The sequence below is a fragment of the Lissotriton helveticus genome, chromosome 7, assembly GCF_964261635.1.
Source record: "Lissotriton helveticus chromosome 7, aLisHel1.1, whole genome shotgun sequence".
NCBI lineage: Eukaryota > Metazoa > Chordata > Amphibia > Caudata > Salamandridae > Lissotriton > Lissotriton helveticus.
In genome coordinates, this window is record NC_136068.1 from 82,693,840 (window position 1) to 82,837,536 (window position 143,697).

The window sequence follows — 143,697 nt, forward strand, 5'->3', positions numbered from 1 at the left end:
AGCGTAGAGAAAGCTGTTCGACCAGTTGATCCACAGTGCATTCCCTAGCGTCCCATTCATGATTTTCTTGAACGAGTCTGCTGAGCACGTCTGCCTGAGCATTCTGCACACCTGGCAGATGAGCTGCCATTATCGTCAGGTCCCAAGCCAGCAGACAGTTCCAGATCGTCTGCGCTTCCCGAGAGTGTGGGCGATCTTGAGCCCCCCCTGCTTGTTGAGGAAATGCATTGTTGTTGAGTTGTCCGTCTGTACAAGCAGGAAACTGGTTCGAAAAGAGGCTGGAAGGCTTTCACTGCCAAATGAACTGCCTGGAGTACCAGAAAGTTGATGCGATACATGGTCTCCGTCTGGGACCACATGCCTTGTATCTGGAGGTGGTCCGAATGCGCTCCCCAGCCGTGGAGAGTCGCATCTGTCACAATGGTCTGAGTCGGGATCTCTTAGTGGAACGGAACCACTCTGAGCAGATTGTGAGGAGAACACCACCACTTCAGGGACAGGACTGCGTGTTGGGGCAGTTGGATCCTGTCCTCCCAACTCCCTAGTTTCTTGTCCCACTGATCCTCCAGACATTCCTGCAGAGGCCTCATGTGGAGACGTGCATGCGGTGTGAGAAAGATACAAGAGGCCATGGAACCCAGGAGAGAGGACACAGTCCTCACTGTCGGTGAGTGCAAGGACATGAGTCTGAGCCTTCTGAAGGACTGAGAAGCGTCGCTCCTCCGAAGAAAACACGTTTGCCTTGAGTGTATTGATGGAGGCTCCCAGGTACTGCAGACACTGAACAGGAGTAGGGACAGACTTTGATATGATGTGAATACCCAAACGATTTAACAGAATGCCCGTCCTGTTGAAATGTAGTTGCGCTTCCTGAAACGTGGCGGCTTTGATCAGCCAGTCGTCCAGGTACAGATAAATGAACACCTTGTTCTTCCTCAGGTGCGCTGCCACCACCGCCATGCACTTTGAAAAAGTCCTGGGCGCAGACCTCAGGCCGAATGGAAGCACTGTATATTGGTAATGATTGGTGCAGACTAGGAACTGCAGGAACTTCAGATGCTTCCTTGCAATGGGTACATGGAAGTATGCGTCTTGTAGATCTATGGCGCATAGCTAGTCCCCCTTCTGTAGCGGAGGATAAATCTGGTGCAGGGACCGCCTGCGGAACCTTTCTCTGCGAATCCTTTTGTTCACTTGTCGCAAATCGAGAATGGGTCTGAATTAGTTTTTGGCCTTTTTGCGTACAAGAAAGAACCCGAGTGGACCTTTTCCCCCTCTGAGGAGGAACCAGTTCCATCGCCCTTTTTCTTAACAGGGTATCAGCCTCCACTTGAAGTTCGCGCAACAGGTATTGTAAACGAACTGGTGGAATCGATGGAGGAGGGCTGATGAAACGTAGACAGTATCCAGTGCGAACAATATTCAGCACCCAAATTTGTCCAAAGTTATCCTTCTCCACTCTGCCAGGTAATTTTGAATGCTACCCCCACCGGAGTGGGTAACAGAAGAGGGGGGGGGGGGGGGGAAGTAACCTCTCAGGGCTTAGAACCAGCGGGGGCCTTCTTACCGGACGTCGACTGCTGATTACCCCTTCCTCTCTGACATCTCTGAAATGGTTGCCGCTGAAACTGCTGCGGTTGTCTAGCCTGACTGCCCTGTCTGAGTTGGAACCGTTGGGTAGAGTAACGCTGTTGGTATGGGTGGAAACTCCTACCCTGCTCCTTAGGCTTTTCCAAGCTAACAGCCTTGAGGGTCTCAACTTCAGCTTTCATTTGAGCCATCTCCTCTTCCGCATGGGAACCAAAAGAGGGTGGAACCCGAGAATGGGAGATTAGCGATGAGCTGCTGGGCCTCCGGTTTCAAAGAGGCGAGACGCAACCATAAATGGCGTCGCAGAGTCACACCATGACAATATCCATGGGCTGCAACGAGAGGTGTCTGCAGCCACACCGATAATCTGATTAGAGACCATCAGATATTCATTGAGAACCTCCTGGAAATCTTCACATTTGTCTCTACTAGGCAGGAGTTCTACGAACTGTTCAGACTCCCAAAAGGAGCGGTCGTACTGGCCCAGGAGGGCAGTAGAGCTCGCTGCCTTCATCGAAGTGGCTGCAGTGCTGTAGACCTTCCTCCCCGCAGAATCAAGCCTACGGCTTTCCTTGTCCGGTGGAACTGTGGTCGAAGGGGCTGTAGCGTGCTGCTTCTTCGCTGCCACCACTGTGATGGAATCCGAGGGGGAGGAAATGCCAGTAGTAATGCAGGGTCCAAGTCTGGGGGGCGGTATTCTTCTGAAGCCTCGAGGGTGCCGATTTCACTGAGGCAGGCGCCGGGAACAATTCCATCGCCGTTCCTCCAACCCAGGCACCAAAGGAAGCAGAGGCCGAGAGGCTTGTTTCCGCTGTAGTGTCTCAAAGATCACCGATGTAGTAGGGGCAGGCACAGATAGTGCAATGACCAGTTTCGCCACTCCTCCTAAAACGTGGTAATGTCGACAGGTGACACTCTCGGAGGTGGAGAATCCGACAAAAGAGTATCTTCCGCCACGAGAGGACTCCGTATCTCTAGTATATCTGGAATGTGACCTCTCGTGATGACAGCGAGGTCTGGTAGAAGACCAGTGCCGGCTGCAAGAGCGATGTCTCGGCCGGGATCGAGATCTTGGCCTTCTTGGTTCTGCCGGGATCACTGGCACAGGTGGAGCCACCGGTGGCCGAGGAACAGGCGGTGGTGGAGATAGAGGTGGAGGAGGTGGAGATGGAGATGGAGGAGGCGATGGTGGAGGTGTCTGTGGTGAAGGAGGAGGCGTCCTAGGCCGCAGCGGCGACTGATGAGGAGCCACAGGCTGAGCTGGTTCCGGTGACCTGGTTGGAGAATAGTCAGAGGTAGAAATTACCCTCCTCCGCTTGCGGGCAGGCCTCTAAGAGGAAGCTCTGGAAACGGTGCCCCTGGATGGCGAACGTCAATGTTGTTGCGATCTTGAACTCTCAGAAGAGGAGAGGCTGACCACAGAAGGCGACCGGTCTCTCGACGTTGAGCTCGGAGGGTACCTCTTCGACGTCGACTCTCCACGCAACGTCAAACTTCTCCTCGACATCGACTGTCTTCTCGACAGCCACTTTTTGGCGACGTCGATCTTCTCCTCGACAGCGAGTGCCGATATCTCCTGGCCCGAGATCGACAAACTATGTGTCGACGTAGTCGGACGTCCTGAATGTTGACCTCGTCCGAGGTCTCGACGTCCTTCCCCTCAATGCCGATCTTTAACGACGTTTAGACACAGAGCCCTGGGTCGACAGGGAACATGTCATAGTCATTCCTGGTTTTGACGTTGAAGTCATCCCCTTCGATGTAGTTTCTGGGCCTTTGTTCAACTGGGGAGCCCCCTAGAGGCCGATGCATGGGTTGTGGAGCAGGAACATCTCTCTCCATGTCCCACCCGCAGCCTGTTGTCTTCTCTGCTCCAGGCCTTGAAGGCGCATCTTCTCCCTGTCACACAGGGTTCCCTGGAGAAGAATTTACAGATGATACAGGAGTCAGGAACATGAGATGTAGGAAGACAGAGTATACAAACTCTGAGTCCCCGACTTGGCCTTTTTCCTGCCACATTCTGGGCACTTATCAAACAAAGATGGCATTTTGACAAGAAAAATTTGGGCTAACTGCCCCAAAAAGACAGCAAAAGGAAGGTCGGCCCAAGACGTCGAGTGAAACACTCAAGCTAACAAAAAAGAAAGCGCAATAATTTGAATATATGCCACAAAAGGTAGAGCTCAATGCTCCAGGGTCCTGCTAGCAGGAGCCGGAAAAAAGAACTGAAAGTAACTGGCCTTTGGGCGTGCATAATGGGAAACAGAGGGTCTCTGGAGGGTTTCTTAAAGGCATGGTATCCATTTACAGACACATAATGGCAGCCTATGTCCAACCCTTCCTCTTGATCATGAAAAAGGGATGCTTGTGAAGGGGAGTTTCTCTGTGTGTGAAACGTAGCAAAATGATTACATTTAATTGTTATCTGGCTATCTTTTTCACTTCAGGAAGAAGTACTGGCCAGTGTAGCCTTGTCTGTTTCAGGCTGCATTATTTGTCTTTTATTTTCTCTTAAGTGTCTACGCAGGATTGCAGAAGAGGACAACTTCAGAGACTATTTCTATTGAAGTTCCCCGGGGTCCACGCACATGGGTGGGACTATTCACATGATTAAGTCTATACACAGAGATCCCCTACAACAGAACTCTGGCTTCTCTGCACATTAGGAAAATCATACACACCTAAGCCTTTCTGTTCTCACACTCCCGTTTAAGCACATTTCAATTTAGTCCTCAGTTGCACTGAGAAAGAACACAGAAAAAGGGCTTAATATAGTCATACAGAATCATTGCATGACCCAATCCAGTAACCACTGAAGTTAGAAAGGGCCAAGAGTAGGTACCTTTTCAAACACTCATCCCTTTTTATTGCAGAAGCCCATTACAGCCTGGGAAGAGGGACCATGAAACCTCCATATTAGCAAACAATACATTCACAGAAGTTCACAATTGTTAGACTGCCAGGAAAACAAAGTCTTCTAATTGGGCTTCCTATCAATACAGGCTCCAGACACTGGCTGAACCTGACCACCGAAACATTGAAGAATTGACATCAAAAATAAAACTTAAGTTGGACAGGTTTTAAACACAGCCCATAGTTTAGGTTTTCGTTTAATTGTATATGGAATTTTGGTTTTTAACAAGTGGACTTTAGATTAGGATAGATAAAATTATTTTTGCCCATGCGCAATGTTGTCCTAAGGAGGAGTCACCTATCTCGTGACTTCCAAAGAACTTTTCAGGACAACAAACTGCAAACATCCGGGCCCAACACTAGGTGGCGATCTATGCACAGTATGCAATCTGCAGCTCATATGCCTCGAACATTATTTTTTTGAACCAGGTCTTGAAAATGTGTTGGTGGTATCTGGCAATGAAGCTTCGACGAAAGAACCTTGGGAATCCTTCCACTATTCTACTGTGAAACATTCCACCACTCACATTATAGAACCAGCTGGTATGGACCATGTGCGGCGCAAGGACATCTACCAACTGTGAAGGATGCATCTAGAAGCAAGTTTGAAGTATTTTCTCCAAGTCTTTTTAGACTGCTGTATTTTTAGTTCTCCATCAAGAGATCACCATTTCCAAATATTTAAAGTAAATTAAAAAAAAGTCTTTACAATGCCTACCTAAGGCAAACTTAAAAAATATTTTATATAGAACCAAAAGGAACAGGTAACTGGTTAACAAAACCCTCTAGCTTACGTCCTATATCAGGACTACTTGCTCCTTACTACTGTGATATTCTTGGGTTGTCGAGAGAGGGCCATTATGAGCATTCCTGCCCACCAACATGTCCACAGGCTTCTACAGTTCCTTTTGTTCTAGTGAAGAACTGTCAGTACAGTCCACTATGACAATGCACCACACTCTGGGGCAACTTTGCATTTTTCAACTGGACACCTTCCTGGATCACTCTACCTTAGGGGCTCTCGACACATCCTCCACCAACACAAATACAAACTATGCAACTCATGGAAGGCTCGATAGCTCTGGATATGCACATCGGACCAACAGAGAAAACCTTCCTTGCTTGCAAATTTAACCTGGGCACTGCTTAGGCAGGCACAATGATCTTCATGATGCCCCCACTTCACACCCCAATTCGCCCCATCAGAAGGCATAGTAACTGTGTACAAGTCTCTTGCTTTATTGATTACTTTACAATCTGCGCAGGGTGTATTAAAAAGCACGACGGAGGTAGCTGTGTCGTTTCTTCAGTTTGATTTTTACAGGTCTCATTTTTTTCTTCTTTCCAAGAGAAAAAATGTCTCAAGTGCTGATTCCCACATTTGGAAGAAAGAAAAACACTAAAAACTTTGCGTTTTAAACGGATAGTTAGTCTGGGTAACTGGTGGTCTCCTCTTTATATCCGAAACTGAGAACTGTACATTAAACCCTAAGAGCCGGGACAGGAGAACTGGCCTTGAGACCTCCCCGTCGCCTCTCCACCTGCAAGGGCCAGCTTCTGCCACTGGACATGTGAACTATGTACAAACGTTCCGTGGCCCACATCTTCGTCATTTCAGTTCACTGTTAATTATAAAAAAAAAAAAAAAAAAAAAAAAACTGAAGGTTGCAGTTTCTTGGTCTCTGCACAGGGGCAACTTCACGCCCTCACTCTTTATGGAACCAATAGCCGAGAGGGAAAACTGGGAGTTCGGTGGCAAGGGCACACCTTCCACTCCACCTTTGCCGGAGGGCCTCCTTGGTTTTTATCCAGTAGGAATGTGTCGCCGAGCGGCGGATGCGTTCGGACCTTCAGTCGGCGTAACTAGCAGGAAGAATCCAGGATCATCACTGCTGCGTTATTGCCTGCTGGTTGAGGGAAAAAAAAAAAAAAAAAAAGAGTTAGATACACTGTGAATCCTAAACTAAAGCTGCATGATTGACGTGGCAAATTTTAGTAGTTTGATTACAATGCAGCAAGATACACACATATATATACAAACATATATATACACACACACACACACAGTTACATTATGAGCTACACTAAAGGTGATGGGAAGAATGCTTGTAATTTGTCTTACCACTGCAATCGCCTGAGGTAGTATCCCAACCCATTGTTCTTTTGCTCACCATGCCACCTCTGTTTCGACCTAGCCATTTCCAAATTCTAGATGATATTCCTTCCTCTCCACATATGCCCAGGCCTATATTCGGGGAATGCAGAACCTGGAGTACTAAATCCAGTTCTGCATGTTTTCTTAGATTCCAGATCGGTCTGTTCCCACACCAAATTACAAAACAAAAAAACAACTAACAACAACAAAGATTTGTAATCTGCGAGGATGTGTCAACCCCCTTCCCTGCCATCACCCACACCGCCTGCCAGAGTTTGGCTGTGCCAAACTGGGAGTGGTGTTTAGAGAGCAATAATCACAACATCACTGTTCCGCAGATACTTTGACTCTCCTGGAACAGATAGTTTCATCTGATATTTAGTAGCTCCATGTTTATCAGGGCCTTCCATCATCCATCCTATGAAGATGTGGAAAATCCCTTTCTACCATCCAGATGGATTGCAAAAGTAGCTCAACACAAGAGCCTTTTTTGATCATTGTGGGAATGCAACAGGTTGGATAGCGTATTGTATCAAACAGTGGCACAGCCACTTGCAGCAACGGCTTGAGCGCTTACCTGTGGTGGTGGAGGCGGCGGTGGGGGGGGCTCGCTGCTGCGGTTGGCCAGTCGACTGAGGATGTTCCTCTCAGACATCTGTAGGCGCACTGCTACAGGAGGAATGCGAGCGATGGTAGCAGGTAGCCGGGTCACATCGGCTTTCATGTCGCTCAGAAGCTCCTCCAACTGCTTCAGCACTGAAATAAAAAGAGGCAGGGGTCTTCAGTTACCAAAGCATAGACATAATATCTTTTCAAGAAAAGGCATCCATCACTGGGCGCTTACCAAACTGAAGCAAACAGCAGAGGGGCCATGCCAAAACAGAAGCAAGCCTCACCAATCCTCTTATGGCAGAAAACCATCTGGACCTATCACACTGTCAGCCCAAAAACGAGACCGTAATACTTAAACACACAATGCCGTATGACCCAGGCAGTAGCTCAGAGTGCAACAGAACGTATAGTCTTACCTGTCGGTGTAGTATTGCAACTTCAAGACTTTCTGGATCACTATGCTGTGCATTCATCCGCCATATAGTGGTTGGGTCCGGAATTGCATTTTTTTTCTCATGGCCCATGTGGGCGTCGACATAACACCATTTGGTGTCCTTTGTGACGTGGACGCGCTTCCTCCAGAAGGTCCTACCTTTGGTCGCCTTCTTTGGATTCTTTCTTTGTTTTGTTTTACTTCTCCTCCTAGTCTGTCTCCTTTTTTAATTGTCTACCTCCAGTCTTCTCTTTCTGGCGGAGAGTGGGATCGCTAGTGAATCCAGAAAGTCTTCAAGCTGCAAAACTACACAGACAGGTGAAACTATACGTTTTGCAGCGTGACTCTCTGGATTCACTATGCTGTGCATAGACTTTGTAGCGGTTTGATAGGTGGCTGGAAGAAAGACCTTCTGTCCCACTTGCGCTTCCTTGTTTAATTGAATACCTACACAGTAGTGCTTCGTGAACGTGTGCACTGAGGACCATGTTGCAGCTTGGCAAATGTCTTGAATTTGTGTGTTAGCTAGAAACGCAATTCTAGCTCCTTTCTTCCTTGTTGAGTGAGCATGAGCTGCTCCTTGTAACGGTTGCCCTGCTTGTTTGTGGCAGAATTGTATGGTTTGTGCAATCCACCGTGCAATGGTATTTTTGGTAACTGGTCGTCCAACAAACTGCTGGCAAAAGACACAAAGAATTGCTTTGTCTTCCTGCACTCTTTTGCCCTTTCTATATAGTGCATTACTGCCCTCCTGGCATCCAGTGTGTGAAACACCCTTTCTGTGCTTGGGAAAAAACTTGGTATTTGAATTGTCCGATTGATGTGGACACCACCTTTGGCATGAAATGGGGGTCTGTTCTCATTACAATCCTAACATTGTGTTTTTGTAGTCAGGGCTCTTGTAGTGTTAGCGCTTGTAATTCGCTCACTCTTCGTTGCGATGTGATGTGATAGCTACTAAGAAGGCGGTCTTTAGCATGAGCATGTGCTGCCTTATGAATACACTCAAATTGTGCCTTTCATCAATTGGGTTAGCACTACATTGAGGTTCCATGCTGGAGCTGGCATTCTGTTTGGAGGTGCGATTCTCTTAGCCCCATCTAGAAATCTCTTTACTACTTGGGAGGTGAAGAAACTCTTCCCCGTTTCTCCTCTTGTGTAAGCCACAATAACCGCTAAGTGCACCTTTAGAGGTGTGTAGCTCAGTTTATTTTGTAGAAGATGCGTTAAGTATTTTAGTACCTTTGACTCCTTGGTAATTTTTCTTTGTAGCATCTCCTTAATGCACCATTCAGAGAATCTTTTCCACTTTGCTACGTAGCACTTACTTGTGTCAGGTCTCCTTGCCTCTCCGAGCACCGCCATTGTGCTTGCTGGTAGTTTGAGGTGTGCAAACTCTAGGTCTTCAGGAGCCATGCTGCCAGGCTGAGGCTCTCCGGCTGTGGGTGTAGAACCCTTCCGTTCTGCATTGTAAACAGGTCCTTTCTTGTGGAGAGCCTGTGTGCAGGCGCTAGGGCCATCTCCATGATCTGGGAGAACCAGGTTGGTTTGGCCCACTGAGGTGCTAAATCAGTATTCACGTCATGTTGCTGAATCTGCATTTGTTTAATACCCTGTATAGCAGTGGTATTGATGGAAAAGCAAAGGCAAATGTCCCCGACCAGCTTATCCATATCGCATTGCCTAGAGGCCGTGTGCACGGTTGTCTGGATGCAAAGTTTTGGCATTTTGCAAATAGGTCTATTTGCGGAGTTCCCCATTTGTGGAATATCTTTTGGATTTCTTGTTGATGGATTTCCCATTTGTGTGATGCCGATGCCGACGTCTGAATGCTGAGTCTGTCTGCTTCCAGGTTGTCCTTCCCTGGTAGATGTATTGCTAGCAAGTCTATTTGTCTTGGAATTGCCCAGCTCCACATTCCCTGTGCCAGCACTGATAGTGTCACTGACTGTCTTCCTCTTTGCTTGTTGATGTAGAACATGGTGGTTGTATTGTTCGTTTGGATTAGTACCCTGTGTCCGTACAGTGGTTTCTGAAAGGCTTTTAAGGCTAGGAACACTGTCATTAGCTCTAGGTAGTTGATGTGCTTGATCACATCCTTTTGGGACCACAATCCCCTCACCTGGAGGGTGCTAGTGTGTGCTCCTCACCCCATCTGGGAGGCATCTGTTGTGATGGTCACCGTTGGAGTTGGTTGTGTGAAAGGCTTCCCTTGTGTTATGTTCATTTTGTTCCACCACGCTAATGAAATGCGTTACTTACCTGTAACTGCAGTTATCCAGTATTAGTGTCTTTCATAGATTCACATGCCTGAATCGTTCCCCGTCGTCGAGACGGGAGCCTCCGGTATATAAAAAAGTAATGTCCTAGAGACATACATAGAAAAAAATAGGCCTAAGGATCCCACCTTAGTGTCCTATCCACGTCCTTTTGTAAAAAAGGACCTAAATAGAGTGGCCCAAGGGTCCCACCTTAGTGGCCTATCTGTGTCCTTTTGTGAAAAGGACCAAAGTCAAGAAGCCAACCAATCAGCTACCACCTCCTTCTAGAACCTTCCTGTCAGGAGCCCAGATCTCTCAGATTTTCGTACGCACCAAGCTAGGTAGGCGTAAACTTGTTAGAGAGATAGGTGAGTCCTTCCAGGGGAGGCGGGAGGGTGCATGTGAATCTATGAAAGACACTAATACTGGATAACTGCAGTTACAGGTAAGTAACGCATTTCTTATCCAGTATTTGGGTGTCTTTCATAGATTCACATGCCTGAATCAGAGTAGCAAGCAATATATTATGCACATTTCTGATGGAGAAAAGGGGGTGGTGATGAACAGAGTGTCTGAATTAAGCAGACCACTCTTACCCAGTCCAAAGATCAGGGCTTGATCCATCACCGTTGTTGTAAATTATTTTGTCCACCCTAAGCGTGGAAGGGTATACTCAGATGTGAGTCCCTTGCTCATTGCACCATCAGGATTCAAGCAAGCCGGGCCGAAGACGGCTGAAATGCCAGAAACCGGTCCCCGGAAGCTTGTTTCCTTCCCAGTGTAAGAATTGGCTTTTGTAGTCTGGTCTGCCCTGTTCCCATGATGCACTGGGCCAGGGACAGACTAATTTGCATACAGCCAGGTTCTGAAACTGGGATGGTGCAATGAGCTAAAAAACGGTGTTGGATCTAGCCCTGATCTCTTGACTGGGTGAGAGTATTCTGCTTAATTCAGAGACTCTGTCCATCACCACCCCTTGTTGTAAATTATTTCTGATGGCACAGCATATACTATTCCTTAGATAATACACATCATGCGAGCATGAACCATCATTAGACATCCACAATAAGTATTAGTAGAGAAATGTGCATACCAGAGAAGGATGGAGGGACGGAGGAAGGCTCACCTTACTGAAATATATATATATATATATATATATATATATATATATATATATATATATATATCTGAACACTTCTTGTCCCACTACTGCATCCTTCCTCAGCTCCGTATCCAGGCAGTAGTGCCTAGTGAATGTATGCGGCGACTTCCATGTTGCCGCCCTGTAAATGCCAATGACTGGCGCACCTGCGAAGAGGGCCATAGAAGTGGACATAGCTCTCGTGGAGTGCGCTCTCACTTTGGAATGCAATGGCTGTCCAGCTTGGTCATGACAGAAAGTAATGGCTGCAGAAATCCATCTGGAGATTCTCTGCTTGGTAAGTGGTAGGCCTCTCCTAGGTCTACTGTAAGCTACTAAAAGCTGGTTAGATTTCCTGAATGTTTTCGTTTTGCCAATGTAAAACTTCAAGCATTGTTGAGATCCCTAGCATGCAGCGATCTTTCAGTTGCCATGCTTGGGTTTGGAAAGAAGGAACGCAGAACCACAGGTTTATTTAGGCGGAAGTCAGACGGGACTTTTGGGATAAAACTAGGATTGGTTCTCAGGATTACTTTGTCGTTTTTTTAAAACCGTAGAAAAGGATCCTGGATTAAAAAACTGCTGTAGCTCACGGACCCTCCCTGCAGATGTGAGTGCCAGGAGGAGCGCTGTTTTTCACGAGACATACTTCAGGACAGCTCTGTGTACTGGGTCAAACGGATGTTCCATGAGCTAGTCAAGAACCGCATTGAGATGCCAGGCAGGTGGCAACACACTTACTGGCGGGAAAGATCTGTATAATCCTTTTAGAAATTGCTGAATCGACCTGCTTGACCAGAGAGATAGACTCGTTGAAGTTCTTTTATAACGAGATATTGCTGCTAAGTGTAGCTTAATGGAGGAGTGGGCCAGGCCCTACTGTGCCAGATGTAATAGATAAGGTAGATTTGCTCCGGCGAGGCGGAGAAAAGCCGAAAGTTTTGATCTGCACACCAAACACAAAAGCGCTTCTATTTCAGGGAATACGTTTTGGACGTTCCATCTGCCCTTGTTCTGGCAAGAATGTCCCTACAGTCTTGTGGAATATTCAGATTGTGGAACTCTCGGAACTCAGGAGCCCGGTAGCTAATCTGAGAGACTTCATATCCGGATGTTGTACATGATGAGGAGCGATGGATACTGCCGAAGGTGGATCGGCGGCTCCAGGGATAGACGGTGGCGCTCTGAACTAATGTTGCCTCGGCCAAGTTGGGGCTATTAAAAGTAGAGTATAAGGCTCCATCGAAATATTCCTGAGGACTCTAGGAAGCCGCGGGAATGGCGGAAAGGCGTACGCAAAGACGCTTGTGCCATGCGATGGAAAATGCATTCCCTAGAGACCCTGACTGGGGATACCAAACTGCGAAGTGTGGGCATTTGGCGTCCATTCGTGTCGCAAATAGATCGATTTGTGGCGTGTCCCATCTGGAGAAGATCTGGTCGATAAGTTGTTGATCTAGCTCCCCCTTGTGTGACAGTGTTTTCTGCATGCTCAACGCGTCGGCGAGCACATTGTCCGCGCCTGGGACATGTTTCGCCCTTAGGGTTACATTGTGGAGTATGAGCCAATACCAGACGTTTGTGCGACTCGCGAGAGAGTGTCAGCGAGCGTGTCCCTCCCTGTTTGTTGAGGTAGTGCATAGGGATCCAGACATTCCTTAAGATTGGTAAGGAAAGACAGCACTTACAGCAAGAGAAGAGTCTGAAGTATCCCTGATGAAGAATTAGAGAAGTAATCCTTTTCCAAAGTGAAAAAAGTAGGTTTGAAGATATCCTGAGGAGAGCTCAGGTTGGAGACTCCCTAGCACAACGTGCGGTAGAAAATCTGAGAGACTGAGGCTCCAGCAGGGAAGGTTCTAGAGGGAGGTGATAGCTGATTGGCTGGCTCTAAGAGTTTGGTCCTTTTTGCATAAGGACAAGGATAGGCTACTAAGGTGAGGCCCTTAGGCCTATTTTTCTTTATGTATGTCTATAGGACATTACTTTTCTAAATACCGGAGTCGTGGTGTTGTCTGTCCGGACGAGCACCAGGGAATATTTGATTCTTGGCAGGAAAACATGATGGGCGAGGAAGATCGTCCGCAATTCGAACAGATTGATATGTAGTTTCTTCTCCGTAGAAGACCGCTATCCGCTTATCTGTAGCTCTTGCAGAAAAGCTCTCCAGCCTTCCAAGGAGGCACCTGTTGTGGAAATATGAGGAGTAGCCGAAGCAGGAATGACAAGCCTTGAGACAGGTTTTGAGATGACATCCACCATCGAAGGGCTCCGACCATCTGAGGATTCACTTTTATGTGGCCTTCGAATGACCCTGTGCATTGGACCCACTGCTTTGAGAGCGCCTCCTGAAGATTCCTCAATCGTAGGTGACAGTGAGGAATCATGAGGATACACGCTGACATCATCCCCAGGAGGGATTTGAAGAGGCGGACTGTCAAGGCTTTCTTCGAGGCTACTATAGCAGCAAGTGCAAAAGGCTTGTTCATCCTCTCTCTGGATGGGAAAGCTTTTGCCGACCGTGTGTCCAGGGTTGCACCTAGGAAACTGATGTACTGAGAAGGTTGTAGGACCGATTTTTCCTGATGGAGGGTGAGACCCAAGCAATCGAAAAGCTTTAAACAGGCGTTGGATGACCTGGACGCGTCTTTTAAGGATGAAGCCTTGACCAGCCAGTCATTTAGATACAGAAAGACTTGGTGATGGCAGTGTCTGAGATATGCCGCCACCGTGGCACGACATTTCATAAATATGTGCGGTGCAGATTTGGGCCCGAAGGGCAAAACGCAAAACTGCAAGTGTCTGCCCGCTACTGCAAATCTCAAGTACCGTTTTGTGATTCCCGTGAATTGGGATATGGAAGTAAGCGTCCTGTATGTCTACGGACGCTCTAAAAACCTGCTTATACAGTAATCGCAAGACCTCCTGGACCGTTACCATGCAAAATGACTGCTTCTTAGGAATTTGTTGAGGGCCCTGAGGTCCAAGATTGGTCTCCACTTCTTGTCTTTTTTCTGGATCAAAAGAATCAATCAAGGACATTTATAGAGCGCACTACTTACCCAGAGGGTCTCAAGGCGCTTTGGGGGGGGGGGGGGGTGCTGCTACTGCTCGAACAGCCAGGTCTTGAGTTTCTTCCTGAAGGAGAGGTGGTCTTGGGTCAGGCGCAGGGAGGGAGGGAGTCCCAGGTCTTGGCGGCCAGGTGGGAGAAGGACCTTCCTCCTGTTTTCGTTCTTCGGATGCAGGGGACGGCGGCGAGGGCGTGACTGGCTGATCGGAGGTGGCGTTTGGGAGCGTAGAAGTTGATGCGGTTGTTGAGGTAGCTCGGGCCTTGATCGTGTAGGGCTTTGTGTGCGTGGGTGAGGAGACGGAAGGTGATTCTCTTGTTGACGGGGAGCCAGTGCAGGTCTCTCAGATGTCCGGAGATGTGGCTGCGTCGGGGGATGTCGAGGATGAGTCTGGCTGAGGCGTTCTGGATCCGCTGGAGTCTCTTCTGGAGCTTGGCGGTGGTTCCGGCGTAGAGGGCGTTGCCGTAGTCCAGTCGGCTGGTGACGAGGGCCTGGGTGACCGTCTTCCTGGTCTCGGTGGGGATCCACCGGAAGATCTTCCGTAGCATGCGCAGGATGTTGAAGCATGACGAGGAGACGGCGTTGACTTGTCTGGTCATGGAGAGGAAGGAGTCCAGGATGAAGCCCAGGTTGCGTGCGTGGTCTGTCGGTGTGGGTGCGGTGCCCAGGGCGGGGGGCCACCAGGAGTCGTCCCAGGCGGAGGGCGAGGAGCCCAGGATGAGGACTTCCGTCTTGTCTGAGTTCAGTTTCAGGCGGCTGGTCGTCATCCACTCGGCTACATCTTTCATCCCTTCGTGAAGGTTGGCTCTGGAAGCGGCGGGGTCGTTGGTCAGGGAGAGGATCAGCTGGGTGTCATCGGCGTAGGAGATGATGTTCAGGTTGTGTTGGCGTGCGATGGGCGCGAGGGGCTCATGTAGACGTTGAAGAGGGTGGGGCTCAGCGAGGATCCTTGAGGGACGCCGCAGATGACTTCGGTGGCCTCTGACTTGTACGGTGGTAGACGGACTCTCTGTGTTCTTCCGTCGAGGAAGGAGACGATCCATTCCAGTGCCTTCTCCTGAATTCCGACGTTGCTGAGGCGCTGCACTAGGGTGCGGTGGCAGACAGTGTCGAATGCCGCGGAGAGGTCTAGGAGGATGAGGGCCGCTGTTTCTCCGTTGTCCATCAGGGCTCGGATGTCATCGGTGGCAGCGATGAGGGCGGTCTCGGTGCTGTGGTTGGCTCGGAAGCCAGACTGTGAGGGGTCGAGGGATCCATTCGTCTCGAGGAAGGCGGCCAGCTGTTTGTGGACGGTCTTCTCGATGACTTTGGCTGGAAACAGGAGGAGCGAGATGGGGGCGGTAGTTCTTGAGTTCGGTGGGGTCCGCTGTTGGTTTCTTTAGTAGAGCGCTGAGTTCGGCGTGCTTCCAGCTCTCCGGGAAGGTGGCGGTGTCGAAGGAGGTGTTGATGTCCCGCAGGTGGGGTGCGATGACAGCGTCGGCCTTGTTGAAGACGTGGTGAGGGCAGGGGTCGGTCGGAGATCCGGAGTGGATGGAGTTCATCATGCGGACGGTGTCATCGGTGCTGATCGGAGTCCAGGCGCGGAGGGTGGTGGTGGGCGGCGTTGCTGCGGTCGTTGTGTGCGATGGTTGAATGCTGAAGCTGTTGTGTATGTCCGCGATCTTGTTGTGGAAGTAGGAGGCGAGGGAGTTGCAGAGGTCTTGCGATGGGGTGATGTCGTTGTTTCCGGCGTTGAGGTTGGAGCTCTTTCACGATGTTGAAGCGTTCCTTGCAGTTGTGTGCGTTGTTGTCCAATCGGTCCTTGAATGCAGTTTTCTTGGTGGCGCGGATCAGTTGGTGGTGCTTCCGGGTGGCAAGCTTGAGGGTGGTCATGTTGTCCGGTGTTGGTTCCCTTCTCCAGACTCTCGAGGGCTCGGCAGTTCTTCTTGGAGCTCTTGAGTTCGTCGGTGAACCATGGGGCTTTCTTGCTGCCGGGTCTGCTGGGCGGGGTCCTCAGAGGGGCGAGTTCGTCCGCGCAGTTGCTGATCCACTTCGTGAGGTTGTCGGCGGCCTGGCTGGGGTTTGCTGAGCTGGCGGGAGGGTGCTGACTCAGGGAAGCGGCGAGCTGGTCGGCTGTGATCTTGTTCCAGCTTCTTCGGGCCACCTGTTGCTGGTGGGTCGTCGTTCTTCTGAAGGTGAAGTGGACGCAGCTGTGGTCCGTCCAGTGGAGTCCTGTGGCGTGGCTGAAGGCGATGTCTTTGCTGGATGAGAGGACGGCGTCGAGTGTGTGTCCGGCGAGGTGGGTGGGGGTGGTCACCAGCTGCTTGAGTCCCAGGTTTGCGAGGTTTTCCAGCAGGGTGGTGGTGTTGCGGTCGTCGTCGTTCTCCAGGTGGAAGTTGAGGTCCCCGAGGAGGATGTAGTCGGCTGAGGGGAGGGCGAGCGGGCTGATGAAGTCGGCGATGTCCTCGCTGAATTGTGTGCGTGGTCCCGGGGGTCTGTAGATGAGGGTGCCTCTGAGGGTGGTCTTGGGGTTGACGTGGATCTGGAAGTGCAGGTGTTCGGCGGGTGCGATGGTGTCGTCGGTGTTGGTCGTGATGCGGATGGTGTTCCTGTGAATGATGGCGATGCCTCCTCCTGTCTGGTTGACGCGGTCTCTCCGGATGATCTTGTAGCCGTGCGGGATGGCGATGGCGAAGTCGGGCGCTGAGGAGGCGTTCATCCAGGTTTCCGTGAGGAAGGCTACGTCTGGGGCTGTGGTGTCGAGCAGGTTCCAGAGCTCGACGGCGTGTCTGTGGACGGAGCGGGTGTTGAGCAGGATGCACTTCAGGTGGGTGATGCTGGAGTTCGGCTTGGTGGGTGCTGGTGCAGAGCAGGTCCGGGAGCAGGAGAACTTGCAGGACTGGCAGATGAAGGGTCCGTGGGTGCGTCTCGGGGTGGCTCGGTAGCATCCAAGTGGGAATAAAACCCTTATCCCTTCCGAGATGGAGGTACTCTCCCTATAGCTCCTATCTGCAGCATAATCGAGCTCTGTCATAGAAGCAGCCGTAGATTTGTCATTTCCGCTGTCCTTTACCTTGAAAGGACGACCTCCCCAAAAAAAGAGGATTGCTTGCTGTTGGTGCTGTTGGTATTGCGGTATACTCTGGCTTGAAGAGTAGGAAGACTTGTATTGATAATTCCCTCCGTGGGAAGACCGTCCACTTCCTCTATTTCTACTAAAGGACTGGTTCTTATACTGAAGAGTGCCCAAAGCACACAGTGTCTGCTTCGTCAATTTTTTGTGCCCATTAGTAACTGGCTGCCATATGGCATGTGCAAAACCTATGTTTGCACCTCAGGACTGAAAGAGGTTGCCTTTAGCCATCCTTGGAGCCGCAAGACTGCTGCTCCAGCCAACTTGAGGAATCCTGTCATAGCTATATCCATCGCGCAGACTATAGTGTCTGACGCCGATGCTTCACCATCTAGCAGAATCCTTTTTACTTCCTCTTTGGATGAATTTGGCAATTCCGACAGGTACGGGGCTAGGTGTGCCCACAATTGTCCATGATAGCGTCCCAAGAGCGCTAGAGCGTTCACGGCCTTTACCGTGATTGCCGACATTGAGGAAAACCTGTTCCCAATGTTGTCCACTCTTTGCCCTATACTTCTTATCCAACTGGTGATACAGAGGGAGTGTTCTGCATGATCCTTTCCCCTTCTGACTATAGGTAATTGATAATCTGTATTGACCTTACAGCCTTCTTGAGAGGTTCTTTAAAGTCATACAAGAAACCGGCCAGTTCTTGAGAGGTCATTAAGATCTTAAAACGTTGAGCAGCCCTCTCTACCACAGTATAAAAAATTCCAGAATTGGCGGATTTTTCCTTCGTAGATCGCCGTCATAGACTATGCCGTCGAAGACGAGCAGTCCTAGATGAGGCCGTCGTAGACTAGGCCCTCATAGGCGAGAGGCCCTCATAGGCGAGAGGCCCTCATAGGCGAGAGGCCCTCATAGGCGAGAGGCCCTCATAGGCGAGAGGCCCTCATAGGCGAGAGGCCCTCATAGGCGAGAGGCCCTCATAGGCGAGAGGCCCTCATAGGCGAGAGGCCATCATAGGCGAGAGGCCATCATAGGCGAGGCCATCATAGGCGAGGCCATCATAGACGAGGCCATCATAGACGAGGCCATCATAGACGAGGCCATCATAGACGAGGCCATCATAGACGAGGCCATCATCGATTCCGTAGACAGGCCGTCGTAGACGAGCAGTCATAGCGTCGTCGACGCTCTCGTCGTCGTCGCTCTCGTCGTCGTCGCTCTCGTCGTCGACGCTCTCGTCGTACACGAGGCCATCATAGACTAGGCCATCATTGACGAGGCCCTCATCGATTCCGTAGACAGGCAGTCGTAGACGAGCAGTCGTAGACGAGCAGTCATAGCGTCGTCGACACTCTCGTCGTCGACACTCTCGTCGTAGACGAGGCCGTCGTAGACGAGGCCATCGTAGACGAGGCCATCGTAGACGAGGCCATCGTAGACGAGGCCATCGTCGACGCCGTAGACAGGCCGTCGTAGACGAGCAATCGTAGATGAGCCATCGTAGATGAGCCGTCGTAGATGAGGCCATCGTAGACGAAGAGGCTGTATCCCATGATCAGAGGAGGTGATTTTGACGGCTCAGAAGTCTTCTTTTTTATGTGATTTTTTCCCCAAAAGCAAGTCCTTTACTCTCCTTTACCACAGAGTGAGGAGATTTTGAAGGACTGCGCCCAGAAGACCTTTGAGCGGTCTTTTTGAGGGCCTTCTCAGGACGTCCCCCTGAGGAATCAGTCTGAGGAGATTCTCTTCTGAGGTCTCCTAGACGTTGAGGGCAACGCCTCATCACAGTAACTGGAGAATAAATAAAAAACAACCTCCTTTCTGGTCTTAACCATATGAAAAGTCGCCCTTCACGACCTCTCAAAGACTTACTTGAAATAGTGCGACATAACTTCAGTGTGAGAAACAGAGCAGAGCAACTTCTTGGAACAAGAAGCACAGGCTCTAACCTTACCAGACCTTCTTTAAAGAATGTATTTGAAGATAATCCATAGTAGAAAAGCTAAGTTATTTAATGTAGTGAAAATAAACACAGAATCTGAGCAGAGCTCAGAGGAGACTCCCTTAGCACAACGTGCGGTAGAAAATCTGAGAGACCTGGGCTCCTGACAGGAAGGTTCTAGAAGGAGGTGGTAGCTGATTGGTTGGCTTCTTGACTTTGGTCCTTTTCACAAAAGGACACAGATAGGCCACTAAGGTGGGACCCTTGGGCCACTCTATTTAGGTCCTTTTTTACAAAAGGACGTGGATAGGACACTAAGGTGGGATCCTTAGGCCTATTTTTTTCTATATATGTCTCTAGGACATTACTTTTTTATATACCGGAGGCTCCCGTCTCGACGACGGGGAATGATTCAGGCATGTGAATCTATGAAAGACACCCAAATACTGGATAATTGTGCTGTATTGCTTGCGTGACAACCACAAGATCTTCCCAACTCCCTGTTGCCTGTGACCATTGCCGTTGGATCCATTCTTGGAATGGCCTCATGTGTAGGCAGATATTTGGGACCAAATGTATGCATGACGCCATCATTCCCATCAGTTTGCAGACTGTCCTCACTTGCCCCTTGTGGTACAGACGTGTCTCTCCTTCAATATTGCCAAGGTTCTCTTCGCACTTGGAATCACCTTGCTCCGTATGGTGTGGATCTCTGCACCTAAGAATATTTTCAAATGTTCCGGTTCTATTGATAATTTTCCCCAATGGACTGAAAACTCTAGTTGGGCTAATGTTTATATGATTTCTTCCATGTGCTGCTTACACTAGTTGTAGAGTTTGCTTTTACCAGCCAGTCGTCTAGGTACGGGTATACATGTATCCAATGCCTCCTTAAGTGTGCTGCTACTGCTGCCAGGCATTTTGTGAAAACCCTTGGTGCGGATTGGAGTCCGAATGCCAGCACGGTGTACTGGTAGGGAGTCTTGTTGATCATAAACCTTAGTAGATGTTTGTGTTTGCTGTTGATGGGTATGTGCAAGTAAGCATCCTTCAAGTCTATGGTTGCCATGTAATCTCCTTCTTGTAGCTGTGGTATGACCTCTTGGAGTGATGTCATCTTGAACCTTTGAGTTTTTATGAACCTGTTCAAGAATCTTCGATCCAGAATTGGCCGTAAGGTTGCGTTCACTTTGGTAAGAGGAAGTAGGTGGAGTAGACACTGTTGTTCCGTTCCTTGTATGTTACTATCTATATCGCTCTTTTCTTTAGGAGTTCTTGTGCTTCCTGCAGCAAATGTACACGCTCCTTTGCGGAGTGTACTCTGCCTCTTGGTCTTTTGTTTGGAGGTGGTTTTTCTAGATCTATACAGTAACTGTATTGTATGAGGTCTAGTGTCTATTGGTCTGATGTGATCTTTATCCACTCCTGGAGGAAGTGTTTTATCCTGCCTCCTACTGGCGTTGTGTGCTGGAGGAACTGTTGTGGATCTTGATTTGTTCTTGGTCTTGGATTAGTCTCTTTCCACACCCCTAGATATGTTGGCTGGGGGTGCGTTGGTTACTACGGAGTCACTTGGATGTGGGTTGTTGACCCCCCCCCCCCTGTTTCCCCTTCCTCATGCGCGCCCTCAAAAGGATTGTCCTGGGGCTGGTACTGCCAGCTTTGCTGCTGCGGTCCCTGGTTACCTCCTTGATAACCCTGGTGGAAAGTTTGGTGTGGTGCCACAGGTTGGTGGTTCCCCCTACCCGTTGGCCTCCTTGATGGTGTCCCTCTTCTCATACCTCTGAACTGCAGCGCCCTCATGGACCTCGCTGTTTCAGTGTCCTTTTTTGAGTGGATTGTTTTTCATCAACTAGAGTGCCGAAAAGCTGTTCCCTGTTGAAGGGTGTGTTGAGAATGTTGTTCTGAACTTCATTCTTGAAACCAGAGATCCTTAGCTAGACATGCCTCCTCTATTATTCCAAGCATAATCTGCCTGCTTGATGACTCCGCTGTGTCTAGGGCAGACTTCAGAAATGTATTTGCCATGTTCTTTCCCTCTTCTACCAGGTGGCTCACCTTTCTCGGGTATTGCTCTGGCAGGTGTTTTAGGAGTTCGCCCACTTCTTCCCAGTGCTGGTATGCGTGCCTGTTGATGAGCGCATTGGAATTGGCGATGCGCTCTTGGATCGCCGCACTTCTTTCCAACTTCCTGCCTATTAGGTCTATTCTCCTGCTCTGCTTATCTAGAGGTGGTCCTGTGTTTGTGGGTCTATTTGCCCTCTTCCTAGCCGTGGATATGATAATAGAGTCAGCTTGTACTGATTCCCTAATATACATAGGATCCTTTGAAGAAGGTTTAGATTTCTTCTTTATCCTTGGAGTTACTGCTTTACACATAGCAAGTTCCTTGAAGGCCTCCTTCCCCTGATCCAGCACACTTGGGAGCATGGGCAGGAACTGGCTTCTTGTCTGTGATGGCAACAATGTCTCCAAGAGGAATGGCAACAATGTCTCCAAGAGGAATGTCTCCAAGAGGAATGGCAACAATGTCTCCAAGAGGAAGCAAGATTGAGGTTTCTCTTCCTCTAGCTGAACTACATATGTGTCTGCAGCTTTTTTGATGACTTGGTTGTAGATCCCTACGCTGTCCGGCAGCGAAAGCCCCGAAGGATAGGATTCCACACCTTCTTCCAGTGATTCGGTGTCGAGATCCTGCCATTGCAAGTCCTGCGCCTCCGAGGATGTCGAGCCCTTGTAAGTTTGCTGGTCTTCCTCCCCTTCGGCGTCGCCATAGCTCTTCCTCCTGTTCCTCGCCAGGTTCTGGTGTGGTCGGTGGTTGAATTTCCTCAACGCACTTTTCGGCTTGGGGCGTGGTTTAGCAGACTGCTGTACATTTTCATTTAATCGTCGAAGTCTTTCTTGCGTTGCAAGATGCTTGCCATCTCAGCCTCAAGCCTCTTCTTTTCTATCTCGGCCGCATGTTCGGCGTCGGGTGTTTCGGCTTTCCTTTTCACGGTTGTCGACGTTAAAGTCATAGCCGCTTTCAGGCCTTCATTTTTCGACGTCGAAGCATCCCTTTCTGCTTGCTCTTCGACGCCTTTCCTTTATCTTGGGATTTTGCCGTCTGGGAGTCCTTTTCGAAGGAACAGACAGGCTGTTTGTCCTTGGCTGCAGGTGCAGACCGAGTATTTCAACGGCACTACTCCTTTCGAGGACTTTAACTTACTTCTGCGAGAATCAGTGGAATGCTTGGGGTTCGACGACTTACCTCCTTCGACGTTTTCTTTTTGACTGACTGCTACGGCATCCTCCGGTCTTTCGGCGACGTGGTCTTTCTCTCCACTGGAAAGTCCCAAATCTCAAAGCGATGGAGGTATCAATTGCCACTGAATACTGTAGTTTGCTCTTCTTTGCCTCTCTCTTACTCTGAGGGTCTTCGGTGTGAATGCCGCACAGGCGTTGTAGGCCTCGCTTCGATGGTCGAGCGGCAGGCAGCAATTGCAAACTGGATGTTGGTCCTTCTGCGCTTACTTGTGGTGGCAATTTGCGCAGAATTTAAAGGGAGTTTTGTCCATCACGCGCCCAGGGAGCCCCCTGTGTGCGCGCATTCTCCGAAGAAACGACAATGTTTTTGATGTACTTTGTCCTCTTTCGTCATCCTCTGTACGCGACTCTTAATCCGGTATGTTCTCCGGTGATCTTTCAATCTTCTTGTAGATTTTTGTCGATTCTTCTCTCTAAAGTTTTGGAGCTCCTTCACTGTTGATCCAGACCCAACGGCTGAAAAAATAATCTAAAGATGGCGACCAAAAGTGGGAGCTTCCGGAGGAAGCAGGTCAAAGTCACAGAGGACACCAAATGGTGGTAGGTTTATGCCCACCTGGGCCACGAAAAAAAAAAAAATACATTAATTGAAGACCCAACCACTAGTTGGCGGAATAATGCACAGCATAGTGAATCCAGAAAGATTCACACTGCAAAACTGACCTTACCCTTCACCCTACGAAAACAATAATGGGTAGTGGCAGATCAGCAACAAAGCCAAATAACTTTACGCAACAAAGTAGTTGAAAGCAGGAATGTCCAAACTAAAACACTTCACTGCAAGGAAGCAACAACTCTCTGCCCTACTGTGAAAGGCCGCAGTTAATATTCAGTTCACACAGATGGTACAGCACAGTGCTGCCACAACCACGGACACTTAAGAGAACTTCAATCCCATGTGCAGGCAACATGGATCCTGGGTTCCAGTCCTTACCTTTGTGGAGCACTGCATTTGCTGGCTTGTTCCCTGCCATGGATTCTTTGGAGAGGTGCTGGTGGCTTTCTGCCAAGCACTCCACCTCTGAGAACCTGGTATTGAGGGCCATGGATGGATGGGAGGGGTCCTCGGACATGTTCAGGTAGGCAGCCCTCCGCAGCTGCTCCTCAATCACCAGGGCCTGCTCAAGCAGCTATTGCCATTGGAGGGTGAAGAGAAAAAGGAGAAGTGATGGAGGAGGAGGACTCGCTACAGAGGCAGACTTGAAAACTAATGAGGCATGACATCACCACGACAACCGAGAGGAAAAGGCCCACTTACCTTGAACCGACGTGCCAGGAACTTGTTCTTGATTTCCAAGAAATTGCCGCGGTTCATCTCCCCCTTAAAAGGCTCGTTGAGGATTGCATAGCGCGCATCGTTCTGGATATCCTGCCAACGGGCATATCCATGACTAGAGAACAAAGAGTTAAGGATTCACAAGATAGAGCACAAGAGATCACACCACAGTCAGTTACGGGGTAAACTGAAGCCTTGCTCTATTACTCAAAGGTACTTAAGATTCACGTCCAATGGCCTGTAGAACTTAGACACCATAACACGAGAAAGCTTTCCTTGAATAACAAAAATTCCTCGTCAACTTACAGCTCAAATGATAGGTGATCCATTGCAGACATGCAGCTTAGGAAAATAATCCTTTTGAGGCTAAACTTGGAAACTGAGACATTCTGCATGAAATCTAGTGCACATTGCCAAGCACTCATCACTTCAAATTGGATAGCATACCACTAAACGTGCAATGTTCTCAGAACCACTTGCAAATAGATTTGGGCGGCACTGCATACATGCACAGCAAAGGAGCTTCCCCTGAAATAGGGAAATGCAGAAAGGATACTTGATGATACCAGCCAATAGCCAGTAATCATGCCGCCGGTGCCATATTTCATAGGTCTTCTTGGTCACTGTGGCCGCCCGCTCCTCGTTCTGCCACAGCGAATGCAGCTCTATCCAGAGAGAAACAAAGGGGTATCATGTAAGGCTAGTTAAACATGGACCAAGAAAGTAATCTTTATAAAATTTATGGTGTCCACACATGGTACCCTTCTCATGCACATACCTGTGAAGCCACCATCTGCAATGTTGAACATAAATCGTTGTTTGGCTGCAGCGGCAGCTGCTGCAGCCTTCCTCTGCTTTTCCTCAGCCACCTCCTTGGGTGTCTCGCCATTGGGTAGCTTGAGATCCTTGTCCTTCTCCTCCTTCACCTCCACCTTCTCTTCTGAAACACAAACATCTGATGGTCATGCCCCGGTGTGCAGATCTAACCTCATCCCAGAGATGCAAATAGTTTCTGTGCACTGCCTCATCTAGGACAAGCCTTATGGTCCTCTGTTAGACTAAATAAACTACTTGCCCATAGCTAGGGGTTAGCAGCCTGACTAAATTAGGATACATCTCCCACCACCTATTAGGCAGAGTCCTAAACTACTTGCCCGTAGCTAGGGGTTAGCAGCCTGACTAAATTAGGATACATCTCCCACCACCTATTAGGCAGAGTCCTAAAATACAACTTGTTTTTGTTAAACAAACTTTTGGGTCTTGCAAACAATCTAAGGCTGGGCTACAAAAGCCTTGTGGTGTGAACAGTGCTAATCATGCAGCAGACTGTTCCAGTCACTCGTACTTTTGGTACAGTTACTCACAGGTCCATTGTGTACTTGTCAAAGTAATTTCCCGACCAGAGGAAGAGGCCAGTTCTCATGGTATAGTAGACAACCACAGCACATTAGTATGGCAAAGGTCGGTCTCTAAATTGAAATTCAACATTTACCAACACCAAAGTCCCAACCCCTCCAGCATTCCCCCTACCGCTACCAGAGCAATCTTGCAAGGAAGAACGAATAGTTTCTTACCTGTCGGTGTAGTTTTGCAGCTTGAAGATCTTTCTGGATTCACTATGCTGTGCATATTCCGCAATCTGGTGGTTGGGTCCGGAATCGTAGTCTTTTTTTCTCTTTTTTTTTTTTGTCGTAGCCCAGGTGGGCGTCGACGTCCCACCATTTGGTGTACCTTCGGTGACGTCGGCGTGCTTCCGGCGGAAGCTACCACCCTTGGGCGCCATCTTCGGATTCTTTTTTCGGTCTCTTTTTCTTTTTGTCTTTGTAGTGAATCCATGGCTATGTTTGTTAATCGTTTTTCAACGTTAGTATTTCCACGCATCATGTAATTGTTCCAACTTGCTTTCTTTTCCATCTGTTTCCACCCTCTTTTCCAGCCTCATCTTTCTGGCGGAGGCGGGTGGGTTCGCTAGTGAATCCAGAAAGATCTTCAAGCTGCAAAACTACACCGACAGGTAAGAAACTATTCATTTTGCAGCGTGAATCTTTCTGTGCATAGATTTTGTAGCGGTTTTCGTTACTTTTGTGGCGGTTGGGTGGAAGATGAGCGTTTGGTTGTTGAAAATATGTTGAAGCACTTTTTGGCTTAGTGCTTAGTGAAAGTGTGCACTGAAGCCCATGTTGCCGCCAGGCACATGTCCTGAATTGGTGTGTTGGCCAGAAAGGCAATTGCTGCTCCTTTCTTCCTGGTGGAGTGGGCCTGTGCCCCTCCTGTTAGCTCCTGGCCAGCTTGTTTGTGGCAGAATTGAATGGTCTGTGCGATCCATCGAGCTATGGTGTTTTTAGTTACTGGTTTGCCCATGTAACTGTTTGCGAAGGACACGAAGAACGGTTTAGTCTTCCTGTGCTCCTTCGTCCTTTCAATGTAGTGCATCACAGCCCCTCTTGCGTCTAGGGTGTGGAGCGACCTCTCAGCGCTTGTGGTGGGGTTTGGAAGAAGCTAGGGATCTGAAGACTCGGATTCATGTGGAACCTTGACACCACCTTTGGCATGAAGTGAGGGTCAGTTCTCATCACGACCCTGTCACTGCGTATCTGGATGTAGGGTTCCTGCAGTGTGAGAGCCTGCAGCTCACTCACCCTTCGTAGCGAGGTGATTGCTACTAGAAAAGCCGTCTTCATTGTCAACATTTGCAGTGATGCTTTATGGATGGGTTCGAAAGGTGCTTTCATGAGCTCCGTCAGTACCACATTTAAGTTCCAGGCCGGCGGCGGCATTCTTTTAGGCGGCGCTATTCTTTTAGCTCCTTCCAGGAATCTTTTTACGACTTGGGATGTGAAGAAGCTTCTCCCCGTTTCTCCTCTTGTGTATGCCACAATCGCTGCCAGGTGCACCCTCAGCTTTACCAGCCAGTCGTCGAGGTAGGGGTACACGTGTATCCCCCTTCTTAGATGTGCGGCCACTGCTGCGAGGCATTTGGTGAACACCCTTGGTGCGGACTTTAGGCCGAACGCCAGGGTCGTGAATTGGTAGTGATCCTGGTTTACTGTGAACCTTAGCATGTGCTTGTGCTGCCTGTTCATGGGGATGTGCAGGTACGCATCTTTGAGGTCTATTGTAGACAGGAAGTCCCCTGCTTTTATTTGTGGGATGACGCTCTTGTAGGGACGTCATTTTGAATTTTTGAGTTTTGACGTATTTGTTCAGGAACCGTAGGTCCAGGATGGGTCTTAGACTTTCGTCCACTTTTGGCACTAGGAAGTAGTTTGAGTACACTCCCTTGTTCCGTTCTTTGAAAGGAACTCGTTCGATGGCCGTTTTGAGGAGCAGTTCTTGGGCTTCCTCTTGCAGTATTTGCAGCTCTTTCCCCCGAGTGCTGTCTTTTCTTTGGTGGCCTCTTTACTAATTCTATGCATTATCCGTACTGCATGATATTGAGTATCCACTTGTCTATTATTTTTCTCCACTCCTGGAGAAAAAATCGTAATCTTCCTCCTACCGGAGTTACATGTTCCCTTGTGTCTTGTCCGTGTAGCCCGCTCCTCTTTGTTTTCCCGTGCTCCTCCCCCGGAGGGTTTGCGTGGTGGGGCACCTTCTCTCGTCTGAAGTCACTTAGAGGGGGGTTGTTCACCGCCTTTACTTCTTTGGCCTCGTCCGTTTCCTCTTGACCGAAAGGACTGGCCCCTGCTTTGGTAGTTCCAGCCTTGCCTCTGCTGGCCCTGGTTGTCACTCTGTTGCCCCTGGTGGAAACTTTGGTGAGAATCTCCTCGCTGATTTCCACCTCTGCCGTTCGGCCTCCATGTAGGAGTGCCCCTTCTCATCCCTCTGAACTGCAGGGCCCCCATGGACCTTGCCGTCTCGTTGTCTTTCTTCAGTTGGGTGAGCTTATCATCAACTGGTGCTCCGAACAGTTTTTCACCGTTGAAGGGTGTGTTCAGGATGTTGTTCTGAACCTCAGCCTTGAATCCTCAGATCCTGAGCCAGGCTTGCCTTCTTTCTGTGAGGCCTATAGCCATCAGTCTGCTGGATGTTTCTGCCCCATCCAAGGCTGTCTTCAGGCACGAATTGGAGATGCTCTTCCCCTCTTCCACAAGGTGTGATGCCCTCTCACGGTATGGTTCCGGAAGGTGCTTGAGCAACTGTCCCATCTCCTCCCAGTGCAGGTATTGATGCCTATTCAGGAGGGCGTTGGAATTCCCCATCCGCCAGTGCGTTGCGGCGTTCCTCTCAATCTTCCTGCCAGTTAGATCCATCCTCCTGCTTTCCTTGTCAGGTGGGGGTCCAGACGTTGTTGGGACGTTTGCCCTTTTCCTGGCTGTTGCAGCGATTATAGAATCTGCTGTGACGGATCCCTTGATGTAAGCTGGGTCTTGGGAGAAGAATTTGTATTTCTTCTCCGTCCTCGGCGTTACTGATCTGCACGTAGCCGGGTCCTTGAAGGCCTCCTTCCCCTGGTCTGTGATACTCTTGAGCATGGGCAGGAACTGGCTTCTTGTCTGTATGGGGAGCAATGTCTCGAGCAGGAAGTCTGCTTCTGGCTTCTCCTCTTCCATCTTAACCCCATAGGCTGCTGCCGCCTTTCTTACCACCTCATTGTATGCCCCAATGTCATCCGGTGGTGAAGGCCTCGAGGGGTATGTTTCCACCGCCTCCTCTGGGTTTTCGGCCTCGATGTCCTGCCATTCCTGGTCTTGGGCCGTCGAGGAACCTGAGCCGTAGCTTGACTGCTGTTCCCCGTAATCCCCTTCTGTATAGTAGAGGTCTTCCTCCTCTTCGTGCTCCGAAGGATCTGGGGTTTTCGGCGGCTCTTCGACGTCGAACTCTTCGGGCTCCTGTACCTCAGCGACAGTCGTTGCCGGTTTCGAGGGGATCCTGTAGCTTCTCATTTTTTCATTGAAATCCTTCCTTCTCTGAAGGATGTTCTCCATTTCGGCCTCGAGCCTCTCTCTTTATCTCTGCGGCCTGTTCATTGTCGAGAGTTTCGGCAGCGCCGTCGACGAAGCTTTCTTTGGCTCCTTTTCTTTCGACGTTGAAGTTGAAGTCGAGGTTGAAGTCGAAGGCCCTCTTTCGGGTGCTTGCTTCGATGACCTTTGCTTTTCGCTGGTCTTCTGCCGCCGGGAGTCCTTCTCGGAGGATCCTCTGGGCTCTTTTTCGGAGGATGCAGCTTCGGTCGTCGATTTGTTTGACGCCGGTGCTCCTTTCGAGGCTTAGGGCTCAGACTTTCGAGAGTCTGCCTCTGGTTTTCGAGGCCCTGTGGGAGTTATCGGGGTAGTAGACTCTCCTACCTTTTCAGGCGTTTTCTTATCGGTCTCAGCGACCGTGAAGTCATCTGGGCCTTCGGCGATGTTGTCCTCGTCGTCTGTGAAGAGGCCAAGTTCATAAAGCGTCGGGGCTTGGCCCTTGCCCTGCATCGTATGATGAACCGTCCTCTGTCTTTCTCGAACTCTGAGTGTCTTCGGCTTGAAGACGGAGCAGGCGTTGCAGTCTCTGCTCTCGTGGTCGATAGGTAGGCAGAGGTTGCAGACTGGGTGCTGGTCCTTCTGTGCGAACTTGTGGTGGCAGTTCTTGCAGAATTTAAAGGGCGTCTTGTACATCCCTGCGCTCAGGGGGCCCCCTGTGTGTGCATTCCTCGAAGTACGCGAAAAAAAAGACTACGATTCCGGACCCAACCACCAGATTGCGGAATATGCACAGCATAGTGAATCCAGAAAGATTCACGCTGCAAAACTGAAAGTACATACTGTGTAAAGATCACATATCCTTGCTAACAAAGTTACATTACAGATCAATTATGCAAAACAGGTTATTGAAGTCTGTATAGTTCTGTTTCTTTAGGCAGAGCGCTGTTCCTCCTCATAGAGAGACAACACCTGCCCACCTAAAAAGGGCTGTTTTCTTACAAACATTCTAAGCCATCCAGGTCCACCTAGAAAAGAAACTTCCCATGTTTAGACTGTTCTGCAAAATGGCAAAAGGGGAATAGCTGTGGTGCAATCCCCAGTGATCTAGAAAATGGCAACAGTATTTTACCATTCCCGGCTCAGTACTGCAAGTATGGATCGGTACATTACCCGCCAAGGCAGCTTGAAAGAACAAACATCAGCACCTTTCATATAAGAGCTCATAATGGCATAGTTTTTTCTAGGTACAGAGGCACATGCAGTACAAAATGTTTGCAAAGCAGGTTGCGGATCCTAGGGTACAGAGGCTACCTTGGGATGGACATGTGTGCACCTAGGAGGAAGTATAAGTAGTAGGCCAGGTCTGTGAAGCAATAATTACGAAAAATGTAAGCACGCTCAGCAGAATAATTATTAATGATTACTTTGGCATTGCCTAAAAAGGAACCAAGACGACGACTCCGGAACAGGGAGGGGGGTCTTAGTTCGGGTCCCCACAACAATCACTACTTAAGCCACCAAACACCAGAGATAAGAAATAAAAAGGAGGAAACAGTGACTGAACACGATTCATGGTTCTCCAGGACCAAAAAGTCAGCAACTGCAGTTGGATGAGCAGTTGTGCAAAAGTCTCTAGGTAGCTCCAGGACCCAGAAGAGTAATGAAAGGCCATCATTAAAAGAAGCAGCTTGGTAAACAAGATTGCGACCGAGATCTCTGCAAGAGACGCCCTTTTTGCTGCTCCTCTATTATTTTAATGAATTGGGACGACTTTGACCAAAAAATAAATAGATAAATCAAAATATTATCAATTCAATGCAAGTTTTTTCTCAGGTTGTAAGCAAATTCATGTAATTCTAACCGGGATCCCAAGAATGGAAGATCTCGCCAATGTACTAGAAGTTAATGTGGTCTTTCACAGTCTACAGAACACTCAAGGATGGGAGGGTAGCCTTGCCTAAAACAGTAGTAGCAATGTTCAAGGAAAAGAAGAGGATGGTGCCAGATGCTTACACTTTTAACAGTCACATTTGGGCCACAACCTAAAGGACGTGGAGGAAGCACATGGGGTGATCTAGCATCTGGACACAGGTAACAGATCTGCCTAGGAAGAGGTGCACCAATGAAAAGGCAGACAACGAATAAGGGTCTTAGGATGCAATCCATCAACATGGACCCGATTGACAGAATGAGTGTGACAGATCGCCACAGCTGTCAGGACACACAGAAGCAGCTATTAGCAGGTCTTGGGACAAAAAGTGCTCTGCATGGCTTGGGGAAACCATTCTGCCCTCCACTCCATTTTCTGTCCTGGCCTACGGAATACAGATCACTTCTTTTCTGAACTGCCCTACTTTATTGCATGGCCTCATCTCTATAGCGCTTCATTTTCCTGATGAGGCCATGAAGCTTTAGGATTTGAAACAGCAACTTCAAACTCTTTTGGAGCCTTTAGTTCAAGGGTGTTGGAAGTAGAATTACCCATAAGAAAAATGTTGGGTGAGGTGCATGTGAAAAATGTTGGGCGAGGTGCAGGAACATCCTCTAATAAGAGTAGCATGCACTGCAACGATTCAATATGTAGTGTTGTGAAGGTTATGAGGAAAGGTGCAGATACACACCTACATGCAAGCTTATGTAAACAAATCACATTCAGATTCTTTTTGTTAAAATGATGGAAAAGACCATGCTTTCTGGAACAGGAGAAGGTCATGTTCCAGTTATTCAATCAATGTGGAGTTCCAGGGTCTAATTGGACGAAGAAAGTTTCACCAGTTTCTGAAATTTTTAATGGAAACACAGTAATTGGGCAAGCTTTGAGCTTAACACAAGAGTTTCTGTTAAAGGACAAGCACAGTGCTTTACACGCAATTATATCTGGCCCTTGAAGCCAATGTATGGAGAACAGAGAAGCCAACACCAGGATCCTCCTTCGGGGGGTTGTGCAGCTGCCTGGAGGATGCTTTTTGGATTTTCTGTAGCTTTTCTAATATTAGGGTGTGCCTAGATTTATCCCACTGGTGTGGTCAAGGGATAGTACTAGCACTATGGTAGCTTACACCTTTTGAGGAAAACGTAAGTACAGGAACATTTGGCAAAGGATTTAATCACATAGATGCACTGTCTAGCTACTTGATTTACTTGTGGCAGAAGAGAATGACAGGAGTGGATGTTCACCTCTAACCTAATAACCTGGGCTGGGTATGGTGGTGGAGGGCCAAGGCTCGAGAACAGATAGATCATGGATAATGATTCGTCCAGCTTTCACATGTCAGAAGCTCTACTTTTGACTTGCTGAGCTAGATGGGAGTAATAAAAATCCTGTCTAAGTGCTTTTAGGGTTTTGTCTATGTTATAAGCAAGAAGCTCTTAGGTCCCTTGCCTGTTCTGATGTGGGAAATGTGTTAGCGGGACACGTGAGCACAAGTTCCACAGAAATGGTATTTCCATGCAGGACACCTTTTTCAAGAATGGCTAACTTAACTTACTGCACTTGCTTTTTGAGTAGATTTCTTCTGCTCTGATTAAATTAATCCCTACTAGTCTTCTTGTACTGCTGGCTGTCACCAAGGAATGGCGCCTTCTTTCTGGTGACTGACAGCAATCTACTTCCCCAGTGTTCACTTCCCTTAGGTCTGCTATCTAAACACTTCTCAGGACACAGGAAGTAGCCATTCACCCAGATTGACCACTTTAAAAAGCTTTTCGAGTAAGGCCTCCTTTTGCTCCAAAAATGACAAATACCAGACTTTTGTGCCTATTGAATTTCCACTGATGTTTTGGTCTCCATGGGACTATTTCCATGGGCTCAGAGCAAATATTTGAGGGACCTTAAATTTTGCCTGGCTGCAAATCTACTGCACAGCTGAGCAAAAGTTTAGAGCCCAGGGCATGTTCTGCTGCTATACGTTATGTGGAGGAACAGCCTCCATTTGCATTTCTTGGGTATATACTGGTAAAATGTATGGGGCAAAAAAAAAAAAAATTTACCTGCATGAGTAGTTTTGAGCTTGAATTTTCTGGATTCACATGCCGTGCATTATTCTGTTGCCTAGTCATTGGGTCTAAAATGGTCTTATTCCCTTCCCTCTCTTTTTTCCTACTGGGTGTCAAGTGCTTCATTTGGGGGACAGGTCACTAGTATGACATCAGATCAGTTGAGCTGCACTCCCTGGAAGCCCCTCATTTTGGAGAGGCTGAAGTGTTGCATGCGAATCCAAAACAAAAAGACGCCTTCAAATTGCAAAATTACTCCCACAGGTTAAGTAACCATTTTGTTTTTCATCATGAATCTAGGGGTGGCTCCTCTGTAATGGCAGAAGATCATCGCACCACTGAGTTCGTCAGCAGACAATATTGGAATGTGTTTTCCTTCTGCTGACTGAGCCAGGGACTCTTTGGAGGTGCGGGGCCAAACATGGCAGGGAGGAGGAGGTACTGTGCATGTTGGTTTGGCCAGCAGTATTAGGCCAGCCAGACATGGGCAAATCGGTTTCTCCAACCTAGCTGTGTTGCACAACCATTTGGAGAAACGCCACAGGCACTGTGAGCAGCAAACAAGGCTGCTCAGACCAATCCTGGCACTGCTCTCATGCTAGGAGAGCAGAGGCTGGATTGAGTAGGGAGTCTGAGAGAAGAGCACCGATGTGTCAGCGGCAGGACATGTAATTTTTCTTTTTATTATCGCTCTTACAGCACACCCAGAGACCCTCCAACCCCACTTTTTGTAATTACCCTCAAATGCATGGTTTTGTCTTGCGTTGTAAACACTTGCCTGCCAACAGTCTTTATGAAGTTTAAAAAAAAAAAAAAAAAAAAAAGCAAAAAGTAATACAAAGTAAAAACTTTGGAGGAAAGGCTGTTTCGCACTTTATCCCAAAGATACTCCTGCGGCTACGTAGAAGGTCTGGCTATCCATCTTGCCATAGCTCCCTTGGTGACTAGGGAATCCTCACTGGTCGCAGTAAAGGAAAGAATCCCCTCCCCCCCCCTTTTTTGACTGATTTTGTTTCCTGAAGGTAATAGGAGACTGCCCGGTATGGCCTGGCTGACATGAGCAAGAAATCAACTTTAGCAGAAACTGCAGGTTAAGAGCACCCATTACCACTCTGCCTTTGTGTATTTGCAGGTAAGCCTCTTTCACTGCTAGTGCCTGCAGTTCATCAACTTTCATAGCAATATCACAGCAGTTAAGTAAACAGTCTTGAATGTTAAGTATTTAATTTGCATGTTATGCATGGTCCAAAGTCTCCAAAAACAACTTAGCTTCATATTAAAAGAGTGAGGGACGCCTTGTATGGACGAAGTTGTTGAAGGGTCGGGGTCTGTTGTCTGCTTTGATGCAGCAGGTGGACGTGAGACTTGCTGCATTCTGCCGGGGTAGGGGTATGAAGTGTGTCCAAAATCTACTCCTGCATATGAAAAATCTCAGCTCTTATGGGAGCACAGTGGTCTTGCAAGAACGCATTTACATTTTGGGATGGCCTCTATTTATGAAAAAAAAAGAAAAAAAAAAAGGCTTCACTCTTGCAGCACTCTGACGGGATCTCTACGCTCACAGCAACGGGTGTAGTTTCCCGTTTACTACCATTTCTAAAGTTGCATTTAGCACCCATTAATGAGTCAGCGGTTCAGTCGAAGAGCCAGGTTTTGAGGTCCTTCCTGAATTGAGGCAGCAATGGGGATTGCTTAAGTTTCAGAGACAGGGAGTGCCAGGTCTTCACAGCGAGGTAGGAGAAGGATCTTCCTCCAGCCATGGTCTTGCGGATCCGTGGGACGGTGGCCAGGGCCAGTTGGGTGGAGCATAGATGACTGGTGGGAGAGTAGGATGAGAGGCAGTGGTTGAGGTATGCAGGTTCAGTGTTGTGGAGTGCGTGAGAACCTTGAAGGCGATTCTTTTGTTGCTAGGTGGCCAATGAAGGTCTCTCAGGTGGCCGGTGAAATGGTTGCGTTACGGGATGTTCTGGCTGAATCAGGCGGAGGAGTTCTGGACGTTCTGCTGTTTCTTTTTGAGTTTCTTGGAGGTGCCGGTATAGAGGGTGTTGCCCTAGTCTAGTCTGCTGCTGACGAGCATGGGTGACCATTTTCATGGACTTGGTGGGGATCCACTTGAAGATCTTTCGAAGAAGGCAGAGCGTGTCGAAGCAGGACGACGAGACGGCGTTGATATGGCAGTTCATGGAGGACGAGGAGTCCAGTAGGATGCAGAGGTTTCGGGCGTAGTCCGTGGGGATGGGAGAGATTGTGAGCGCTGCTGGCCACCAAGAGTTGTCCCAGGTGGAGCGCGGTCTCAGTGCGGTGGTTGCTTCTGAAGCCTGATTAGGAGATGTCCAGGATGTTGTTCGTTTGGGCGAACTCGGAGAGTTGGACACTGAAGGCTTTCTAGATGACTTTGGATGGCAAGGGAAGCAGAGAGATGGGTCTGTAGTTCTTGGGGTCAGTCAGGATAGTAGAAGGTTTCTTTGGAAGGGGGTTGATCTCTGCGTGATTCCAGTCTTCCAGGAAAGTTGCAGACTTCAAGGAGCAGTTGATGGTGCAGCAGGGTTGGTGTTTGATGAAGGTGCCGGATCGGTTCAAGGGGTGTTGAGGGCAGGGATCCGGATGCGGCTCTGGAGTATACACTCTTCATGATCCTTGAGGTGTCATCAGAGGTGAGAGTAGTCCAGTTGGTCGTGGTCTGCTGGGGACTGGAGCCATTGGGTGTAGTGGTTGCAAGATTGTGGGTAGGCATATTTTTTGCAGTGTGGTCGTAGATCTCTTGATCTTGCAATGGAAGAAGGTGTCAAGTTTGTTACAGAGGTCTTGGGACAGGGGGATGGAAGGGTGGGGTGGGGGTAAATGTCTGCTCTGTCTGTGCTGGGTTTGGCGAATTCTTGGACTACGGCGAAGAGTTCTTTGCTGTTGTGTGCGTTAGCATTTATACATTCCTAGATGGCCTCTTTCTTTGATGTTCTGATGAGGAGGCGGTGTGTGGTGACAGCGGATTTGAAGGCTGCTCGAGCCATCGTGCAGGTGCACCTAGACTCTTGGAAGGGTGGAGGAGAACCAGCTGGCTTTTTTGGAGGGCTGCTTGCCTGAGGGTTTATTGAGGGAGGCCAGTGTGTTGGCGCAGTCGGAGATCCAGCGGTAGATGTTGGTTGCTGAGAAGTCGGCATTCGTGGACGTCTGTGGAGGGGTCTTGCTGAGGGAGGTGGTGAGCTGGTCTTTGGCGCCGTTCCAGCTTCCACAAGGATCGCAGTAGGCATGGTGGAGTACGGTGGGTTTGGTGAAGGAGAAGTGGACGCAGTGGTGGTTGGTCCAGTGTGGCTCGGATGTGTGGCTGATAGAGGTTGTTGCTTGTGGAGAAGATTGGGGTCAAGCATGTGTCCTGCTGCGCAAGTTGGTGTTGTGACCAGTTGTTGGAGTTTGATGGTGGCGAGCTTCTTCAGTAGGGATGAGGTGTTGCAGTCTTCGAGGTCACTCAGGTGGCAATAAAGAGGTAGCCAAGGAGGATGTAGTCTGATTAAGTTGGCTATGGCTTCACTGGAAGGGGGGGGGGGGGAGGGGGTCCGAGCAGTCTGTAGACATGGGTGCAGCGGAGGGTGGCGTTTGGGTTTGATCTGGACTGCTTCATGTCGGGCGAGTGGTCGTTAGAACTGGTTTGTGAGGCAGAAGAGGTCTGTGTACGATGAGGATGACTCCTCCCGGTCTGTTGACACAATCCTTGTGGATAATTTTGCACCATTCAGGGATGGCAGCTGCAATGTCCGTGGCGGAGCTGGAGTTCATCCAGGTTTCTATGAAGGAGAATTCAGGGGAGGTGGAGATGAGCAGGTCCCAGATCTCCACGGCGTGTCTTTTGAGGAAGTGGGTGTTGAGCAGAATACATCTGGGGTGGTCGGGTCCGGTTCTTGGCGGGGGGGGGTGTCATGCGGTCGGTAGATCTGGTAAGCCCGGAGGCCAGCGAAGGTGCAGTTGCAGCAGGTGAACGGGCATTTGGTGTTCTTCGGCACAGAGAGATGGCATCCGGGGTTGAGGGCGTGGAGGGTGCTGGGTTCGTAGCGGTGGATGGCCCGATAACCAGGGTCCATGGCAATAGGCACAATCCAGGCACAGACAGGCTTGCCTTCTGCGTGCCAGCGACTGCCATTAAGTAGCGGGTGGGGGACTGCAAGGGAGGAGCAGCGGTGGGGACAGGGAGGAAAAAGAAAGGGCTAAAATGTGCAGAAAGAGAAAAAGAACAGAAAGGCAGAAAAAATGAAATTAAGGAAAAAGAAATCAGAGGAGAAAAGGTAGAAAGCAGAGAGACAAGAGGGCAGAGCAGCAGCAGGGCAGAGATGCTCCTTAGAACTTGAGGACATGCATGGGTCAGGGGCCGCAGCTACCAGGCGAGGCTATGCAGGAAGGGAAGCAGTTCACTGACAAGGGCAAGGCACTTACAATGGGCTGACCCAATCAACCTACTCAAAACTCATATGAACTTTTTGCAGCCCACTCCCATTGCAAGTATAAAGGCTTATAAACTAGATGCCGCCTCCTTATTTCAGAACAGCATTGTGATTTTCACTTGTGTTTAAAGTCAATCAATTTCAAAATAAATATCAAATTTGTAGTGTAGGTCTACAACATGGGTACTCACAGTACGGCCCACGGGCCGGCAGCGGCCCGGCAAGCCTTCCCTGGCGGCCCGCAGACCATGAGACATCGTACCAGTGTTTTAAAAGAACATTTTCAGAGTGTCTGCAAACACTGCCGGTTGCAGAGACACTGAGAAACTCTGCTGCTCTGTGGGGGCTGGGTGATTCATTCTGGCGAGGCCAGAGTAGAGCTGCAGGGGCGCTAAGTGGAGGTGAAATACAGCAAAGCCCCATTCACATGCAAATGGTCTTTTAAAGACCTGTGAAGTGCTCGGGTGGGGCTGTGTGTCTGTGCGCGCTGGGGAAGCGGTCTCAGCCCAGTGACAAACAGGCAGGGTGAGATGACAGAGGGAGGTAGAAAGGGAAAGGGAGACCTGGAAAAGGAGACCTAGAAATGGAGACAGAGGGAGGAGGGAAGGGAGTGGGGGAAGAGATAGATGGACATAGATCGGGTCTGGTAGCTCAGTGGACGAAGGCGTCCGCTGCAGGGACCTGTGTTCAACCTCATGGTCACAGTTTTTTTGGTTGCTCAAGCCCCACCCCCTCCCCCACTGACCCCACCCCCACCCGTGCAGCCCTCGGACACAAACCACACTGTAAATTTGGCCCCCGAGAGAAAGTTTGTGAGTACCCATGGTCCTAGAATATCCCTCCTGAACTAGCATAGCACTCACCTTTTTTGTCATCTGGGATCACAATGGGAAGCTGTGCAGCCTTTTCATCGGTCTTCTCCACTTCTACTGTGTGTGGCAGGGGAAGGGCGGGAGGAATGGAGAAAGAAATGTTGGCAATTAATATTAAAGTACACACACATGGCCCAAGCTCAGGAAATAGGTCAGAAAAAAACTTTTACTGCCTCAGCCTAGGGTGCAGCCGGCATACATAAAGCTCCCTACCAGCAGCCACTTCAGACTACATGTACCATCATGCCTTTAAGAATTTGCCCACAGCTCAGTGCAGCTCTCCGAACCAGATGAAATTTTTCTTTGTCCATCTGTCAGCTCTGCCCACCATGAGTAGGGTGGGAAAGTCAAGCAATGCAAGTCAAGACACACTCAACCACCCTCTCTCCTTTACCCAATACCTTTTGGTACTGAAAGGCCATGAAAGACTCTGCTGTTCAAGTCCTCCTCAATAAAGCAACCACTACTATAAAGGACCCAGATACTGCTTTAGGAAAACGGCAGGCAACTGTACACAGTGACGATTTTGGCTACATTCCGAGTCTGTTGATGTGTACCAGTCATGCATCCATGCTCTGTACTGCACTTGCTCTTAAAATACATTCAGGCTCCTACCTTTTGTCTCTACCTCCATAGGCTCGGCCTCACTCTTCTCCTTCTTCTGCTCTACCTCTTCTTTTTTCTCCTCCTGTTCAGACTTCACAGGAGAAGCTTTCACATCCTCCACGGCTGGAGGAACCTACAGCAAAATATGGAAGTGAGCATGAAGGTCGCTGTAGGCTTACTGAATAGACTAGGTAGTATAGAAGGAGAGGAACCCTTACCTCTGCTGCTGCCTCAGCAGGAGGCTTTGCTTCCTTTTCAACCTCTGGTGGATTCGCTGGGCTCCCTTCTTTCTCTTTTACAACCACTTCTTCCACCTTCGTGCCATCCTCTAGAATAAAAACACACAAAAAAGCACACAACACAAAAAAAGTTAAACATGCGTCACCATAAAAACTTGAACCATTCAGAGTTTAGGTCTCATCTCCTATCCCAAATCTTACTGATTAAATGGATTGTAGAAATAATCTCTTAAAGTCTCACAGTAACCAACTCCTCTCCACCCTACATAAATGCAGGAGGAAGGCCCATGCATTGGTGCATGGGGTTCTAGAGCAAGCAAAAACCAAGACAACACAATTCAGTTCAATGTTATAATGGGGAGGTACTGCTGTACTTCTGTAAACATCAGTATACACATGTAACCAGATGAATACTTGTTCCTCAGTGGGGGGAAAAGACAGACCAGGTCACAAGCAGTCACTACAGAGCAGAGAAGTGTAACATGGCCATGGCACATAGAAGAAAGTTCAACTCACCAGAAGTGATAGGTGCAGGAGTGTTAGGCTGCGTGTCACCTGGAGTTGAGGGAGTGGGTGTTTTCGGTGATGGGGAATCTGGATTTGCAGCTTTTTTACTCTCCTCTGCTTCAGCCAGCTCTGGCATGCTCCAACGGCCATTGACATGCTCAAACTCTTGAACCTGTACTCAACAGAGTGGATAGAGGGGCAAACAAAAAAAAAAAAATATATATATATATATATATATATATATAACTTGTATGGACACTACCTCAATGAAGAGTTGCTGTATCAAAAACAGTACAACACGAGTCCATAAAATGCCATCAGAGTACCACACATACCTTCTTGCGAATGAGAGACATGACACCAATTCTGGTTAGCACGTGTTGCCGAGACAATCCCTCACGGGGGACACCATCAGCAAAGGTTTCCGCGCCATCCGCACCCGGCTCGCACAGGTGACGCATGAAGAGGGAGACATAGGCCCTGGTTTAAAGTAGGACAACAAATAAAACATTGTAGTGCTTGGAAAACTTTTAAACACCCTTAAAAAGCATAATTGTACACCTTTCACTATCTAAGCAGCAGGGTTCACTCAAAGATGTGAACTCCCCCTCCCTCCTCCCCGTTACCCCCTCAAAACCACAGAACTGCCAAGTCAGATTCTCTCATAAGGCAATACAAATGTCCTCATGAGACATGCATCTCCTATGTTCGTTCACCTAATTATCAGCACTTACTTAAACTCCTTCTCGGATTTACCACGTAGATCCCGCACCAACCACTGTGTGGTAAAAGCGTCTTGTGGGGGCATGCCATACCGCATAATGGCATTGAGGAAGGCCTTACGTTGACGGGCATTGAATCCTAGAACCTTAATGGAGGAAGGAGGGAAAGAGACTGTCACACTTGGTGAAGCAGAGATAAAAGGTCACACAGGCTCAAAGCAGAGCAGCATTGAGAAGTTAACATGCTGCCGCAATGAACGACCACACTGAATCAACCTTCATTGTTACTACCAGCTCCCTCAACCAGCAGAGGCAAGAGCAATTGTAAAATAGAACTGGCAGCAGAGGGTTCCTGGCTGCACAGAGGGGAGGAAGGACAGTTGGCACACTGGCCTGAACTACGTAAGGAGTGAGTAAGAGAGTACTGGGCATGAGGGGTGTGAGTGTAATGTGGTAAAATGGGGTGGCCAGTTGTTGCTACGTATGGATGGTCAACACATTGAGTAATCAGGGAAGATGGTCTTAAGCAGTTTAACTATTCAGGGGAGACCTTCCACACTACCATCTACACAATAACCTTCTGCCTCTACCACTGCCCTCCTCTGGTATAGATGGAGACAAGATTGTACAATGGAAGTGCTGAGCCTAGTGACCACAGGCACTTCAGATTTAGTCTAGAAGCCACAGTTGGTGTGTAGACTTGGGGAATCGTTAGAATTGGGGTGTGCTTTCAAGCTGCCAGTGGAGAGGAGGATGGGATAGAGTGATACTCACCTCAATGTTGCCTCCAACACGTGCCAGCAATGGCGGCAGCGGCTTGTCCTTGTCATTCCTCAGCCCCTTTCGGTTTGGCCGCCGAGTAGCTGGGAGGAAAGTAAAGTCGCTTTAGCAGAGTAAGCTTTCTTCTGGAAAGAATTTCTATCATGTGCCCTCCAAGAACCCTTTCTTCCTGCCCTCCACACACCAACACTTGACATGTTTTTCTTTTGCCTTCTCTTATTCTAATGCTTCTCTGAATCTTTCCTGGGATTCAGGAAGGGCAGAAGACTAGACACTCTACTCTCCACCACTACCCACCAGTTTCCACTCGGCATGAAACATGAACCAACCTTCCGTTCGTTCATCGAAGTCCTCATCACCTTCCTCAGAGGCCACAGAGTAGTCTGACTGGTTGTCTGACTGGTCATCTTGCCAATCTGAAATTAAAAATGGATAAATTAGCAATATCGACACAATGTGGCGAGTAAAGGGCAGAACACTGGTGTTGCACACAAAGAATTACCAAACCAAAAGTACACATACCTCTGTCTTCCTGGGAGCCATCGTTATAGTTAACCTGCTTGCGGATCCTCTTCCCTTTGCCCAGGTTGCGGGCAAGGTCCTCCTGTTGCTGCTCATAGTGGTGCCGGAGGAGCTTTTCCCAGTAGTCCGGATCCACACTCTCCTCCTGCTTGATAATCTCACGCTCCACTTCCTCTTCATCCTGCTGTGAGGTGAGAAAAAGAGAAGGAGAAAAGAAAGAAAAGACGCAAGAGAAGGAGAGAAAAAGAGACGTGGATTCAGAGAGAGAACTTTACCTGGAGATAGGTAAATACATGTAATGGATAAAATAAGCTACTCTCCACCACAAAAACAAACACTACCAAAACAACCTGCACGAGGAAACGAAGGTGCCAAGTTACCTGGATGAACGGATTTATACCAGCCTGGTACATACATTTGAACTGCTATGCCAAAGAAACCAATGATAGCCGCAGTTGACTGTGGATGTGTGCAGTCTATGAAAATTATTGAAAAGAATACTAAATAGGAAGGCACAAAATGTCTATTCTCATTTATTGCTCACATGGCGCTCAAGAAGTGTAACTACTAGGATGAAAATGCAAAAAGGAAACTCACCATTTCTTCAAGACTCATTCACAAACTGTATTAGGCAGAACTCTCGCTAAACAGATATGGGGTTGGGAATAAAAAGGAGTGGACTTAACCAGGTTACACTTTGTCAAAATATTTAGTTATTTTTCTAGAAGACACCTGGGGCAGAAGTCACCAAAAGGAGTAGCTGCAGTTTCGTTTCCTGTGAGACCTATGTATGCACTAAATGACTTCCCATGGGGAAGAGGACTAAACGCAGGGGATGGAGCCCTCAGCTGTCAGGGTAGGAGTCTGTCTATTAAAACAAACATCTGGGGCTGTATTAGAGACAAGGTGCTTTTTCCATTTTTTGGACCTGGTGCACTTTTTAAAAAGGTTCTCCTGGGGCAAACACTGAAAATGCACCCTATTATGATGATAGGCTGCCCCAGGGCAGCAATGAACTAGCTAGAGCTTTAAGTGCGCCAGTGCGATCGGTATCACAGAAGGGGCTGCACAAGCATCTGCGGCCCCTTCTGTAATACCATAGTGCCCCAGGGGTTCGCAAAGCGGGCGCAAACTGTTGCCCCCCGGCACTTTCTGTAATACGGCTCCTGATGTTTAATGCGCAAAAGAGGCCAACCACCCACAGGGACAAGACAAACCGGACCTTGACAGGCCTTTGGAGTGTCAGGGCCAGCATGAAATGGATAAATGAAGGGGAAGAAGCCAAGATTTTTGTATTCTCACATGGATCTTCTCAATTATGAGGCTCCTGTAAAATTGTTGACATTTAAAGCCCAGATTAAGTAGCAGAGAAAGCTGAAGGGTTAAAGGAAAATTAAAAGAGCCGCCCCCCCCAACCGGCAGTCAGCTTGACCGCATGTACTGTCATGCCTTTAAGGGATTGCCCATAGCTCGGTGCAGCCCTCCATAATAAACAGTGTTTATCTTCATCCGCCTGCAGACTCCACCGGCCATGAACAGGTAAGGTAAGCCATGAAACGCAGGTCAGATGCATCCAGTAGGAAAGGGATACATTTTCAGTGAAATGTTTAAGAAAGAAGCAAGTCCACTCACCGCATTGTCCTCCTCGCGCACCACATACTGAGCCACCTTGAAGGAGCTGAGGTACTCATTCATGCCCTGCACATCCAGCTCAGGCTCCTCAACTTCATCCTGGTTGCGGTCGAGCAGGCGGTCAATAGCTTTTTCATCGTAATGGATAACGCTCAGATCATCTCCATCCTTGTTGTCTCCTGATAGAACAGAATCAATGCAGTAGTACAATATAAAAATTGAGCAGAATACGCAGCACTTCAATGTATGCAAGCATTGAAAGAGGCTATTTTAGGATGCAGAGCCCAAGCATAGCCTTAAGTTGAAGAAATTCACATTTGTACAATACTCCCAAAATAGAGTAGGATTTCCTAAGGGAGCCTAGATACACTGCATGAAATTAAACCACACGAAACAACCACCGCATGACAAAGGTGTTATCAGTCAGTGACTTGAAGAGTTTGAGACCTAAAAAGACAGTCAGCATGAGAGACATGGTTTAAAGCAGAGGTCTTCATACTGGGGGGCCTTAATTGATCTCAGTGGGGAGTGCTAGGCTATGGCAAAAGTAGTATCATGGGGACAAGTGTTTTGACCTGAATAGTATGTTTGGAAATCATGTATTTCATTGCATTTTCAAGGGTTAACTGAACTTATCATTGCCAATTTAGTAGAATTGTGAAAACTTTGGGGAGCCCAATGATTATTTATTACTTAATTTTTTTTACCAGGGGGAAGGGGGGTTGGTGAAGACCATTGGTTTAAGGCCATAACCATGGCCAGTTCAGCTAACCAAGGGAATTGAGACAACAGGACTCCTCATAACGGCAGAGTCAGCTCTTGTTCTCACCCTCAGGTTGAACCTCTTCCTTGAAAAGCTCCTCCGTCCCAAACTTGAGGATGTCATCCAATTCCTGTTTGGACATGGAGGCCGTCTTGGATCCCAGGCCGGGCCTCACCACCAAGTGGGTCAGCATCATTTTCTTCTTGGCTACCTGTGTGATGCGCTCCTCCACTGAGGCACGCGTGACAAATCGGTAGATCATCACCTTCCGGTTCTGTCCAATACGATGAGCTCTGCTGAACGCCTGAGGGAAAAAAAAAAAAAAGAGAAATTGGTAAGCGGGGTAGATGGGTAAAGCAAATACGGAATGAGCTGGGACAGAGGTAACACCAGTTCACAGCAGGTTTTGAATCACGCAATATTTTCACAGAGAGCATCTAGCATCTTTTCCTCTTCTCTCCACCACTTGCCTGGATGTCATTGTGCGGGTTCCAATCGGAGTCATAAATGACAACTGTGTCAGCTGTGGCAAGGTTAATCCCAAGGCCACCAGCTCGAGTGGACAACAAGAAACAGAACTGTTGAGCACCAGGAGCTACAAACAGGAGAATGAAAAGATTAGCTGCAGAGGAAATTCTCAGGCATAATAGAATTACTTGACGTTTTACTATTTCTACAACGGAGGTTCTTTAACTTTGGCATCACCCAGAGATTGGCAGCATTGTGTACATTACAATGGGAGTCCCACCAAATCCAAAGCACCATTATTCAGGTCTAGTTAACCTATGAGAAGAACACTGCCCAACACTAAAGATGCATTTCAACATATGTCCTATCACTTGCTTAATCCTGGCTGAGGCCCCTCGCTGAACACACGTACCATTGAAACGATCAATAGCCTCCTGCCTCATGTTCCCTGTGATCCCACCATCAATCCGCTCATACTTGTAACCTTCGTGGTCCATAAAGTCCTCTAGGAGGTCCAACATCTTGGTCATCTGCAGGGAAAGAGAACGAGATATGTGAACTGAGGAAGGGAGGAATAAATAAGATTCAGGAATATATTACTAGTACAAGACCAGAATCTCTGGACCAAACCCTCGCTGTAACCCTACTAGTCACTGTAATCAATAGCCCTGAAACCATTAACTAGGTTGGCTTCGGGTCCCAGTAAACACAGACATAAGCAAAATGAGGAGTATGAAGTGTTAAAAATGTGTATTTCATAAAGATAAAATCACAAATCTAGGCAGGTTAACTAATTTAATCTAAACATACGCAGTAGATTAAAACACTGCTTCCAAAGCAAAAATGTAGTAATTTTAACATCCGTATGCATTTATCCTCTAGGTCAGGATAGGCAGCAAGGTTCTGTCACTTCCATTTATGGCAAGTCATTAAGTATGTATTTTGTCTTTGGCATTTCTTGGTGAATCTTGGAACAGGAGATGGATTAAACAGGTTTCACAGGTGTGTATAGCCAGTAACATCACAAAATAAAATGGTGTGAAACTTTTCAAACACTCATACCCAGTCACAGATCTGGGTTTAATCTATTGTTATTTTGCATGCCACGTCACCCCAGTTTGGACCCAGCCATATGCAAATCAGTCTTGACCTTGCGCCGTATTGGAACAGCCCAGCCCAGGTCCTCCCTGGACCGGAAACATTCATTCTGGGACCGGTTACAGGATATCGCCCCATATCAGCCATGCTACCTTGAATCCAATGGTGCAGCGAGCTAGTGACCCATGTCTGGGCATACCCTGCCACTTAGGGCACACATAGAAACATCACAAAATAATATGATAGACCGTGTTGAAACTTTTTAAAAATCACTCACCGTCAGTCATAGATCTGGGTGTAATCCACTGTTTTTTGCTCACCTCGTCACCCCAGTTTGGACCCAGCCATATGCAAATTAGTCTCAACCATGTTGCTTTGTGCGCCTTAAGAGGCTATGCGTTTGCCCAGATGTGACAAGAGCAAAGGGGTAAAAGGTGGTTACCCATCAGGCAGCAACCCAGGCCTTTCTAGACAACTTTACAAAGTTGGAAGCATCAGCTGCAGAGTTTTGCTTTCTCAGCTCTGTAGTTTGCCAATTCCTGAATTTTGATAATTTAAACATGGAAGCATTGTGCGAGCTCTGCGATTAGATCAGTGTCTTGGCCAGCATTTTCTTTGCTCTACTTCAACAAGGAATGGCACAACGTTAATGCCATGACTGCATAACTCATCTTGTGATTCCTGCTCTTGCTCTCCATCGTATCATGATGGTATTAATCAGTGGTGGTGCAGGCTTGTAGCAAACACATAAGGCTCTCTAAGAGTGCCCAAGTTGTGCCTGGCTCTGGATCAGGAAGAGTTTATCCAAAGAAGTCTTTAATGGTTCAAGTTTATGAAGTAACTGGATTCCAGTCTCTGGAGGCAAATCATCCTTATGCAGGAAGGGCTGTGACGAGAAAGAAGGAGCGTATGGGTGGCTAATTATAATTAGAACAGTGGAAGTTAAGCGGTCCATTGAAGACAATTGAGTGCTCAAGGAATCTAATGGCTGGTAGAAGCCCAGAGCATCAGCATTCCAATGTTTCAACCCCCTTGGGCTCCGTGAGGCCTTTGTTTTACCAGTAGGAACAGTCCGCCCAATTAGAACATTCTGCCTTCTAGGGGCAGTAGTTCCAATAGCCCTGAAGAACAAGTTACTTACCTTCGGTAACGATATATCTGTAAGAAACAGTAGTTAGTATTAGATTCCTTACCTTAGAATATCCCCAGGCGTCAGTCTGGATCCGGAAACTTTTGCGTAGCAGTACCCCTGCGCGTCGGTAGGCGTCGTCTGCAGGCGTCCCCTGCGGCTCCGCGTCGTCGGCGTCGTGCGCCGTGATGACGTCGCTGGAGTATATAGACGCCGCCTCCGCGCGCTGACGTCAGTTCTTTGCACACAGCTTTTCCGCGCCAGAACACGCAGAGCCATGTGAGAACTAACACTGGTGCCATTTGAAACTAGGGCCCTGAAAGGGATGTACTTAACCCTAGGTATCAGTTCGCAGAACGGGGAGGATGGGTGGGGCGGTAAGGAATCTAATACTAACTACTGTTTCTTACAGATATATCGTTACCGAAGGTAAGTAACTTGTTCATCTGAAAGAAACAGGTTAGTATTAGATTCCTTACCTTAGAATAGATACCCCAGCAATACCAACCCCGGTGGTGGGTCTGCGAACCAATACAATCTACACCAGAAAGTCCTGGAGGACCGAACGGCCAAAGAAGCCATCCCTCCGGACTTGACTGTCCAGGCAGTAGTGCCTCGCAAAGGTGTGCAGCGAGGCCCACGTAGCCGCCTGGCAAATGTCCTGCAAAGGGACTCCCCGGCCCAGGGCAGTAGTAGCCGCCGTAGCCCGAGTGGAATGGGCCCTCAGCCCAACAGGAGGCTCCTTCCGAGCCAAAGAGTAGCATGCTTTGATGCACAGGACGACCCACCGAGAGATGGTTCGTTTCTGTACCGCCCTTCCCTTCTTCTCACCCACGTAGCCAACAAACAGTTGGTCATCCACCCGGAACTGGCGTGTGCGATCCATGTAAAATGAAAGCGCACGTTTTGGGTCCAGACGATGGAGCCGCTCTTCATCCTTTGAAGGATGCGGAGGCGGGAAGAAGGAGGGCAAGGTGATGGACTGCCCAATGTGAAAAGCAGAGACTACCTTGGGCAGGAAAGAAGGTCTAGTCCTAAGAACCACCTTGTCAGGATGAACAGACAAGAAAGGAGGTTTAACAGAAAGGGCCTGGAGCTCACTCACTCTCCTGGCAGAGGTGATGGCAACCAGGAAGGCCGTCTTTAAAGTGAGAAGACGGAGAGGACAGGAATGAAGAGGCTCAAAGGGAGCACACATCAGGAAAGTCAGAACCAGGTTCAAGTCCCACTGAGGCATCACGAACGGAGCAGGTGGATACATGTGCGTGATGCCTTTTAAGAATCGTAATACAATAGGGGACTTGAATAAAGATGGCTGATCAGGTAGCCTTAAGAAGGCGGAAAGGGCAGAAAGATAGCCCTTGATAGTGCCCAGAGCAGAGCCCTGCTGGGCAAGGGAAAGAAGGAAGAGGAGAACCTCAGACAGAGGGGCAGAAAGGGGGTCCACAGCCTTTGCTGTGCACCATGCCACAAATCTGTTCCACCGGCAGGCGTATACCGACTTTGTGGAGGGACGCCTGGCTGCCAGAACAACATCACAGACTTCAGGAGGCAAGTCAAATGGCCTCAACTGTCGCCGCTCAATCTCCAAGCATGGAGGTGGAGACTGGACAGGTTCGGGTGGAGGACCGTCCCCTGCTGCTGCGACAGAAGGTCCTCCTGAAGGGGCAGGCGGATCGAGGGACCGACTGTCATGCTGAGTAGCTCGGGATACCAGTACCTTCGAGCCCAGTCCGGAGCCACAAGGATAACTTGGGCCCGGTCGCGCCTGATCTTCTTCAGCACTCTGGGCAGAAGTGGTATAGGCGGAAAGGCGTACAACAGACCGCAACTCCACTCGCGCCGAAAGGCGTCGCCGAGCGAGTGCCGTCTTGGAAACTCCAACGCGCAGAACTGATGACATTGCGCGTTCTCTTCTGTGGCGAATAGATCTAACCAAGGCTCTCCCCATTGCTGAAAGAGGCCTCTCGCCACGTCCGAGTTCAGACGCCATTCGTGATCCACCGAGCACCGACGGCTGAGTTCGTCCGCCCTGGCGTTCAGAGAACCTGCCAGGTGTTGAACCGTCAGAGTCACGCCCTGACGTTCCAGCCATTGCCAGAGACGCAGAGCCTCCTGGCAAAGGGTCCACGACCCCACACCGCCCTGTTTGTTGCAGTACCACATGGCGGTGGTGTTGTCCGTGAACACCTGCACTACACTCCCGTTGACAAAGGGGAGGAATGCCTTCAGTGCAAGGCGAATCGCCCGCAGCTCCAACAGGTTGATATGGAGCCGGGACTCCGCCGGAGACCAGATGCCTCTGATCTCCGCCTCTCCCAAGTGGCCACCCCAGCCCTGGAGGGACGCGTCCGTCACAACCACGTGCTCCGGTTGGGGAAGGGAGAGGGATCTGCCTCTGACCCAATCGCGGTCCGTAAGCCACCACTGCAACTGTCTCGCAGTGCCCTCCGAGATCAGGACATGGTCGGATAGGTTGCCCTGATGCTGGGCCCACTGAAACTTCAGGTCCCACTGCAGAGCCCGCATCCGCCACCTGGCGTGATGCACCAGTAGGATGCAGGAGGCCATCAGCCCCAGAAGCCGCAGCGTCAACCTGACCGAAACCCGGGATAACGGCTGAAAGATGGGAATCAGAGCCTGAATATCCCGGACCCGCCGTTCCGGGGGATAAACCCGAAACTGCGCCGAGTCGAGAACCGCTCCGATGAAAAGGAGCTTTTGAGAGGGACACAGGTGTGATTTCGGCACATTGATGGAAAACCCCAGCTCGTGCAGGAGGTCTGCCGTCATCTGAAGGTGGCGGACGACTGTCTGGGGCGAGCCCGCCTTCAACAACCAGTCGTCGAGGTAGGGGAAGACTGAAACCCCTAACCGGCGCAGATGAGCTGCGACCACCGCCATCACTTTCGTGAACACCCGTGGGGCGCTGGTAAGGCCGAAGGGGAGCACGATAAACTGAAAGTGCTCGTGGCCTACCGTGAACCGCAGGTAACGCCGGTGGGCCGGCAGGACGGGGATGTGAAAATACACATCCTGCAAGTCCAACGCTACCATCCAGTCTTGTGGGTCTAAAGCAGCCAAGACCTGAGCCAAAGTCAACATCTTGAACTTCTCCTTCCGGAGGAAGCCGTTGACGTTCCGTAGGTCCAAGATAGGACGCAGGCCTCCTTTGTCCTTCTTGGGCACCAGAAAGTAGTGGGAGTAGCAACCACACCCTACTTCTGGCCCAGGAACGCGCTCGATGGCCCCCTTGGCCAAGAGGGCCGTAACTTCCTCCTGCAGAAGTGTCAAGTGGTCCCCCGACACACGGTGGTTCTGCGGTGGCATGGCTGGAGGAGTGGACTCGAAGGGGAGGGCGTAGCCCCTTCGAACGAGCTGCAGCACCCACCTGTCCGACGTTATCGCGCGCCAGCGGGAGTGGTGATGGCGAACCCTGCCACCCCACTGGCGTCACGTGAGCCCGAAAGCTCGGACTAGGAAGGCTTGGATGCAGCAGCGGGGGGGAGGCGTGGACTGACCTCGCCGCTGGCCTCTACCGCCACCACGGCGGAAACCACGGCCGCCACCGCGCTGGGGAGCGTTCTGCGGCGCGTGGCTGGCAGCACGTGTGGGACCGCCCCTCCCTTGGCCACGAAAGGGGCGAAACGAACCCGTCTGCTGGCGCTGGGTCGAAAGACCCAAGGACCTGGCCGTGACCCTGGAGTCCTTGAAGCGCTCCAGCGCGTGGTCCGCTTTGTCACCAAACAGGCGACTGCCATCAAATGGCATGTCCATGAGCGTATTTTGGACGTCTGGCGAGAAGTTGGCAGATCTCAGCCAAGCATGGCGACGAATCGCCACCGTCGTGGACATAGCCCGTCCCAGCGAGTCGGTCGTGTCCAGACCACAACGGATCGAGTACCGCGCCGCATCCCGGCCTTCAACGAAAGCCCGGGTGAGCTTGTCCCGCACTTCCTGGGGGCATTGCGGCAAACACTCCTCGACCGTATCCCACAGGGAGTGGGTGTAGCGGCCCAAGAGGCACGCGGTATTACAAGACCGCAGTCCAGCGCTCAAAGAGGAAAAGACCTTTTTACCAAATTGGTCATACCGCTTTGATTCCCGATCGGGCGGAGCCGACGGGAACGCGGACTGCGAAGTGGAGGCCTGGATCACCAGACTCTCCGGGGAGGGATGGATGGATAGGAAGGCAGGGTCGTCCGAGCACGGACGGTGACGCCTGGCAACGTTCCGGTCAACCGGTGCACCGGAAGCGGGCCTGGACCAGGTGCCCAAAAGGACATCCGTCAGGGCCTCATTAAACGGCAGCAGAGGCTCCTGGGGGCATGACTGCGGTTTAAACACTTCGGTCAGAATGTTCGGCTTGACCTTCGCGACAGGGAGCTCAAGGCCTTGGCAGCCCTCATCAGGACCACCGAATAGGCAGCACCTGCCTCAGACGCCACAGGGGTCGGGGAGACAAACCCAGGGTTGGGCGACTCGTCCAGACCACTGGCATCACCCAGATCACCTACCCAGTCCACATCATACTGGCAGGCACGGGATAAAGGGTCCTCAGACCCCTCCCAACCCTCTCCATACTCGTCCTCATCGCCGTATTCTGGATCGACGATATAGACCTCGGGGTCAATGGGCCCCATCGGCGCCGGATCCGGCGTCGGACGACGCCGGTCCGACTCCGCGTCAGGAGTCAGAGGAATGGGGGTGGCGCCGCGTGGCGTCGGCGCCGGGGACCCGACGCCGGCCGGAACCGACGGCGGAGTCGCCGCACCGCGCGGAGGCGGTACCACGGGGTGGCTCAAAGGAACCGACGCCGGAGAGGCCGGTAGACCAGCCGGCGACGAACCTGAGGGGCCCAGCGGCGCCGAGGCCGGAGCCACCGGCGGCGTCGAGGCAGGAGCACCCGAACCGCTCGGGCCCCCAGACGGGACCGACGGGCCCGCAGGCGCCGTAGGAGACCTCGCCCTCATAGCGATGAGGAAGGCCTCGATCTCCTCACTCGACGCGCCTTCCCCAGGGACCGACGGGTATGGGTCAGACGGCGTCGGCAACCCACGCGGGGCCGCGGGGGTGGGGCCACCCGAGCCCCCGGCCGCATCACGCGGGCGTCGGGGGTACGATGACGACGCCCCGACCTCTTACGCTTACCTGACGAACCGGAGGAATGGTGGCGACTCCCGGAGCGCTCATGGCGGCTCCGCGATCGTTCCTTCGACCGCTCCCTCGACCTCCGACCGGACCGGGACCGCTCTCGACGCGGGGCCGACACACGGAGCTCGAGAAGCTTGCGGGACCGCTCCCGCCTAGCTTTACCAGTCAAGGCCCGACAGTTGACGCAGGACTCCACGTCGTGGTCCGGGCCCAGACACCGGAGGCAGAGTCGATGGTGGTCGGTGACCGACATCAGGCGGTCGCACTCGTCGCAACCCTTGAAACCAGGCATCCTACCGGCACCGTAGAAGATTAAGTAATTAACAATAAACTTGGTCAAAAGACCGGAGTACTGCTCTTCGGATCTGCGCTAACTGGCGCGGAAAAAAGAAGAACTGACGTCAGCGCGCGGAGGCGGCGTCTATATACTCCAGCGACGTCATCACGGCGCACGACGCCAACGACGCGGAGCCGCAGGGGACGCCTGCAGACGACGCCTACCGACGCGCAGGGGTACTGCTACGCAAAAGTTTCCGGATCCAGACTGACGCCTGGGGATATTCTAAGGTAAGGAATCTAATACTAACCTGTTTCTTTCAGATGCCCTCTGCAGCAGGCTATATCAGCCTTTTAAGGACTGCCCCCTTGTTAAAGGGCCCGAGCCGAAAACTCTGGATCAGCCCTTTAATGGCCAGTAGAGCCTGCTACGGATGTTTCTCAGGCATAGTTGTCTCAGCACTCACTTAAATTAAGACACAAATATTTCATCATAAGCAACACAGTGACATGTAGTGGGAAGAGATGATTAAGAACTCAACTTAATCAGCTCCTCCCAAATACTTGAATGTCAATACAGCAACAGCACAGAATTTAGCCATGCTCAGAAGTCTTCAGAAATGAGTCCCTTTTCTCGTGAACAGTTCTAATCCCAAAACGCGGCAGCAGAGTTTCTCCAAAATAGAGGCAAAAGCCACCAATGAAACATTAAGACAAGACATTTGAGGAAGCCTTCAAACGTTTACTAGTAAGGCCGTTGCCAATGCAGCAGCTTTTACAAGCCATGTATTCTGACACAGTGTCGGGTGGGAAAATGGAGCAGTCGTTCAAGATTATCATTGATGAATCCATTATGATCTTGAGATTTAAAAACAAACAAAGCACATTCAGAAACACTGGGCTGATCTGAATCGCTTCCATGCAGCCAAAATCTAGCTTGATGCCGAACAAACGCCCTAGGTAAACCCGAATCCTAAATAAGAAACTGGACCTTTTTTTCCTGATTAAAGACTGGTCTGCAGCTAGACAAAACCCAACAAAGATGGGTTCCATGGCTTATACAAAACGTGCTACCGAATACAGAAAGAAAAAAAAAATAGTCTAAGGTTCACTTCACTGTATGAAGTGAAACCCAATGATTAAGAGTCAATATATTCTACCCTGCAACGTTATGGTCTATATAACATTTTCACCTTCACATTTGAAGTAATTCCATTTTTCGACAATCCTTGTTAATTGTATTCCTAGGTATGGTTTCTCACAGCTCTGGACAGACTTGTTTTTGAATCAATAAATTCGATCTGGACCAATTAATGACCTATTCCAAAAATGAAGCAAACCTTCCCACAGGATGTAAGAAGTGGGATTGAAGTTTGAGGTCCAGAAATTGCTAACCGCATATAGTCTACAGAAAACACAATGGTAAATATTCATAAGAATTAACACCACCTCCTTTAATTGGGTCTGTTGTTTCTAGCAGCGAGAACGAAAAATTCGAAGGTTAAACGGAGCAAGAGTAAGAGCTGTGGCGCAGCGGCCAGGGTGACTGACTCCTGAACCCAGGGGCTCACGGTTCGATCCCCAGTACCAGATCAGCCCAGCACCATGTGACTCTGGGCAATAGCTCGCTTAATCTTCGCGACTGCCCTCAGCGCCTTGACACCTTTGGGTAATTGTTCGCGCTTTACAAATACTGGACATTTACATAAAAGCACATCCCTATTTGTAAGGCTACTTCCCTTTATAGCAAACTATTGGCATGAATGCCAACTGTGGTGCATTCATAAAAATACAGATTAGTGCAGAATGACTGTTCCAGGTTCATTTTCTCAAAATAATTCTTGATACTCCCACAACCTACAGGATCACAAGCATTTTCTGTAACTAACCTCACCAACAGATTATCTTGCCTGTCAACAAATGCCCGTTAAGCACATTAAGTGCATTATTTGTTCAAGATCCTTTTCTAATAAAAAGGCAGTGAGCTTTGTGCACCGAGATCTGCCAAAATTATTATTTTTCCTCCCCAGAGTACCTTTGCGTCCCAACTCATTAATGACATGAGCCTTCAGCTGCTGTAATCAAAGGAATCTTTATCTGGTTTTGAATGGCCGATTGATTATCTGCACCTCTTTCATTGAATGTGAAATTCTAGTTCGAGAAAAGCAATCGTTGGACGCGTTGACCAACCTAGATGCAATTGCTTCCAAATTTTATGTACCGATTGGAGCATTAAAATTATCCAAGATACCCAGTTTATGAATATTAGGATGTGAAACAGCTCAAGCTACTTCAGTTTCAGAATCGGTTTAGGTGATCAATTTAAGTTTGATCACCCAACCTAAATTGTTTTGCTTGTATGAGCTCAATGCTCCAGGGTCCTGCTTGCAGGAGCCGGAAAAAAGAACTGAAAGTAAAAGGGACCGGCAGTGCATTCTGGGATACTGTGAAGTTCTGGAAAGTTCTCTTAAAGGCACAGTATCCTGTTCTGAGCCACATAATGGCAGCCTATGGGGCTGGTCTGTCCATGTCTTCCTCTCTATCATTCCAGCTGTTAAAGCAAGGGAAATCTGGCAGGCTTTGCCGTTTGTGGATTTTTGGTGGAATTTCTAGTTGAAATACTGGACATAGGCTATAGTGGATATAGGCTGCATTCTGCATTTTTCGACACTTTAAGAGATTATTTTTGATTGCTCCGGGGTGCACGCACATGGGCGGGACTATTCGGGGTGCACGCACATGGGCGGGACTATTCACTAGATTATGACTATACACAGAGATCTCCTACTACAGAATGGACTGTTATACAAGTAAAAAGCGACCACTGGTGTGCAGTGGGGTTCACCAGAGTATGCATTTTATTGATTCCGCCTAAGAGCTTCAGAAGACCACTCTTTGAAGGCACCATGAGAGTCCTACAAAGAGATTATGTAGGAGCAAAGCAGTCAGAGGGCACAGTAGTCCAACCACCCTGCATCAACAGGGTGCCTACATACTTGGGGAACAGGTAAGCCACCTAGTATATATTATAAGTAGTCTACGCAGAAGAGGCCAGGGTCTAGCCTCTTGGAGGCATGGTTTTTCCATCAGAGAATACTCCACGGATCGACAGTGGACTTGCCTCTGGCAGCAGAGTTAAGATACCAAAAACACAGCCTGCGTAAGTGGTGGGTCAAGGTCATAAGTAGAGGTTCTATACACCTCAAATTAATCAAGGGATCCATCAGGATTTTAAAAAGCGTGGCTATTCATCCAATAGGGTATCCAGGCATTGCAGGTCCCAGAGGTTTATTCGAACAGCCAAAAGGGATAGAGTCCAGGAAATTAAAAAACGAAAAAGAGGGAGGAAAGGAAAGAAGAATGAAGACGTGAGGACATGATAGATAGGAGGAGAGAATTGGGGGCAGGGTAGCAGGAAAACAAAATTTCCAGCCACTGACCATGGTAAAGCCCCCCAGCCTCCACCCCACTGCCAAACATCTTATATTTTTTCCCCATTACTAAACACTCCTTCCCTTTGCTCACGCTTCTATTCTCGTAAGGATCTGAATTAGCCACAAGGTGATGTGTGTGTGTGTGTGTGATGTGAAATGGAGAAAATGAATAATTAACAGGTCATGTAAGGGTACTGTGCTTTTCACTGGAGCGGCTTGGATTTACCTGAGAGAAGATAAGCACTCTGTGTCCATCGTTCTTCAGTTTCCGCAGCATTTTCTGCATGAGCAGCAGTTTTCCTGCTCCACGAATAAGGGCAGTGCCATCGTACATTCCATTTGGCATCTTTGGGGCCTCCTGCAGGGGGAAAAGGATAAAAAAAAAAAGATCAAATCATGGGGAAAAGTAATAGCACTGCACATGAAAAGGAGAGGTGCAGGTATAGCCAATTCAACATCCTATAGCGTGCCCCCCCCACCCACCCACCCACCCACCCAAATGGCAAACTTCATAGCTTATGCATACCATAGCTGCAACTGGAAACAAGTAGGGGTGGTTACAGCACTTCTTCAGGTCCATCACCACATTGAGAAGCGACACCTGGTTGCCTCCTCCACGAGTGTTGAGAGCTTCAAAGTTCCTGGTCAAAATGAACTTGTAGTATTTCCTATGAACAAAGGTGGGACAAGATGGGGACATGAGGGTAAGCATGTTGCACTGGGCTCTGTAGAGCCAACAAAAGACCAAGGAGGATCGAACCAGTAGGCCCACAGACCAGACTAATGGCTTTTTGGGGGTACTCTTCAGAGAATCCCTGTAACTATCCCCAGAGACTCTTGTCCTTATTTCAGCTAGCCAACAGTTTGGAACTACAAAGACTTTGCTGCCAGGTTTGAATGTTCAAGGCAAGAGACTGGGACTTACTTCTGCATAGGACTGAGCTCCACACGGACGATCAGCTCGGTCTTTGAAGGCATGTTCTTGAAGACATCAGCCTTCAGTCTTCTCAGCATGTGAGGCCCCAACATGTCATGGAGCTTCTTGATCTGGTCTTCCTTGGCAATATCTGCAAACTCCTCCAGGAAGCCCTCCAGGTTACTAAAGAAATAAAAGAGCGGGGAAAAGACAGTTTATATCAGTGAAAGCAGTAATAAAGCAAAGAAACGTCTCTAGTACGGCCTAGCCATTAAAGGGAAGGAGATCAGATTTAAAAAGAAATGGTGAAAAGCCCTCTAGGTTAAGGGAGAAGAGGCCAGAAGTCAGAACAAAAAGCAGACTAATTAGTGGAAGGGGCGATGCATTATGGATAAATGTCTTTACCAGGAGGGGCTCCAGATTACTGAGGAAGGATAGGGGTGTGTGAACAAGACTTAAGGGACAGTCCACTCAGAATAGGAAGGGGACCACCAGTTCAAGGACTGAAATTGAGGCAAAGAAACAGGACAGGATGCACTGGGGCACAGAAACAATTGTCTTACTGAAATCTCTCAGGAGTCAAGAAGTTCAGCAGATGGAAAAGTTCCTCCAGATTATTCTGCAGAGGAGTGCCAGTCAGCAGCAACTTGTGCTGAAGTGGATAGCCATTCAGGATCCTAAAAAACTGCACAAGGGGGACAAATTACAATTCAGCCAGGCAACCGCATACATTTTCATGTAGTTTATTTCCGGACATACAACCACTTTACTGCCTGGGTTCCACATAAGACACCCATACCTTAGACTGGTTGTTTTTCAAACGATGGGCCTCATCAACTACTAGGCAGGCCCAGTCGATGGATCCCAGCACAGCAGTGTCGATGGTGATCAGCTCATAAGAAGTCAGCAGGACATGGAACTTCACGGACGAATCTTTCTGTATGTAACAAAGTTGAAACAAATTAAAGCGAGGCCAAGACAGCAAAGAATTTTCAGTTTTGGAACAATGGGACCCTCCCATACGAATTAGAAAATGTTGGAGGAAGCTGGATGCGTGCAAGGTTCAAGTTAAGCAGCATTTACAGCTCATTACACTAGAAATATCCTCCTACTGAAGGAGGACACTTCTCCCAAGAGACCAGGAATTCATTCTGGCAAGACACGCCACTATTTCATGTCCACTAACCATTCTCATTTCTCCCTCCAATGCAAGACATGGCAAAGCAGAAAAGCTGTGGAGAATACAAAGACAATAATGCTATGGAAGCGGTCTCCTTCCCCATCCTTCGTACTGACCTTCATCCGAGAGGCCTTCTTTCCACCACGGATGGCGTTGTCTTCAAAGGAGAACTCGTTCTCACGGATCACTGCACGGCTGTCCTTATCACCAATGTAGGTCACTACGTACATGTCAGGTGCCCACATCTCAAACTCGCGCTCCCAGTTGATGATGGTGGACAGTGGGGCACTAACCAAGAAGGGGCCCTTTGAGTGACCCTATGGGACAGAAACAGAGGTCAACGATGGGCCTGCAAAAACCGGTCAAGCATCCTTATTAAGTTTTTGCCGTAAATGGCCATGGCTCAACTGTCTCACTCATCGCCCCTGGATTACTTACTATATTAGACTAACACCTGTGAAGCAGAGTCGTTCGGCTACACTCTTCTAAGTTAGGTTTGTTCTTCTCCCAGCAAGCTTTTGCATTAGCTAAATGTGTTCTCGGATACCCCCTCTGTCACGGTTATTGCCTGCTTTCTTAAATGACATCTTTTCCTTTCTTATTTCCTACCCCCAAATTGTGAAGCACTCCAATACCCACTGGCGTCTTGTTCGCACTATACAAAACTTTATAAATAAATAAATGCGTAACCCAAGAGACTGCTCTTGGGCTGAGTGACTAGAGGTTCTGCTCTGCTGCTCTTGCATTTCAAGTACACTTAAACTCAGAGACTGCTTCAAGCTTATGAAAAAATGTGTAACCCTAGAAATAACTGCCTTGTTACAGTCAGTGATATAAAAAGTCGACCTTCATCACAAATTCCAGCAGAAGCATTGCATTACCTCTTTGTACAATGAGTACAGAAACACCGCTGTTTGCACGGTCTTGCCAAGGCCCATTTCATCAGCCAGAATGGTGTCTGTCCCCTGTGCCCAGGAGAAGCGCAGCCAGTTGAGGCCTTCCAACTGATAGGGATGCAGGGTCCCGCCAGTCACGTCAAGGTACTCCTGCTGCCGATCATACTTCACAGTTGGCTGAAAGGCGAGAGGGAGAAGAAAAACTGGCATTATAAAAAACACTGGCATTATAAAACATGTCCAACCACAAGTGAAGGGAAGGCAGGTGTGTGAATGACCTTCACTGGAGACAAAAGGGAAGGGATGGTGATGCTCATCTCACAATAACACAAAAACAAAAAAAATCACGTGGCTAAGTCAATAGTAAAAACTAGCAGATGGACGTCCCATTTTGCACATTCCAGGGACAGAATATTTGCTTTTCCCCTCAGAGGCAGAACGGCATGCACTACTTTCACCTAAAGACTCACATCAACAATGGGGGTCTCCGGGGGGCGATCAAGCTTCTGCAGCTTCACCTTCTTGATCTTTTTCGGGGGTCGGCCTTCTTCACCAAGCATCAGCTCCCTGAGGAGGAAGTAGCCGGGTGTGATAAGCATGGGTTCAAAATCAGGGTGAACCAACAACCATTCTAGACATACATTCTCCCATTTCCAAAATTTCTCAACAGACCACCATTCTTGTCTAATCAGCATAAGAACAAAGGCTACAAAGATCAACACAGAGGCATGTGAGGGGGACTGGGGGTGTACCTGTGAGTCCAGTACGACTGCTTGAAGATGTCGAAGTCTTGAATTTCTATATCCTCGGACTCCCAGGAGGCCTGATCATAGGCAAGGTCACGCCACTTGATCAGGTAGTGACAATTGCCTTTCTTGTCAATGCTAAAAAGGAAAAGAGAGAAAACTCAGAACCCAGAGACTGTGGGAAGAGTTTGATAAGAGGCAGGATGGTGGAAGCAGGGTATAAAGAGATGAGATCACACCTAAAGAGACCAGCAACAGGCAGATAACCATGAAGCAGGACATAGGCAATAAGAGCAGCCTTATTACCTAGAGGGGAGAGAGGGGGTAGGCAGAAAATAAAAGACATCTGATAAAGGATCAGGCAGGCCTTGAAGTTACCTGTGGTTCAAGATGCGGTGAATCATCATCCACTCTGGTTTGATGCCGTATCGGTAGAACCTCTCCTCCAGGTCCACATACTTGGGGTCCTTGTTCTTCCTCTTGCGCGTCTTTTCCTCTTCGTCGCCGTAATCTACAGGTGGCTCATCCATGTCATTTTTGCGTTGGTAGTTCCGGAACATGACCTGGCAGTGAAGCTCCAACTGCAGTGGGGCACAAGGCAAGCCAGTGACAGGTCAGAAGGGCTACAACCCTCAAGAGCCAGAGGCCCTCCCACCCCCCATTAAAGTACCGTCTGGATAATGCTGCCACACACCCTAGCCTATGGACCAGTTCCTCAGCTCCACCCCTGGATCTGTTCCAGGACATATTCCCCCATTCACAGACCCAAAAGCTCCAGCCTTGCCTGGTACCTCACCTGAAGCTCTGTGACCCAGGAGCAGTGCCAGTAGGACATTGCATGCCACTTCACGAAGAACTCGCGCTCTGGTCTGCCCTCTAGAGGCTTGGGTGGAGGGGCGTCCGGATCATCTGTTGGAGGCTTTGGGACCTGTGTGGGTGGGGGGGGCTGACCCCACTTCCAGGTCAGGATTTTCTGGATCTTCCCCTTCAGAGGTGGGCACTGCAAGATTGAAAATACAATACAAGAATTAACACATAAGCCAAGAAGCTCACAAAAGGAGCAGCAAAACAGAGGTAGGACGCAGAACCGTAGATCCAGTTTAGATAATGGGGAAGGCCTTTGCCTTCTGTTCAGTTCGACCTGCTTGAACTGAAAACGCAGTACAAAAATAATGTGGATCACAGGTCTTTAACTGGATGAGAGGGCAAGAACTGAGCAAGTGGACCATCATGCTGAAAACAGTGCTGTATGATTAGTGAGGAGAAAAGAAAAAAAAAGTGAGTGGCTGTGAGCCGCTCTGTAAAGGGCAATCAGTGAAATTTTGGTTTACTTGTGACAAGGCTTTAGTGGCTGTCAAAATGGGGGAGGGAGGACAAAATAGCCTTCAAAGTTTTTTCTCCTCCTAATAAAAGGATCACACAGTAAATACTTAAAAAACATTTACTAAAACTTATGGGAGACTGGGCTTCCCATAGCGTGTTGGCAATTGGTATTATATTGCAGGTGGGGGGGAGGGAGGAAGATGACTGGGCGACACATAGAAATTTGGAAGACCACCTACGTAGACTGTACACTCTCGCCAGTCTTGTTCATGCTGAACTAAAAAGGGACTTGAAAAACCGACACATTCAACGCACTGGATAGCACAAGCAGATGAAAACTTGGTTAATCTCAATTACAGAATATTTTACACAAGTGTGCTTTTAACATGTTAAATAGAAACTTTGATTAGCACCATATCTGTTTCAATATCACATAATAGAACCCATAAAAGTTCTCTAGTTTGCATTAAATAATAATCTGTTTCATTGGCTTTTGTGACTCGGTTTGTAATTATTTTTTACAACTTATCTTTCCAGAGGCCTTTTCATTCGAAGGCACAACTGCACTTCCCATCTCTTGATTATGCCTGCATGATGCCACTGTACCCATTCTCTGCCAACAAGAGGAATCTCAAAAAGCAGAGCTAATCACAACGTTCAAAGGTTGCTGCAGTCAGACATCAAAACCCAAAAAATGCCCAATACCATACTAAATAACAGAGGAGTATTCTGAAGTAGGAATAAGGGAACTGCTTCATGTGAAATGTACAAAAAAAAAAATTGCAAGGCTTAGATACTGTGAATGGAGGTACGTACCGAGCATCGTGGGCAGTGCCACTCTCCGTTGGGGATCTCTGGCAGAGGTGGGTTTAGGCAGTGGATGTGGTAGGACGAGGGGCAAATGTCACAGCACAGCAGCTCTCCCCCATCTTTGCATACGCGGCAGAACTCCATATGGTGGTCATCTTCCTCTGGGTCCCCTGCGCCTTCTTCTAGGTCTTCCTCACCTTCTGAGTCTTCCTTGGCCTCCCATTGAACTCCCTCCTTTTCCTGATATGCAGGGATTGGGGGGAAGTTTTAGATAAAACAGTTACATTCTGACCCAGAACCATGCCTCAAGCTTCCAAGAGGTCACCAAATGTCTCACTCAGTCTTGTCACCCACTAGATTGTCCCAATTCACCATTCAAGTCCCCAGGACACAGCAGCACCCAAGTTGCCATCAAGCTCACTTTGACCATGCCATGGGCCTTCAGGCACCATTACGAGTAGAACACACAGAACTCACACAGTGCGGGCAGCTCCACTTGCCCTCAGGCGCCTTCTCCATGTCGGGGTCCAGGCACACCATATGATAGGCACGGGGACAAGTGTCACACAAGATGATCTCTCCACCTTGCTGGCACACCTCGCAGTAGTCCTGGTGGTCCGTCTCATAGCCATCAGGAGGCATGGGAGTGTCGTCATCTCCTGGCAGGGATGAGAATTATAAAGTAGTCATGTCGCGGCAGGGTGTGGTTGAGAAGCAGCCTGGGGTAGGTTTGGATACAAGAATGGAGCAACAGGCGGAGTGTGGGATCAGCTCTAACCTTTCTTTTTCTTCCTGCTAGCCCTCAGCCTCTTACGACTCCGGCTACTTCGACTCGTGGAACCGTCAGAAACAGAATAGCTGTTGATGCTGGCGTCATCAAAGTCAGACTCCACCTCCAGGTCTTCCTCCTCACTCTGGTGAAGGAGACAACAAGTCAATGGAAAGTCTTAATGCAAATAACTAGATTTCCTTCAACGTGCCCCCTCCTCCAATATCTACCTATCGATATTAGAAAACCAAACACTTGCCCACCCCCCAGATCTTGCCCTATGCTCTGCCTACTCAGGCTAGAAGCCACATGGGCAGACATCCTCCAGGTGCCCAGTATTGAACAGAGCTGGACCTCATCCTAAAGATCTCTTCTCCTGTACCCACTACTGTTTATTTATTTATTTATAAAGGTAGTCTAACGCTGGCCTCTTACCGAAGAGCGTTTGCGCTTGGACCCAAAGGCTCCTAGTTTGATTTTAAGGGGGGCCACCTTCTTGGCTTTTGGCTTCTTCACCTCTGGCACGCGAGGGCTCTTAGGTTTCTTTCTGGCATTGGGCCCTGAGAAATAAGAGGTAGACTTGACTCACACAACTAGGACTCAGATAACGTAAGCAAGCATTACTAGGAGTGTCAGCACAAGACACGCAGGAAGAGATGGTAATAGGAGAGGGACAAAGGTGAAAATAATATATAAAAAAAATAAGAACAAACCACTTTTAAGCTGCCTCACCTTTGCCTTCCTTCGTCTTGGCTTTACGGAGAGGAACTTCAACCGGCGGTGCTGGTGGGGGCACCTCCGGGGTAGACACCATGCTCTCGACCATGGCAACAGCCGCCGCTGCAGCAGCAGCTACTGATGCCCCAGAGCTGCCTTTAAAGGGGTTGTTTGTGCTGAATTCCCGCCATTTGGCCCCCAGGACCATCATCATCTTCGACACCGCAATCTTGGGGTTCTTGGCAGCTATGAGAGGCCTGGAGAAAACAGAAAGAAAAATATAATGAGGAGAACGGTACATCGGAGCCTCATGACTCAGTCTGGTACCCCCCAAATCCACCCCCTTCCCAAAACCCTATGGCTCAAACTCATTAGTGGAGAAATGTTTGTCTGTGGAGATCAAAGGACTGTCGAAAGCTGAACGACTTTCACCTTCACCCCAGGAGAGCAAAGTCTATACTCGGCCCTTTGTCATTGGTGGAATCGTGATAGGAGAAAGGAGGTGAGCCTAAGGTCAAAAGGCATGGTCTCATCAGTGCTCCTATTCTAGTCTCACAAACTGCTCCAAACATTTACTGCCGATCAACAATACGCACCTGACGAACTGGCTAAAGGCCTTGTAGTTGGTAAGTGTCCGGTAGTCCTCCTCAGTAAATACATGGCCAATGTCCTCCATACCCCAGTCTTCCAATAGCTGGCCAGAAGATTTTGGCTCCTACCAAAAATGAAAGGGCTGGTGAAGGCCGAATATTTACACATGGAAACAGGGGCAAGTACTCAAGATAAACAACCAAATTAAACAGGGGCAAGAGCAGAGACAACTGTAAACAACTCTATGCAAAAAAAGATCAGCACCCACTACGTGTCAATATTCTCAAGATAATCTGTTCTATTACGATATCAATTAATAAAATACAACACTAGTTCTGGATCTTATTCAATTTGCTAAATTTCCTTCAAAATGTCTCATGTTCATTAAGAATGCTGCAAACATGTTATATATTCAAAATTCTTTATTGGTTGGTGTTCAAATCAGCGTAGCCAACGCCTTTCGTCTCTTTTCACAAGACTTCTTCAGGGCTTTGTTCTTCTAAAGATGAATTTCTCAAAGCATCAGTTTTTGTTGGTGTTCACAGAAAGAACCTGGATTGTTAGGATAAGTGTATTAGCTTTACGAGAAAGTGCAGCACCCAAAGTATTGTAAGTTTCTTATATGGACCATTCTGTCATTTAGGCCAAGTCAGTAATACGCGGTGTGTATCGACCATCTCCGGGTTAGGAGTCCAAAACCAACAAAAACTGATGCTTTGAGAAGTAAATCTTTAGAATAACAAAGCCACCAATAAAGAATTTTGAATACACAACATATTTGCAGCATTCTTAATGAACATAAGAAATTCTGAAGTGAATTTAGAAAATTGAACAAGATCCAGAACTAGTGTTGTATTTTATTAATTGATATCGGAACAGAAGGATTAACTTGAGAATATTAGGACATAGCGGGTACTGATCTGTTTGTGCATATAGGTGTGGATTGTATCTGCTTATGGGGACCCAGAAGGATGTCGTCCCCCGATCTGAGCACCACTTATTTACATTAAACACTATGTTTTGATGGGCGCGGCATTAAGAGTAAAGGCCTCTTTCTTGTAAATCGACAACTGTATACAACAGTCTGTTGAAACCTGAGGAACAAACTATGGACTGTGCAAAGTACCTTGGAGTCATCATCATCATCCTCATCCTCCTCTTCTTCCTTGCGCTTTGGTTTGCTTTTTTTCTCCTTCTTGGGTGGCAGTTTCTTCTTCTTCTTCTTGCCTGGCGTGTAGTCACTACCTTCGCTCTCAGAGCGAATATCTTCATCCTCGCCAAATTCAAGGCCCTCACCAGAACTGTCGCCAAGGTCCTGCAGAAAGAAGGAGGAGGATCATCGATAAAAGCAGATGATTCAGACTCCTGCAGGAGTCGTAAAGCCAAAATGATCAGGAGACTAAATCCCTCCTCACAAGAGGCATGTCTCTCAAGGAAGCTTCACCTGTCCTGATGAGGACAACACAGCCAAGACCAATCGGTCCAACACAGTAAGAGGGCTGGAAACCACACAAGAGATACAGTTGAGTCCACACCCTCGGTATTGGGACGCCTTCCTTTGAGTCCCTTCGGACACAAGACCTGCAATACATGTGGCTGCTTTCCCAGTCTGCGATCCTTCGGAGCAGTGGTTCAGAACCTTCTGACCCCACTGAATAACAAATGAAGGAACCTCAAAGCCATTTCTACAGCAATAAAATTACCGACAAAAATTGGCAGCGCCAACTGGTCTCATATTTGCCACCTACTGGTGCTGCCAAGCAAAGCAGTAACAAAAGGAAAATAAAGGTGCGGAAAAAAAAGCGCAGAGGAAAGTTGCACACTAGGGCGAGCAACACAGGTGAATGGGAGAAGCACACAAGCAAGAGACAGTGAGAGAAGTACATGGGTGAGCATGCGGAAAGCGCAAAGAGAACACTGCGCACAAGGAAGGAAAATTACATGACGGCACCTGGAATACACATGTCCTCTCATGAAGCACTTAAGCAAAAAAAAAAAGTAAAAAGTAGTTCCCTACAAGTGGGCAGTTGAAAAACACAAGTAAACAGACTACTCCGTGGAGGAACAAAAGATGGACATAGCAAGCTATTGAATAAGAAGCAAGTAGATTAGAACAACAATAAAGGCAGCTAATGGTAAACAATAGGCGGACTTTAAGCCCACTGTCAGTTCTTGGTAAGCTAACATGTTTTGAACCAAACAACTAATAGATTCGACCTAAAAATACACAAACAATACACTACATGAAGACAGCACATCTACTTTTCTCTGCAAATTCAGGTTTAAATACAAGATAGACTACACATCAGTGTAAGACCCAGGTCACATTCCTAAATCAATAGGTAAAATCAAAGCTGTAAGCGGAAGTAGTGAAAAGTTTTAACTGGATTGATATTTGCCAATGACAGACAAGACACGAATCAAGCTTGGTATGGACAAAGCTGAAGACCAAATGCCAAGCACAGGCTGCCTACTGAGAAGTGGGATTCTGCCAGTGAAAGTATTTGAGCTCTGCTGAAAAATGCAGACATGCACCCTTTTCAATACAGGAAGCCCAAGTTGTTCGAATCTCTCCAAACCATGGTACGACGGGAGTCTCAATGAGGATAGACGAGACATGCGAATGGCAGAGCGTACCTGGAGATCAGCTCCCTCTGCAATGCACCTAAAAGAGCTGAAGAAAAAGAGAAACGCCTACTTCAGGAAAATAAAACGCTCAAAATCAGACTTCTTCAGCCTCCAACTCGACCAAGCAAAAAACCACCCAAGAAAACTGTGAGCTAATCAGAACACAATCCAAGGAACAACCCCAACCGCTCAACACTGGGCATGAGGCACCCTCCTGTGAAGACTTCGCTGCTTTCTTTATCCAAAAAACTGACAAAATAAAAAGCGATCTCCTCATGGACGCAAGCCTCTACTCCAAACCCCAATGCCTAGCACCCACTTAACCAAAAAACAATGCTACATGGTCAACCTTCGGCACATACTCGGAAGAAGAAATTGGCAAACTGCTCAGTACACTGAAACCTTCCAATCACCTCACGGACCCCCTCCCTGCCTCCGCAGTAAAAGACTTTACCCCTTTGCTTCTCCCTCTCTGGACTAAAATTATCAACAGCTCTCTCCAACAAGGAAGCATACCTGACTCCCTCAAAGTTGGTCAGGTCACACCTCTACTAAAAAAACCTACAGCCGACCCCTCTGATCTCAACAATTACCGTCCCATCACCAATATTCCTACTCTCGCCAAACTGTTGGAAAAATGCGCACAACTACAATTGACTAAACACATTGAGCAATTTGATCTCCTCAACACCTACCAGTCAGGCTTCCGAGCAGGACACAGCACAGAAACTGCCATGACTCACATAATTGACGACGCACTTCAAATGCTAGACCAAAACGACACCTGCCTCCTCATCCTTCTAGATCTCTCTTCAGCATTCGACACCGTTAAACATGAGAATCTACTAGAACTACTAAACACAAGAATGGGTTTATCTGGAACTGTTCTCAAGTGGTTCACTTCCTTTCTTCACAACAGGTCGCAGAAATTCAAGAGCAACAACCTGATGTCCTCGCCAATACCTGTAACGCTAGGCGTCCCCCAAGGATCCTCTCTATCCCCAACTTTGTTCAACCTAGTCATGGAACCTCTCACCTCCTTGCTACATGCATCCAACGTAAACTTTCACATGTACGCCGATGACACTCAGCTATATCTCAAGCTACAATCCCCCAAAGACATCTTGTGTCTGAACTCAACGATCAGAAGCACCCAATCTTGGCTGGCTGATAACCACCTCAAACTCAACGCTATGAAGACTGAGTTCCTTCTGATCTCACCTCCCACGAAAATATCTACCACACAAACATGGCTTAAGCACCTAACAGCACTCAATGTCCAACCGACCATAGTGGATTCAGCAAAATCCTTAGGCATAACACTTGACACCAACCTCAACATGCAGCAACATATCAGCAAGGCAACAAAGGGAGCGAACTTCCAGATCAATACTCTGAGGAAACTTAGACCCTACCTCCCAGCCAAAGACTTCCAAACAGCAGTACAAGCGCTAGTCATCCCACGTATTGAATACGGCAGCACCGCCCTCTGCGGACTCCCCCTAACTACTACCGCACCACTAAGAGCTTCTCTGAATGCTGCAGCGAGACTCATCACTGGGTCAAAAAAGCACTCCCATATTACCCCCGACTTGAAATCCCTGAACTGGCTGCCTTTTGAAGCCAGAATACATCTGAAAATCGCCTGCATGACACACAAGGCGGTACACCTAAGCTCACCCGGCTACCTCGCTCAGAAACTGACAATCTCTGGGGGTTTTAGAAACACGAGAGGCACAAAGAACCTTCTGCTGAAACCTCGAAGATTCAGGAAGGAAAAAACATACAAGCGCTCCGTCTCAGGATTGGCGCCTAGGATTTGGAACTCACTCCCTCCCGAAACCAGGCTCATCTCCTCCACTACACTATTTAAAAAGGAAGTAAAAGCTATCCTCATGGCTAAATACACTTGATCTACTATCTCGAACTCTGTTAACACCCTGCACCGATCTGTACTACATGCTTGACCCATTTACTTATTTGTATGAGCGGTCTTATTACTCTTGTGATGGGCTTTGTAGCCACCTATTTGTACTGTATGATCTAGTGATTTATTGTTTGACTATGTTCCCTCATGTACCCCTCTATGTAAAGCGCTCCGATATCTGTGAAGATCTTGTTCGCGCTATATAAAACTTTGAAATAAATAAGGGCCTGCCTATGTAAAGAATGGAGAAGAGCAGCCTGGGTGGGCTGTTGGGACAGTCTACCCACGCTTAGATCACAGAGTGCCAGAAATCCTGGCTCTCCAAGTGTGCAGATGCGTATAATTTTCGAGAAAAATCAAAAGCAATTCAAAATTGTTTCTAGTAATTGCAGGTTCATATCAGAGCACATAACCAGACCACACATACTCCCTCCTGAACTACGAACCAGATTTTAAAGGTTTTTTAAAATGCTCATGATTTTTTTAAACATATCTTTATTCATTTTATTAGGCCATTAATTACCCTGGGGAGGCGATACAAAAAGACTTCAGGTAATAATAATACTTACTTGATGAAACATTTATTTTCATTGAAGGAACCATCTAATGATTACTTAAGGCAGAATGCTTATGATCGATAAAAATAATGTTGACGGTCACACTGGTCCACAAAGCCCCCGAGGAGGTGCAGTGGATCCCCAGGGGCCTGCCGACCACGGATTAAAAACCCCTGCTTCAGTGTACTAATACAAATAGGGCTCAGTCTTTAAACACTACTTTTGTCTACTACTACTACTGTGATGACTCCCTCCCTGCTCTACTGGCCACTTTACCAGTCCCATATTATGCCCTTCGCGCAGACCGCCTAAATGGCAGAGCTGGGGGCGGCGTGGCGGTCATCGCCCGCACCGACCTTCCCTTCCAAACTCTGTCTCTGCCAGACATCGCCACCACTGAGTATCTAGCCATCCGCACCACTTCCATCACACCCCCTCTCACCTGCGTACTCACCTATCGCCCCCCTCAATCCCCTTCACTGTTCCTCCTTGACTTTTTGGAAGTTCTGGCCACGATCACAGTTAACAACTCCTCCATTTTACTCCTGGGTGACTTTAACTTTTGGCCCTCTGACCCAGCTGAATGTTCATCTTCAAAAGAATTTTCAGAGACCCTTCAATCTCTTAACTTTACTTCACATATCCATTCTTCTACCCATATTAAAGGTCACATCCTAGACCAGATCTGGTCCTTGAATTGTCCCGTAGAGTCCCTTTCCATCTCGCCTTGCACATGGTCTGACCACTACCTGATCTCATTTACCCTTCCCATCCACCCTCCGGTCAAGCCCCTTCTCCCCAAAAACATCTGGGTCCGCGCTTGGGGTCGGGTTGATCCGGAAAATCTATCCTCCCTACTCACCACTTCCCTTCCCTCCTTACAAGGCCTATCCTCCCTTTCCCAGGTCAAGGCCATTGAACAGTGGCTCTTCTCAGGCTGCGACTCCATTGCCCCTCTAAAACGGATCACCTCTAAGCGTGAGAAAGACGCCAATCAGTGGTTTAACGACGATCTCAAGGCCACTAAATTGGCGGTACGCCGTGCGGAGCGGGCCTGGAGGAGAAACTATTGCCCCTTACTGCGATTGGAGTTTATTAACATCCTGGCCCAATACAAAAAAGACATCTTGGAGGCCAAAACTATCTATTTCTCCTCCAAAATCCTCGCAGCAGAGAACCAGACGAAGGAAATTTTTTCGATCGTGCACAATCTGGCGTTTTCGGACAGAACATCTTTAAAGCCCGCCCCTTCCAAAGTACTCTGTCACTCCCTCAACAACTATTTCATTCAGAAATTAGCCACCATCAAGGCCAATATCCCCCCCCTTCCCCAACTTTTGTGGACCCCCAGTGCCCCCCTCCCAAGGGACTACTCACCACCTTCCCCCCTCTCACTAAGGAATCTCTGACTTCCATAATACCCCTTGTCAAATCCGGTTCCCCATTAGATCCCTGCCCTGCTCATATTCTTCGTCATATTTTTATTACTTGTCCAGACCCCCCCCCCCTTCACCTTCTCAACAGTTCTCTTTCCCAAGGCGTGGTACCTAACCCACTTAAATCAGCGGTAATTGTACCCATTTTGAAAAAGCCGGGCGCGGACCCCTCTAATTTCCGCCCCCTCTCCCTCCTGCCATTTCTGGCAAAGGTGCTCGAGCGCCATGTCACCTGCGCTCTGAGCTCCTTTGTGGAGAAGCACGGAGCTCTTGCCCCCCGCCAGGCCGGATTCCGCACCGCACACTCTACGGCGTCCGTAGTCCTCTCGGTCCTGGACAACCTCAGGGAGGGAATGGACACCAACCAGCCCCAGGCCTTGGTCCTCCTCGATCTCTCAGCCGCTTTTGACACGGTGGATCATACCATCTTGCTTTCCCGTGTCAGGGCGGCGGGGATCGGGGGCACCGCCCTGGTCTGGCTATCCTCCTTCCTGAGGGACCGCACCCAGGCAGTTCGCCTGGGTGACTTTACTGCGGACTTTCGGAAAGTTCAGTGCGGGGTCCCCCAAGGTTCTTCCCTTTCCCCTCTTTTGTTTAACCTTTATATTGCCCCTCTTATTTTTTCACTGCAACAAATGGAGGTCGCCGTGTTTAATTATGCGGACGACCTCCAGCTTGTCTTTAATCTGTCTTCTTCTCCTTCTTCTGTTCTTAATTTCCAATCTATTATGATTCACATCCGGGACTGGATGAACCACAACCATCTGAAACTCAACCCAGACAAGACTGAGCTGGTGTTGACGGGTGGTTCATCCAGCCCCTGGTCTTCTTTATTTTGGCCCCCTTCCCTAGGCTCTCCTCCTGTCCCCTCCACCTCAGTTAAAACATTAGGCATTAAACTTAATTCTCAACTCACCCTTCACTCCCAGGTTAGCTCCGTGGTTTCTTCTTCCTTCCACTGCGTACTATACGCAGGGTGTCCCGTTTCTTTTCTTTTGCTGCCCTCAAATTGATCACCCTGGCTATGGTCGTTTCCCGCCTGGATTACGGCAACGCCCTATATGCAAGTATACCTGCATATAGCCTACGGCGTTTGCAGCAAATCCAAAACCAGGCGGCGCGCCTGGTGTTCAAACTCCCGAAGTCCCACCACACCACTCCCCTCCTAAAGTCTCTCCATTGGCTCCCTGTTCGTGCCCGTGTCCAGTTTAAGCTTGCCTCCATTGCCTTTCAAGCTCGACTGGGCACGGCACCGGCTTTCATCTCATCTGAGATCACCCCGTATGTTCCCACTAGGGAACTACGCTCATCCACTCTGTCCCTTCTTACTATCCCTCGGTTCCGGAGAAAGAAATGGGGAGGTTCGAAATTTGCGACCCTTGCCCCCCTCCTCTGGAACTCCCTGCCTCTCGAGCTCAGAGCCTTAACCCTATACCCACAATTTCGAAAGCAGCTCAAGGCTCATCTCTTTACGAAGTCCTTCAACTGATCCACTAGCAGTCTCTCTCTCCTTCCCCCAGTTCCGGTCCCTTCTCTGCCCAGATCTTTTGTTACTTGTAGCGCCATGGAACCGTTGGTGTACGAGCGCTTTATAAATAATTTTAAATTCAAATTCAATTCAAATTTGTCTAACTCTCCTTCCTCACTGTAGGCAAAAGGACCCCCAATGCCCACAGACGTTTGGCACAGTTACACACTATGCAAAAACCATCATCTCATGCAGTTATTGCTCCCCGTGCAGCTCCTCTATAACAGGAACAACTTGGAAAAAGCAGAAAACATTTTATACATAAACCAGTCATGCAAGATGAACACAGACCTCCTTCTTCGAGCGCTTGGGCTTGGTGCTTTTGGGTTCTCGCAGTTTCTTCGGCTTCTTCTTCTTCTTGATCAACTTGGGCGTTTCTGGCTCGGATAACTCCTCATCTAGATCTTCCTCAATCTCTGCGGAGAGACGCAAGAATAAGTCCCACAGCCTGATGTACATCAGTGGCGTCCAAGCCATAGGCATGTGATTGATAATCATGAAACAGCAAATAAAAGGAAACTAAATCGCACACTCCACGAAATGCTGCTCCTTTTCTGCAAAGTATTAACAGGCATTCCACCCAAAATTCTGAAAAGGCATGCAAACTCAGATTCACAAACACCACAAGGTGTGCGACCAAGAGATTTTACGGTGCAAACCAGCCTTTTGATAGGTCATAAATTGGCTTTTGAGCATTGCAATACGAGAGGGCATGAAGAGACTAACGCATTTGCAACTAGTAATTGTGATGTGGATCAATAGCTTGCGATGTAGGCCATGGCATGCCTCTCTCTATTCATTTATTTGAGTATTCCTTAGCAGGTAGTTTACGGCCCCATTGAACGGAAAATTCTTAATGTGACCCATTAAAACATAGGTCGTGCTGCAAAGTGCAAAACCATTTGCAAACCAATCGGCTGGCAAAACGGAGCACCTTTTGGCAAACTGGGATGTGCATAGACCCAACCCTTGGAATCTAAATCCGATAAGCGCGTCTCGATCCTGCAAGGTATGCAGCCCATTTTCATTGAACATTTCGTTCTATCCCAATGTTTCCCTAGAGGAAACATCGGACCTTATATGGCCAAATCTCTGGAAATAACCTTGGATTACAACCTACACATGCGAGACCACACCAACTCAATGGCCAAATCTGCCAGATTCCACCTGAGCTACCTATGGAAATTGAAACCATTTGACACTCCCTACCTAAAACTTGCAGTCCAAGCACTAGTCATCTCTAGGCTGGAATATGGCTGTTCTACCCTCTCTTGTTTACCCAAGATCTCCCTAGCACCCTTAAACGCCTGCCTCAATGCAGCCGCCAGACTACTTACCGGCACAAGGAAATTTGATCACATCACTCCTCATCTGAAAGCGTTGAACTGGCTTCCTCTCGAGGGCAGAATTCAATTTAAGCTGGCATGCATCACTCACAAGGCCCTACACTCGAACTCCCCTGCGTATCTTACACAGAAACATGTGATATCCGGTGGAAGCAGAAACTCACGATCGGCCAGTGCCCTCCTACTCCAGTCTGCACATGGTCGGAAAAAATAAAACCTCAGCAACTGTAATATTGACTATCCTTGTATACTCCTATCCCTCTTGTATTCAGCACCCCCCTCCGTATTTACAGTATACTCGTGATATCATGCATCTCGTAAGACACTTGGACTCTGTAAAGCACTCCGATACCCTTAGGGGTCAGGTTCGCGCTCTATAAAACCCTAAAATAAATAAAATAAAGCATTTTAGGAGAGAGATTAAAAACGGGCCACCTAAGTGAACCTTTTATTTCAGTATAGTGTGTGTGCGCAGACAGTTGAACCTAAAGGGATGTGTTCAAGGAAAAAAAAAAAAAGAGGGAACACAGACAAACTTATATGACGCCCAAAAAGTACAAAGCTAAAAGGCCAACATACTGACACTCCAAATTACGTTAGTGCTTCCAATGACCTATTCTGCTGGCATCCAAGGGTTACTTTGAGTGATGTCACTGGAACCACTGGGGATACAATTATAGAACAAATTGCCTCAGAATCCAGGCAGCTCCACCAACACAATAGGCTGGTCCTCCCAGAATGGCGGGAGAGGAGAGATCAAGCACCTTTCCAGGAGGGCCTGATACCATGTAGGTTGTGAAGGAAACCGAGCAGCTCTACCATCCAGGCGGCGCGGGCTATCCCTGGGCAGCTAGTTGCAGTGGCCATGTGGCTCCTTGACAATCAATCTCAGTCAGTCGAGATGTTCTCCACATGGGTCCCTTGAGTGAGCTGGGCCATTGCAGTTTACAGCGATGAGGAAACTCTTCCTGGAAGCCAATGGCACCTCACATCATGGTATACCAACATTCAGGAGGCCCATTTGGGAACCCCACAGTAGACTGGGATGGGCTTCCACAAGCTTGGCCTGTCACAAAAAGGGTCTCATAGACAGCATAGTGTGGTTTGAGTTCCACACAGAGCGCAAGAAACTGCATGGGGCTGCGGGGCAATGCATCACACATACCCTCCAGGACCATCGGACAAGAGGGCAAGGTTGGCGGGAGTGACACCACAATGTATGATCTTGGAGGAGACGACGCACATTCACGTGTCCTAGAAAGAAAAGGGCAGGTGGGATCTCACACAGGGGTGTGATATACCATGGAGCCTGACACCTTTAGAAACTCAACCCGGCAGAGCAGGTGGGTTCCCATACAAATCGAATCTTATGATAGAACCGGGACGCAGAAAGAAGGAGGGATCCGAGGATGGTGAGAGGTTCACGACCCTCTCCTCACTATGACAACTCCCACAAGGTGCTTCAGGCAAGCACCTGCGCCATCAGACCCGAGAGCAAACATCCCCGGACACAAACTCGGCCCTTTCAAGCCTCGGAGACAGCAGGACAGGTGGGGGCGAACACCTCAAGCTCATCAGTGTTCCAGACGTGCCCAGCTCTCTGCCCCTGCAGGAGGCGCTGCCCTGGGGGCTGCTCACACGTCACATTTCACCCGGATAGTCACGCCGTGGCAGGCCGGGTTCTCGTCTACAGAACGCGGCATGTCGTAATACCGGGGGGCGACACATCACGTGTCGAGTCCTTGCTGCGGGGAGGGGGCGGAAATCACGGCTCCAGTGCTAGGCGCAGGGAGGGGAGGCTTGTGCCCCTCGTGGGGGCCGTTCAGACCACGTGGCAGGACCGGGGGTAGTGGGCACTGGCGCCCTCCTCCCCGGGAGTCTGATAGAGCTCTTTGTGCTGCATGGAAGCTGGGCACAGAATGACACCGCGGGAGGTGGGGCGGCTCGGCGTCCATTTTAGAGCCATTAGGAGCAGATCCTCCCCCCTCCCACCCTAATCACAGCCGAGCCAACAGGAGGAAGAAAAAAAAAAAAAAAACACGAGGAATGAAAGGCAGCTCCGACCTGAGTCGGGAGCCAAAATGGACGCCAGCAGCAGGCCAACCTGTGAGTGATTTCAAGTCAAACCAGGGGTGAAAGATTCCCACCGCACACCCCAGGAGTGAGGCCACATGGGAAATAGCCTCGTGTGGGGCAACAGCCCATCAACACAACCTGGAGAAGGGCTGCCCAGTGAGCACCATCTTTCTGGCAGAAACAGGGGGTGCCTTAAGTGGCCATGGTCATGAAGCCTCAAGCTCGGCCCCAGGAGCAGCCATGCCCACAAGACTAATGAAAGAGACCCAACTGAAGGACCCACCTTGCAAGAACGGTGAGAACCCTAGGAGAAATAATATAGGAGTGGAGGACCCTTCTGCGGCTTCGTGCTTTGCGAGAGTTCTTCATTTGTGTAAAGCTATGCAACTGGACAGGTCATTCCCTGGGAATAGTCTAGGTGGCTGTTCTTAATGCGCTGCCGCCGGGTATGCCCAGACGTGGGTCCCAGGCTGTCTGTGACACTAGATTCAAGCTAGCCTGGCTGATATGGGGTGATACCCCGAAACTGGGCCCAGGAAGCTTGTTCCTGGTCCAGTGAGGACCTGGCCTGGCAGTTCGGGTTGGACTGTTCCCATGAGGAGCAGGGTCAGGACTGATTTGTTTATGGTTGGGTCTCAATTGGGATGGCATGGTGAGCAAAAGAACAATGGGCTTAACCCACATCTCGACTGGGGGTGAATGTTAGATTTTTTCTGCATTCAGTCCATCATCAGTGTGTCTTTTCTTCCCTTTCCTAGTGGCAAAGAGATGGCATGGTCTTCCCCAACATGTTTGTGAAACCACCAATAGTCTGCAGGTCACGACAGCATCACTAGCTGCAAGAGCTATCACAGGCTACAATAACAAATCTTTCCATAAACACAGAAAGGCTAGGCCAAAGCCCAGTGCTGCCTACTAGGAGGTTTGCTCCCAACCTATTCCATCCTTGAATATGCTGGCAGGATCCAACTCACCCTGGATAAGTAAAGGTAAATCATTTGCACCGTTTGAGTGTAGGAACCCTACGCAGAATACCAGCTTCAAGCTAAAACAAACATTTGCAATGCAATAGATCTAGCATCAACAAGAGTTTAAGCTACTGGTAATGCAATAGCTTAAACTCTCGCAAATGCGAGACCTATTGCATTGCAAATATTTGGTCTTTTACTACCGCCCATGCATTGCCTTCACATTCATGAAGGCTGCGCCCCTTTCTTTAGACATGCCAAATCTAAATAAAGGGGTGTGTATGACAAAGTGAAATTGCAGCATAGGGGCTTTGACCTAAAAAAATTTAATTAAAAAAAACAACAACAAAAAACAAAAACGTTAAGCAGACCATGTAACACCACCAGTAAAATGCACAGTTGTTATGTGAGGTGACAAATGCAGACACGGTGGTACCAAGGAGGGACTAACAAGCCTAATACCGACTCGGAAGCCAGCGTTTACGAAGGACAATGACGAGTACATTAAAAAATATGGGCTGAGTGTGCCATACCCCACTACTGCATGCCTCGCAGCAGGGCATGCGCTGCACAGACTCGATCTAAAAAGGCTTTGGAATAGGAGAGGTGTTAAGGGGAGGAGGGATTTTATTCATATTTAGTGGTATCTTTTTTGGGACCCCCCCCCAATTCTTGAATACCTGGGCACCAGGGCTCAGAAATCTAGACCGCACTTTTTCCTAACACATTTGTACACTACGTCAAAGCATGCTAGAAGCAGCTAACACACAAGGGACCACCTAGTAGAAGAAGCAAGACATGCCAGGTGAAGATGTTTGGGAACTGTGATTTTGGCATGCAGTCACGGTAATGAAAAAGCAAACTAACAGTGCAGCAGGAGAAAGGCTTTGACAAGATATGAATGCCATGCAGTTCAAATTTTTCCACAGGCGCTTCCAAAACACATGCAAGTTTAAAGACTTCAAGCCCTGCAACTCTGACTGATTTATAATTATCGAAAGTTTGAGTAATGGAGTGGAGATGTAATGGCTGCAGGAGGGAGACCACTTCACGTTTCATTTTTCTGGAATTGTAGAATAGCCCTATGATGGGTGATAGCTGTTCCCCAATGCAGGGAAAGGACAGTTGCCTGAGAAAGCACCCGGGAGAAGTTCACAGGGGTGCCCATAGGTTCGAACTCAGATATGAAGCTACAAGACAGTGGAAGAACCCAATGTAAGCATGCTCAGAAAGAACTGACACCAAGACTGAGGCCAATGTGCCCAGTGGTGCAAGATTGCTACATGCACCTGCAGGCGAATCACAATGAAAGCAGGCGAATCACAATGAAAGCAACCGAATGAAGACTCATACCAGAGCCAAAGACTTGGGGTATCCTTAATTATACTGGACAAAAAAGTTTTTGTAGTTTGAGCATTAGCAGCACCTAGGCGTAGAGGAATAAAGATCTAACAACCAAGAAACAGCAACACTTCCGACTTATCCTCAAACTTTATCCAAGGGACCCCATATATCTAAAGACAAGTCCATGGTTACTTAGCCAAGCAGCAGTACCCACTGAAACAGTCCAGAAGAGAAAAAGCCAAATCTACAACTCAAGGAATGCACGAAAATAACACACCATGATCATGTTGATGAAAATCAAACTCCAACCCAGGACTGCCTAGCTCCAATTATGCAGAACAGCAAATCTGATCCAGACGAGTGTAACATTAACTCATCTACCTCGTCAGTGGGCGCAATTTCCCACCTCAGCTTTTGTAGTGTAGGCAGAACCATCTGCTAGAAAGCATAACCCTCATGGTGTAGAGCAGATGTGTGGCACTAAGGATAGTTTAAATAGATAGATTCACATAACATACACCCAACATTCATGGCATCTGCTGATTCTTACCCGATAGTCAATAGAAGTCTAATAGCCTTAACATATAATGCTCAACTTTATTAAGTGACTCCAGTTCACTGGTGTGGCAAGGCAACTTCCAGCTTTCCTTTGGGGACAGCCAAGACTCCCTGCCATATCAGAGCTTGACATTGGATATGAAGAGAGCCGGATGCTTGACAGTGCTCAGGAGAGGCCTGTTAATCCACAACCCTGGGTCTGGCAAGAGCTTCCTGCAAGTCACCCACCCAATTCCTACACAATCTATCTAGCTTCAAATGAACCTCACCAATCCCTATAGGACAAAAAGGTGGAAATAATTCACAAATAGCAATCTTCACTGTAGCAATTTCTTCTGGCCAAGGAAAAGGACCGCAGGTTTTGCATGTACCAGAGAAATATCGCTAGTAGGAATTGTTCAGGTTTTGTAGGCCAACGGGACATGCACACCCCAGAGAAAAATGTACACGCAAGAAACAGGTTTCCAGCTGGCCTAATTGGTGAGCCCACCAATTCTACTTTCTCTTCGTGGGTTACACTTGGCAGTTCTTTAACCGGTACAACTGCAAATTTTCTTTGGTTTGGTCCACTAGGATAGTGCATGCCTGACTAGAATGAGACCTTAATCAAAAAACTAGAGAAGGCCCCTGGGCAGAACACTAACAGGCAGGAAAACGGGAACAAAAGCAAAAAATGTAATAACTGCCTGATAAAGCCAATTGGCGATGGGCACCTTCTTCAGTGAAATGCTACTAGAGAGCACTAAGTTATCACAGATGCTAGCAGAGAACTTATTTCAGAACATTAACGGCTCACTTCCAATGCACAGACAGAAAATGGGGTCCTCACCCTAAACACACCCGATCGGAAGATCAAAACATCTCACATACTCCCCTAAAACAAGACGAATAAACACCATTGGCGGTGTTGTACCTGCCCATATTATAATTCCCATCGCTCCTCAAATCCTAAGTGGAACAAAAACAGAGTAGGAATTGTTCTATCCAAAATAGTAGTCCTGCATACCCCCGTATATCTCCCTCAAAAAAGTCGATTCATCATACTTGGTATTTATGAACTACAAATTTTTGAAGAGATGGATGCCAACATTTATTTCGCGGGGGCACGCCGTAACGGGGTTAGCAGGCCTGGAGAGATGTCCCTTAACTCCTCCCAAAAGCAGAGCAGATATGACCTACTCGGCGCTGGGAAACTCTTCGGGGTAGCTGTGCGTCCTACAAAATCTAAATAAATAGCTTCCAGTCCCCTAGCAGGTGAAGCCAGGTATCGTTTCAACCAGGGATGAAGACTAAGTTTGAGTGAGCTTTGAAAATTTGAGAGATGAACAGACTTTGTTTGCATTTGGACCTGCTTAACCGCAGCACATCGGTTTAAACGAGTGGACGGGCTGCGTCGGCCAACAGATATGCGCAGTACTACTGAGGGAGTGACCGCGAGGGCCGTTGGGCGACGTGCGCAGCGAAGGAGTTAACCTAACAACTGCACTCTCAATAGAAAACTAAATTCACACAAAAATAAGTAACCAGACTAACAATTCCTAACTTACTTGATAAACCTTAAGTTTAGGTTTGTTTATTGTACAGTTAATAAAAAAAAAAACTCACAATGTGAAAACTTTACATTTGTAAGGAAAGCTTTATTTACAACTAGCAGCCCGTCCCGACGTTGTCCGGGTATGAACGGTTATGCGTGTAATGTTTGTAATATTAAATGTGCTCTGATGTTGTGCGTTTTTAAATATATGTTGTAATTGTGTGTTATGCAGTATGAGGCAAGTATGCCAAAATGCAAGAGTAATTCTTCCACGTGTTGTTTCACATCTGCCTATAGCAAAAGGTGATGTTTTAATGTTTTAGTAACATCTTAGTCCGGTTGTGCATGCACTGTTAGTAACAGCGTTGTTCATATGCGAGTCCTTCCGTTCATTATCTGTGGAGTGTGTTGGTTATTGACGTTATTGTGTGTAGGCTGACATTGCCCGGCGTGCCCCTGTGTTTGCGAGGGCAGGTTTGAGGCCCCGTCTGCGCCCCGAACTAAATTGCAATAATTTATTTGTTTATAGGTTTTATATAGCGCTGGCTGGACCCAGGGGTATCAGAGCGCTTTACATTTTTGAGACAAGAAGGTCAGTAAGACATGGGTCATACATAGCATAAATGAGTATAAAACAACATATAAGTCTCCGCCAGACATATTTCAAAATGATAAATATGGGAAATAAGAACACCGAAAAGTGGGAGATGTGATAATCAAAAATAACCAGGCATACATTGAAAATTGCAGAGGAGGATAGGGAGGTTGGTGGTCAGAATTGGGGTTGTGAGGACGAGAGCAGGAGGGGCAGAAATGAGGGCAGACGGAGGACAAGGGAAGGGGGGGGGTGCAGGGAGGAGTGAAGGTGGAAGTGACGAGGAGGAAGGGCGAAGTAAGGCTGAAAAGAAGGGAGGCAGATGTATCTGAGGTCGGACAGAAGTGGCCAGTGGAAGATAGCAGATAAGGATTATGGTCTCCAATATTTATTGAGGAGATGTAGTTAGAGTTCTTTTTTGAAACAAGGGTAGGAAGGGTTGCAACGAAGGTCAGTTGGAAGGGCATTCCAAATGCATGGAGCGTTGCCGGAAAAGGACCGAGACTGGGTGGTTTTCTTTTTTTGAAGGGGGGGGGATAAGAAGGAAGGTGTTTGTGCTTCTCAAGGAACTGGAGCAACCGGCTTTTGTGAGTTTGTTAGCGAGGTAGGTCGGTGTATTCTCATGGAGAATTTTGTGTGTAATGCAGGCTGTTTTGTGCGTGGATCTACCTTCAATGGGGAGCCATTTAAGGATTTTAAGGGTAGGGGAGATGTGGTCGAATCGCTTGCAGTCAGAGGTAAGCCTAGCTGCAAGGTACAGCACAGATTTAAGCGGTGCGAGGTGGATCTTGGGAATTCCGGTGAGAATGGCATTGCCATAGTAGATGCGAGAAAGAACAAGGGATTGGACTGCTAGTTTGAAATCATCGATAGGGATGAAGGGCGTGATTTTCTTAACGTGGCGGAGAGTGAAGAGGGCTCCTTTGGCAGAATTATTGATGTGTGTCTTGAGGGTTAGGAGGTCGTCAAGTGAGATACCTAGTTATTTGACTGAGGAGGACAAAGATAAGGAGCAGTTGAGGGCATGAAGGTCAGAGATCCAATTCTGAATAGGGAGCTGGTTGTTTTTAGGGGAAAAAAGAATTATTTCAGTTTTTTTAGGGTTGAGTTTGAGGTGGTTAGTGTGGAACCAGGCTTGAATCTTGAGTGTTGTTGAGGTGAAGGATGTCAGCATGGGTTTTAATCTTATAATAGAGTTGGGTGTCATCGGCAGAGATGGTAGTTGATCCCGGCTTGTTTAGAATGAGTGTGAGGGGTTCCATGAAAAGGTTAAAGAGAGAGGGAGAGAGGATGGATCCTTGCGGAACTCCTAAGGAGATGGAGGTAGGGTTAGATAGGCAATTTTGGATTTTGATTTGTTGAGAACGGTGTTGTAGGTATGAGACGAACCATTTGTGTGTCATACCATTTAGGCCGAATCGATCTCTAAGAACATTGAGTAGAGTAGAGTGGTTAACAGTATCAAACGCTGCAGAGAGATCAAGGAGGATCAGAAGGCTAGATTCACCATTGTCGAGTGAGTGGTGGATGTCATCAGCAATGTTTAGCATGGCGGTTTAGGTGCTGCATCCTTTCCTAAAGCCAGATTGGAAGGGGTCTAGTAAGTTAAAGTGTTCAATGTGTCTCTCTAGTTGGAGAAGAACACATTTTTCCAGGGCTTTAGAAAGAAGGGGAAGGTTGGAGATGGGACGAAGGTTATTGAGGTTGTTTGGGTCTGCCAAAGGATTTTTGATAATGGGGGTGATTTGGCCTAGTTGCAATGAGTCGGGGACACAACCGGTGGCAAGGGAGCTGTTGATAATAGAGGTCCAGGTAGGGGTGATGATATATGTTTGAGGTTTTGGACAAGTTTGGATGGAAGAGGGTCTTTGGTGTGGGAGGAAGGCTTGAGTTTGGAAATGATGTTAAAGACGTCTCTTTCCGTGACTGGCTGGAAGTTAAGCCAAGCGGCATAATTTTTAGTAAGAGAGTTAGGATGATTGGAGTCCAGGAAATTGGGGGGCAAGGAGGGGTAGAATGAAGTTGCTTACATTGTTTTCTACACTGCCTGCCTTGAATGTCCGCTGGAGCCGTTAGTGCGCCGTGAACGCGTGCGCTGACGAAAGGCGCCCCCCAGAAGGGTGACGTCGCGTACTGAGAACGCACATTGCCGACGAAAGGAGCGCCCCTTTTTATGTTCATTTTGGTGCCGGCCCCTATGAAAAGTTTCACGGCCACAAAGGTTGCGCCGCAGTATCTGTGATTAATGTTGCCTGAATGTGAAATGCTTCGCAGCTTTGTGTTTCTACAGGTACGTGTCAGACGAGAAGGTGGATCATGAATGGCCGCGCACATTAAAGGAGCGCTACTGAAGTACGCTGCCATTTTGTGTTTCATGAGTGTAACGCCCCTCTGACAACGCTCTTGGCACGCCCCTCTGACAACGCTGTTGTGCCTGTCAATGCTGCACGCCCACAAACTAATAATGTAGTGCTGTTGTGCCATGCCCCACACCCCTCTCTGAATGCTGCACGTGTAGTGTAGTTAGTTTGACACGCCGACGCCCAAGTGTACTTTGACACGCCCACAAGGGACTACTTTACCCCTACGGTTCTTTGACCTTTGTAATGTATATGGTGCCCAGCTGTATAGCCTATGTCCATCTGCTGCATCTCCCCTTTCCAATGCTGTATTGGGTGTTGTGATTGGTGCTGTACTGCTTGAGTTTACCCGCCTCAAAGGTTTCAGCTCTCTCTTTATAATAGTAGTATAGAAGTATAGATAGAAGATTAAAGTATAGGAAAAGAGGTGATAAACCTTAAGTGGAATCACAAGGCAACCATAATTACCCCTCTGTGTTAACAACCAAGTCACATATCAATGTCAAAAATACTTAAAGCACACACCCAGAATAGTAATCAAAATTACCCTACTGCTTACAAGTGTAAACACACTGCCCATAACAGTCACTCTCCCTAATGTCTGGCAATTGTAGACCTACACTCCAATCATCTCGCAAGTCTAGACACAACCAAACATACTCCAGGAAGTAACAGTAGCGTCAACAAAATAGACTACTCACCCTATGAAGGGGATGAACAGACTACCATTGTGCTCAAGTCTGAATGCCAACATCTGCATTTAGACAGCCCCATTACCAAGTTTTCTGGAGTACCTCGCAGGCAACACATTGACAAAAATCCATCTTCAGCGCTGATAAAATACTTGTGAAATCGACATAACTCAGAAATTAACACAAGTAGAAATGGCACATACTAGATGTGAATAAGACCCATGTCCAGCACACCTTGAACAAATTAGTAGAACCAAACATATAAGCCAATTAAACACCACCACACTCGGTAACCTAAGAACCAGCCAACATTGCACAATGCCTCTTTCAGCAACCATGAACCAACTGAAGGCACAATATTCTTGACACCAGCATACGGATCAGCCTGCTAGGCCTGTAGGGTCCCCCAGAATCTTATGAGCCAGCTAACCTGGATCCATGTATTTGACATAGTAGACCATCCCACCCACCCTGGAGTCTCGAAATAAACACACCAGCAACGTCTTTCATGGATTCTCCCCTTACCTTTCCAACCAACACTACTAGTTTGTTGACATGAGCACCTCCATGTCAAAAAAGGATCCACATCACTTACAAAGTCTCCCAGGGTTCCACACTTACTGCCATCTTCAACCTTTACATGGAGCGGGTTGATACTTTAGTCACAGATAACAGCATCAAGATTCACCAATATCCCAATTACATAACTCTACAAGACAGCCATCTTCTTTAGATATCTAATGCCACAAACACTACTTGCATCCAGAACAAAAACAAAGAAACACTTCAAACCTGGATCAATACATAAACCGTGGTGGCTTTGACACTCAACATTCACTAAAAGCCATGTCACTTGGATTTTCCCTTAACACCAAACTCCCCGCAAGGAACATTATGCCTAACAAAAAAAAAATCAACATTGAAGGTGGCCTAGTACCAGCACTCTCTTCTAAAGGAAAGAGAAACAGTTTATTTGGGAAAGCAACTTCAGAACTGCTGTTCAAGCCCAAGTATTTTCACACCTAGATGGTCGTAATGTCTTATTCCGTGGCCTCCCAGATTCCCCGCCTGGCAGGGCACCCCTTAGGGGTATCCTATAACTCTACAGTAGGTCTCACCTAGGCCTGGACTATGATCACATCACTTATGCCGATGGAACTTTAATGCCTTCAATTACAGTCTCTCCGGATCATAAAAACTAGATGTTCAATTTTCAAAGTCATCACGACCAGCACCCCACTTACCTCCCCCAAAAAATCACCATCTATGATGGTTCTCAGCGCACCCGGAGCCAGGGGACCATATGATTGCAGACTAAGAAGTGTGAAAAAGTAAAAACAAGACAGCTGGCCTTTTCCATCTATGCACCCAGTATCTAAAACAACATCAGGTCACCCCAATGTTGCTCCAATTTAGGAAGGAGTTGAAGACTAAATCTTTTTGAAGAATACTAAATGACAATGCATTACCCTTCAACAACCCAGCATGGGTAACCCATGTTTATGCTCGTCTTTGACCAGATACAACAGGCATGCTGCCTTTTGACTAGGTTTGCACTATAGACATGCAATATACTACACACATATTCAATAAACCAACACAGAACATTGCAACACGTAGCAGAACCCTTTACAGCCCCTTTAAAACAGCCAGGTATTCCAGAACCCCGTGAGCAAGCCAACTGTGCTGGACATTCCTCTACAGAACCATGCAAAAAGACCCTGCCCGGTCACATTGTAATTTACCGACCCAATATTGAATTGGCAAAGGGAGCTAGACACTTGACACCCAATGAAAGCCAACTGGGCCCAGAGTCTGAAACCACTCCATTTACAATCAAACTGGAATCCTTTAAACGAGCCAAGTAGGGTAATGTAGAAGATCAGCAGACCTCTGAATAAATCATCATGCCCAACCGCCTTTGGGCCACAGATATAATGCCCATCTAGCATCAAACACCCCTCAGACCCCAACTACGTCACAAGTCTGATGTAATGGTGGACCCTGAAACTGGCCACAAACACCCCTTGAAACGGACAGTTTGAACACACTGCCTCTCACCTGGGAGTGGAGGCACACTGTGCGTCATGAGCAGGTCCATTTCTTCTTCCTCACTGCCGGAGCCTGTGGACAGCGGGGATGCCATATTTCTCCAAGATGAATCCACGTCTACTGTCTGTAATGTTTGCAGCCCTACTCAAGATCTGATGAGATTGCACGGCGAGCAAGGGTTCCTTCTCCTGAGGGGCGACTTGATGCCAGGCTGAAAGAAGGGTCGAACAGTTAGGAAAAGTTCAACTTAAGAAAAATAAATACAACAGAACACACCTGATACTGACTAAGCCGCCAGCTACCAAAGGAGCCGGATGGCATCAGTTAAGTCAAACTGAAAGGATGTTGCCATCTCAAATAGGTGGTACAGATTGCCGACCTGGGCCTTGGGTGAGGTGGCTGTCATCGCTAAATGTTGACTGGGAGTGGCCTCATGAGACTGTATTAACTTGTCACTCTAATAGACAATGATTGCTGGCCATAGGGCAATTTCAGTGTTAGCTTGCATGGGATCTCTAGAGGGAACTAAAATCTCAGGAGTAGTATACTTGGGTGGTATAAGTGACATGAAGGGGCCCTTCTTTGTGATAGATTACTGTAATCGTTAAAATGGCTGGGAGACCTGCATGGGTTTCTCACATGGCCTTAAAAGTCCATTGTTGGCTGAAGGTCAGTGAAGTCAGACAACTGAAAAGGGAGATGATGGGGGAATAAAGTGCTTTGGCTATGCCCCAAAAGAAAGCATTTAGCCATAGACTATGGAGAACATTTTTGGTAGTATCACTGCTGCCCATTGTGCGAAGTAGGGAGTCTCCAATGTGGCGAGTCAGAAGCCTCAGTGGTAGAAGTGAATAGGTTGTGAAGGAGGAGTCAATATTAGGCCTGGGCGGTAAATTCCGTTCCGCTTGTGGAATTTGCCTAATTTCACGTTCAGCGGAGAACGCGAAATTGCCCAAAATTCTGCGTTCCGCAACTTCGCTAAATGTTTTGCTTGTTCCCATTCTCAAAATGCGTGTTTGCAAGATATTGCCTCCAGAGCACGCACACAGCGATTGCAAACAGTAAAAAAGCACCGTGAACATGCAATTCCGAAAGTTTGGTGAGATTTTTTTACCGTTTTGCAGAGATTTGCGTAACGCGATTATGCAAATTCCGCCCACTTTCCATTCTAGTGTAGATACAGTGTGTGTGTGGGGAGGAGCGGTATGGCCTTTCCCAATAAGGGCTGGTGCTTAACATCTGCTTCCCACATGATTTTGGGGGAGGCATCTAGTTTTTTTTGTCGCCTGGCTGGGGGGAATACGGAAATACTTCTTAGAGAGGACTTTTGGTGATACTATTCAATAAAACTCAAAAACCCCAGACATCAGAATTGAGAGGTTCCTGCGAGGCACTTATACATGAACTATTTAATACATGGTTTACTTCTGTGGGGTACTCAGATTGGTTTGTAAGACTACGGAACGGAGCAGACACCTTTCCTTAAAGGTTTTTTTTTTACTGATTTAGAGGATTTGGGTGTTGGGACGCCCTGTGACAGAGCGGCTCCCTTTGGGTTGGCTTTGGGGTGTCACTCTCTGTAGAAAGATGCACGTTGGGAGTATAAGGCAGCTATATGACAAAGACAGTTTGGAGGGGGGGGGGGGGTAGTTACATGACAAAGACAGTTTGGGGGTAGTTACCTAGGAGTGGGTTCCTGTAAGGGGGGGGTATTGTGAAAGGATCCTGTGATTAATATTTCGTTATCCTGCCGGGGGTGCTCCTCTTGATGGGAGGTGTGTTTGCTTGTGAGGGGGTTCTTTGTTCTCGGGCCTCTCCTGGGGGGGTTGGACACGTCAGTGCGGCACTGGCCCTGCAGGGGGCGCCCAGCAGCTCACTGTGTGGAGGCGGTTTGGGGTGGGGGGGGCTCTCTTGGCAAGCCTTCCGTGTAGCTGGAGAGGAGGCATGGTCCTCTGAAGGGGGCAGGAAGGGTGGCCTACCCCCAGTGACTGAGGCCCGTCACCACCCCTCCCCTGCCGGGGCTCCCCCCCACACACTCACACCCCCGCGGCCGCCATTTTGTCCCCCCGGATCTGCTGACAGGTGCGCCTCATGTCACCTCAGCCCTGCCCTCGGTCACCGCTGACCCCCCGGCCTCGAGTCCTCGCGGCGGCCGGGGCACCTCGGGGAACCCCAGGGGGTACTTACCCCCCTCTGTACCCCTCAGTTCTAGTCCCAGTCCCCCCCACTCCCGGGTCTGTCAGGGTCCCGCGGGAGTCTGTCCTGCCCCCTCCATTGTCCCAGGCCTCACTTCTGTCACCTCCCCCCCTCTCATCCCGGGGCCTCATCCACCTCAGCCCCCGGGGCCTCATCCACCTCAGCCCCCGGGGCCTCGCGCCAGGGTCTCCCCGCCACCGGTACCCCCGGAAGCGGTCTCACCTCTCGTGACCCCGGCGTGGCCGCTCGCGCCCGGCACCCCCCCTCGCCGTCCACCCCGGTGCGGTCCCCCCCACTCACCTCTCCGTGTCCCGCTCCCTCCTCTGCTCCTCGCCGGCTGATCTTCCTCCTCCTCTTCCTCCCTGACCCCCCCACTATGCCCCTCCCCCCCCTCTGTAACCACGGCAACCGCCGCCCGTCACCCTGGAGACCGCCCCCTCCCTGCACAGAGCGCGCGCTCTCAGCCGGACATCCCATAATAGTCACCACCACCACCCGGGGCATCCCATAATACTCCCCCCCACCACACCGGCTCCGGGCATCCCATAATATTCAAACACCAGGAGGGGGGAGGGGTCAGAAGGGTCAGCCTCGGGCATCCCATAATACTCATGCACTCCAGGACATCCCATAATACTATAACACAGCAGCCGGCTGGGGTGTGGGCTGAAGAAAAGACTACTCCACCCTCTCGGCATCCCATAATATTCAACACACACATGAGCGTGGGCACCCCAGGACATCCCATAATACTCACAGACAAGGCGAGCCCCAGGACATCCTATTATATTCATACAGGAGCATGGGAACCTCAGGCTCGCACACAGAAAGATGAAGGAGCCAAGGAAGAAGGGTCACCCCGGGCATCCCACATTAAAAATAAAGTATTATGTACTACCCATACCAATACAAGAAAAGTCTGGGGTACCACACATTAAAGCATGGGACTTCACAGGGCAAGGTATATCTCTAATTTATGCATTTTACATTTGTTTGCAGTGCTATAGAACCATAGGTTAGGTGTGCATTAGAAGCACGAACAACTTATAATGCTCACAGTCACAAGAGAGAATGGAGCTGGGATCCCCTGGACATCATATGATGCTCACATGCAGCAGCACAGGAATGTAAGGGATTCCCATCATATTCACACTCCAGAGGCTGGGTACCCAGGCAACACTGGGCACAAACTTGGGTACTCCAAGGAATCCTGTACCACTAACACACAGGAGCCTACAGCCACTCTTGACATCCTCTAATACATGGGTACTCACAAACTTTCTCTCGGGGGCCAAATTTACAGTTTGGTTTGTGTCCGAGGGCCGCATCGGTGGGGGGCGGGGTCAGTGGGGGAGGGGGCGGGGCTAGAGCAACAACATAAAACTGACCATGAGGTTGATCGCCTTCGTCCACTGAGCCGTCCCAGCATACACACATCTCTCTCTTTCTCTCTCAGTCTCCCTCCCTCTCTCTAACTCTCTCCCTAGCTCTCCCTCCTCTGTCTCACTCTGATTGTCTCACTCCTTCTATCTCACTCCCTCTCTCTCACTCCCTCCCTCTCTCTCTCCCTCTCTGTCTCCCTCCCTTTCCCTCTCTCTCTCTCTCCCTCCCTCTCCGTCTCCCTCCCTTTCCCTCCCTCTCTCTCTCCGTCTCCCTCCCTTTCCCTCCATCTCACTCACTCTCCGTCTCACTCCCTTTCACTCCCTTTCACTCCCTCTCCCTCCATTTCCCTTCCTTTCCCTCCCTCTCCCTCCCTATCAGTCTCCCTCCCTTTCCCTCCCTCCCTCTCCGTCTCCTCCCTTTCCCTCCCTCTCAATCCCTCTCACTCCCTCTCCGTCTCCTCCCTTTCCCTCCCTCTCCCTCCCTCTCACTTCTTCTCCGTATCTCTCTCTTTCACTCCCTCTCCGTCTCCCTCCCTATCCCTCCCTCTCACTCCCTCTCCGTCTCCCTCCCTTTCCCTCCGTCTCCCTCCATTTCCCTCCCTTTCCCTCCATTTCCCTCCATCTCACTCCCCATCAGTCTCCCTCCCTTTCCCTCCCTATCAGTCTCCCTCTCTTTCCCTCCCTGTCAGTCTCCCTCCATTTCCCTCCCTTTCCCTCCCTCTCCCTCCATTTCCCTCCCGTTCCCTCCATGTCATTCACATCAGTCTCCCTCCCTTTCCCTCCCTTTCCCTCCCTTTCCCTCCCTCTCAGTCTCCCTCCCTTTCCCTCCCTCGCCGTCTCCCTCCCTTTCCCTTCCTATCAGTCTCCCTCCCTTTCCCTCCCTATCAGTCTCCCTCCATTTCCCTCCCTCTCCTTCCCTTTCCCTCCCTCTCCTTCCCTTTCCCTCCCTCTCCTTCCCTTTCCCTCCCTTTCCTTCCCTTTCCCTCCCTCTCCGTCTCCCTCCCTATCCCTCCCTTTCCCTCCCTGTCTCAGTCTCACTCCCTCTCCCTCCGTCTCCCACTCACTCCCTCTCCGACTCACTCACTCCCTCTCACTCACTCCCTCTCACTCTCACGCACTCCCTCTCACTCACTTACTCCCTCTCACTCACTCACTTACTCCCTCTCACTCCCTCTCACTCACTCACTCCGTTTCACACCCTCTAACTCCCACTTACTCACTCACTCCCTCTCACTCCCTCTCACTCCCTCTCACTCCCTCTCTCACCCCCTCTCTCACTCCCTCCCTCTCACTCCCTCCCACTCACTCCCTCCCACTCACTCCCTCCCACTCACTCCCTCCCACTCACTCCCTCTCACTCACTCCCTCTCACTCACTCCCTCTCACTCACTCACTCCCTCTGACTCCCTCTCACTCACTCACTCCCTCTCACTCACTCACTCACTCCCTCTCACTCACTCACTCCCTCCCTCTCACTCACTCACTCACTCCCTCTCACTCAATCACTCCCTCCCTCTCAGTCACTCACTCCCTCTCAGTCACTCACTCCCTCTCACTCACTCCCTCTCACTCACTCACTCCCTCTGACTCCCTCTCACTCACTCACTCCCTCTCACTCACTCACTCACTCCCTCTCACTCACTCACTCCCTCCCTCTCACTCACTCACTCACTCCCTCTCACTCAATCACTCCCTCCCTCTCAGTCACTCACTCCCTCTCAGTCACTCACTCCCTCTCACTCACTCCCTCTCACTCACTCACTCCCTCTCACTCCCTCTCACTCACTCCCTCGCACTCCCTCTCACTCACTCACTCACTCCCTCTCACTCACTCACTCCCTCTCACTCACTCCCTCTCACTCCCTCTCACTCACTCCCTCTCACTCACTCCCTCTCACTCCCTCCCTCTCACTCACTCCCTCTCTCTCACTCCCTCTCACTCACTCACTCCCTCTCACTCACTCACTCCCTCTCACTCACTCCCTCTCACTCACTCCCTCACTCCCTCTCACTCACTCCCTCCCTCTCACTCCCTCTCACTCACTCACTCACTCCCTCTCACTCACTCACTCCCTCTCACTCACTCACTCCCTCCCTCTCACTCACTCACTCACTCCCTCTCACTCCCTCCCTCCCTCTCACTCCCTCCCTCTCACTCACTCCCTCCCTCCCACTCACTCCCTCCCTCCCTCCCACTCACTCCCTCACTCACTCACCCCCTCACTCACTCCCTCCCTCCCTCTCACTCACTCCCGCTCTCTCACCCACTCTCTCTCACTCACTCCCTCTCTCTCACTCACTCCCTTCCTCTCACTCCCTCCTTCCCTCTCACTCACTCACTCTCCCTCACTCACACACTCCCTCCCTCTCACTCCCTTCCTCTCACCTCCTCTCTCACCCCCTCCCTCTCACTCACTCCCTCTCCCTCACTCACTCCCTCTCCCGCACTCTCTCACTCCCTCTCTCTCACTCACTCCCTTCCTCTCACTCCCTTCCTCTCACTCCCTCCTTCCCTCTCACTCACTCACTCACTCACTCTCACTCACTCACTCTCCCTCACTCACACTCCCTCACTCACACACTCCCTCCCTCCCACTCACTCCCTCCCACTCCCTCCCTCCCACTCACTCCCTCTCACTCACTCCCTCTCACCCACTCCCTCTCTCTCACTCCCTCTCACTCACTCCCACTCTCTCCCACTCCCTCTGTCACCTCACCCTGCCTGTGTGCCAGCCGGGGCACACACACACTTACAGCCGCACCCGAGCACTTCACACGTCTTCAAAAGACCATTTGCATGTTAATGAGGCCTTTGTATTTCGCCTCTTCTTAGGCCCCTGCAGTTTTACTCTGGCCATTGCCAGGATCGCCCGGCCTGGCAGCCCCCACAGAGCAGCAGAGTCTCTCGCGCTGCTGCAGACACTTAAAAAAAAAAAAACGTAAAACTCAGGAATAATGTCTTGGGGGTCCGCGGGCCGCCAGGGAAGGCTTGCCGGGCCGCCCCTGGCCCGCGGGCCGTACTATGAGTACCCCTGCTCTAATACTAACACCAACGAGCATAGGGACCTACAGAACATACTACAAAACTCTCACACACACATACACATAGTAGTATGGGAACCTTCATGGCAACATAGGAGACAATATTTACACACAGGTGCTTTGGGTACCACAGAACATCACACAGCACTATCACAAAGGAGTATAGCCGAGCGGGGTCCCCAAACGCATCCATAATGCGCACAAGAGTCTGAGTACACAAGGACGTTCCCTATTAAAACAGTGGAGCATAAGCAGCTCAGGATATCCTTTAACAGAAAGGCATACGTACGCCCACTACTTAAGAAGAACAACTTGGACCCAATGTCCAATGTGTATGTCCTTAGCAAACTTATGAGAAGAGCAGCCATTTGCCAGATCTCAGAATTCATAGAAGAAAATGAACTACTCTCAGACTGGCAAACAGCATTCTTCCCAGGGAGCAGGGCCGGACTGGCTGTAGCGGGCACCAGGCATTTGCGGGGTGGGCCGGAAGGGTGGGTTTTTGACCCGTGGGGGCCGGTTTTGCAGCAGTGTTGCAATATTGCCCCCTGTAACAAAAGCAGAAGTCCTTGATACTTCTCAGTAGCACACTGCCCCCATCTCCCCCACCCCCACCGCCTCCTCCCACCTGGGCCGGTCAAGCAGAATTGCCATGGCTGGTTCCTGTTCCCAGTCCGGCCGTGCCAGGGAGAAAGACAGAATCTCCCCTAATTGCAATTTGGAACAGCTGCAAAAACAGTTGTCAAAATGGTGTTGATGCATTACTACTCCAGAACTTTCAGCAGCTTCTGACACAGTTCAAAATGACACAACTACTTTTTAGACAGAAAAAAGCTGGAATAGATGGCATCACCCTTGTTTAGATTTTCTCATCTCTGCTAACCAACAGATCATAGCAGATTCACACATCACTTTTCCTCTTCAAATCCTTACTGAGCTAAAACAGGAGTTCCATAAGTATCTATCACCTCACCTCAAGTCTTTAACATATACATAAAACCATTACTAAATGCCATCAACAGTTTCAAACTCCTACAAATATGCAGATGATATACAGATAATTCTTGAACTGTAAGTCAAAAATGTATTGTTTTTGATTAATTAGAAACATTATAAAATTACATTCAAAAGAAACATTTTGATAAAAATGACTTTTCAATCAATGCTCTATTAAAAGGATTTTAAGTGTTGATGCATACGTTCGTAAATCAAAAGTACAGAGTGTCCAGAGTCGTTTTGCTGGGAGCCTGTAAAGAATTTTACACTGGTTGCAGTCCCAAGCATATTTTGCTTGGAAACTACTAAAAATAAGAACTTAACAAGCTTCCCATTTAGTTGTGGATCCAGTGGGTTGAAGCATGCGAGTACTGCTTGTCTCCGGGTGCGTATGCCTCGTTCGTTACATCGAGTTTTTAACAGGCCAACCCTTTCCTTATTAAGCTTTACGCAGGAGCATATTATGTGTTCAATGTCCTCCTTTCCAGCTCCGCATAGCCGGCATAAGTTCCCATAGTTCTTTCTCAGCCATGGTGGAAGATGAGGTGTGGCTGGCAGGATTCCTAGCCTGTGCTTTAAAAAGGCTTCTTTAGACTTCCTTGAATACCCTAGTTTAAAGTATGCGTGTGATCGAAATGATTTATAATTGGATAGAGTCATCCATACGTGGCTCCGGTGTGCAAAAGCAGCTTTGTCTTCTATGAAAGAAAGTTTCTTAATAATCTTATTTGTGATGCGTTTAAAGTGCAAGTGCGTTGTTGGAGTTTCCCATAGGTTGGCTAGTCCTGTTATGGCGAGTGATTCCTCCAAGTAGGCTTTGGTCGGCGATGTAGGTGTGCTGCACAGTTCCTGCCAGAGCTGGTGATTCAGTGTGTTTGTGGCAGAGTTCTTAATTTTAAGCCAGCACTTGATGTACGATCCTCGCCTTGCGAGGAGTTGCTTCGGTAGACCAAGCTCAAGCCGAATCTGTGCTGGCGACGTATAAGGCGGTAAGTTTAACATTGCTGTGTATGCTTTTGCCATGGTGGTGTCCAGTAGGGAGGCATCCCTGCCTCTCAAAACTTTGCTGCCATATGTAACTGATGATGGAATTTTTGCTTCCGCAAAACGAAGAAGTGGAGCGAATGTTGGTCCTGTTAGTTTTGTTTTAAGTTGTCTTAGCGTGTTCGCAATTGCCATTCCTTTCTTCTTAAGGGCTTTGAGCTGGTTCGTGAAATGACCCCCCTTGTCGATCATAACACCTAGGTACTTGAACTGGAAAACCCTAAGGACATAGAAACATCAACTCTTAAAACCTGCCTCAAAGACATAAAATAATTGATGACATGGAATCACCTCTAGCTAAATGCTTCTAACATTGAAATACTGACCTGCAGTGACTGAAAAAAACTATGGGCCTATAACTTTCTGGCCAGATGAACTGGGACTCCTGCCAAAAATTGCCACAAACAAAACAAAATCTTGGAATTTTCTTTAACTCCACACTTTCCATGAATACATAAGTGGAGAGTCTTGTCCCAATCAGCCTTCTACACAATTAAAACATTAAGACACATCTTTCTACATCTTGTATTTCCTCAACAATACAAGCAACATCACTCATCCTCTCAAAACTTGCTAACAGACGATACCACAGCACTCCACTAGCAACAGTCAGACGGCTGCAAACAATACAAAACTCAACACCAAGGCTACTTCTAAAGATAAACATACAACCCCACATTTCTCCAGTCCTGAAAGGCTCAACACTCACTCTCAATAGCACAAAGTTTCTGTTTTAAACTACTGTGTACAACTCATAGAGCTATTAATGGCAAAGGGCCAAAATTAATTCAAGTAAAAATCACAAAATATTCCCAACCCAGGATCTTTCATTCCAGCCTGCCATCTCACTTAATAAGTCCTACTTATCGGAAGAACATCATTTGCGGCAAAACTTTCTCTGTGCAAGGAGCAAAACTGTATAGCTCCCTACCTGCAAACATCAGAGTCACTGAGAATCACCCAGTGTTCAGAAGTAGAGTAAATACCTGATTATTCCCAATGTAATCAAACAGTGAATAAACACATTCTTATTTCCTGCCTACAGAAAGATTTCTTCCAGGACCCTTTAAGTTCAAGTACATGTTAAATCAGCAGACTTCCTTAACAACCTCTAATATCATGAAGAACCCCCCCCCTAGAAACTCAACACCCATGCATGTTTCTCATATAAATAATGGTATGATCAATGTAAACCCTATTGATTGTCCACTCCTTAGAATCTCAATAGACATAGCTAATAGCCCACTGTACAGATATACCACACAATTCTCTACCCCATATTGAAAACAAGTACAAAGTGAAACACGTTCAGTAATGTCCACCATCTATGTAAAAAAGAACAGAGTATCAATGCCATCAACAGGCAAACAGAACAACCTAATGCGGAACAACTTATTTCACCAGCCCACAGGTAATCACATTTCAGCCTTTGTTTCTGCTCTTTATACTGCCTCACATTGCATCCTGATTTATAGCTAGAGGTTTTTCAGTCTTCTGCCTTATAACTTAAATGATACTCCCCTTAAACTCCATCCTCTGCATGCCTTAGTACCTCCAAGTTTATCATACTCTTTCGCATGCCAACTACAATTCCTAGATAAGTGTTTACTCCCTCCATGCTAGAAGCTTCTCTTTCTGGGATTTTTACCCAAGCGTAGGTACTGGCATAAAATATGCACAGGTGCAATTCACTAAAGGCCTGATTTAGTGTATGACGGACAGGTACTGGGTCACAAATGTGACGGATATCCTACCAGCCTTATTGCCTGTGTCATAGTATTTAATGTTGGGTTATGTTGGACTTGGCCTTGTTGGCTAAAGTTCACTTAAACATTTTGCTTTTCCCCTAGACCGTTTTCCTGACAGAGAGTTGTGAAGTTAGATGCTGTAGGTACACACCACTGCTTATCAGTGTACAAGTACAGATGTTCCCTGTATAAATTGTAGTGGTGATTGGTTGTCTCTGGTTGGTATGTTCGCCTTACTAGCAAGATCCATAAGTGATGGTGTTAGAAAGGCGATCACGGGGGAGGCAGAAGATGTCTGACTGACCACCCCTAGGTCCACCTCTCCGCCGAGAAGTAGCCGAGCATTACCGAGAGGCCTCCTGGGTGAGGGCCCTCTCCTAGGATCGTACAGCAGAGTAACCCCAACACTACAAACGGACACCACACAAGAAGATAGTTCTTAGGCTTTATCAAGAGTAAAGGTTGCTTGTTCTTAGCGATATATACAGGCAGATCGGTGGATCTGTAAAGTCTCGTAAAGGAAGGGACAGGGTAGCGGGACAGTCTCAGTACGGGTGTAAGAAGGGATACCCTGCGCACAGCTCTCAATCCTCGAGCCGGGGGTTCCGAGAGGCCGAGCCGCGGCAGCGCCAGCAGGACTCGAAAGGTGGTCTTTACGGAGAGGAGGCCGCGGCAGCGCCAGCAGGCCTCGAGGTGGTTTCGGCGCAGATGGGCCGCGGCAGCGCCAGCAGGCTCTCGAGATGGTTCAGCAAAGGTGGGCCGCGGCAGCGCCAGCAGGCTCCCAGGATGGTTCAGCAAAGGGGGGCCGCGGCGGCGCCAGCAGGCTCCCAAGATGGATCAGCAAAGGTGGGCAGCGGCAGCGCCAGCAGGCTCCCAAGATGGTTTTCAGAGAGGGTAGGCCGCGGCAGCGCCAGCAGGCTCTCAGGGTCTCTTCAGGTTACAGGCAAAATAGTTCTTCTGGTGTCGGCCGCGACAGCGTCAGCAGGGCTTCCAGTCCAGGATACAACTGCCATCCTACTCCGGGGCTGGCCCAGATATAGGACTGAAGTCCTTTGATGTCCGGACCCTCGCGCCTGGGGGTCAGAGGAGCCGGGATGATGGTGTCTAGACACCCAGCAGGGGTCGGCTGGAGGCCCATCGAAACTTCCCTCCTCTGGGATCTGTTGAGTGGCCACTCGACCACCTGGGTGGATCTAGGTGCCTCGATGTCGGGGCTTCGCTGGGGCCTTGGTCGGGGCCAAGGCCACGTGGTCGTGACGTGGTGGGTCCAAGATGGAGTCGGGCGAGTCCTCGTGCCCAGGACGTGGTTCGTGACGTGATGGCCCAGGATAGAGTTAGGCCGGTAGTGGTGGCCCGGGGTGGTAACCGGACCAGCAGTATTGGGGCGTGCAGGGCCGGGCAAGGGCCGCCCGAGGCTCGGCAGAGGGCCGATGTCGTTCGGGGCCCACCACGCGGGGGGGGGTAGGACCACGCCATGAGGCCGGGTCTAACACGCGTCCCCCCCAGCTGAAGGCAGGGGAGAGTCACCCATCTTCTTGGGGGTTCTCCTCGCCGAGGCGGAAGAATCGGGACAGGCCGTCAGCATTGGCGTGGTCGTTGCCGGGGCGGTGCTCCACAGTGAAGTCCATCCCTTGGAGGGAGATGGACCATCGCAACAGTTTCGGGTTTTCACCCCGCATCTGCATCAACCACCGCAGGGGCCGGTGGTCGGTCTGGACCCGGAAGTGGGTGCCGAAGAGGTAGGGCCGGAGCTTCTTTAGGGCCCACACGACGGCGAAGGCTTCCCTCTCGATGGTGCTCCATCGTTGTTCTCTGGCCAGCAGCCGCCGGCTGATGAAGGCAACGGGAAGGTCGACTCCCTCAGGGTTTACTTGGGATAGGACCGCCCCAATGCCGTGCTCCGAGGCGTCGGTTTGGACCACAAACTCTCGGCTGTAGTCGGGGGCTTGGAGCACAGGGGCGGTACACATGGCGGTCTTCAGGGTATCGAAGGCGACCTGGCACTCGGGGGTCCAGCGCACCTTTTGTGGTAGTCTCTTGGAGGTCAGTTCTGTGAGGGGCCCCACGATGCTTCCATAGTCTTTTATGAAGCGCCGATAATATCCGGTGAGCCCCAGGAAGGCTCGGACTGCTGTTTGGGTGACAGGGGGCTCCCAGGCCCGGATGGCGTCAATCTTTGGCTGGAGGGGAGCCACCTGGCCGCTCCCTACTTGGTGCCCCAGATAGGTCACGGACCCTTGGCCTATCTGGCACTTGCTGGCTTTTATTGTCAGTCCGGCCCGTCTGAGGGCCGTCAGGACCTCCCAGAAGTGGGTCAGGTGCTCATCCCAGTGGAGGCTGTACACCGCAATGTCGTCTAGATAGGCGGCACTGAACTCTTCTAGTCCGGCCAGCACCCTGTTCACGAGTCTCTGGAAGGTGGCCGGGGCGTTTTTCATGCCGAAGGGCATCACCTTGAAATGGTAGTGACCATCAGGGGTCGAGAAGACCGATCGCTCTTGTGCTCCAGGGGTGAGGCCGATCTGCCAATATCCGGCCGTGAGGTCGAAGGTGCTGAGATACCTGGCGGCCCCCAGGCGATCGATCTGCTCATCCGCCCGGGGGATGGGATGGGCGTCGGTCCTGGTGACTGCATTCAGCCCCCGGTAGTCAACACAGAACCGGAGCTCCGGGGGCGTGCCGAGAGCGGCGGCCTTAGGGACCAGGACAATAGGACTGGCCCAGGGACTGTCGGAGGGTTCGATTACCCCCAGAGCTAGCATCTTGGTTACTTCGGATTGAATGCAGGCCCGAACTCGGTCGGGCACTCGGAAAGCTCGGTGTCTTACAGACGGGCTGTCTCCGGTGTCTACATCGTGGACACACCACCGGGTGATCCCAGGAGTGAGGGAAAATAGATCTGCAAATTGCCCCAGCAGCTTCCGGCAGTCTTGGTGCTGTTCTGGGGTCAGGGTAGAGGAGAGCGCGACTCCTTCGACGGAGCTGTCTTTCTCGGTGGTGCTCAGGAGATCGGGTAGAGGTTCGGAGTCGTCTTCAGCTCCGTCATCGGTTGCTAGCAGCAGACTTAGTTCAGTGCGTGCGAAGTGCGGCTTGAGCCGGTTAGCGTGTAGAACCCGGAGGGGGTTCCTGGGTGACTCCATGTCCACCAGATAGGTGACGGGGCTCTTGCGCTTCACCACTTTGAAGGGCCCCGTCCACTTGTCCTGGAGGGCACAGGGTTCAACCGGGGACATGACCCAGACCTGCTGGCCCGGTTCGAATTCGGTGGACGAGGCGTTCTGGTCATACCAGCGTTTCATCTTCTCCTGACTGGCTTCCAGGTTGGCTTCGGCAAGTTCCCGGAACTTCCGAGTCTGGTTGCGGAGGGTCAGGAGGTACTGGTAGACATCTGGTGGAGCACCCCGGGCAGCCGTCTCCCAGCCTTCTTTAACCAGGCTGAGGGGGCCTCGGACCGGGTGCCCATACAATAGTTTGAAGGGTCTGAACCCCAGGGATTTCTGGGGTACCTCGCGATAGGCAAACAGCGTCGTAGCGGCTCTTCTAGGCCCTTGATCATTCCCTTCAGTGTTCGGTTAAACCGCTCTACAAGTCCATTTCCTTGGGGGTGATACGGGGTGGTGAACTTATATGTGACCCCGCACTGTTGCCACAGGGACCGCATATATCTCGATATAAAGTTTGTGCCCCGATCACTCACGACTTCTCGGGGGAAGCCGACTCTGGAGAAGATCCCCATCAGGGCTCTGCCTACTACTGGGGCCGTGATAGTTCGGAGGGGGATGGCTTCAGGATAGCGGGTGGCATGGTCCACCAGAACGAGGATGAAGCGGTGCCCCTGAGAGGTGCGGGGGTCCAATGGTCCCACTATGTCCATCCCCACTCGCTCGAAGGGGGTGGTGACCACGGGGAAAGGCTGGAGTGGAGCTTTGACTTTTCCCCCGCTCTTCCCGCTGGCTTGACAGGTCGGACAGGATCGGCAGTGATTGCTTACATCGTTGCGCATTTTCGGCCAGTAGAAATGGGTCACCAGGCGGCTGTAAGTTTTGTCCTGCCCCAGGTGCCCGGCGAGGGGCACGTCATGTGCCAAGTTCAAAAGGAAGTTCTGAATCGGAGGGGAACGACCAGCACCCGGCTGGCCCCTAGTTCGGCAATCTTCTGCTCGCTGTAGAGAAGGTCGTGGTCCCAATAGATCCAGTGGGACCCCGAGGGGTCTCCAGTGGCTTGAGTGGCGGCTTGGTGTCGGATTCCCTCGAGGGAGGGACAGGTTTTCTGTTCCTGCCGGAATTGTTCGCGGGTGGGGCCACCTTCTTGGCGCCATTGAGCTAGTTCTGGAAGGTGGCCGAGCTCGGGGAGGTCTTCATGGCTGGGCCCCTGGGGGCCGGGTTCAGGGTCGGCGTCCTCGGGGACGGCGGGCGGTGGAGGTGCGGGCCACTCCGGTTCTTCTGGCAGGGCCTCTTCGATCGGGGCGGAGGCCCGGGCGGTCATGGATTGGGTGGTCGCACAGGCCCACTCGGGAAGGCCTAGCATCCCCAGATGCTCTCTCCGCTCGACTTGGGCCCAGGGGGAACTTTCCAGGTCATTCCCGAGGAGGCAGTCCACGGGGGCATCGTCCCGGACGGTCACCTTCAGCATGCCCGACACCCCTCCCCATTCGAAGGGGATGCGGGCCATCTGGCACAAACTCTCGGAGTTATCCGCCGACCGCACCGGGCACAGGACATTGGGTAGAATCTGTTCTGGGGTCACCAAGTGGCAGCGGACCGCCGTCACGCTGGCTCCAGTGTCCCGGAGGGCTTCGGCCCGGCGTCCATTGATGGTGACCCATTGGCGGTATTTCTGGGTGTTGCCTGGGATCCGGTCTCGGGGGATCATGTCTCGTTCACCCAGGCACGCCAAGATCATAGCGGCGGGCTCCCACTCGGCCTGCTCGGGGTCGTTGTCCTCTTCCCGCCTCCTTCTGTACCCAGGGCGGCGGCCGCGATCTGGCGGTTCGGAGGACCGGTGGTGCCGGGTCGCTGGTTCATCGGGCAGAGGGGGTCATTCGCATAATGACCCTGTCGCTGGCATCTGTGGCAAGTAACGTTCGGGCGGGGCCCCGGTCGTGCGGGAGGGGCCCCCCGTCGGCCCAGGGATGGCGAAGTGGAAGTAGGGGAGAACCCCGAGGGGGGAATCTCGGCCCCTGCTCTGGCCTCCTCCTCCGCCTCGGGGTCGGTGTTTTCCGGGGGATCCCCGGCCGTAGTGTCCCAGCGGGCTCCGGGGGACTCGGGTGCCCACCCATCTATCAGCCTCGACAGCGAGTTTTCGTGGTTCTGTCAATTTGCTATCGAGGAGATGCTGCCTGAGTTCGATGAAGCAGTTGTTGGAAAGATGTTCCCATATAATGAGGTCGACCAACTGCTGGTAGGTGGTGACCTGACTGCCTTTGACCCACCCTTCGAAGGCTCTGCTGAAAAAGTTCACTTACTCCATCCATGTGGTACCGGGGATTTTTTTACAGTCTCGAAACCGCTGTCTGTACATTTCGGGGGTGAGTCCGTAGCGAGTGAGGAGGGCTGTTTTCATGTGTTCGTACGAGGTCATCTCGGCATCGGGAAGCTCTAGCAGGGCGTCTCTCCCCTCGTTGACGAACTTCCCCCACAGGCCGGCGCCCCAGTCCTTGAGGGGTACTCGATGGGCGGTCATGGCTACTTCGTAGGCTTTGAACCACTGTTGGATGTCGTCGTTCTTATAGTACTCTTTGACGACATCTTTGGGTATGTGCACCTTCGTGTCCATAGGGGGGGCGAGGTCTTGCCCCCGGATGCGCTGGCATCGTTCGTTTTGGTCTTGAATTCTAGTTCCTTTAAGCCGCGCTCATGCTCGAGCATGAGTTTCTTTTCTTCGAGGTCTATTTGTCTTCGTCTTTCCTCCAGGTCTCCTTCCAGTCGTAGTTGCTCGAGGGCTAATTTTCTTTCTGCCAGCTGGATTTCTCCGTCTTGCCGGAGTCGGGCGAGCTCCAATTCGTGGAGCCTGTTCCTCTCTCGTTCTCGGGCGTCTTCGTGGGGGCTCGTGCCTAGATTGGCGGGTCTTTCCCCCGCTGGGGTCGTCTCGGTCTCCGGGCGTCCGTTCGGGCCCGGGTTGTCTTCATTCTGGGGTGGCGTGTCACCAGCTTCCACCCATGCTTGTAGGGCTGATTTAAAGTCGTCCTTGGTGCTTAGGCCAGTGGTAGCGATACCCAGGTCTTTGCAGAATTGTTTTAATTCCTTATGACTGTAATCTTCCATTTTCTCTTTCTGGAATTCCGTAGTCGGTCTGTTTTCTTGAGTAGTCATGGTCTTAGTGTGTTTTTCTCGGTAGTGGGTGAATCACTCTCTGTACGGTCTGCGTCGGCTCGGATCCCGTCGCTTGCCACCAATGTTAGAAAGGCGATCCCGGGGGAGGCAGAAGATGTCTGACTGACCACCCCTAGGTCCACCTCTCCGCCGAGAAGTAGCCGAGAGGCCTCCTGGGTGAGGCCCTCTCCTAGGATCGTACAGCAGAGTAACCCCAACACTACAAACGGACACCACACAAGAAGATAGTTCTTAGGCTTTATCAAGAGTAAAGGTTGCTTGTTCTTAGCGATATATACAGGCAGATCGGTGGATCCGTAAAGCCTCGTAAAGGAAGGGACAGGGTAGCGGGACAGTCTCAGTACGGGTGTAAGAAGGAATACCCTGCGCACAGCTCTCAATCCTCGAGCCGGGGGTTCCGAGAGGCCGAGCCGCGGCAGCGCCAGCAGGACTCGAAAGGTGGTCTTTACGGAGAGGAGGCCGCGGCAGCGCCAGCAGGCCTCGAGGTGGTTTCGGCGCAGATGGGCCGCGGCAGCGCCAGCAGGCTCTCGAGATGGTTCAGCAAAGGTGGGCCGCGGCAGCGCCAGCAGGCTCCCAGGATGGTTCAGCAAAGGGGGGCCGCGGCGGCGCCAGCAGGCTCCCAAGATGGATCAGCAAAGGTGGGCAGCGGCAGCGCCAGCAGGCTCCCAAGATGGTTTTCAGAGAGGGTAGGCCGCGGCAGCGCCAGCAGGCTCTCAGGGTCTCTTCAGGTTACAGGCAAAAGAGTTCTTCTGGTGTCGGCCGCGACAGCGTCAGCAGGGCTTCCAGTCCAGGATACAACTGCCGTCCTACTCCGGGGCTGGCCCAGATATAGGACTGGAGTCCTTTGATGTCCGGACCCTCGCGCCTGGGGGTCAGAGGAGCCGGGATGATGGTGTCCAGACACCCAGCAGGGGGGTGGAGCCAGCGCCCGGGGAGGCCGGAGGGCGATCGATACCAGGCGTCCGGGGACGGCTGGAGGCCTATCGAAACTTCCCTCCTCTGGGATCTGTTGAGTGGCCACTCGACCACCTGGGTGGATCTTGGTGCCTCGATGTCGGGGCTTCGCTGGGGCCTTGGTCGGGGCCAAGGCCACGTGGTCGTGACGTGGTGGGTCCAAGATGGAGTCGGGCGAGGCCTCGTGCCCATGACGTGGTTCGTGACGTGATGGCCCAGGATGAAGTTAGGCCGGTAGTGGTGGCCCGGGGTGGTAACCGGACCAGCAGTATTGGGGCGTGCAGGGCCGGGCATGGGCCGCCCGAGGCTCGGCAGAGGGCCGATGTCGTTCGGGGCCCACCACGCGGGGGGGTAGGACCACGCCATGAGGCCGGGTCCAACAGATGTGCACTGTGTGTGCCAGGGTTAGTACTAAAGAAATGCGCAGAGAGGGAACATAGGTCTTCAGTGTAGGGCCTGCGCGCATTATACTAAATTAGCATGTTATCCGGACAAGTGCTACCACTTGTCAGACCTGACTTTCCCTTTTGCTTACGCATGGGGCACCCCTGTAGGACGTCCTGGGTAACCCCTAGGCACGGTGCAGTGTAGGTAAAAGGCAGGACCGGTGCCAGTGTGGGTGCTAGGCCCTGACCGTGGAAAATACTCCATTTCATTTTCCCTGGTGAAAGGCCATCCTGCCCATAGGACATAATGATTGAGGCTGGGTGTAGTATTGTTAGCCCAGTTTCCCAAGAGCTTCAAATGGAACAGTGACGTTTGGTATGTTGAACTCACAGCGTCATAACACATCTTTTCGGGTAGATGGTTTTTTCGCTGTGTGTCCAGAAACTGCTGTTTGAGAAAATGGACGAGTTTGTGCTTTAGGCCTTTAGAATGTGAATTGCCTGCCTGGATCTGGGAGAGGTGAGAAAGACTGAGGGAGGCCGTGCCCCAGGGGAGGAGTGGAGACGGCGCCAGACTGCCCTGCACCTGCAGCGGGGAGAAGGAGAGGCTTTGTGAGGTGAAAAGGCCTGGGTCAGAGCCATAACACAATAGACCCATCTCCCTCTGAGTAATTAAAGATCCAGGCTCCCAGTATCAAAGAGAGGACGGTGACACTGGGGGGGAGATACGCAAGACTGATTTAGGGAGGGGTCGGGGACCTCTGAGCTCAAGGAAACTTAAAATACAATGAGGGGTATAACTAAAAGAACTGCAATCCCAAGACTTTGGTTATGTTGATGATGTCGTCAAGAACGGTCTCGGTATCATTTGGGAAATGTGCTGGGAGCGCATTGAAGACGCCGTGGACTGGTCGAGTCTCTGGCGGCTTTGACCTGTCCGCGATCGGAAAGAAAACCTCTGCGTCAGGAAGAGTTGCTGAAAAGGCTGCGGGAGACACTTGACCCTTGCTTCGTGATCTGGGGCTTGTGGGCAGTTTGTAGCTCTTGACGGAGGAGAGACTGAAGGGGCGCTGCAGTGGGTCGTGCCCCCCCTACTTCCTGAGCAGGACTTTGCTGTGAGCTGCGTCCTGTACCCCAAGGGCCCTCGGTGAGCTTGCTCCCTGTTTGGAAACAGAGGAACATAAAAGTTTCCAGGAAGTCTCAAGTGGTGCGGTGGTGGGACCGTGTCGTGACAGCCTGAGACCTCCGAAGGGGTGCCTACGGTGATCGTGGGCACCCAGAGTGAATCAAGACTCTGATGCGCAGGGTGCGTGTCTTGGTGCGGCACCAGATGTTGGAGCACCTGTGGATTGTTGGCATCGTGGAAGAGAGCCGAGATTCGGGACGCGCAGGAGGTGTGTGTCGCAGTGCAGTCCAGTGGCGTAACGAAACTTGAGGGGCCCCCCCCTGCAAACTACATGGAGGGGGCCCCCCTCCCATCCTCCATGCCAGTCTAGAGCTCTCAGGCCAGCGACTCGCCGTACTGCATGGGATGCAGGGCAATTGTTTCGCCACTGTCACCAATACAGCCGTTATAAGTAACACTGGATGGTGGAGCCAAAGGTTGGGCTTAGTCTGCCAGCAGGCTATCATAGGTGGTGGTCCATTCATTACAGGGTCCCTGCCATTCAGTAGGCCGGGGAAGTTTGGCCAATTTTAGGTGGGTTTCCTGATGCAGACTCCTGCCATGATATACAACATCGGGCCCACTCATCGTTCAGTTTTGACAAAAGTGCATCCACTGCTCCTTGTTTCCATTTTAAAACATTAGACAATGCGACAATGCAGTATTTCAAAAGCAGATGTAACTACAAAGAGAAAATTTTGATTATACATTTTTATTAGTAGACAACAGCAATCTTAAGAGGCATTGCATAGCTTCATACACACTGTGACCTCAATTCCATCACAGTCTCTCTCTCTCTCTCTCTCTCTCTCTCTCTCTCTCGCTCAGTGAGTCAGTCTCTCTCTCAGCAGTCAGTCAGTCTCTTTCTCTGTCATTCAGTCTCTCTCAGTCAGTCAGTCTCTCTCAGTCAGTCAGTCTGACAGTCTCTCTCTCTGTCAGTCTGTCAGTCAGTCGGTCTCTCTCTCTCTCTCTGTCAGTCTCTCTATCTCTCTCTTTCTGTCAGTCTGTCAGTCAGTCTCTCTCTCTCAGTCAGTCAGTCTCTCTCCCTCTCTCAGTCAGTTTCTCAGCCAGTCAGTCTCTCGGTCGGTCAGTCAGTATTCAGTCTCTGAGTCAGTCAGTCTCTACTCTCTCTCCACTCTCTCTCTTTCTCTCCATTCTCTCTCTCAACTCTGTCCACTCTATCTCCACTGTCTCTCTCTCCACTGTCTCTCCACTGTCTCTCTCTCCACTGTCTCACTCTCCATTTTCTCTCTCTCTACTCTCTCTCCACTCTCTCACTCTCTCTCTCTCCACTGTCTCCCTCCACTCTCTCTCCACTCTCTCTCTCCCTTCTCTCTCTCTACTCTCTCTCCACTCTCTCTCTCCACTCTCTCTCTCTCTCTCTTCACTCTCTCCTCTCTCGCTTCACTCTCTCTCCTCTCTCTCTCCACTCTCTCTCCACTCTCTCTCCACTCTGTCCACTCTCTCTCCACTCTCTCTCCACTCTCTCCACTCTCTCTCTCCACTCTTTCTCTCTCTCCACTCTCTCTTCACTCACTCTCCACTCTCTTTCTCCACTCTCTCTCCACTCTGTCCACTCTCTCTCCACTCTGTCCACTCTCTCTCTCTCCACTCTCTCTTCACTCTCTCTCCACTCTCTCTCTCCACTCTTTCTCTTCTCTCTCTCTACTCTCTCTCCACTCTCTCTCCAATCTCTCCACTCTCTCTCTCCACTCTCTCTCGCTCACTCTCTCCACTGTTTCTCCACGCTCTCTCCACTCTCTCTCCACTGTCTATCTCCACTCTCCCTCTACACTCTCTCTCTCTCTCTCTCTACTCTCTCTCCACTCTCTCTCTCCACTGTCTCTCTCCACTGTCTCTCCACTCTCTCTACTCTCTCTCCACTCTCTCTCACTCTCTCCACTCTCTCTCCACTCTCTCTCTCCACTCTCTCTCTCTACTCTCTCTCCACTCTCTCTCCACTCTCTCCCTCCACTCTCTCCCTACTCTCTCTCCACTTCTCTCCACTGTCTCTCTCTCTCCACTGTCTCTCTACTCTCTCTCCACTCTCTCTCCACTTTCTCTACTCTCTCTCCACTGTCTCTCTCTCCACTCTCTCTCTCAATCCACTCTCTCTCCACATTCTCCCACTCTCTCTCACAAAGTAGTGTGCATTGCAATGGGCATCCGCAGAAATGTTTCCAGGGGAGGGGACATTTTTAACTTCATCACCATCCTCCTTGCACCCTGCTCCCCTCTGCCTTGCACCCATATCGCCCTCCCCCTTGCACCCTTCTCCCCCTTCCCCTTGCACCCTTTTCCCCTCCCTTGTACCCTTCTCCCCCTTCGCCTTGCACCCTTTTCTACCTTGCACCATTCTCCCCTCTGCCTTGCACCCTTCTCCCCTCTGCCTTGCACCCTTCTTCCCTCTGCCTTGCACCCTTCTCCCCTCTGCCTTTCATCCTTCTCCTCTCTACCTTGCACCCTTCTCCTCTCTGCCTTGCACCCTTCTCGGCAACCCCCTTGCACCCTTCTCCCCTCTGCCTTGCACCCTTCTCCCCTCCCCCTTACACCCTTCTCCCCTCCCTCTTGCACCCTTCTCCCCTCTGCCTTTCACCCTTCACCCCTCTGCCTTGCATCCTTCTCCTCTCTGCCTTGCACCTATCTCCTCTCTACCTTGCACCCTTCTCCTCTCTGCCTTGCGCCCTTCTCCTCTCTGCCTTGCACCCTTCTCCTCTCTGCCTTGCGCCCTTCTCCTCTCTGCCTTGTACCCTTCTCCTCTCTGCCTTGCACCATTCTCCTCTCTGCCTTGCACCCTTCTCCACTCCGCCTTGCACCCTTCTCCTCTCTACCTTGCACCCTTCTCCTCTCTGCCTTGCGCCCTTCTCCTCTCTGCCTTGCACCCTTCTCCTCTCTGCCTTGCACCCTTCTCCCCTCTGCCTTGCACCCTTCTTCCCTCTGCCTTGCACCCTTCTTCCCTCTGCCTTTCACCCTTCACCCCTCTGCCTTGCACCCTTCTCCTCTCTGCCTTGCACCCTTCTCCCCTCCGCCTTGCACCCATCTCCTCTCTGCCTTGCACCCATCTCCCCTCCCATTTGCACTCTTCTCCCCTCTGCCTTGCACACTTCTCCCCTCTGCCTTGCACCCTTCTTCCCTCTGCCTTTCACCCTTCTCCCCTCTGCCTTGCACCCTTCTCCTCTCTGCCTTGTACCCTTCTCCTCTCTGCCTTGCACCATTCTCCTCTCTGCCTTGCACCCTTCTCCACTCCGCCTTGCACCCTTCTCCTCTCTACCTTGCACCCTTCTCCTCTCTGCCTTGCGCCCTTCTCCTCTCTGCCTTGCACCCTTCTCCTCTCTGCCTTGCACCCTTCTCCCCTCTGCCTTGCACCCTTCTCCCCTCTGCCTTGCACCCTTCTTCCCTCTGCCTTTCACCCTTCACCCCTCTGCCTTGCACCCTTCTCCTCTCTGCCTTGCACCCTTCTCCCCTCTGCCTTGCACCCTTCTCCCCTCAGCCTTGCACCCTTCTCCTCTCTGCCTTGCACCCTTCTCCCCTCTGCCTTGCACCCTTCTCCCCTCTGCCTTGCACCCTTCTTCCCTCTGCCTTTCACCCTTCACCCCTCTGCCTTGCACCCTTCTCCTCTCTGCCTTGCACCCTTCTCCCCTCCGCCTTGCACCCATCTCCTCTCTGCCTTGCACCCATCTCCCCTCCCCCTTGCACTCTTCTCCCCTCTGCCTTGCACCCTTCTCGGCCACCCCCATGTACCCTTCTCCCCTCCCCCTTGCACCCTTGTCCCCTCCTTTCTGCACCCTTCTCCCCTCCCCTTGCACCCTTCTCTACCTTGCACCCTTCTCCTCTCTGCCTTTCACCCTTCACCCCTCTGCCATGCACCCTTCTACTCTCTGCCTTGCACCCTTCTCCTCTCTGCCCTGTACCCTTCTCCTCTCTGCCTTGCACCCTTCTCCTTATTGTTTTTAACCGAAACATGGTATTGCTCCGACTCCCTTCCAAGCATCCTGGCGGCCCTCCCCCTCATTATTCTATCCTTCGCGCTGATCGGCCAGACGGAAGAGCTGGGGGTGGGGTTGCCCTGATCGCCCGCAAGGGAATTCATTTTCAGACACTTGTCCAGCCCACGATACCCCCAGCTGACTGTCTTGTAGTACGTTCCATCACCTTTAAGATTCCCCTCACTTGTGTTTTGTTATATCGACCTCCTCAGTCATCTCCTGGTTTTCTCCCTGCCCTTCAAGATCTCTTAGCCACCTTGGTAGTCAATTGCGCATCTGTCCTTGTTCTGGGCGACTTCAATTTTTGGCCGGATGACCCAGCGGAGGACCACACCTCTAAAGAGTTTACACAGTTGCTCCTGAGCCTCAATTTTACCCAGCATGTTCATCATCCCACCCACAATCGAGGCCATACCCTCGATCAAATTTGGAACCTTAACATTCCGACTTCGGCCCCCATCATCTCGCCCTGCCCTTGGTCTGATCACTCTCTGCTCGCCTTCTCCTTAGACCTGAGACTTGCCAAAACACCTTCTGTCATCCAAAATATCCAGGCAAGGAACTGGAATCGAGCTGACATTCCATCTCTGAGTAACTCTTTGATTTCCACCTGCCCGGACCTATCCGGCTTGGCCCCTTCCTCCCAGGTTTCCACCTTGAACCACTGGCTGACAAAAGCTTGCGACTTAGCGGCCCCATTGAGGCGAATTTCCATCAATCTTGCTCATAATGCTAATAAGTGGTTCAACCCTAGCCTTAAACTAAAGAAACTGGAGCTACGTCAGGCCGAACGAGCTTGGAGACTGGCTTACTGCCCTACTCGTAGGCAACATTATATTGCTGTTCTCACAGAATATAAAAAAAAATCCTAGCAGCCAAGACACAATATTTTTCAGGTCGTATATTAGCCGCAGAAAATCAGCCACGTGAGATTTTTGCCACCATCCATGCACTTGCATCATCGCAAAGAACTCTGCCCAAGATTCCCCCCTCCCGGCCTTATGCGACTCGCTTAACGAGTTTTTTATCGAGAAGATAGCCCGCATTAAAGCCAACATTTCTTTTCCCTCCCCTACCTTCAATGATCCTCAGCCTCCATGTAATTCTCAATCCCTTACTGATATTCCTCCTTTAACCAAGGGTTCCCTCTCTCCCTTACTCAGGCGCGTTAGGTCCGGGTCTCCAGCGGACATCTGCCCGGCCCGCATTCTTTGTCAGATTTTTTCAGATTGTCCCTCCCCTGCTCTCACCCTCCTGAACGATTCCTTTTCTCTTGGTTCTGTTCCCATCTTTTTTAAAACTGCTAAAATCATCCCTATATTAAAAAAGCCCGGGGCGGACCCTTCCTCCCCAGCAAACTATCGCCCCATATCCCTTCTCCCGTACCTGGGAAAGGTGGCTGAGTCTCATGTTACCCAGACGCTCAGCTCTTTTATTGAGGCTTCTAATTATTTATCACCTTGCCAAGCGGGCTTCCGTCCCCGCCATTCAACTGAGAAAGTGGTCATCTCAGTCATGGACCAACTCAGGGAGGGGCTCGACATTAACACCCCCCAGGCCTTAGTCCTCCTGGATTTGTCCGCCGCTTTTGACACGGTGGATCATTCCATTCTTTTGTCCCGTGTCAAGGCGGCGGGCATTGGGGGACAAACACTGGCCTGGCTTGGCTCCTTCCTGTCCGACCGAACGCAGGCTGTTCATTTGGCCGAATTCTCTGCTTCTCCACGCAAAGTGCACAGTGGTGTTCCCCAGGGTTCTTCTCTTTCTCCCCTTCTGTTTAATCTTTACATTTTTCCTCTTATTTTTGCACTACAACACATGGAGGTCACAGTCTACAACTATGCTGATGACCTCCAACTCATTTTTAATTTTTCCACCCCCACTTTAGGTGCCGCCCGCGTCCAGTCAGTCATGTTGTTTATCCGGGATTGGATGAGTACTAACCACCTTAAACTCAACCCGGATAAAACAGAGCTGGTCCTGACTGGGAGCAGCGGCAACCCTTGGACTCCCTCCTTCTGGCCCCTTTCTCTTGGTCCTCCCCCTAACCCTTCTCATTCTGTTAAAACCCTAGGAATCATACTCAATTCTCAGCTTACACTTCACTCCCACATTAGTTCAGTTGTTTCCTCCTGCTTTTTTACCCTACGTATCATCAGGAAAACATCCCGTTTCTTTTATTTGCCTGCACTTAAACTGATCTTGATGGCCATGGTCCTATCCAAAATTGACTATGGCAACATCATCTACAATGGGATTCCTGCCTACGCACTCCAGCGGCTTCAGTTAGTGCAGAATCAGGCTGCCCGCCTGATCTTTGGTTTATCCAAGTCCCATCACTCCACTCCTCTCCTTTTCTCCCTTCACTGGCTCCCCATTAAACAACGGGCTCTGTTCAAACTCGGTTGCCTTACCTTCCAGGCCCGGGCAGGCACGGCCCCCGCCTTTATTAATTCGGCTATCACTAATTACTGCCCCCCCAGAGATCTTCGCTCTTCTTCTAAATCCCTCCTTGTCATCCCCCGTTTCAAAAAACAAAGATCGGGAGGCCAGAAATTTGCGGTTCTCGCCCCCACCTTTTGGAATTCACTCCCGTCCTCAGTCAGACACGCCCTCTCCTACTTGGAGTTTCGTAGGGCTCTGAAAACTTTTTTGTTCCAGCAGGCTTTTAACCCTTAGTCCCTGTGATATTCATTCGCCTTTCCCCCACAGCGCCAAGAAACTGCAGAGTGAACGTGCGCTTCATAAATTTAATAAATTCAAATTAAATTCAAATTCTCCCCTCTGCCTTGCACCCTTCTCCCCTCTGCCTTGCACCTTTCTCCCCTCCGCCTTACACCCTTCTCCCCTCTGCTTTGCACCCTTCTCGCCCTCCCCCTTGCACCCTTCTCCCCTCCCCCTTGCACCCTTCTCCCCATCTGCCTTGCACCCTTCTCGCCCTCCCCCTTGCACCTTCTTGCCCTCCCCCTTGCACCCTTCTCCCCCTCCCCTTGCACCCTTCTCCCCCTTGCAGCCTTCTCCACCTCTGCCTTGCACCCTTTTCTATCTTGCACCATTCTTCCCTCTGCCTTGCACCATTCTCCCCTCTGCCTTGCACCCTTCTCCCCTCCGCCTTGCACCCTTATCCACCTTGTACCCTTCTCCTCTCTGCCTTGCACCCTTCTCCTCTCTGCCTTGCACCCTTCTCCCCTCTGCCTTGCACCCTTCTCCCCTCTGCCTTGCACCCTTCTCCTCTCTGCCTTGCACCCTTGTCCCCCTCCCCGTTGCACCCTTCTCCGCCTCCGACTTGCACCCTTCTCTACCTTGCACCATTCTCCCCTCCGCCTTGCATCCTTGTCCCCTCTGTCTTTCACCCTTCCCACCCTATTCCTTGCACCCTTCTCCCCTCTGCCTTGCACCCTTCTCCCTTCTGCCTTGCACCCTTCTACCCTCTGCCTTGCACCCTTCCCCCCTCTGCTTTGCACCCTTCTCCTCTATGCCTTGCACCCTTCTCCCCTCCCTCTTGCACCCTTCTCCCCTCGGACTTGCACCCTTCTCCCCTCTGCCTTGCACCCTTCTCCCCTCTGCCTTGCACCCTTCTCCCTTCTGCCTTGCACCCTTCTCCCTTCCCTCTTGCACCCTTCTCCCCTCAGACTTGCACCCTTCTCCCCTCAGACTTGCACCCTTCTCCTCTCTGCTTAGCACCCTTCTCCCCTCTGCCTTGCACCATTCTCCTCTCTGCCTTGCTCCATTCTCCCCTCTGCCTTGCACCCTTCTCCCCTCTGCCTTGCACCTTTCTCCCCTCTGCCTTGCACCCTTCTCCTCTCCGCCTTTCACCCTTCTCCTCTCTACCTTGCACCCTTCTCCTCTCTACCTTGCACCCTTCTCCCCTCTGCCTTGCACCCTTCTCCCCTCCCCCTTGCACCTTTCTCCTCTCTACCTTGCACCCTTATCCTCTCTACCTTGCACCCTTCTCCCCTCTGCCTTGCACCCTTCTTGCCCACCCCTTGCACCCTTGCACCTTTCTCCCCTCTGCCTTGCACCCTTCTTATCCCCCCTTGCACCCTTCTCGCCCTCTCCCTTGCACTCTTCTCCCCCTCCCCCTTGCACCCTTCTCCCCCTTGCACCCTTCTCCACCTCTGCCTTGCACCCTTTTCTATCTTGCACCATTCTTCCCTCTGCCTTGCACCATTCTCCCCTCTGCCTTGCACCCTTCTCCCCTCCGCCTTGCACCCTTCTCCTCTCTGCCATGCACCCTTCTCCCCCTCCCCGTTGCACCCTTCTCCCCCTCCGACTTGCACCCTTCTCTACCTTGCACCCTTCTCCCATCCGCCTTGCATCCATATCCCCTCTGTCTTGCACCCTTCTCGCCCTCTGCCTTGCACCCTTCTCCCCTCTGCCTTGCACCCTTCTACCCTCTGCCTTGCACCCTTCTCCCCTCTGCCTTGCACCCTTCTCCTCTCTGTCTTGCACGCTTCTCCCCTCCCTCTTGCACCCTTCTCCCCTCTGCCTTGCACCCTCTCCCCTCTGCCTTGCACCCTCTCCCCTCTGCCTTGCACCCTTCTCTACCTTGCACCCTTCTCCTCTCTTCCTTGCACCCTTCTCCTCTCTGCCATGCACCCTTCTCCCCCTCCCCGTTGCACCCTTCTCCCCCTCCGACTTGCACCCTTCTCTACCTTGCACCCTTCTCCCATCCGCCTTGCATCCATATCCCCTCTGTCTTGCACCCTTCTCGCCCTCTGCCTTGCACCCTTCTCCCCTCTGCCTTGCACCCTTCTACCCTCTGCCTTGCACCCTTCTCCCCTCTGCCTTGCACCCTTCTCCCCTCTGCCTTGCACCCATCTCCTCTCTGTCTTGCACCCTTCTCCCCTCCCTCTTGCACCCTTCTCCCCTCCCTCTTGCACCCTTCTCCCCTCTGCCTTGCACCCTCTCCCCTCTGCCTTGCACCCTTCTCTACCTTGCACCCTTCTCCTCTCTTCCTTGCACCCTTCTCCTCTCTGCCTTGCACCCTTCTCCCCTCTGCCTTGCACCCTTCTCCCTCCCTCTTGCCCCCTTCTCCCCTCGGCCTTGCACCCTTCTCCCCTCTGCCTTGCACCCTTCTCTCTGCCTTGCACCCTTCTCCCCTCTGCCTTGCACCCTTCTCTTCTCTGCCTTACACCATTCTCCCCTCTGGCTTGCACCCTTCTCCCCTCTACCTTGCACCCTTCTCCCCTTTGCCTTGCACCCTTCTCCCCATCGCCTTGCACCCTTTTCCTCTCTGCCTTGCACCCTTCTCCCCTCTGCCATGCACCATTCTCCCCTCTGCCTTGCACCCATGCACCCTTCTCCCCTCTGCCTTGCACACTTCTCGGCCACCCCATTGCACCCTTCCCACCCACCCCATTGCACCCTTCTCACCCAATGGAGGGGGCTGCCACCTGGAACAATGGCACCATTTCAAAAGCATGATGGACTAGAACCGGAAATGACTGGGACCACACCAGACGCACTGGCGATCCAGGGGGGGCAACCGCCCCCCCTTACCCCCCCTGCAGACACCCATAGTGGTGCGTTCTAACAAGAGTGCTTACCTGAGGGCACCATTTTGCTGCCTCATCCTTTCTCATATGAGCTTCGCCCTGGAGAATGCTGTCCCTGAGGGCCCCCCCCCACTTCCACCCTTGTCAGGGTCCCAAGAAGTGCTCTGTGTTGCCTCCTGCTCTCTGGGGCCCCCACCCCCATCCTTTTTCCAGGCAGGGCTCTGACTGAAGAGAAACACTGTAAATTGATACTTTGTTTCTCTTCAGTCAGAGCAGGAGCCAGAGCAGGCTGCAGACAGCCTGCACCTGCTTTAGCGCAAGCCTCTCTCACAGCTCTCTCTGAAGAGCTGAGGGGGCCCCCTTCATTTACAGAAGAGAGTGGGGCCCGCGCACCGCGGGGGCTTCGGGGGCGTTTGTTACGCCCCTGGTGCAATCCAGGCACTAGTGAAGAGTGCCAGGACATCGTGGGCACTAAGAAGAAGTGAGTCTCCGGACACGTGGGTCGGTGTGTGGTGGTGCAGCCAGGGCGTTAGTGGAGAGCGCCTGGTACCTCATGTGCACCAGGAAGAGAGGTGAGACTCAGACGCGCAGTGTGCGTGTCGTGGGGCAACCAAGGCGTTAGTGGAGAGTGCCGGGATCATCGTGTGCACCAAGAAACGAGGTGGGTCTACAGCTCGCAGGGTACGTGTGGAGGTGCAGTTGCAGCAATAGAGGAGAGTGCCTGAAGATTGTGTGCACCCGGAGAAGGAGCGAGACTCGGACGCGCAGGGTGCATGTCAAGGTGCCAGCCGAGGCATAGTGAGGTGTGCCTGGTGATCAGATGCCGGAGGACGAGTGAGTTTCGGACGCGCCGGGGGTGCGTGTCGAAGGTGCCACCGGAGGTGCTGGTGAGGAGTACCGGAGAGCGGTGAGCACTGGGGAGCGAAGAAGTCCTAACAGCACCGGAGAGGAGAGCCAAGTGATCGGGCTCTCGAAGGCAAGGTGGGGTGACACCAGTGTTGTGTGAAAGGCTTTGTGGAAGGAGTTTATGCTGAAAGTTGGCGGCCCGGACCGGCAGCCCCGCAGGAGCTGAACTACCGGCCCGAGCACACCTTGCCCATAGTGACAAGGTTCTGGAGTGAGGCCAATCCGCTGCTGCAGGAGAGGAGAGTGGGGTCGCGCCCCCCCAGGTAAAGTGGATCATCGCCTGGGGCGGGGGTGCGGGCTCGGAGGGACACTCCCGACCTCTTGCTGGTGGCAGCTGTGTGCACCTGTTGCTTCGGCCCAGATCTCGGCCAGTGCTGATCCCGGACGTCAGAAGTACAGGGGCCAGGGCCCGCAGTGGAACTTGGGTGTCATTGTTGATTCGTGTTCGGGGCAACCGGTTGCATAACTTCTAAAAACAGTCGTATAACTCTTTACGTATTTGCTGCTAACGAACTATCGAACTATTGGACGACGTCTGACACTGGTGGTGCTTAACGAACTCAGGGGTTACACACTAAGTTATGTTTCTCTTGTAGGATACAGGATCCTAGCGTAGCGCACTGCATTGTTTGTTTACTGCACTGTACTGGATTGCACTGTGACAAATTACTTTATTCCTTCCTTGCACAGTGAATGCTGGTAATGATATGCATTGCATTGTCTTCCATCGCACTGTACGTAATTGCAGTGTGACGCATTGCTGTATTTCTTACTTGAACAGGGCATGCTGGTAGCGAACCGTGTTGTATTAGCTTATGTTGACTCAGTACATGATTGTGACACTAGGCATTGATTGTTTCACTGTGGCACTGTACAGGAACCCATTGTTAAGTAGTGCAGTATTTCTTGTATTTTTCAACGTGTGTGATTCTAGTGATACGACGTACCTAACCTTTTGAGAACGGTTAAAAGTCAGCATAACTGTTGGTTAGAAGCGGGGAAGTTGGGGATTAGAACTGCCCAACCCACCGGAAATAATATTACCCATTGTATATGTGCGGAAGTTGTATCGTGTGGTCAATTCGTATATTTTTCTATATAAAGTATACTCTTTTTATACAAACTCGTGTGGAGTCCATTTGTGGTGACATCATTGGGATTGCTGTGGGCACGGGTTGCACATACTGAACACTTGTGCCTTGGAGATAAGCCTGGCTGCTCGTGTCAAACTGCTAAGGGGGTGAGCAGGGCTGTCTCGGAAGGTGTCCTTTCTTGGCCTAACGTGGGAGCGGGGGAGGGGTGGTCCGGGTCGCGCACTTGACAACAACCGTGCCTGCGGGAACTCTGGCTTCTAACAGGTACTCGGGCAGTTGTACTAAGCCAAGTGGGATATCAGTTACATAAAAGTACCTGTCCGCCAAACGTTAAATCAGGTCCAAGGACTCTACTCACGTGAAAAAGTGTGGAATATTGTGAAGTTCATTTCAACAGTTTGCCCCCAAAATGGGATTGCTTAAGTAACAATCAATGCACCAGAACAAGGTCTGCAAGTTTAGCTCAGTCTTTTGCATGTGAGACCCTGTTAACTTCTCATATTGCTGAGGTCGTGCAACACTGACAATTGTTCTCCTGGCAAGTGCTTTCAGCAGTGGCGCTATAGACGAGGGACCATGGTGGCAGCCTCACTCACAAATTAGACCACAGTAAGTGAGCAGTAAAGCAGGTCTGTAAGGCGGGTGCCAATTCTGGCATATGCAGTCTCCAAGCTGGGATCCAAAGAGCACTTCTTGCAAGCAGTTTTGGCCAACGATCCAAGATCACACGGAGAGCTAATCTTGCATGGTATGGCCTCCGGGTCAGGATCAGGATTCCGCTTCAGTGATGATGGCAGATACTCTCCTGGATTCACCTAGAGTCAGGCAGCAACAGTAGTAGGCTTTCAGGTGATACAGACGGTGCTGAACAGTACATAGCTACTTCTTCAATTTCTGTACACAAGCCAAAGTGGGGACCAAAATGGGAGACCCCTTACTAAATGGGTCAGCTCCTGCTTCATTCCCAAGGGCAATCAGCAACTTCAGGGTGCTTGCATGCTGGCACACAGTGGGTTTCTTCTCGTAGACAGTCTCTTGTCCTGTAGGGCCAGCCACTCTTCCTGCCCCGCCCCCAAGCAGCGAGGCATGCTTCTAAGTGCTAGGCAGACCTTCAACTTCTCCAGAAAGTCATGTACTTTTAAGGTAATGTCCATTCAGCTCTGGAAGTCTGGCTGCCAAGCAGACACAAGCCCTGGCCACATAGCAGTCCTTCAAGTACTCTTTGGGGTCATGAATAACTTGAAACTGGAATAAAGTAGGCTGACTTGGATGACACTTTTGTTTTTATGTTTATATAGCGCTCGATTGCTGTGGCGTTTTGGCGCTGTGGTGTGTGAACAAGAACAACGCGCTGTGTTAACCGGGAACCTATGCGGAAGTAAACAGCCATGTTTTCAGGTCCTTCCTCAAAAGCTGGAAGTTAGGTTGAAGCTTCATGGACAGAGGCATTTTGTTCCAAAGCTTTGCAGCACATTTTGATATCGCCCTGCCCCTCCATCTTGCCCGTCTGGTCTTTATGGTCTTAATGAGGCCCAGACTAGCAGATCTAAGAGCACGTGGGGGAATATACAGTGGGAACAATTTTTGGATGTCCTCAGCACCACCGCTGTATATTGCCTTGTGCACAAGGCATAGAGACTTGAATTCCACACACTGTTTGATTGGAAGCCAGTGGAGTGATTTGATTCCTGCAGAGGTTGACTGTCCTATGGGTATGCCCAGGAGTCTTGCTGCAGCATTCTGTAGGGATTGCAATTTTCTCAATTGGGACTTGTCAATGCCCAAAAATAGGGCATTGCAGTTGTCTAACTTGGATAAGAAGAGAGCTACCATCACCGTCTTTTGCAACTCATGTGAGATGTATGGAAAAAATTTTCTCAGAGTTTTTAATAGGAAAAAGCTGGATGAGATAAGACTGTTTAGCTGGGCACCAACATTCAATTGATCATCAAAACTGACCCCAATGATCTCAACCTTGGTGACCGGGCGTGGGCATTCTCCGGCCTCAGTTGGCCACCAGGACTTGTTCCATAGGGGCTGGCCCGGGCCGAATTCCATCACGTCCGTTTTGTCTGTATTAATTTTCAGGAAGCTATGATTCATCCAGGCCATAATCTCAGTGAGACAGACATGGAACCTGGCTGCTGTGTTCTCAGGCTGATTGGTAATAGAGATGACAAGTTGAGAATCATCAGCGTAAGAGACCAGGACAAAACCATGCCTCCTGATAAGATTAGCCAGCCGGGGGTGACGTAGATGTTAAAAATTGTCGGGGATACATATTTTCCACACATAAGATGTGGAACCACTTTCAAAAGGTTTCAGAACCTCAGACACAGCCTTTCTGCAAGGAGATGGCTTTCATTCCAGTGGCAATGAGAATGCCTCCAAGCAGTAGTGGCACGAGGACACAATTAAGTTTAAGATCTCTGAACCTGGTTGTCATCAGCCTTCCTCAAGCAGAAAGGAACAGACAAGGTCTTACTTAGAAACCTTCTCATCTTGAACAACATAAACTGCATTCCCATCCCTCACCTCTACCATGGCACTGCCCAGGAAGAAATAATCAGCAGCCTTTTAATACCAATGTCCTCATTGAATTTCTTCTAGCAGCCCTGTCTCCATTTCCCTCAGATAAGAGTCTGAGGGGTAGATGTATCATCATACCCTTTTGCGATTTCTAAATAGCGATTTTTAAGGAATCGCTATTCAGAAATCGCAAAATGGGATGTATGTAGAAATTCGCTATTTTTTAGCGATTTCGTATTCTTCCTTATTTGCAAATTCGCAATTTGCAAATTCGCAATTATGGAATAATTTCCCATTCATTCCTATGGGCCAGGAGGCCCATAGGAATGAATACATGCCCCCTATGGGCATGCATGTGCGTCAAATGCCACCTTCACAAATGCCAAATTGTGCATTTTTAAAAGAATTTGCAAATTACCACCAACTACAAGTTGGTGGTGTTAGAAGGGGCGATCCCAGAGGGCCAGGTTGTGTTCACCCGGTCACCCCAAGACCCACCTCTTCCACAGAACTTGCCGAGTCTTGATTGTGAGGTCCTCACCGGGGAGGACTTCGAGTCTAGGATCGTACACTGAGCTCACACCACACTACGAACAAACACCACACTGCGGGATTCTAGTAACAAGTTCTTTATAGAAGCAATAAATGAAGAAGCACTCTTATATACACAGTGGTCGAGGGACCGCAAAGTCTTTGAGGATTCGGGAAGGGGGAAGCGGGACAGTCTTTTAGTCTCTGGGTCAGGACGAGGCGTACCCTGCGCACAGCTCTCAATCCTCGAGCCGGGGGATACGGGATGATAGTCGTACCGACTGTTTCACATCTGTCGGGTCGGCTCGGTTGTGATGGTGGTCTCGATGGTCCAGCCGGACCAGAGTACTCCTCGAGCCGCGACGAGGTCAGCAGGGCTCCGATGGTTACAGTTCAGCTTGAGCCGCGACAGCGTCAGCAGGGCTCCGGTGGTTACAGTTCAGCTTGAGCCGCGACAGCGTCAGCAGGGCTCCGGTGGTTACAGTTCAGCTTGAGCCGCGACAGCGTCAGCAGGGCTCCGATGGGTACCGTTCAGCTTAAGCCACGACAGCGTCAGCAGGGCTCCGGTGGTTACAGTTCAGCTTGAGCCGCGACAGCGTCAGCGGGGCTCCGGTGGTTACAGTTCAGCTTGAGCCGCGACAGCGTCAGCAGGGCTCCGATGGGTACAGTTCAGCTTGAGCCGCGACAGCGTCAGCAGGGCTCAGAGGTTCAGGATGAGTCTTCTTAGGGTCAGCCGCGATCAGATCAGCAAGCTTCAGGTCCAAGATACAACTGCCCGCTAGTTGTCGGGCGGGCCCAGTTATAGTCCTTTTGCTCTTTGATCTCCGGACCCTCGCAGGCAGAGGTCTCCTGCCCGGGGGCTGGTCGTTGGCGGGGTCCGGCGGTCGGCTCTTTGATCCCTTTGAAAGATGGGTCCGGGAATTCCCAGACGCCAGCGGGTCTGGAGCCAGCCCTCGGGGAGGCCAGAGTGGTGATCGAAACTGGCCCACAGGGGAGGGCCAAAGGTGTGACAGAAACCAGCCCTTCAGGGGAGGCCGGAGGTGCCATCGAAACTCCCTGGCTTATCTCACTCGGGGAGCTCTTTACCCCCCAGCCGGGACTGGCGCGCCTTTGGAGTCTGGGGTTCGCTGGGGCCGGGGTCACGCTAGGCCCAGGGAGACAGGGATGACGGGAAGGGAAGATGGCGTCTGGACCTTGTGGGGCATGCCATGTTAGGCGCTCGGAGCCGGACGTGGAGCAGGAAAGGCAGGCCTAGTCGAGGTTCTAGGGGGATCTAGGCTTAACTGGAGTAGGACGACCAGGCTCGGGGTGTAGGCTACACTAGCGGGGAGGCTGCGCAGGGGACTCGGGGTACAGGCCTACGCTCACAGGGTGTGGAGGGACAGAGAAGGACCACGCCACGAGGCCGGGTCCAACACGCGTCCCCCCCAGCTGAAGGCGGGGAGAACTACCCATCCTCTTGGGGGTTCTCTTCGCTGAGGCGGAAGAATCGGGACAGGCCGTCTGCGTTGGCGTGGTCAGAACCAGGCCGGTGCTCAACAGTGAAGTCCATCCCCTGAAGGGAGATGGACCAGCGCAGCAATTTGGGATTCTCCCCTCTCATCTGCATTAGCCACCGGAGAGGTCGGTGGTCGGTCTGGACCCGGAAGTGAGTACCGAACAGGTAGGGCCTCAGCTTCTTCAGGGCCCAAACCACCGCGAAGGCCTCCCGCTCGATGGTGCTCCACCTTTGTTCTCGAGGGAGTAGCCTCCGGCTAATGAATGCCACTGGTTGGTCTAGGCCGCTCTCGTTCACCTGGGACAGGACGGCTCCGATGCCATGTTCGGACGCGTCCGTCTGGACTACAAACTCTCGGGAGTAGTCGGGGGCCTGTAGGATGGGGGCAGTGCACATGGCGTCTTTTAAAGTTTCGAACGCCTCTTGGCAGGCAGAGGTCCAGCTGACTTTCTTCGGCTGGTTTTTGGAGGTTAACTCCGTGAGGGGGGCTACGATGCTGCCGTACCCCTTGATGAACCGTCGATAGTACCCCGTGAGCCCTAGAAACGCCCGCACTTCCGTCTGGGTCGTGGGGGCCTCCCAGGCCATGATGGCATCGATCTTGGGCTGGAGGGGGGCTACAAGGCCGCTTCCGACCTGGTGCCCGAGGTAGACTACGGACCCTTGTCCGATCTGGCACTTGCTTGCCTTAATGGTGAGACCGGCCCTTCTCAGGGCCGTCAGTACCGCCCAGAGGTGCTGGAGGTGCTCGGGCCAGTGGGAACTGTACACTGCAATATCGTCCAGATACGCAGCACTGAACTCCTCCAACCCTGCCAGTACCTGGTTCACCAGCCGCTGGAAGGTGGCAGGGGCGTTTTTCATCCCGAAGGGCATCACCCGAAAATGGTAGTGACCATCCGGGGTGGAAAACGCGGATCTTTCCTTTGATCCCTCGGTGAGGGCGATCTGCCAGTAGCCACTAGTCAGGTCGAACGTGCTAAGGAAGCGAGCAGCCCCGAGGCGATCGATGAGCTCGTCGGCTCGGGGGATGGGATGCGCATCAGTTCTGGTGACTGCGTTGAGCCCGCGGTAGTCAACGCAGAACCTTAGCTCGGGAACAGCACCGGGGGCGGCCGCCTTCGGAACCAGGACCACGGGGCTAGCCCATGGGCTGTCAGAGGCTTCGACCACCCCGAGGGCTAGCATCTTTGATACCTCGGCCTTAATGCAGGCCCGGACTCGGTCAGGGACGCGGTAGGCTCTGTGTCGTACCGGTGGGCTGTCCCCGGTGTCCACGTCGTGGATGCACCAGTTGGTGATGCCGGGGGTGAGGGAGAAGAGGTCCGAGAACTGTCCCAACAACTGGCGACAGTCCTCGCGTTGCCCGGGAAAGAGGGAGGAGGAGAGACTCACCCCCTCTACAGAGCCATCTTTTTCTTTCACGCACAGGAGGTCGGGGAGAGGCTCCGTTTCTTCCTCTTCCCCGTCGTCCGTGGCGAGGAGCAAGCTCAACTCGGACCGGGCGAAGTGGGGCTTGAGGCGGTTCACGTGAAGGACCCGCAAGGGGTTCCTGGGGGACTCTACATCGATGAGGTAGTTCACCTGACTCTTGCGCTCCACTACCTTGAAGGGCCCGGTCCACTTGTCTTGCAGGGCACAGGGCTCCACTGGGGCCATCACCCAGACCTGTTGTCCGGGCTGAAACTCGACCAGAGTGGCATTCTGGTCGTACCACCGTTTCATTTCTTCTTGACTGGCCTCGAGGTTGGCCTCGGCCAGTTCTCTGAACTTCCTCGTCTGGTTCCGGAGGGCCAGAATGTATCGAAACACATTGGGAGGGGGCTCTGGGGCCGCCGTCTCCCACCCTTCCTTGACCAGGGTGAGGGGTCCCCTGACGGGGTGCCCAGGCGTGGGTTCGTATCCCACCGCTGCCACCAATGTTAGAAGGGGCGATCCCAGAGGGCCAGGTTGTGTTCACCCGGTCACCCCAAGACCCACCTCTTCCACAGAACTTGCCGAGTCTTGATTGTGAGGTCCTCACCGGGGAGGACTTCGAGTCTAGGATCGTACACTGAGCTCACACCACACTACGAACAGACACCACACCGCGGGATTCTAGTAACAAGTTCTTTATAGAAGCAATAAATGAAGAAGCACTCTTATATACACAGTGGTCGAGGGACCGCAAAGTCTTTGAGGATTCGGGAAGGGGGAAGCGGGACAGTCTTTTAGTCTCTGGGTCAGGACGAGGCGTACCCTGCGCACAGCTCTCAATCCTCGAGCCGGGGGATACGGGATGATAGTCGTACCGACTGTTTCACCTCTGTCGGGTCGGCTCGGTTGTGATGGTGGTCTCGATGGTCCAGCCGGACCAGAGTACTCCTCGAGCCGCGACGAGGTCAGCAGGGCTCCGATGGTTACAGTTCAGCTTGAGCCGCGACAGCGTCAGCAGGGCTCCGGTGGTTACAGTTCAGCTTGAGCCGCGACAGCGTCAGCAGGGCTCCGGTGGTTACAGTTCAGCTTGAGCCGCGACAGCGTCAGCAGGGCTCCGATGGGTACCGTTCAGCTTGAGCCGCGACAGCGTCAGCAGGGCTCTGGTGGTTACAGTTCAGCTTGAGCCGCGACAGCGTCAGCGGGGCTCCGGTGGTTACAGTGCAGCTTAAGCCGCGACAGCGTCAGCAGGGCTCCGATGGGTACAGTTCAGCTTGAGCCGCGACAGCGTCAGCAGGGCTCAGAGGTTCAGGATGAGTCTTCTTAGGGTCAGCCGCGATCAGATCAGCAGGCTTCAGGTCCAAGATACAACTGCCCGCTAGTTGTCGGGCGGGCCCAGTTATAGTCCTTTTGCTCTTTGATCTCCGGACCCTCGCAGGCAGAGGTCTCCTGCCCGGGGGGCTGGTCGTTGGCGGGGTCCGGCGGTCGGCTCTTTGATCCCTTTGAAAGATGGGTCCGGGAATTCCCAGACGCCAGCGGGTCTGGAGCCAGCCCTCGGGGAGGCCAGAGTGGTGATCGAAACTGGCCCACAGGGGAGGGCCAAAGGTGTGACAGAAACCAGCCCCTCAGGGGAGGCCGGAGATGCCATCGAAACTCCCTGGCTTATCTCACTCGGGGAGCCCTTTACCCCCCAGCCGGGACTGGCGCGCCTTTGGAGTCTGGGGTTCGCTGGGGCCGGGGTCACGCTAGGCCCAGGGAGACAGGGATGACGGGAAGGGAAGATGGCGTCTGGACCTTGTGGGGCATGCCATGTTAGGCACTCGGAGCCGGACGTGGAGCAGGAAAGGCAGACCTAGTCGAGGTTCTAGGGGGATCTAGGCTTAACTGGAGTAGGACGACCAGGCTCGGGGTGTAGGCTACACTAGCGGGGAGGCTGCGCAGGGGACTCGGGGTACAGGCCTACGCTCACAGGGTGTGGAGGGACAGAGAAGGACCACGCCACGAGGCCGGGTCCAACAGGTGGTAATTTGCGATTTCTTAACCTAAATTCGCAATTCCAAAATGCTACATACATAGCATTTAAGGAATCGCAAAATTGCAATTCCTTAAATGCTTAAGCAAAATAAGGAATCGCAAATTTTTGCGATTCCTTATTTTGCGATTTTTTGTTACATGTCAAAACATGCAAAAAGACCGTTTGCGATTCGCGAATTCGGCCTTTGCGAATCGCAAACGGCTTGATACATCTACCCCTGAATCTCCAGTCAGAGGAATGAAGTCAGTACACTTCTGCCCTCTGGGGAAGCTGTACGACCCACATTCTTGTGCCATGATAAACCAGGGACATCCAAAATGGATCCCACTGGTCCGAGTACTCACACTCATAACAGACACATAGACCTACCCCCATTCATGTGCTACTCACTCACTCACTCCACATACACATACTCGACAAGCACATGGAATTCAGTACAAGGTTCTTGAGTTCCCATAACAGTGGAACTTACATAAGAGGGGTCAGTAGAATCTCCTCTTCCTGGAAGAATGTCTTGCGAAACTGCTGAGCAGCAAAAAGTCTGTAGGCTGCCACCTTCCCTTTATGTGATTCAGCCAGAGCATGGGCAGTAGTCCTACTTCCAGTACGAGGGCACACTTTGTGTGCCACCCCAGGTCACAGAACAGGTTCTGGACCTTGCATTACTTGCAGCAGGACTGTGCCTCTGCACACACCCAGATTGAGGTGATGCCAGGATACCAGTTTCAGATGTAATTGGCGCTCAGGACAGGCGAACCAGCCCGTTTACCACGTGGGGGACTGTTGGACAGGCCACATGAAGGGCCGCTCTCCCCCGGCCCAACCAGGCCCGAACCAGCCACGCAAGTACCACACACCACCATTGCACGTCCACCGTCCCCGCAGGGACCCCTACACTCGAACCTGTTGACCGCGTAGGCCGACCCACTACCGGCCTGCGCGCCCATCCTGGGCGCCATCTTGGACACTCCACCACGAGGCCGCCTGGCCCCCGATCGACCTCAACCCTGGGCCTGGCCAGGCCTCAGACATTCCGGCACCAACATCCACCCAGGAGGTGAGCGGGCTACTTGGTCAGTCAATGGGAGCAAGAGGTGTCGATGGCTCTCCCCCGCCAAGTGCCGCTCGCCCATCGCCTCCCCGGGCGCTGGCTCCACCCCCCTGCTGGGTGTCTGAACCCCCTCATCCCGGACCTCCCGACCTCCAAGTGCGAGGGTCCGGACATCAAAGCACACCAGCCCTATAACTGGGGCAGCTCCAGAGCAGGACGGCAGTTGTATCTTGGAGTCGAGAGACGCAAAGAAGAACTCATCCTTGACGAACTACTGGTGCTGCCGTAGCTCTGTCTTGTGCACCCTCGTCCTGCCTGCTGGCGCTGCCGCGGCTTTGGGAACCACCCTATCCTTCATCGTCGTCGGGACCTGCTGGCGTGGCCGCGGACCGTTTGTAACCACCACCTTCATCGGGACCTGCTGGCTCTGCCGCGGACCGTCGTCTTCCTTCATCCATCTCGGGACCCGCTGGCTCCGCCGCGGCCCGTTCATCTACACCACCGAGCTCGAGGATTGAGAGCTATTTCCATCTTTTTGGTAACAAGACTGTCCCGCTACCCTTTTCCCAAACAGAGACCAGAATAGAGGGGACCCCTGAGTCCAGACCTCCTTGTACCATTCTACCGTACTTAAAGAATTGCCTATAAAGTATCGTTGAACTTTATCATTGTGTGGTGTCCGTCTGTGGGGGGGAAGTTACTCGTCTGTACGGTTCGCTGGAGACGGCTCTCCCTGGAGACCTCTCCCCTTGTCCTCGGCCGACCCTCCCGGTCCGTCTAACATTGGTGGCCAGCGACGGGATCCGAATCACCGCATAAACCGTACAGAGAGTAGCTCACCCCACGGCGAATCACGATGTCAACTAAAGACAGCGGATCAACGGAGAAATTCCAGATGGAGAAATTGGACGAATACAGCCATCGTGAACTTAAACAGTTCTGTATCGAATTAGGTATCGCTACCACCGGACTAAATACCAAAGATGACTTTAAGCAGGCCCTAGAATCTTGGGCAGAAACCGGGGCTGCCGGAACCCCCGATCAAGACATTGCAGCACAAACCCCCATGGCCCCTGAAGAACGAAGAACGGGTCTCTCGCCAGACGAGATCCAGGAACGAGAAAGAACCCGACTACACGAGCTGGAAATGGCCCGGCTCAAAATGGACGTTGAACTAAAGTTGGCCGAACAGAAAATCAACTTAGAGCACCTGCGTCTCCGAGAAGAAAGAGAGGAGAAACAGAGACAAAGGGAGCTCGAGGAAAAGAAACTGGCATATGAACATGAGCGGAAATTAGCTGAAATCGACCTACGCAAACAGAGTAAAGAAACAGGGGTGCCCGAGCAACCCCACACTCCAGGGGCAACAGAGAAGAAGGTACACATCCCCAAGGATGTCGTTCGAGAATACTTCCGAGAGGACGACATCCAGCAATGGTTTAAGGCCTATGAAATCGCTATGACTGCACACCGGATCGATAAAAGCGATTGGGGGGCCGGTCTGTGGGGGAGATTCCTCAATGAGGGCCGCGACGCCCTGCTGCAACTCCCGGACCACCAGATGACCTCCTATGACCATATGAAAGCTGCACTCCTCACCCGCTATGGCCTCACACCCGAAATGTACCGTCAGAGGTTCCGAGACTGCACCCGCATCCCGGGTACAACTTGGGTGGACTATGTCAATTACTTTAGCCGAGCCTTCGAGGGCTGGATCAAAGGAAGCAAGGTCACAACCTACGAACAACTGTTCAATCTTATGGTATGGGAGCATCTGTCGAACAATTGCTTCATTGAACTTCGCCAGCACCTCCTCGACAGCAAGTTAACGGATCCCCGGCAGCTCGCAGCCGAAGCAGACCGGTGGGAGATCACCAGAGTGAGTCGAAATGGGTCCTCCGAACAGAACAGGAACAACAATGGTCAGCACCGTCCCCGAGGAGGTGGAGGCCAAGGACGCGGAAGGAGCAACGCTCCGGTCACCCCCACTACCAGCACCACCCCCCCGGCCAACCGGGGCAGCACCCCAGCGCGACCGGGACATCGAGCCAATGTTACCTGCCATCGATGCCAACGAGTCGGACACTATGCAAACGACCCAAACTGCCCCCAGTACCAGAGCCCAAGACCCCGCCAAGTAGCCGCTGCTGCTCTGGGGGAGGAACAGATCTCAGAGGAACAAGAAGAATATGAACAGGAACACCAAGAATGGGAGCCAGCCGCCATGGCTCTCGCCTGCCTAGGGGGGAGAGACATGGTCCCGCGGGTCCCCCTACCCGCTAATACCCAGAAGTACAGCCAATGGGTGGGCATCAATGGACGCCGGGCTGAAGCCCTTCGTGACACTGGGGCCAGTGTAACAGCCGTCCGCTGTCACCTGGTGACCCCCGAACAATACTTACCAAACATTCTCTGCCCTGTACGTTCAGCCGATAACTCAGAAAGTCTGTGTCGGATGGCCTGCGTCCCCTTCGAATGGGGAGGGGTCTCCGGCATGTTGAAGGTGACGGTCCGAGATGATGCCCCCGTAGACTGCCTCCTGGGTAATGACCTGGAAAGCTCTCCATGGGCAGCAGTCGAACGAAAAGAGCACCTGGGGATGCTGGGCGTCCCGGACTGGGCGTGCGTCACCACCCGGTCCATGACCGCCCGTGCCAACACCCGCCCAGAGGAACTCGAATGGCCGGCGCCACCGCCTCCGGTCGCCCCCGCCGAAACCACCGACCGTGACGTCCCCCCCGAACCAGCTCAACCTCCAGACCTCGCTAACCTCGACCAGTGGCCTCAAGAGGGGGGGCCCACGCAAGAACAATTTCGCCAAGAACAAAAGACCTGTCCCTCCCTCGAGGGACTCCGCCAGCAAGCGCTAGCCCAAAGCGCAGGGGATACCTCCGGAACTCACTGGGTCTACTGGGACAATGATCTGCTGTACAGTGAGCAAAGAATCGCGGAGCTGGGGGCCAGTCGAGTCCTAGTGGTACCCCTCCGTTTTAGAGACTTTCTGCTAAACCTGGCCCACGATGTCCCCCTGGCAGGACACTTGGGTCAAGACAAAACCTATAGCCGCCTGGTGACCCACTTCTTCTGGCCCAAAATGAGGGACAATGTACACCAGCATTGCCGATCTTGCCCCACGTGCCAAGCCAGTGGGAAGAGCGGCCGCAAACTGAAAGCCCCCCTGCAACCTTTTCCCGTGGTCACCACCCCGTTCGAGAGGGTCGGAATCGATATCGTAGGGCCCCTGGACCCGCGCACAAAACAAGGCCATCGATTCATCCTGGTGCTAGTGGACCACGCCACCCGCTACCCGGAGGCTGTTCCCCTGCGGACTGTGACAGCCCCGGTAGTCGGCCGGGCTCTGATGGGGATCTTCTCCCGGGTGGGCTTCCCCCGGGAGGTCGTCAGTGACAGAGGCACGAACTTTATTTCGAAATATATGAAATCTCTCTGGCAACAGTGCGGGGTTACCTACCGGTTCACGACCCCCTATCACCCTCAAGGAAACGGACTCGTTGAGCGGTTCAACCGCACGCTCAAAGGGATGATCGGGGGGTTGGAAGAGCCCCTCCGTCGCCAGTGGGATGTGCTGCTGCCGTGCCTCCTCTTCGCATATCGAGAGGTTCCCCAGAAGTCCCTGGGCTTCAGCCCATTTGAACTGCTATATGGACACCCCGTACGCGGGCCGCTCAGCCTAGTTAAGGAAGGCTGGGAGATGCCCCCTCTAAAGAACCCACCAGATGTTTTCCGCTACCTCCTAACACTCCGCAACCAGACCCGGCGATTCCGAGAACTAGCAAAAGCCAACCTAGAGGCCAGTCAGGAGGACATGAAAAGGTGGTATGACCGGAATGCCTCCTCCATCGAATTTGAACCTGGGCAACAGGTATGGGTGATGTCCCCCACCGAACCCTGCGCCCTACAAGACAAGTGGACAGGGCCCTTCAAAGTGGTCGAGCGCAAGGGTCCGGCTACCTATCTCATCGACTTGGAATCTTCCCGGAACCCCCTCCGGGTCCTCCACGCTAACAGACTGAAACCGCACTTTGTACGGACAGAACTCAGCCTCCTGATGGCCACAGACAATGGGGCTGAAGAGGACTCCGAGCCCCTCCCGGACCTCCTACGAACGCGGGAGAAAGACGGTTCCGTAGATGGGGTCCGACTCTCAGAGGCCCTCACCCGAGAGCAACACCAGGAGTGCCAAGTGCTCCTGTCACAATTCGCCAGCCTGTTCTCCCTCACCCCAGGTGTCACTTCCTGGTGTACGCACGATGTGGACACTGGGGACAGCCCCCCTATCCGCCACCGGGCCTACCGCGTGCCAGATCGGGTACGGGCCTGCATCCAGGAGGAAGTAGCCAAAATGCTCACGCTCGGGGTCATCGAGCCCTCAGACAGCCCCTGGGCCAGCCCGGTAGTACTGGTCCCCAAAGCAGCTGCCCCCGGCACCACACCAGAACTCCGGTTCTGTGTCGACTACCGGGGCTTGAATGCGGTCACCAGGACAGACGCACATCCCATCCCCCGGGCAGATGAACTAATCGACCGCATGGGAGCTGCCCGCTACCTCAGTATCTTCGACCTGACGGCAGGCTACTGGCAAATCGGCCTCACACCCCGGGCACATGAACGTTCTGCCTTTTCCACTCCCGATGGCCATTACCATTTCACAGTCATGCCCTTCGGCATGAAGAATGCCCCAGCAACATTCCAACGGCTCGTCAATCAGGTCCTGGCGGGGCTCGAAGGATTCAGCGCCGCCTACTTAGACGACATCGCTGTATACAGCAACCAGTGGTCCGAGCACCTCCACCACCTCCGAGCAGTGCTGCACGCCCTTCAGCAAGCTGGCCTCACGATCAAGGCCAGCAAATGTCAAATTGGGCAAGGGTCTGTAACCTACCTCGGGCACCAGGTGGGAAGCGGCCTGGTGGCCCCTCTGCAGCTAAAAATTGCCGCCATCCAGTCCTGGCAGCCCCCCATTACCCAGACCGAGGTACGAGCCTTCCTGGGCCTCACGGGCTATTACCGAAGGTTCGTGAAAGACTATGGTACTATCGTGAGGCCCCTCACAGAGCTCACGTCAAAAAATCAGCCCCAGAAAGTCAACTGGACCCCAGAGTGTCAAGCTGCATTTGAACAATTGAAAGCCGCCATGTGCTCCGCCCCTGTGCTCCAGGCCCCCGACTACAGCCGGGAGTTCATCGTCCAGACGGATGCCTCCGACCAGGGCATTGGGGCAGTCCTGTCTCAAGTGAACACCGAGGGCCGTGATCAGCCGGTGGCCTTCATCAGCCGGCGACTCCTACCACGGGAACAACGCTGGAGCACCATAGAGAGGGAGGCCTTCGCGGTGGTATGGGCCCTCAAGAAGCTCCGGCCCTACCTTTTTGGCACACCCTTTCGGGTACAGACCGACCACCGACCCCTGCAGTGGCTGATGCAGATGCGGGGGGAAAACCCGAAGTTACTACGCTGGTCCATCTCCCTACAAGGGATGGACTTCACAGTTGAACATCGGCCTGGGCCAGATCACGCCAACGCAGATGGCCTGTCCCGGTTCTTCCGCCTCGACGAGAAGAGTCCCCAAGAGAATGGGTAACTCTCCCCGCCTTCAGCTGGGGGGGACGCATGTTGGACAGGCCACATGAAGGGCCGCTCTCCCCCGGCCCAACCAGGCCCGAACCAGCCACGCAAGTACCACACACCACCATTGCACGTCCACCGTCCCCGCAGGGACCCCTACACTCGAACCTGTTGACCGCGTAGGCCGACCCACTACCGGCCTGCGCGCCCATCCTGGGCGCCATCTTGGACACTCCACCACGAGGCCGCCTGGCCCCCGATCGACCTCAACCCTGGGCCTGGCCAGGCCTCAGACATTCCGGCACCAACATCCACCCAGGAGGTGAGCGGGCTACTTGGTCAGTCAATGGGAGCAAGAGGTGTCGATGGCTCTCCCCCGCCAAGTGCCGCTCGCCCATCGCCTCCCCGGGCGCTGGCTCCACCCCCCTGCTGGGTGTCTGAACCCCCTCATCCCGGACCTCCCGACCTCCAAGTGCGAGGGTCCGGACATCAAAGCACACCAGCCCTATAACTGGGGCAGCTCCAGAGCAGGACGGCAGTTGTATCTTGGAGTCGAGAGACGCAAAGAAGAACTCATCCTTGACGAACTACTGGTGCTGCCGTAGCTCTGTCTTGTGCACCCTCGTCCTGCCTGCTGGCGCTGCCGCGGCTTTGGGAACCACCCTATCCTTCATCGTCGTCGGGACCTGCTGGCGTGGCCGCGGACCGTTTGTAACCACCACCTTCATCGGGACCTGCTGGCTCTGCCGCGGACCGTCGTCTTCCTTCATCCATCTCGGGACCCGCTGGCTCCGCCGCGGCCCGTTCATCTACACCACCGAGCTCGAGGATTGAGAGCTATTTCCATCTTTTTGGTAACAAGACTGTCCCGCTACCCTTTTCCCAAACAGAGACCAGAATAGAGGGGACCCCTGAGTCCAGACCTCCTTGTACCATTCTACCGTACTTAAAGAATTGCCTATAAAGTATCGTTGAACTTTATCATTGTGTGGTGTCCGTCTGTGGGGGGGAAGTTACTCGTCTGTACGGTTCGCTGGAGACGGCTCTCCCTGGAGACCTCTCCCCTTGTCCTCGGCCGACCCTCCCGGTCCGTCTAACAGGGACATTCTCATCTGCAATTTCAACATACACATAGGATCATGGTGTACAAAGGAGATGCCATAGACTTATGAATCTGTGATGCCTTTTTTGGGGTACCGGGCAGTCAGTGGCAGCTGGGCGGTAAACTCCCACCGGTGCTGCATGGTCATAATACTGGTGCATTTCAATTGGATAGCCAAGTGAATCCATTTAGGGCCTTGACCGGCTATGGGTAATGAGAACAAGTAGTTAAAGTTCACTCCAGAAAGTTTTTCTGATGAGCCTGACAACAGCATCGCAAAATGCTGTGATTGCTGAGTACCAAGGCCTCCCAGTCCTGATTCCCCCATGCCTCTTTCTTCTACCACTCTCTCTGTCTCTTTATTCTTACAGGCTTGTTCTCGTTGGTGGTTTCTCCATGGTCACTGGGTTTTCTATCTCTCTCTTCCCTTTCCTTTCTCCCTTTTCTGTCTATCTATATCATGTCTTGGGTCAAAGTCTGGTGATAACAAATAATTTTAGGTTCCCAAAAATAGTGCCTGTGCCCTCCAGCATAAATTGTGCTCTGAAGGAGGGGGATATAAACTCATATTTAGAATTAGATAGTAAAAACCCTTCAATTATCAATATCCAGTCAGAACTTTCCTTTGTATAAAGAAATGGACTTTCTCAACAAATAAATAAAACAGATCAACTAAAAATAAGTTATACACATGAATACAGTAAGCATCTTCTGCTTCCTAGAAACAACCCCAAAAGTTATTATAGCCAATAGCAGTACATTGTCCCTGGACTTAGACTCTCTAGGTTAGCAAAAAGAAATCATTTTCTGAGAGGAATTTAGCAATAGGGGATTCTTTGCCAGAATGTGTTTTTTAATTATGAAAGCTCTCTCTCCCCTCCTTTACTTAAGAGGGTTTGATTGGTTCAGATGATCTATTTAAATTCTTTTCAACATACTTCTATGAAAAAATAAGTACAATTACTCGAGCATTTGGACTTGGGAGAAATGAAGTAGCAGAAGAACAAGATCTTTTGCCCAGTATAGGGTCAACATTATCAAGCTTTGAGTATTTGACAACTGAAGTGGTGAAACCATCTGGTTTAGACATTAAATCCGGATCAACATTGGACCCTTGTTCTGCCTCCTGCTTTCATATGGGCACATTTGTTTTTGTTCCAGTGATGATGAATTTGTGTAATGCTAGCCTTAATACATCAACGTGTTTGCAAATATAGAGGGATGCACAGATCCGGCCATACTTAAAAAACATCTGCAGAGCCTCAGCAATTGAGTAATTTTAGGCCTATTTCTCAACTCCCCTTCCAAGTGAAAATTCTGAAAAGGGAAGTTGATAGACAAGACAACTTCGAGCACACATTGAAGCTAATAATGTTCTTGATAAAACTCAAGTAGGCTTTCGGCCTATGCATAGTACAGAAACTGCACTGCTAACAGTACTCAACGACCTAAGAATGCTCTTGCATAAAGGCCATAGTGCTGCATTGGTACTATTGGATCTCAGAACTGCCTTCGATACAGTATCTCATACTGTCTTGATATGAAGATTACGTACAATGTGCAATCATGGGGAGTGCTGTACTGCCTTACCTCCTTTCTATCGAACCGTACCCAGACAGTAAGTATATAATCTTTCTCATCTAAAAATAAATTGTTGTCTTAAGGAGTTCCCCAGGGCTCAATTTTTAGGCCTACACTGTTTAACTTGTATTTCTCTCCTTTGGCAAGATTGATACTGAGCTTCGGCCTTTCCCATATGTCGAATACGGATGACCCTCAAATTTTACTCACTATGGTAGATGAGATAGAAGCTTCAAATAATGTTCATACCTGCATGGTCATGGTGATCCAATGGATGTGCAAGCATTTACTAAAATTGAATGGGAACAAGAGAGAACTCTTGAGTTGTGTTCTTCTATCAATTACCCATAGTCCAAATTGGCAGCCGATAGAGCTGGGAAGCCCTCCTATATCGCAACCTTCTGCCAAATACATGGGTTTCAGAATCGATAACAAGCACAACCAGGAAAAGCAAGTCAATGCAGTTTCAGCATCTTGCTTTTTGCACTTAAGAATACTTCACAAAGTGCTTCATATGCTGCCAATACAGGTGCACAGGCATATAGTTCAATCTACCATTCTTGCTCGACTGGACTACTGCAATGCTCTATATTTTGGGGTTCCATCCAAAACTGTAGCCAGAATGCAAAAAGTCCAGAACTGGGTGGCTAGAATCGTGACCGAATTGAAACGCTATAATTCCATCTCCAAGGCACAGAAATCCCTCTGCTAGCTTTCAGTGGAAAAGCGGGTGTTGTTCAGGATCATGAGTGTGGCGCATAGAGCTTTCTATAAGCAAGGTAAGGAGGTCTTTTTCTCTAACCCCCAAAGTCAGACGCCACAAGACTGTTAAGATCAGCCAATGCTCTACTACTTGCTTTTCCCCAAATGAACTATAAGCATATGGGTGGGAGTGCCATTTCCTTTTGGACCACTAAGTTTTGGAATTTCATCCCCTTATGCCTGCATGCTGAACCTAACCACTTGAAGGTCTTAGCATTAGGCTTAGCATTTCAATCACCACCAGGACACCCTTTTTAAGGTATTTGTTGAGCCTCATAAATACATCATCACACCCTATGATGCTTTCTTTAAGTGAATGCAGCCAGGTTCTGAAGCACTTGGACCATTAGCTCTTAGCTGGAGCTACAATTTCAAAATGGGGCTTTAACCCCTCCCATGCTCATGACGAGCTCAGCTCGTGATACCGGCCGCAACGCTCACACGCGAGGCTAATTCCCCCGCTGTGCTGAGTGTTCCAAAGAAACGGGTGTGGCCGTGACGAGCTCAGCTCGTCATGAGCACAGCGCCACTGTGCTGCGTGACGAGCACTCCCCAGCACAGTGGGGGAATTAGCCACAGGGAAGGGGTTAAATGGAGGTATGGGATTCAACTCTGGGCCTTGGGTACCAATCTGGTGCCCGCGATGTTATCAAAAACATGTTTCAAACAATCTTAGCTAGAATAAAAGGTGTCATGCCGAAAATGTAGAACACATCCACCACTCAAACAGCGACTGAGCCATGAAATAAAAGTTTTAAAGAAAATCTCAGGTGCTCCTGGTCCTCCCGGGGAGGGAGAGGAGTGCGTGTTGGTGTCCCCATATACAGACACCATTGTCTGTTTAAGGGGTCTGTTTAAGGACACGGTCCAATCAACTTAAAGTCAGGGACCAGTAAACAGCCCATCTGGTCACTTCTTTTTAATGGAACAAATTAAAATAGAGGGTGATCGTCCATAAAAGTGCCAAAAGTGTCTTTACCTTTAAGACCCTGCACCGAGAAATCTACCAGTCGCAACCCAGTTTCCAGTAGCATTGACACCACGGAACAGGGAAAACGATTTGTCTCCAGTTCCAACCATGAATGAGTCAGCTTTGAGTTAGGCTTGATAGCCTTCAACCAGCAATGCCATTGGAGCCAAAAGGGTTAGAAAAATGGCCTTAATAGTTCTAAAATCAGGATGACCACCTTCAGCCAGCAGAACCAGGCCCCAGCTGGAGTTCTGGAGGCCAGCTGCCTCCTAGCTCCTCTGTGGCTGGAAAACAGGGGGGTTCACTTGCTCTGCTGGCATGCAACGTGTCGGGTGGTGCAGGAAAGACCTTCCCAATGTGTAAAAGTGGCAGTTCCTCAACAAATCTATTTTCGCTTCTTCCTGGCCTGCTGGGGTCGGGTGGCTTCTGTGCAGACTTTGTGGATTCTTTGCAGACCACGTCCATCAAGGTGTCTTCATGCATGGCCTTCACTTTACTGATGATTGTGCAGGGTATCTTCGGGATCAGGTTTCTTCTCAAAGCCGGTGAAGTGCAGCTTCGCGGCAGGGAGTTAAGTCCTCCATCTTCCGATCAGGTCACAGTCGTGTGGTGACTTCACAGCTTTTCCAGACTCAGGACCAGTCTGAGGAGACTCTACCACTGGTCTATTGTTATCCCTGCCTGCACTGGTATGTAGGCCACTGCAATAGCAAAGATGCACCAAGTACTGTCTGGTGGGGTGGTAAAGTGCATATCTGGCGGTGATGAAAGAATGCCAGAGCCAGCCACAAATTCTACAGCCCTTAAATGTTTTTAGGCTCCTCCAATCCTGGAAACGCATCATGTCTCTGCAGCAAACCAGATTTTGGGGTTTCTTAGTCTAGAGTCTACGGACAAGCCAGTTCTGTTTGGTCCATGTGTTATGTGCATTTACTTAAGACTGAGGCCTGCATCTCTGCCTAGTCCCATGGGCGGTGGATACCACCAGCTTGACACAAAAGCAATAACCAGGTTGTAGGTGATAACATTGTTTTTAAACAAATTAATTATGCAGGAGGTCATACATGTGTACCCCGGAGTGAAGAATATAGACACCACACTATATAAAATAATCCAACATATGCAAAGAGTTTGTGGAATCCAAATCAGCCCAATGGAGCACTATATATGGTGATGAAGATCCGAAACAGTATTTTTATAATATATATGTAGTGACCAAGGCGGCTGTGACCGCCGAAACGCGTCTAAATCGTATGGAACAAAGAATTAATCTTTGTAAATCATCCCACGGAGTCGGTGCCTGCTTTTGCATGTTGGTAAACAGGATTGGCTGAATATATATATATATATGTGACCTAGAGCCCGTGAGCTCGAAACGCGTCTGTTTGTGCCCAAATAAATAACTGAATCGTACCTGGTTGGTGTGACTTGTCGTCCTTTTGTTGGAAACAAGGAGGAATTTGTGGATATATATATATATATATATAGGCATTCATTGAGTAATCCGAGAAGTGATTCGGGCTACGTTAACATCGTAAACACCTACCGAACAGCATGACAGACGAGGCTGTACGCCAGCGTCAGCGCGAAGCAGCAGCGGAAGAGTTGTTCTGCAAAAGACCGGCGGCAAATTCAAATGTTGCACCGACAACAAGTAAAGTGATAGGAGCGGATGAGAATGAAAAAACGCTATTGAGAGAATTAGAAAAATACATGCGGTTGGAAACGACTAAATGGTGGGAGCATTGCTCATTATCAAAGTATGCAGAGGTAGGCCGAGTTCCGAGAGGTCTTCGTTTTCTTTTGGCTCCGACCTATGACAATCCTAATCCTGCAATGTTGAAAGAATGGGCACAGAATAATTTGGAGGCTTCCATGACCTCAGTCCGCATCCTAATTAAATATGCAGCAATCGACCGGGCGGAAATCTTGAAAAAAATTGAAAATATTGAAGAAGAACTAAAGAAATCGGCCAAAGTCGAGTATATTAAAACTGCTAGAATCGCTATTGAAGAAAGACTACGCAAGCATGAGGAGAAGATTAAACATCGTAAAGCCCATAAATTTGCCAGAGATGAATCAGACTATAACAACGGACAAATCTTCACATTTGCCCGAAAATACAACAATGAAAACCGTAAAAATTACGGGGAACGCAAGGGAAAGAGCAGTGTGGAGACGAATGTACAGCAGCCTGCCACAATGGAAGGGGCAGCGGCAGAGAGTTCTAGTTTTGATTCTATCTCCTTATCTAGCGAATCAAGCGCAGGGAGCGGAGAAAGGTCCATACCACCAATTGTACTAGACATGGGTGAGGAATTGGATTTTTTAGCATCAGAGAGACTGCGTACGTTGAGACCGAGAAAAGACAGCAAACAACAACAAAAAAAATCAAAAAAGAAAAAACAGACGAAGAAAAGAAAGACGAAAAAAGTACAAACAAAAGAGGAAAAAACAAAAAGAAGAGCAATTGGACACGGAAGAAGTAAATGGAGATAGAACTATTATTAATCTGTCAAATGTGCCCTTGACGGATACAGAAAAATCCTTGCTGTCGTTAGGTCTCAACTTTTGCCCCAGCCAAACATTTAACTATAGCTCGACGAGAATAGATGTGTTCAGATTTGTGAGGAAACTCAAGCTGAAAAAATATTTTTCTTTGAGAAACATCAAAGACAAAGATGTTGAGCTACAGCGAGATTCCGGCAATCATGTAGAAAGTCTGGGCATTGAAGCGGCGGATATTCCAACATACCTAGACCTACATGACTTAAATACTGGTGAGGCAGAATCAGATGACACTGAGTATGACCCATCCACTCAAACTAGGATGCGAAACATCAATCTGCTGCAGAAGGGTGCTGGGATCAGTCCCTTCAAGAAGAAATCCAAGTATATCCCCATGATGCCAAGAGATGCGTTAGATACGTTTCACGACTGTGTGGTTGAGGACATCAAAAAGCTAAATAAACAAGTACAATCTAAAAAATCCAAAAAGTTTAAACAAAAAAAGCAAATCGAACAAAGGAAAAAAGACTATGCCAAGTTGATGAAAAAACTTAGTGAGAACAATGAAATCATCATCAAAAAATCAGACAAGGGCGGCAACTTGGTAATATGGCCCCGATTGGATTACATCAAGGAAGCCAAACGCCAATTGAATGACATAAACTGTTATGAGCCGTCTAACATCAAGAAATACAATATGGCCACGAATTCACTTAAGAAACTGTTGACACAATCACGCAGTGATGGCCTGATTTCTAATGATGAATTCAAATTTATGCACAATGAACATCCTATTGTACCAGTATTGTACCTAATACCTAAAGTGCATAAAGGTGTGTCTCCCATTCCTGGCAGGCCTATCATTTCCGCTATAGGGAGTGCAGCGGAACAGGTGGGCCAATATGTGGACTTCTTTTTACAGAATCATGTAAAAACCCTGCCTAGTTATATCAAAGATACTGGTGATTTTTTGGGTAAAATCAAGGATATCCAATGGTCTGATGATATGTTTTTAATCTCATTAGACATAGAATCTTTATACACCAGTATAGACCACCAAGCAGGTTTGAGGGCTGTAAAATTCTTTTTGGATTCAAGACCGTGTGAATACTATCAGCACAACAAAGCTATAATCATTTTGATAAGTTGGTGTCTTAATAACAATTTCTTTCTTTTCGGAAAGGAGTTGTTCAAACAACTAAGGGGTGTGGCTATGGGAGCCTGCTTCTCCCCCAGCTACGCATGCTTGCATGTCGGCTGGTGGGAGGAGCAGGTCCTCAAAAGGGACTATTCTTCCATTTTGAAAAATAACATCAAACACTACTATAGGTACATCGATGATGTTTTCATCGTGTGGCAGGGTAGTAAAGAGAAAGCATTGGAATTCATTCAAAATATCAATCACAATAGTTTGAATCTCCACTTTACCCACCACATAGATAGTTCCAGTTTGGAATTTCTGGATGTAAAACTGTATGTAGATAAAGGAAGAATAGAAAGTACCCTGTTTAGGAAATCAACTGCGGGCAATGTCACACTTCATGCCTCAAGTGCACATCCCAAGCACTTGATTGCAAGCATTCCTTATGGGGAGCTATTACGCTTAACCACATCGATGCTCGATGAGTTCCAGCCCTGTGCTGGAATATGCAAAAACCCATTATTCATGACGAGCTGGGCTCGTCATGAGCGTGCTGGGAGGCTACTGCATGACGAGCCCAGCTCGTCATGAGTGTGGAAGGGGTTAAAAAGGATATGTAGCACAGAGGCGGAATTTGATGCCTGTGCTGCAGCATCCATGCGGCGCATGAAGGCAAGAGGTTATTCTGACAAGATCTTGACATTAGCCCTGTCTAAAACCTCGTTAAGATCTAGGGCAAGTTTATTACCAGCCCAGATTGAGGAAGAACCTGCCCCGCATGATGTACATAATTCACCAGCAATCTCTGGGTCATCTGCAATTGACCAATGTCCAAGACTAATCACAGGTTATAGTGAGAATGAACGTAAGTTAAGATCTATCATTAATAAGAATTGGGCAATAGTTCTTAATGACCCCGTTCTTAGAATGAATTTACCATCCAATCCTACCATCACTTTCAGTAGAGCTAGAAACATGGGAGCAGTGTTAGACCCTACGAGTCCTGAAATACAAAGTAAACCAAACTGGTTGAAACCTAAAGATGGATTCTATAAATGCTCCACATGTCGTGCGTGCAAGTTTGGAATCAATACAACAGAATACCATACTCCATTCAGTCCCATACCACATAAGATAGTTGGGAATTTCAATTGCAAAACTGAATTTGCAGTTTACGTTCTTTCTTGTACCTGTGGGCTTAACTACATTGGTAGTACGAAGCTGCAGGTTCATGAAAGAATTCTTCAACATCTACGTGCCATTCTACATAGTGATCCCAATTACCCAGTGGCACGCCACTTTAAGCAAGTACATGCAAACAACTTATCTTGTTTGAAGTATTATGTGGTATCCTCTGTCCCGAAACCACGCCGAGGGGGGAATAGAGAGGCTTTGCTAAGAAGGTTAGAAACCAAATTTATTCTCAACTTCGACAGCAAATGCCCGAATGGGCTGAATAACACCGAAGATATGTACACATGTTTGTAACATATATGTATTCTGATGACTGGAAGGAATGTATATTGTATCTTATATTCCAGATTGTGCCGCTGGTCTTGATGTATAAAACCCTATATCTTTTTATTTTATTTTTTATTTTTATCATGTACATATTGTTATTTTGAATTATAGATGGGAACATTGGGCAGTTTCCGATACACGTTGTATGAGGACTGCCAATTCCTAAGTTTTTCACTTATTCATACTTTGGCTGAAACATTTTGAACAGGTATAAGGCATCGTTTATGTAAGAGAATTAATCTCCTTAAATATAGCTGAGGATTTCATGAATTGTTTCTCTACAATCTAGCTGTTGCCACCTTAATACACATCGGGGTTCCTTTGTGTTTTCGTTATGTATTATGTCCCAGCCTTGGTCGGGTTGTTTAGATATATTTTTGTCTTACAATCATTTTAAACATGCACGTAACAACACATTTTTTGCACGTGGTATTTTGCACAGTTTTGAGAAAAAATTACACTGATAAAGAATTATAATATTGCTGCTATGCTCTGCAATTGTTTTGCAAATTCCTTTTGATCAGAGTCACTAATTAGCGATGGAATATATGCATTTATGCAGTTATGTTAAAATTGCTTTATTGCACTTTATTTGTATATATGGATTTATCCAGAAATGTTACATTGCCCTTTGGACCAATTTGGTTGAGATCAGATTGTGGTTTCAATTAAATGTTTTCATGACACAAGTGTTAAAACTAAATTTTCGTTCTATCAAGTTGTATAGTATGAATTGTTTTAGTAGGTCATGATAAGTGGTCCTGTGGACATAATGAATCAAAAATATATATGTGCAATATTCAATTGACTGTTTTGTTACCATCACGCAGTCTGTTTGCTATGTCTATAACTAGCTTGCTAAACATGTGACCGGAATGGGAAGGGCATATTATTTAAAAATGGCTACAATCAGTCACAGCCTTTATGTGATCAAGGGCGCCTGAGCCCGAAACGCGTCATCTGTCGTATGCTGTTGAGGAGGTTGTAATAAAACATCTTGCCTACAAAGAAGTGGTTCGCTTCTCCTTCTTCGCCGCCGAGGTCTTTGGTGGAGGTGGACGGAGTGGTTTGTTTGATATATATATATATATATATATATATATATATATATATTGTGTCCTGAAGAAGGTGGTGTGAACCATTTCTTTGTCTACCGAAACGCTGCATCAACCCGTATTTTTTTATTTTTAAATACATTAAGTATCAGTGTGGGTTTTGAAACTTTTTATATTGATTGTTTCAATCTTCTGTGCATTATTGTGAAATTTAAATGATTGCAGTTGGAATGCATAATAAGCAGTAGTCTTTTCAAATGTTGATCGTGTATTTATATGCACAAAGCATAGATGAATGCCATGGTAAATAATTAATAAATGAATCAAAGAAAACATTTTAACTTAATTTTTTGTATGACAGACATTATTTACCTACATTTTGTTGAAAGCTTCAGTGCCTTTCCAGTTTGTTCCAGAAGAGCTTTTGAGTGGGGTCTATGGGATTAAGGTGCACAAAAGGGAGTTTCGATTGTTATTGTGCATACCACTTTGTTCCTTTCGGCGGTCTAGGGTGGCTCTTCTTTTCTTTGGTGTATTGCACTTGCCACATAATATGTCATTTGCTGCTTAGTTTGCAGATTTGAACAAACAAAATGTGTGTCTAACTCAAACAGATCAGTTACTCGCGAAGTGCTGCAAAGGTTAAATGGTCGGCTTTCAGTTGGTAGTTGCTGAACTTGGGTGTTGTTCTGGTCCTGATGAGGTGAAACTTGCCCAAACAATATGAATATATATTAAAATAGCGAAATAACACTACAACAAAACATGCCACATAAATTGGCTTTTCCTGCCATATAATTTATTCAACCTTGCTGTATAATTTGACCCTCCATTTCTGCATAACTCTGGTGGTCTGCTCCTAACCAATCCGAGTGGCTCATGATACACATGCTTTTACTGTGTGTACCGGACAGTCACACCCTGCCCCACACCTAAGTGTCTGCAAATAATCAGAATTGCATGCTACCCAATTGTTTACACATGTTCACACACACAGTTATGTGACTTTAAAAAAAACAGTCACACGCAACCATTGTACTGTATTGTGTACCTTCATGGGGGTGTTTGGGGTGTAAAACTCCCGTAAAAAGTGTATTCTGTATTTTTAATTTTTTTTTATTTATTTAATGCCATTTTATATAGCGCGAACTTTACCCGAAGGTGTCAGAGCGCTTTACATAAGAGCCAGTTGCAAAACATAAGGACTATGGATTACATGCGTTACATAAAAGATACAAACGGAAAAAATTGCAAATGTACAAGATGTAAAGTCACCCAAGGAAGAGATACAAACAGAAGGAAAAATTGCAAATGTACAAATAGTAAAGTCACTCAAGAAAGAGAAACAAATGGATATACTCTAAGAGTCACATAGGAATGGTAGAGAGTACCAAGGTCTGCTGCATATACTAGTGATTAGAGTTATCTTTATATACATAGGGAAGGGATACGAATGGATATACTCTAAGAGTCACATAGGAATGGTAGAGAGTACAAAGGTCTACTGCATATACTAGGAATTAGAGTTATCTCTATATACATAGGGAAGGGATACGAATGGATATACTCTAAGAGTCACATAGGAATGGTAGAGAGTACAAAGGTCTACTGCATATACTAGGAATTAGAGTTATCTCTATATACATAGGGAAGGGATACGAATGGATATACTCTAAGAGTCACATAGGAATGGTAGAGAGTACAAAGGTCTACTGCATATACTAGTGATTAGAGTTATCTCTACATACATAGGGAAGGGATACGAATGGATATACTCTAAGAGTCACATAGGAATGGTAGAGAGTACAAAGGTCTACTGCATATACTAGTGATTAGAGTTATATACATAGGGAAGGGATACGAATGGATATACTCTAAGAGTCACATAGGAATGGTAGAGAGTACAAGGTCTACAGCATATACTAGTGATTAGAGTTATCTCTATATACATAGGGAAGGGATACGACTGGATATACTCTAAGAGTCACATAGGAATGGTAGAGAGTACAAAGGTCTACAGCACATACTAGTGATTAGAGTTATCTCTATATACATAGGGAAGCGATACGGATGGATATACTCTAAGAGTCACATAGGAATGGTAGAGGGTACAAAGGTCTACTGCACATACTAGTGATTAGAGTTATCTCTATATACATAGAGAAGGGATACGAATGGGTATACTCTAAGAGTCACATAGGAATGGTAGAGAGTACAAAGGTCTACAGCATATACTAGTGATTAGAGTTATCTCTATATACATAGGGAAGGGATACGACTGGATATACTCTAAGAGTGGTCTTCACTAACAAAGCGGGTGGCTGAACTGTTCCTGCAAGGAGTGTGGAAGAGAAGAGGAAGACTAAGGAGGACTATGCAAAAGCTGGCGTGACCAGAGGTGTAAATGTGACACCTGTGGGCATCCCTTTTGTTGGATGTATTTGCCTCACACACCCCGAAGGATGTCATGCTTCATCATCGGCGGTTGCTCCTCGTCGGGGGGGCGGTGCAATCCCCGACGGGCACACCTCAAAGAGGGGCACTTTGGCGGAGATCTTTTGTATCCAACTGCCCTATGGTGAAGTGTGGGTGTGTGGGCGGGGAGGCAACTGAGCCTAAGGTGAAGGTTAAAATGCAGTAAGAGGTACCGGAAACTATTTTATTCTGGTGGTCCCCCTATTGCAGTTAAAATCGTGAAAACGAGCTCACTCAATGTCACCTCGTTAGGTAGAGTGACCTATGTGGAGCTCTGAAAAACAACAAGTGGTCAACATGTTTCTCGCAAATGGATTACTATCCTGCGATTCATCAGGACCTTAAAACGTGAAAAATAATGAAGAAAATCAACTCAA

At 50.0% G+C, this 143,697-nt stretch overlaps 1 protein-coding gene and 1 non-coding gene across 8 annotated transcripts; both read right to left on the reverse strand.

Moving 5' to 3' along the window:
* Positions 1-5,718: 5,718 nt before the first annotated feature.
* On the reverse strand, positions 5,719-87,411 carry CHD4 (chromodomain helicase DNA binding protein 4). Of its 7 annotated transcripts, none has more exons than XM_078651561.1 (40): positions 87,330-87,411; positions 84,843-85,044; positions 71,600-71,724; positions 64,359-64,547; positions 63,238-63,356; positions 62,657-62,898; positions 62,360-62,484; positions 61,934-62,069; positions 61,633-61,814; positions 61,162-61,395; positions 59,819-60,022; positions 59,401-59,603; positions 59,029-59,160; positions 58,747-58,843; positions 58,262-58,453; positions 57,497-57,697; positions 57,000-57,137; positions 56,764-56,885; positions 56,210-56,383; positions 55,811-55,952; positions 55,511-55,642; positions 44,606-44,723; positions 44,196-44,320; positions 43,792-44,029; positions 42,963-43,141; positions 41,331-41,511; positions 41,138-41,224; positions 40,803-40,891; positions 40,041-40,174; positions 39,642-39,786; positions 39,316-39,478; positions 38,779-38,888; positions 38,570-38,693; positions 37,946-38,008; positions 24,534-24,695; positions 24,312-24,420; positions 23,738-23,870; positions 23,414-23,609; positions 7,236-7,414; positions 5,719-6,410 (listed from the first exon to the last, which is right to left on the reverse strand). In XM_078651561.1, exons 2-40 carry the CDS (start codon positions 84,925-84,927, stop codon positions 6,390-6,392), a joined length of 5,730 nt encoding a protein of 1,909 aa, XP_078507687.1. In that variant the 5' UTR covers positions 84,928-85,044; positions 87,330-87,411; the 3' UTR covers positions 5,719-6,389. The 7 variants fall into 7 exon arrangements, with proteins under 7 accessions (XP_078507687.1, XP_078507688.1, XP_078507684.1 ...); XM_078651562.1 differs by having other exon boundaries at positions 5,719-6,407; positions 37,946-38,011; XM_078651558.1 differs by having other exon boundaries at positions 37,946-38,011.
* LOC144771264 (small Cajal body-specific RNA 11) lies at positions 38,187-38,324 on the reverse strand. Its single transcript, XR_013599215.1, has one exon.
* Positions 87,412-143,697: the final 56,286 nt, after the last annotated feature.

Coding starts and splice junctions, on each gene's coding strand:
- CHD4 (XM_078651557.1), bottom strand. CDS start 84,927: ATGGCATCCCCGCTGTCCACAGGCTCCGGCAGTGAGGAAGAAGAAATG. Junction 62,485..62,656: donor CAAGACGAAGGAAGGCAAAG/GTGAGGCAGCTT, acceptor CTTATTTCTCAG/GGCCCAATGCCAGAAAGAAA. Junction 44,030..44,195: donor ACCCGCACAATGACATCCAG/GCAAGTGGTGGA, acceptor TTTTTCCCTCAG/GCGTTCAGCAGAGCTCATCG.